The 144,179-nt window shown below is 44.1% G+C and overlaps 2 protein-coding genes across 6 annotated transcripts; one reads left to right on the forward strand and one right to left on the reverse strand.

The window, feature by feature from the left end:
* Positions 1–12,654: 12,654 nt before the first annotated feature.
* Positions 12,655–55,368, reverse strand: gnsb (glucosamine (N-acetyl)-6-sulfatase (Sanfilippo disease IIID), b). Its single transcript, XM_073057539.1, has 14 exons — positions 55,185–55,368; positions 43,074–43,133; positions 41,982–42,185; positions 34,439–34,504; positions 30,324–30,422; positions 28,326–28,493; positions 27,427–27,509; positions 25,427–25,545; positions 23,698–23,801; positions 22,832–22,930; positions 21,822–21,932; positions 20,981–21,088; positions 19,781–19,941; positions 12,655–13,939 (listed from the first exon to the last, which is right to left on the reverse strand). The coding sequence occupies exons 1-14, from the start codon at positions 55,296–55,298 to the stop codon at positions 13,927–13,929; spliced, it is 1,509 nt and encodes a 502-aa protein (XP_072913640.1). The 5' UTR covers positions 55,299–55,368; the 3' UTR covers positions 12,655–13,926.
* A 42,882-nt stretch (positions 55,369–98,250) lies between these two features.
* On the forward strand, positions 98,251–135,225 carry polm (polymerase (DNA directed), mu). 5 transcript variants are annotated; one of them, XM_073057546.1, is made up of 12 exons: positions 98,251–98,384; positions 98,898–99,127; positions 114,171–114,351; positions 119,969–120,064; positions 120,492–120,662; positions 120,885–120,956; positions 122,227–122,347; positions 124,663–124,795; positions 126,090–126,192; positions 127,310–127,639; positions 130,355–130,438; positions 134,677–135,225. In XM_073057546.1, the coding sequence occupies exons 2-12, from the start codon at positions 98,919–98,921 to the stop codon at positions 134,761–134,763; spliced, it is 1,587 nt and encodes a 528-aa protein (XP_072913647.1). In that variant the 5' UTR covers positions 98,251–98,384; positions 98,898–98,918; the 3' UTR covers positions 134,764–135,225. The 5 variants fall into 5 exon arrangements, with proteins under 5 accessions (XP_072913647.1, XP_072913646.1, XP_072913645.1 ...); XM_073057545.1 differs by having other exon boundaries at positions 98,258–98,487; XM_073057544.1 differs by having other exon boundaries at positions 98,258–98,451.
* Positions 135,226–144,179: the final 8,954 nt, after the last annotated feature.

A 144,179-nucleotide genomic window follows, 5' to 3' on the forward strand; every position in this document is an offset into this window, starting at 1 on the left:
TTTTAAAAAGTGCAAAAACAGAAATGCTGTATATTTTTTTAAAAAGTGAGGTAGTGTTCATGGGTTCAATGTCCATTTTGGAATCGGATGGCAGAGGGGAAGAAGCTGTTCCTGAATCGCTGAGTGTGTGCCTTCAGGCTTCTGTACCTCTCACCTGATGGTAACAGTGAGAAAAGGGCACGCCCTGGGTGCTGGAGGTCCTTAATAATGGACACTGCCTTTCTGAGACACTGCTGCCTGAAGATGTCCTGGGTACTTTGTAGGCTAGTACCCAAGATGGAGCTGACTAGATCTGCAACCTTCTTCAGCTTCTTTTGGTCCTGTGCAGTAGCCCCTTCCATACCAGACAGTGATGCAGCCTGTCAGAATGCTCTGCACAGTACATCTATAGAAGTTTTTGAGTGTACTTGTTGACATGCCAAATCTCTTCAAACTCCTAATAAAGTACAGCCACAGTCTTGCCTTTTTATAACTACATCAATATGTTGGGACCAGGTTAGATCCTCAGAGACCTTGACACCCAGGAACTTGAAACTGCTCACTCTCTCCACTTCTGATCTCTCTGTGAGGATTAGTATGTGCTCCATCGTCTTATCCTTCCTGAAGTCCACAATCAGCTCTTTTGCCTTACTGACGTTGAGTGCCAGGTTGTTGCTGCAGCACCACTCCACTAGTTGGCATACCTCACTCCTGTACGCCCTCTCATCACCACCTGAGATTCTATCAACAATGGTTGTATCGTAAGCAAATTTATAGATGGTATTTGAGCTATACCTAACCATGCAGTCATGTGTAGATATAGAGTAGAGCAGTGGGCTAAGCACACACCCCTGAGGTGCGCCAGTGTTAATGCGAGGAGGAGATGTTATCACCAATCCACACAGATTGTAGTCTTCCAGTGAGGAAGTCAAGAATCCAATTGCAGGAGGAGGAACAGAGCACAGGTTCTGCAACTTCTCAATCAGGATTGTGGAAATGATGATATTAGGTGCTGAGCTATAATCGATGAACAGCATCCTGACGTAGGTGTTGGTGTTGTCCAGGTGGTCTAAACCCGTGTGGAGAGCCATTGAGATTGCATCTGGCATTGACCTATTGTGGCGATAGGCAAATTGCAATGGGTCCAGGTTCTTGCTGAGGCAGGAGTTCAGTCTAGTCATGACCAACCTCTCAAAGCATTTCATCACTGTCGATGTGCGTGCTACCAGACAATGGTCAACATGTCTTGGATACTACGGAGGCTAGTACCCATGATGGATCTAACTAATTTTACATGTTTCTGCAACTTAGTGCCCAGTTGTCAATACTGCAATGTAGTTTCAGTTACATGATTATGCTAGTGGGCAAATAACCCCTAGGCTTCATTTAGTCACTCAGTTCACCTGTTGATACATGGTCTAATCCAATCACAGCAACTGGGAACTGTTTAAGTTAAAGGAATAAAAAGTAACAAAAATAGTGAGTCATAAATGCTGGAAATCTGAAATAAAAAAATAGAAAATGCTGGAAATTCTCAGTAGGCCAGGCAGCATTCATGGAGAGAGAAAGTGTTTGTGGGATTTTTCAATTTTCATTGTTGAAAAATTATCCTTCCAAACATTACGATTATGCTTGGCTTTATTCGTCACATGCACATTGGAACGCACAGCGAAGTGTGTCATTTGCGTTAACAGCCAACGTGGTTGAAGGATGTGCCAGGTGCAGGCCACAGGTGCCGTTGTGCTCCCGACACTAACGCAGCATACCCACACTTACTAGCCGGTACGTCTTTGGGGTGTGGGAGGAAACCCATGCAGTCACGGGGAGAACGTACAAACTCCTTACAGACAGCGGCGGGCATTGATTTCCGGTCGCTGGCACTGTGAAGTGTTACGTTAACTGTTCCACTACCATGCTGACACGCGGAAGCTGATCAAGGGTGAACTAGTAAGTGCTCGGAGTCAGCATGTTCCTCAAAGGGCAAGAGGCAAAGCTGGTAAGATTAGGGAACCTTGAGAGAACAAAAGAAACTGGAGGCTCGATCGGAGATAAAAAGGAAGCACGTGGCAGGTACAGGAGTGAGTCTGTGGAGGAGAGAACTTCAGGAAAAAATTACGACAGCAAAAAGAACACATGAAACGCCCTGGCAAACAGGATTAAGAAGAATCCCAAAAGTATATTAGAAGTAAGAAGGTGTTAGGGCCCATCAGGGAAATCTGAGAGTGGATCCAGGGGATGAGAGCAGGATCCTGAATTGGTATTCACCAGGGGAAAGATGTGGGGACTTAGGGGAAGGATATCCTGGAACACAGCACTGTCATAGAGAAGAAAGCGTAAAAGACATTGGTGCGCTTTAAGATGGATATTTCCCCAGGGCCAGAAGGGAACTATCCCAGGATACTCCAAGCAGATTTCTGTAACCTGAACAGCCTTAACATCTTAGGGATGGGATTTATGTTCACTTGGAGAGGCAGGGACTGACTAGGAAGAGTCAGCACAGAAGATCGTGTCTCCCAAATCTGATAATTTTTTTTTTGAGTTAACCAAGAAAATTAATTAAGGCAGAATGGTGGACAAGGTTTACATGCATTTTTAGCAAGGCTTTTGAAAACTGTGTTGAATTTTAGCTATCTTAAACAAATTCAACAACCATTCCATCGCATCTAACTGCAAAAAAAATCACATGGGACCTAGCAAGACACAAAATGTGGAAGGAACACAGCAAACGGACACGATAGGGTCTTTTAAGAGGCTTTTAGATAGGTACATGGAGCTTAGAAAAATAGAAGGCTGTAGGTAAGCCTAGTAATTTCTAAGGTAGGGACATATTCGGCTCAACTTTGTGGGCCAAAGGGCCTGTATTGTGCTATAGGTTTTCTATGCTTCTAAGTCATGTTCAATAGTTCGATTTTTCCATTTAATATCAGAAAATTACAACCTGAAATATACAACCTGAAATTCTTGTTCTTCACATCTACAGAAAGGAATGCAGCCAAAGCTAATGGCTGAGACCGTTCATCAAGGCTGGAAAGGAAGAGGAGAGAAGCCAGATCGAGAAGGTGCGAGGGGAGTGAGGAGTACAAGCAGGCAGGTGATAGTTGAGGAGGAAGGAGGGTGGGGGGAGGGCGATGAAGAATGGAGCTGGAGGGGATGGGGGACAATGGTAAAGGACTAAAGAAGGAGGAATCTAACAGGCGAGGACAGAATAAAAGGAAGGAGGTGGGAGACCAGGGAGAGGTGATGGGCAGGTCATACTGGTGGGAGAGAAGGGAGGAAGAATTTAACCAAAATGCGGAATGGATTAAATAAAGGGGGCAGGTGGTTGGAAGAACCAAAAGAAAATAATTACTGGAGGTTAGAAAAAAAATCAATGTTTATACCATCAGGTTGGGGATGACCCAAACAGAATGAGATGTTCCTCCTCCAACCTGAGTTTGGCATCATCCCACCTTCCCTTCATCTGGGCTCACCTCCAACCACCACCTGCCCCATGTTCTTCTTCTGGCTTTTTGACCCCTTCCTTTCCAGTCCCGATGGTACATCTCAGCTCAAAAATATCAACCGCTCATTCCCCTCCATAGATGCTGTCTGATCTGCCGAGCTGCTTTTGTGGGTGTCGCGCCAGATTTCCAGCATCTGCAGAATCTCGTGCCGGGGGCATGGACCACTCAAACACTACCTCCAAAGTTAACTTGGCATGGGCAGACTGTGCCAATGTTGCACACACCGTCTTAACAAACTGGTGAGACTTAAATTGTTTTTACGTAGGAGTGAGAGAAAGTGATTAGGTAAAAAGAGTCAACTATTTTGATTGGTTACGAGAAAGGAGGGGGATCGGGTGAAAGGAGGCTACATTTTGAGATGCATCAACAGCTGTGGCAGAGGTAAAAAGACTTGTATTTACAGAGCATATTCATGTTAGACATATTTTACAACCAACAATGTACTTTCAAAGTGAAGCACAGTAGCCAGCTTGCACACAGGAAGCACACAAATAATGGCCACATAACCTCAGCAGGAGATGACCGTTGACCAGGAAGCCAGGGGAAAAATACTCTTCAAAATAAAGCAAGACACTGTTTACATCCACCCAAGGGAACAAGCAGGTGTAACCTTACCAACTGAAGCAATTGGTAATTGAGCATAGGTGGGCCAGGGCAATGATGATGGTAAATTCTGGACTGATAATTTGCTTCTGACAATTGCTGGTGTCGAGCAAGGGTTCCTAACCTAGGGTCTACAGACCCCTTGCTTAATGGTATCGGTCCATGGCATAAAAAGGGTTGAGAGCCCCTGGTGTAGCGTATTATGTTAATATAGTGGTGTCTATTATAATGTTAATATAGTGGTTGACTTGTTCACAGTCAGTTATGCTGCAGAGGTCTGGAATCATACAGGCCAGGGTAGCTGAGGATGGCAGATTTTTTCCCTCTAAAAGGGCTTGCAAACCTCAGGAGGCATGGAGCGTAGCAGTTAGCGTAATGGGATTACAGCGTCAGTGACCGCTGGTTCATTTCCACCGCTGTCTGAAAGGACCTTGGACATTCTCCCTGTGACTGCATGGGTTTCCTCCCAAGGGGCCTTTTCTTTAAGGGAACCTCAGCCAAGGTACGAGGAAGACAACTTAGCTGCCCCTGTGTCAATTAGTATCATCACTAACCTTCCTCAGAAGACAAGTTGTCTTTCTATGCTAGTTACTTGTACTTAATTGTTCATGGCCCATAGTCCTCTAAATATTCTTATCCATGCACCTGCCTACATGGCTTATAACATCGTATTGTGACTACTTCCTCTTCCACCTGCTTTAAATGTTAACCCCAGTTTCTTTGGTCTCTCCACATAAACGTAACTCTTCATTCGCAAATGGTCTTCTACACTCTCTACAGCCTTCTATAGTATCAGGAAATAGACAAGGATCTAAGCCTATGCATTCAATAGTGGATAATTATTTATTAAATGGCAAGGATAGTGTTTGTCAGGTATAATAAACTTGTTGCATTTGGAGAGAATCCTTTCTTTGGAGTTGTTGTGGTTGGATGTGTTGTGGGTAGTGTAGATGGCTGTCAGCGGGACATTGATAGGATGCAAAACTGGGCTGAGAAGTGGCAGATGGAGTTCAACCCAGATAAGTGTGAGATGGTTCACTTTGGTAGGTCAAATATGATGGCAGAGTATAGTATTAATGGTAAGGCTCTTGGCAGTGTGGAGGATCAGAGGGATCTTGGGGTCCGAGTCCATAGGACGCTCAAAGCAGCTGCGCAGGTTGACTGTGGTTAAGAAGGCATACAGTGTATTGGCTTTCATCAATCGTGGGATTGAATTTACGAGCCGAGAGGTAATGTTGCAGCTATATAGGACCTTGGTCAGACCCCACTTGGAGTACTGTGCTCAGTTCTGGTCGCCTCACTACAAGAAGTATGTGGAAGCAATAGAAAGGGTGCAGAGGAGATTTACAAGGATGTTGCCTGGATTGGGGAGCATGCCTTATGAGAATAGGTTGAGTGAACTCGGCCTTTTCTCTTTGGAGCGAAGGAGGATGAGAGGTGACCTGATAGAGGTGTACAAGATAATGAGAGGCATTGATCGTGTGGATAGTCAGAGGCTTTTTTCCGGGGCTGAAATGGCTGCCACAAGAGGACACAGGTTTAAGGTGCTGGGGAGTAGGTACAGAGGAGATGTCGGGAAAAGTTTTTTTCACTCAGAGTGGTGAGTGGATGGAATGGGCTGCCAGCAATGGTGGTGGAGGCGGATACGATAGGGTCTTTTAAGAGGCTTTTAGATAGGTACATGGAGCTTAGTAAAATAGAGGGCTATAGGTAAGCCTATTCTAAGGTAGGGACATGTTCAGCACAACTTTGTGGCCTAAAGGGCCTGTATTGTTGCTGTAGGTTTTCTATGTTTAAACACTAATTCCAAATCTATTTTTTTTTTAAATAAAGCAGCTGCAAGATCAGATCAGTGATATGTACAGAGCTGCCTATGGGGTGTTGAAAGATGCATGTCACGCAAAGCTTCTCAGTTATCAGCAGAAAGAGGTCCTAACACACCCCTGGGATTGTTACCCTGTTGCTACATTGGAATACAGATCTGAAACAGCATTTGATTTACAAGGATTAACAACACAGTAAAGATTGCTGAAAGTGTCATTTATTTTTTTTGCAATTGTTTGTCTAACAGCCTTTGATCAACCATAACATTACTCTTTGCCCAACCCCGAGCAAATTCCACAATTTAGCAAGGTGACAGTATTTTACCAAGTGATGAAATGCCCTCAGAGGTTCAAAACAAAGGGAGAATGGAAAATAGGCTTCTTACCGAGGAGGAGGTTATGTTCCCCATTTTCAGTGGACAGAGGCTCAAGAACGAAAGCATTTTATAGCGTGATAATTTTATTCCACTTGGCCTGGGTTCAGAAGCAGAGCAAGAGTGACTTGCTTTGTTCAACATTACCAAACCATTTCACAAACTGGTCTTGAGCCCCAGGACTCCTAACCATTTGTACCAGTCACTCAGGAACCACATGGGCGACTGGTCCATGAAACCCAGGGCAAGTTGGTAGATTGGATAGCAATAGGAAGCAAGCAGGTGACAGTAGGGGACCAGTAGCTCTTGGTTATTGGAAGCCCAGGCAATGGTGCTGGAATCCTTGCATGTTGGGGTGCATTGGGGGGGGGGGGGTGTTGGGGAGGTACTGTACCATCAGCAAGTTTGTGCATAACAATTATTGCCGAAGTCTTGGAGGGTAGGTTCAGAGATCTCTGAAAAAGGCGGGAGAAAGGCGATGCATTTTCAGAGCACTATTGAGGCTAGCCGTTCAGCATGAATTGACAAGGTCCTAGGAAGTACAAACTAAGACACATGTAGGTAGGCACCTTCAAGGATCTAACTGTGGTTAGGAAGGTAGGTGGGACACAGCCCCTCATTAATCAGGGTACTGAATACAGGAGGCGGTTACACTCCAACTTGATCAAGTCTTGGTCAGACCTCAGCTGGAGTAGTGTACAGTTTTGGTCAGCACTGCAAGGATGGGGTTGTGCTAAAGAGGATGCAGAGGAGATGCACTGGGATGTGGAGGGAGCAGTTTTGTTATGGAGGACAGAATGATTCTTTGTCTAGAAGAGGTCAAGAGGGGAAATGATTGAGATGTGCAAAATTAAGAGGGTCAAGAGGGGTAGGCTGAAACTAGAGGACATGTGTATAGAGTCAGAGGTACAGCACAGAAACAGATCCTTCGGCCCATCTAGTCCATACTGAAAACCATTTAAACTACCTACTCCCAGCAACCTGCACTGGATCCACAGCCCTCCATATCCCCACTACCCATGTATCTATCCAAAATATTGAAACTGAGCTTGTATGGACAACTTGGGCTGGTAACTCATTCCACATCCTAACAGCCCTCTGAGTGAGGAAGTTTCCCTTCATTCAAACTTCGTCTTTCACCCTTAACCCATGACGTCTGGTCGTAGTCCCATCCAAACTCAGTGGAAAAAGCCTGCTTGCATTTACGCTATCTATACCCCTCAATTTTGCATACTTCTATCAAATCTCCTCTCAATCTTCTACATTCCAAGGAATAAAGTCCTAACCTCTTTTGGAAGAGGACAGCGAGGCTTTGAGAAGAAGTGCGGCGGTGGCCATTTTCAAATTGCTTCTCAGATCGGAGTTCTGAGAGGCAGGACTGCGCAGGCGCGTGAAGGAGGCCTGGGAAGGAGGGAAGATGTAAAAAGAATGCAGCCTTAAGCAGCGGGCAGCTTCATTTGCGGGCAGCGGAGTGAGCCGGGAGCAGAGTGTAGGGCTTGGGCTCAGAGGGCTTAGGCGGAAGAGGGCACAGTAGGCTTATCTTTTAGTTCTCCTTGTTATTTTCAGTTATTCGGGAAGTATGAGTGTGAGGGCAGCTTGTTGTTCTCGGTGTCAGATGTGGGAGATCCTGGAGTCTCCTAGCCTCCCGGACGTCCACATCTGCGCCAGGTGTGTCGAACTGCAGCTCCTGAGGGACCGAGTTAGGGAACTGGAGCTGCAGCTCGATGACCTTCGCCTGGTCAGGGAGAGTGAGGAGGTGATAGAGAGGAGTTACAGGCAGGTGGTCACTCCGGGGCCACGGGAGGCAGATAGGTGGGTCACGATCAGGAAGGGGAAGGGGCAGGTACTAGAGAGTACCCCAGTGGCTGTACCCCTTGACAATAAGTACTCATGTTTGAGTACTGTTGGGGGGTACAGCCTACCTGGAGGAAGTGACAGTGGCCGGGCCTCCGGCACAGAGGACGGCCCTGTAGCTCAGAAGGGTAGGGATAGAAGAAAGAGGACCATAGTAATAGGGGACTCGATAGTTAGGGGGTCAGACAGGCGGTTCTGTGGAGGTGATCGGGAGTCCCGGATGGTAGTTTGCCTCCCTGGTGCCAGGGTCCGGGACGTTTCTGATCGCGTCCAAGATATCCTTAAGTGGGAGGGTGAGGAGCCAGAGGTCGTGGTACATGTAGGTACCAATGACATAGGTAGGAAAGGGGAAGAGGTCCTGAAACGAGAGTATAGGGAGTTAGGAAGGCAGTTAAGAAGAAGGACCGCAAAGGTAGTAATCTCGGGATTACTGCCTGTGCCACGCGACAGTGAGAGTAGGAATGGAATTAGGTGGAGGATGAATGCATGGTTGAGGGATTGGAGCAGGGGGCAGGGATTCAAGTTTCTGGATCATTGGGACCTCTTCTGGGGCAGGCGTGACCTGTTCAAGAAGGACGGGTTACACTTGAATCCTGGGGGGACCAATATCCTAGCGGGGAGGTTTGCTAGGGCTACAGGGCAGACTTTAAACTAGTAAGATGGGGGGGCGGAAATCAATTTGAGGAAACTATGGGAGAGGAGGTTAGTTCACCAGTAGAGCAAGTAAGTAGACAGTGTGTGAGGGAGGAAAGGCAGGTGATGGAGAAGGGATGCGCTCAGCCCGAAGTTGTAGGGGAGAAGAAAGAAAAGGATAATAAATTTGAATGCATTGCTAGGGATGAAAAGAGAGGAGGAGGTGGAGAGTATCTTAAATGTATCTATTTTAATGCTAGGAGCATTGTAAGAAAGGTGGATGAGCTTAAAGTATGGATTGATATCTGGAATTATGATGTTGTAGCTATTAGTGAAACATGGTTGCAGGAAGGGTGTGATTGGCAACTAAATATTCCTGGATTTAGTTGCTTCAGGTGTGATAGAGTAGGAGGGGCCAGAGGAGGAGGTGTTGCATTGCTTGTCCGAGAAAATCTTATGGCGGTGCTTTGGAAGGATAGATTACAGAGCTCCTCTAGGGAGACTATTTGGGTGGAATTGAGGAATGGGAAAGGTGTAGTAACACTGATAGGAGTATTATAGGCCACCTAATGGGGAGCGTGAGTTGGAAAAACAAATGTGTAAGGAGATAGCAGATATTTGTAGTAAACACAAGGTGGTGATTGTGGGAGATTTTAATTTTCCACACATAGATTGGGAAGCTCATTCTGTAAAAGGGCTGGATGGTTTAGAATTTGTGAAATGTGTGCAGGATAGTTTTTTGCAACAATACATAGAAGTACCGACTAGAGATGGGGCAGTGTTGGATCTCCTGTTAGGGAATGCAATAGGTCAGCTGACAGATGTATGTGTTGGGGAGCACTTCGGGTCCAGTGATCACAATAGCATTAGCTTCAATATAATTATGGAGAAGGACAGGACTGGACCTAGAGTTGAGATTTTTGATTGGAGAAAGGCTAACTTTGAGGAGATGCGCAGGGATTTAGAGAGAGTGGATTGGGTCAAGTTGTTTTATGGGAAGGATGTAATAGAGAAATGGAGGTCATTTAAGGGTGAAATTATGAGGGTACAGAATCTTTATGTTCCTGTTCGGTTGAAAGGAAAGGTTAAAGGTTTGAAAGCGCCATGGTTTTCAAGGGATATTAGAAACTTGGTTCGGAAAAAGAGGGATGTCTACAATAGATATAGGCAGCATGGAGTAAAGGAATTGCTCGAGGAATATAAAGAATGTAAAAGGAAACTTAAGAAAGAGATTAGAAAAGCTAAAAGAAGTTTCGAGTTTGGTTTGGCAAATAAGGTGGAAGTAAATCCGAAAGGCTTCTACAGTTATATTAAAAGCAAGAGGATAGTGAGGGATAAAATTGGTCCCTTAGAGAATCAGGGTGGTCAGCTATGTGTGGAGCCGAGGGAGATGGGAGAGATTTTGAACGATTTCTTCTCTTCGGTATTCACTAAGGAGAAGGATATTGAATGGTGTAAGGTGTGGGAAACAAGTAAGGAAGTTATGGAACCTATGACAATTAAAGAGGTGGAAGTACTGGCGCTTTTAAGAAATTTAAAAGTGGATAAATCTCCGGGTCCTGACCGGATATTCCCCAGGACCTTGAGGGAAGTTTGTGTAGAGATAGCAGGAGCTCTGACGGAGATCTTTCAGATGTCATTAGAAACGGGGATTGTGCCGGAGGATTGGCGTATTGCTCATGTGGTTCCATTGTTTAAAAAGGGTTCTAGAAGTAAGCCTGGCAATTATAGACCTGTCAGTTTGACATCAGTGGTGGGTAAATTAATGGAAAGTATTCTTAGAGATAGTATTTATAATTATCTGGATAGACAGGATCTGATTAGGAGTAGCCAGCATGGATTTGTGCGTGGAAGGTCATGTTTGACAAACCTTATTGAATTTTTTGAAGTAGTTACGAGGAATGTTGACGAGGGTAAGGCAGTGGATGTAGTCTATATGGACTTCAGCAAGGCCTTTGACAAAGTTCCACATGGAAGGTTAGTTAAGAAGGTTCAGTCGTTAGGTATTAATGCTGGAGTAATAAAATGGATTCAACAGTGGCTAGATGGGAGATGCCAGAGAGTAGTGGTGGATAATTGTTTATCGGGATGGAGGCCGGTGACTAGCGGGGTGCCTCAGGGATCTGTTTTGGGCCCAATGTTGTTTGTAATATACATTAATGATCTGGATGATGGGGTGGTAAATTGGATTAATAAGTATGCTGATGATACTAAGGTAGGAGGTGTTGTGGATAATGAGGTGGGTTTTCAAAGCTTGCAGGGAGATTTATGCCAGTTAGAAGAATGGGCTGAACGTTGGCAGATGGAGTTTAATGCTGAGAAGTGTGAGGTTCTACATTTTGGCAGGAATAATCCAAATAGAACATACAGGGTAAATGGTAGGGCATTGAGGAATGCAGTGGAACAGAGAGATCTAGGAATAACAGTGCATAGTTCCCTGAAGGTGGAGTCTCATGTAGATGGGGTGGTGAAGAAGGCTTTTGGAACGCTGGCCTTTATAAATCAGAGCATTGAGTACAGAAGTTGGGATGTAATGTTAAAATTGTACAAGGCATTGGTAAGGCCAAATTTGGAATATTGTGTACAGTTCTGGTCACCGAATTATAGGAAAGATATCAATAAATTAGAGAGAGTGCAGAGACGATTTACTAGGATGTTACCTGGGTTTCAGCACTTAAGTTACAGAGAAAGGTTGAACAAGTTAGGTCTCTATTCATTGGAGCGTAGAAGGTTGAGGGGGGATTTGATCGAGGTATTTAAAATGTTGAGAGGGATAGATAGAGTTGACGTGAATAGGCTGTTTCCATTGAGAGTAGGGGAGATTCAAACGAGAGGACATGATTTGAGAGTTAGGGGGCAAAAGTTTAAGGGAAACACGAGGGGGTATTTCTTTACTCAGAGAGTGATAGCTGTGTGGAATGAGCTTCCTGTAGAAGTAGTAGAGGCCAGTTCAGTTGTGTCATTTAAGGTAAAATTGGATAGGTATATGGACAGGAAAGGAGTGGAGGGTTATGGGCTGAGTGCGGGTAGGTGGGACTAGGTGAGATTAAGAGTTCGGCACAGACTAGGAGGGCCGGAATGACCTGTTTCCGTGCTGTGATTGTTATATGGTTATAAATGGTTATTCAATCTTTCCATATAACTCAGGCAACATCCTTGTAAATTTTCTCTGCACTTTTTCCAACTTTGTTTACATCTTTCCTGTAGGTAGGTAACCAAAACAGCACACAATACCCCAGATTAGGCCTCAGCAACATCTTTTAGAACTTCCAACATAAAATCCCATCTCCTGTGCTCAATATGTTGGTCTATGAAGGCCAACCTGCCAAAAGCTTTCTTAATGACCCTATCTACCTAGGCTGCCACTTCCAATGAATCATGAACCTGTATTCCCAGATCCCTTTGTTCTACCACACTCCTCAGTGCCCTGTCGTCCCCTGGTTGGTCCTACCAAACTGCAACATGTTGCACTTGTCTACAATACAAGGTGAGGGGCAAAGGATTCAAAGGGGATCCCAGAGAATTTCTGCAGAAAGTAGCAAGTACCTGGACAGCACTGCCCAGGATAACATTAAAGAATGTTCTGAAACTTAATGATTGGACATAGCGGGCCATGTATGGATCAGGTGCTGAGAGTTGGGATAGAAGATTCCCACAGGTCTTGTTGTCAAGTTAGGCCAAGTGGTATTTTCTAGGCTATACACAATTGACTAGATTTCTGACTGAAGGCTGCAAAAGCCATTATCCTTGTGTCATGTCAGCATCGTCCCACCCACCACCATCACCACCCCTCTAGACTTTCTCCACCAAAAATGGAGGCAGGGCACCTTCCACTTCAGGATAAGTACCAGACCCATTTCACAAACTGGAAGCGACACGTTTCAGGCTTTTACAACTGCGTCAAATTTAATAAAACAGAAGCACAAATTAATTTTCAATACACACGGCTACGATTGAGGCACTGCCTCTTCACGGTCCACTGAAGGACTGGCTTTAGCCTTCAGCTTGCAGCACAGAGCGAAAGTCCTTCCACTGCATCTCCTCTTCAGCTCTGCATCTCAATTCTCTCAGGGAAATGAAGCAAAGCCAGCCATCCTCTTTAATAGAACCACACGGATCCGGTCCAAGCAGCCACTAAGCAATGATTGTTTTTTTTTTAATTGAAAAATTCATGTCTGCATTACACAACTTCTGACCACTCTTCTACACTATTATCGATACAAAATGGATACTGTCAGCGAAAAGCAGGAAATAAACTTCAATACACAAGGCTACAAGTCCAAAGAGATGTTTGAGGCAGAACAGCTTCTTTTTGCCCCCCAGACAGGTTTCAACATACAAAGTTATGAGTCAAGACTAAATAATTTAGAGGGTTTTTAAGTGATTTAACAGGCAGATGAAGCAAAGCTCTCAAGTCTTAGTGCTGATTTCCCACATAAATGACTTTACATCTGCAGTGAACATTTCATTATGGAAAACAAGAAACATAACTGGCTCAGTCAACTGTGGTTTCAATAGAGAAGACAAGTTTATATTTGTGATTCCGTCAATCACAACCCTTACATCCGACAGTCAATGCAACATCATTTTGTGAATTTCACTCTGGACATCAGTCCAATAAAGTTTCATGACTGACTGATCTGATTTAATGGCGTGCTATCCAAGCTTTGATTCAGTAGAATACACGTACAATGGAATTCACTGTAGGTGAACTGCCCTAACAACCCAGCAACACAACCAGGTAATGAGTGAAATGGGTGCAAATGCCCAATCTTGATAACCAAAACACTCCAAAAGCCAAGCCAGCACTTGCTCAGTACAATGTGATCCACAACACTCAAATACCCATCAACCGATGGGAACTCATGGTCACGTCACCTGCCGAAAAGCATTGGGCTTTCCCCTACAGGGCGGTTAGACAAGCTTCATGCAAGAGCAAAAGGACTCTTACTCGTTCAAAAATGGAGTACCATCGTAATTCAGGGGCTTCACCCAAGTTTATTGCACGCACTTTGGTTAATTTCTCCCTCTCAGATTATTTGTGACCCCACATGATTAGGTTTACGATTCAGTTTCTCCTTAATTCTTGGAGCCTGATACATTCAGTCTGTTCATCTCAAATCCATGAAATGGAGGGACTCTTCAATATTCCTTCAGTTAGGAATCAAATCTAGAATTTAAAAAAAAATACACAGTTGAGACAGATTTTTTTAAAATTACTTAATCTACATTTAATTAATGGAGATGCTGATATTAAGCAATTGAACAAACCATTACTAAAAAGTTATTTACAGACTTTGGTTAAATGGTTGCAATTTCTCAGTGCAGTGAGAGACACCCAATTTTCTTTCCTGGTGAGAAAGAATTTGGTAGATGCTGCCATGCCCCAGAACTGGAATGAGTCAAAGAACTCAGTTGTTCTCCCCATTCATTGTTATTATTGCAGGCATCTAACGGTCAGGGCGACTCACAGCACGATTTCTTTGACCCTGAAATGGCATTCAGTGCCAAGGCTCACATCAAGATACCACTGGCAGCAGTGAGGAAATCTTTCGTTAGGGTTAGAGTTAGGGTGAGATTATGCGGGCAGTGGGCGGATCAGCCCTCTTGTGCTTTTTGATCTCGTCACTTGAGAGTCAGCTTCACGCGACCCTGCCACTTTGATCTGGCCCACGCCTTCATTAACCAGGTCCAACACTTGCCTTTGTTGAATCTTGCCCCTCTTGACATAGGATATCCGGTTTGTGGGGCTGAAGCCAGGGTTAATCGGGAAGTGCCTAGGGTTTGTGGGGCTGAAGCCAGGGTTAATCGGGGTGTGCCTAGGGTTTGTGGGGCTGAAGCCAGGGTTAATCGGGGTGTGCCTAGGGTTTGTGGGGCTGAAGCCAGGGTTAATCGGGGTGTGCCTAGGGTTTGTGGGGCTGAAGCCAGGGTTAATCGGGGTGTGCCTAGGGTTTGTGGGGCTGAAGCCAGGGTTAATCGGGGTGTGCCTAGGGTTTGTGGGGCTGAAGCCAGGGTTAATCGGGAAGTGCCTAGGGTTTGTGGGGCTGAAGCCAGGGTTAATCGGGAAGTGCCTAGGGTTTGTGGGGCTGAAGCCAGGGTTAATCGGGAAGTGCCTAGGGTTTGTGGGGCTGAAGCCAGGGTTAATCGGGAAGTGCCTAGGGTTTGTGGGGCTGAAGCCAGGGTTAATCGGGAAGTGCCTAGGGTTTGTGGGGCTGAAGCCAGGGTTAATCGGGGTGTGCCTAGGGTTTGTGGGGCTGAAGCCAGGGTTAATCGGGGTGTGCCTAGGGTTTGTGGGGCTGAAGCCAGGGTTAATCGGGAAGTGCCTAGGGTTTGTGGGGCTGAAGCCAGGGTTAATCGGGAAGTGCCTAGGGTTTGTGGGGCTGAAGCCAGGGTTAATCAGGAAGTGCCTAGGGTTTGTGGGGCTGAAGCCAGGGTTAATCGGGAAGTGCCTAGGGTTTGTGGGGGTGTGTGCCCTTGCGTTAGGGTTAGGGTTAGGGTTGTAAATCCCTGGAAGACTATACTCCCATTCCCCTGCCCAGCCCCGGCAGATCAAGGAAGTGAGAGCTCTGGAAAACTGGCAGAGAAGAGGCCAGCACGGATCAGCCAGTGGCACATTCAATGACAGGCCAGATGGTCTACTCACAGAACACAGTACAGCACAGGAACAGGCTCAAGTTAACACCAAACAATGCTAAATTAAAGTATTTCTCATCTACCTGTATCCCTCCGTTATTTAGATACAGATGTACAGATGTTGAACCAGCTTCCATCATTCCCCCAGCACTTTCAGGAATCTTGACTTAAGACTCTTAAATCCCTCTGCATGTTAAATGCTATTAAGAAGTACACCGTTAATGCCATACTTTCCCCCTTTATTTCACCTCCCTGCAACGCCTCACACTTGCTCAGATTAAAACATCTGCCATTTCTCTGGCCACAGTTGCAATCGATCTATATTCTGCTGTGTCCTTTGTCAACTCTCCACACTGTCCACAATTCCACTCTGCAAACTTACACTCATCCAGATTTTCAAAGTTACTTCTACAGATCAGATGCCCCAGCACCCAATCCCTGCAGAACACAGACCTCCAGCCAAAATAACATCCTACTCTATCCATCAGGGGTTCCCAACCTGGGGTCCATGGACCTCTTGCATAATGGTATTGCTGCATTACAGAAGAAAGTTTGGGAGTCTCTGCTGTAGGGCACCATGGATCCTGTGCATCTTGTTCTTCTGTGAGGGACCTGGTAACTACTATACTGAAGTCCATGCGGACAACACACACAAAGTCCTGGAGGAACTCAGCAGGCCAGGCTGTACCTATGGGAAAGAGTAGAGTTGACATTTTGGGCCGAAACCCTTCAGCAGGACTGGAGAAATAAAGCAAAGGAGTGGATTTGAAAGGTGGGGGGGGGGGGGGGGGGGGAGGGTTGGAGGTATTATTGAAAGTTTGAAAAATCCATGTTCATGCTATCAGGTTGGAGGCTACCCAACAAGATGTTGTTCCTCCAACCCAAGTGTGGCCTTAATCCCAAAAGCAGAGGCCATAGATGGACATATCGGAATGGGAATGGGGAGTGGAATTATAATGGGTGGCCACTGGGAGATCCCACTTATTCTGGCAGACAAAGCACAGACACCTGGTGAAACAGTCTCCCAATCTACGTCGGGTCTCATCGAGGCCACACCAGGAGCACCAAACACAGTAGATGACCCCAATGTCGCCTCACCTGGAACAACTGCTTGGGGCCCTGAGTGGTAGTGAGGAAGGAAGAACACTTTGGTTGGAGGAACACCTTAAATTCCGTCTGGGCAGCCTCCAACCTGATGGCATGAACATCGATTTCTCAAACTTCCAGTAATACTTCCACCACCCACCCCCCTGCACCATTTCCCATCCCCTCATTCCTCTTCCATGCTATCTCCTTGCCCACCCATCACCTCCCTCGGGTGCTCCAAACCACCCCACCCCCCCCCTCCTTTCATGGCTTTCTATTTCACCAATCAACTTCCCAGCTCTTTGCTTCATCCCTCCCCCTCCAAGTTTCACCTATCACCTAGTATTTCTCTCCCAGCCTTTCAAATCTACTCATCTTTTTTCTCCAGCCCTGCCAAAGGGTCTCGTCAACTGTACTTCCCCACCCACCCCCCTCACAGATGCTGCCTGGCCTGCTGAGTTCCTCCAGCATTCTGCGTGTGTTGCTCAGATTTCCAGCATCTGCAGATTTTCTCTTGTCCATGTAGACAATATTCACTGCCCTACCCACACGTCACTTGAAAAAAACTAGTTCATCAGATATGTCCTGTCCCTCAAGAGATACTGACAGTCACTAACCAGGCTACGTTTTACCAACAGTGCATAAACCTATCCCCAAAGAACCTTTTAAAATAGTTTCCTTATCACTACCAAACTTACTATTTCCTGGATTATCCCAACTTCCCTTGCACAAAATATGCCACCACCATCTTATACAACTTCATCATGACAGTCCAACTCCTGCACTCAATATTTTGACTTATGAAGATCAATGTGCCAAAATCTTTCTTTACGACCCTATCTACCTGTGATGCCTTCTTGAACATTTGCTACTCCACTTTCCCAAGCTTCACCTGTGGTTAAAGAGGATGGAGATAAAGATCTTCCTTAAGGCCCTGGCTATTTCCCCATGCCCCTCATCAATCATTTCAGATCTTCAGCCCTTGGCGACTTGTTCATTTTGATACTTTGCAAAAGACTCAGCACTACTTTCTGATCTCTAGATGCCCTCGTACATTAGCACACCCTACACTGCCCTCACTGTCCTCCATGCCCGTCTCCTTGCCAGCTGTTGGGTTAGACTGCACAACTTATTCTCTGTGCAGTATAACAATTATATGGTTCAGCACAGACCAGATGGGCTGAAGGGCCTTCTTCTGTGCTGTGGTGTTCTATGACTCTATACAACTACTTGTATTCATGTAACTGTTTAGTATGTTTCCTAGTGGTCACAGTATGTATATGCGATTGTTCAGTGTGCCCCCTCCCTTTACAAGTTCTGTAAAGGTTCACTGGTATCATATTATTTGAATAGGGTCTATCTGATTGGTCAACTCTTATCTACATATTTGAATGGAATGTTTCTCATCTATGGTGTAAAAGGAGCTGAACATGTCAGGCCACCAACTTTACTTGTTACTTCCCTTCCCCTACCAGTCTCCTATTACCGTCCGTTTCCAACTCTCATTTGTTCTATTAGTATTTAATAAAAACAACTGAAGCAGAACAAGTTTGTGCCTCTTCCTGAACTTCTGAAAGAATCTGCATCAAAAACATCAGAATCCAACACATACTATTCAGAGTACTGAATCAGTACAGAGCCGGGGTAAGTTTGGTTTTTTTTTAAATATACAAAAAGACAGTGGTGAGTGTGTGGAATGGGCTGCCGGCAACAGTGGTGGAGTTGGATACGATAGGGTCTTTTAAGAGACTCCTGGATAGGTACATGGAGCTTAGAGAAAGAGAGAGCTATGGGTAACCCTAGTAATATCTAAAGTACGTACATGTTCGACACAGTGTTGTGGGCCGAAGGGCCTGTATTCTGCTGCAGTTTTTCTATTTCTACTTAGCACCTTGCCCACACCCTCTGATTCGAAGCATGAATTCCCTCCTTTATCCTCAATTAATCTTACCCGCCCCTAGTTATCATCTTACACCTGCATTTTAAAAAACAAAATGCCTTGGCGTTCTATTTAATGCTACTTGTCAAGGACATTCCACGACCCTTTTGCCATTGCAAATCCTCAAATTGAGTCTGTTCCTCTATCATTATACCCTTCAAGGGCCCCAATTAATATACTAAAACTTAACAGTAGGTACACTTCCATTTTCTCTTTGACTAAATTACCCATTAGAGAATTCCCAACTCTACCATTCTTGCCAGTCCCTAGCACTGATCAAACGGTCTTTAAACAGTTTCCACTGTCAGATCACAAGAGAAAACCTGTGTATCCTGAAAATCCAAGTAACATACACAAAATGATGCAGGCAACTCAGCAGGCCAGGCAGAAGCAATGGAAAAGAGTACAGTCGACATTTCAGGTGGAAACCGAAGTGTTTTGGGCCTAAACATCGACTGCACTCTTTTCCATTGCTTCTGTCTGGCCTGCTGAGTTCCTCCAGCATTTTGTGTTTTCCCACAGATCAGATGTTGTCTTGCCCAGAAACAACTACTGTCAGTTAACTCTCCCACACCCCACCCCCCCAAGCTCCTGTCAGCATAATTTGCCCTCAATACTTTACTGCAAATCCAGACTTGTCCGTGTTCACAACCATCTTCCAGCCCAAGGAGTTGTGATCATTGTTTCCAAAACACTCTCCCTCTCAAAGGCCAGCCAGCTGGCCAGGTTCATTTCCAAAACAAGGTTAGTGCGAACAAAACCCTCCTGAATGCACTGAAAAAATCCTGCCCATCTCACTCTCTTTGTACCAAGGAAGACCCAGTCAATATTATGAAAGTTAGTCACCCGTTACAATAAAAATAATGCTCTACATCTTTCCACGTATCCATCCCTCTGCACCCACCCCCCCCCCCCCCCCAGTAGCTATTGGGATGCCTATAATATAATCCCAGAGTGACTGGACTTCTGTTATCCTCAGTTTCCCCATACTGCCTCAAGTCTGGAGTGCGGCAGTGACATTCTCTTCCCAATTAGTGATGCTAGTACACCTTACTCTACCTTTTAAAACCCAGCAATATCGAGCTGCCAGTCCTGTCCCTATTGCAGTCATCTTTGTAAATGGCCACACCTTCATAGCTCCAGGTCCTGATCCATTCAAATTCATCTGTCTTATGAAATATATTCCTTATAATTCTATTTCAGCCCGCCAGTCCCACCAGTTTGATTGACCTGCTCTTATTTTCGTGCACTCTTGTATCTTGACAAGTTGTCAGTGTGGGATCAGCAAAAGTGTGGGATCAGAGCACGGGATTGTGGGATAGGAATGCATCGTGACCTTGTGTGCAAACTCACCGATCCTCCTCTCTCTGAACGGTCCGACAGTCATCGCCCGAACAAGACTCCAGTTTAATCAGTCTCTGGTTCATCTTAACAAGTAGTGAGGGATCCACAAGTTTTCGGATATTGGTTAATTGATATGCATCGGCAGTCAAGTTGTAGACTTCTACAAAGTTCTAAACGGTAGAGGGGAAAGAAACAAAATTAATGAAAGCTAACATGGTGAAACCTACAGGAAGTCCAGTACCCAATCACTCACTGATATTTACAGCATGTTTCAAATTAATGAGATAGTAATTACTATAAAGTATACTACTTCTGGAGGTGGAGCCAAGTCAAGATGGTGCTAATCGGCAACTCCTTTGCTTACATCTTTGGAAACAGCTCCATTTCTATCTTTGATGTATTTTTTTTTCCCCTTTTCAAGGTTCTTTTGAAGACCCTGACCTGGAGTTACACTCTGACATCGGTTCTTTGCGGGAACGGGACCCACTCTCCGGGCCTCACGACCGGCGGCTTTTCGATATCCCAAGGATGCGGCCTGGAAGACTAGCGCACCTGCAGGGTGCCGGATTTCCGTGGCTCTGGGGGCGTGCTGATTCTAGGCCGGTGCCCCTGACTGAAGCGTCGCGGGAGAACACGGAACATCAGGAGCAGCGGATTAGCTGCCGGGGGTTGTGTTTCTAGCGAACTGAGCTGTGCTGGGGCAGGCTCTCTGGGCACAGAGCTCAGAAAAAGTAACACAACAGACCGTTAACATCGTAAATCAGCAAGTTGTTAGTTATGTCTCCCCTCTCGCTGTGAAACAAGGACACCTTTTTCCCTTATTAGGGAGAGAGAGAGCCTGTGGTATGTCGAATTACCGGGTGAACGGGTAGTCTGTGGGGAACTGCAAGTCTGTCTTTACTGGTGCTTTGCTGCACACTCGAGTGCCCGGTGGAGGGTGCAGATGCTTTTTTTTCTGCTGGTGGGGGTAGGGGGGGGGGGAATCATTGCCTTGCTACTGCTTGTACATGGGTGGGGGGCTTTGGGGTTCTAACGTTTCAGCTGTCATTCATTCTTCAGGGCACCCCTCGGTTTTTGTGGATGTTTGCAAAGGAAAAGAATTTCAGTATCTATATTGTAAACATTTCTGACTTTCAAAGGTACATTTGAAGTTATGGAAAGTGGGAAGTACAGTGCTGGAAGTACAATGGCAGGAGGTACTTCACTCACCTCGTTGTCTGCAAACTCACAGTACTGCAGATTGCTTTGGGATAGTGTCCGGACACAGGCGTAGGTGTTGTTGAAGGCATCCTCACACACACAGTCTGGAAAGCATTCCTAGGAAGGGGAAAAAATGCATTTAAAAAAAAGTTTCCTGATTTTTTTTTAAATTACAAATTCATACATTGGAGCCATTTCTTGACCTGCAGGCTCCATCCCATTGTAGGAACTTAGAGCAAATTCCAGCCACGGGCAAGATTTAGTCATTCACCCTCTCCCTCAGAATCAGGTTTAATATCACTAGCGTACGTCAGTGACAAACTTGGTTTGTCAGGCACCAAATACCCTCCAGCACTTTATACAAGAGTCGGCCCCAGAGCGGACATGCCATTGGTACACAACCGCCACCCAGCACACCACAAGGGAGTCGCAGACACCCACAATCACCACCATTGCTTCAGAGATTTGCCCAATTTCCCCCCCCCCACACACAGTTTCCTTGGATAACAGCCCAAGATTTACATATTCGCAATCCTAAACCCAATGTTATTTTTAAGAATTTGCCCTCAAAGCACAACAGCATTTAATTAGTTTCGCCTGCAAATCTTAATCCCAGCGATGTCTTTATCGAGTGCCACTGAACGAGCTGGTCTCATGTTTCAATCACTTTTCTTCATCCGCCACTCACACGCAGCAATGTTTAAGTTTCAAAACAAATCAGCAACTTAGAAATAAAGTCTTTAGAATAAGAGAACCATTCTGCAAGAAGAGTGCATTGCTCATATTTATCGACTGTGTCTTCCTTACATTAAGCGATCCTACAAAATATGAGCCAACGACAAGTACTCACAGCCTCACCAGGCCCTACGTTGGGGCATGAAGGGTCACTCTTGTCGTGACCTTCCCCTGTGTACTCCACCAGGAAGTCAGTCCGCCACTTGCTTTTATTCTGCGAAGGGACCTGGGATAAATACCAATGCAAACAGAAAGGTGTTCACAAACAACTCCACTCTCTAGAGTGAACAAAATGGACTTGATCATTCAGAAGTTCAGAGAAACGTACAATATTCTGGATGGGCTCCTTATTTTAAAGTTTCTACCAGTTTGAATCTGAGGTGATGAGGATGTGGGAGGGTGGAGTGACCTTTAGAACTGCTGCTCTAAAGGGGTACAGGAACTACAGAGGGCTTTTGCCACAAGCCTTCAGGTAGACCAGCAACTGCATGGACTGCAAAAGGAATCTACCAAAAACTATTGCTGCCAACAGCATGCTTGGATTATCCATGAGGGGGCGTCTTCCACACCCACCCCCCCCCCCCCCCCCACGCTCAGTACATGGTCTGTGAGGATTCCTGAAAATTTTCCTGTATTAGGACTAAGCATCCCATTATCTGGTATAAAGATGGCTGCTCTTTCTGTGACTGTAACCAGGGTGACCAGTGCAAGAATCCTTCCGCTCCAAGGGCAGGAAGATAATGAGTTCATATTGTGCAAAAACAACCCACTACTTTTGAAATTAAGTTGGCAGAACTTGTTAGTATTTAGAATTGTGGAGGGGTGCGACACTACGCTCCTCTCTCCAACAGGTCCATGTCATTACCTTCCAGAAATGTTTTCAGTGTTACAGAAACCAGAACTAAACAAAAGATTTAATGTTATTAAATACTCGCACAATACCAGAGTGCAGTGACACATTTTATTAACACTTCAGTCAGGTGAGAACTATTTCATCTTAAAACAAGACGACTCCAATTCCTGTGTTACTCCAGAATTCCAGTATATGTCCCCTGACCTACTGAAATCATCCAACATCGTGTGCGCATTGCCGTAGAGACCCTTACAGCTGCACAACGCACTCACCATGAGTGGTAGGAAAGACCTCCCATCCATGCCCTTCTGTTCATCGTGCCCAGCGATGTTCAAGAACGTAGGGGCCAAGTCTATATTGAGTACAGGTTCCTGCATGGAGAGGGGAACAGATGCCATTCTGTTAACCATTGTACTACAGCACACAGCCAACATCACCTATGTAATCCCAGTGAACCACATGACTCCGTCTTGTACAAGTGTTCCTGGGCATTTGGTGTCTGATGTTATTCCTGGTGTGAACCTTAGTCTAAGAGTGACTGCATTTCAAAACTGAAGGTGACATCCATAACTCATTGCAACTTTAAAACAGTACTCATGTTAAAAGTTCTGCACCGGAACAGACCCTTCAGCCCACAGAGTCTGTACTGAACATAATGCCAAATCAATACTATCTCCCTTCATTAATAGCTGCTCATCTGAAAGCCTCCTAAACACTGCTACTGTACGCATTTCCAACACTACGCCGACAGCCTACTATTAAAACACAAAACCTGCCTGCACGCGTCTCCTTCAAGTTTTCTCCCTCCCACCCTAATTGCATGCCCTCTCATGTTTGGGATTTCTGCAGTGGGAAAACGACTGCCTGCCTCTCAAACCATGATAATATAGCTTCTCTTCATCGTACACACCATCTAATCTCTGCAGCTCCCGGGTAAACTTCTGCATCCTCTCCACAGCTTCCACTAACTCCCTGAAAACAGGCAAACAGAATCGCACACAAGACTCCGACCTGACCAGAGCAAATCAATGTTTCCTTACAGTACGCAAGCTCAGCGATGGCCGGTTCCGGTGTGGTTATGTGCCCGGACAGAACTGGCATACCGAATGAGTAAATGCTGGGAGAAGCGAGTACACACCTTAATGGTCTGCTTGGGTTTGATGCCTGGTCCACGAACCAGCAGTGGCACTCGGATGTCGAACTCGTAGAGCTGCCGCTTGTCGATGGGGAGGGAGAACTGCCCTGAAAGGAGAACCCAGCGTTAATACCGCACGCGCAAAATGCTGGAGGGACTCAGAAGGTCAGCCTTCCCTCCTAGGCAGGGAAGTAAACAGTCGATTTTTTAGACCAGCAACGCTCCCTCTCCTAGATGCAACTGCCTTCACAAACTGAGAACACAATTTTTAAAAAAAAACAACAGACTACGGGACCCTCGCCTCTCCCAGGTGCACGGGAAGCACCCGCGTTCAGAGGGAGGAGAGCGGCTTGGCAGGGTAGTGATCAGCACAGCACTTTACCTTCCAGCACCAGTGACCCAGGTTCAATTCTGACGTTACCTGGAAGGAGTTTGTAGGTTTTCCCTCTGATCAGGTGCTCCAGTTTCCTCCCTCAGTCCAAAGACGCACCAGGTTAATTGGTCCTTCTAAACTGTCCCATGATTAGACTAGGATTAAATCAGGGAGTTGCTGGGCGGTGTGGCTGGAAGGGCCTATTTCGCACTGCATCTCGATTAATAAAGAAATGTCTTCACAATATATCCCTGCCTAGTCACTCGCAATCCTACCCAGCTACAGGTTTGTAAACAGCTAGTCATAAACCTGCTGGAGCTTCTCAGCGACTTTCCAGTGCTCTCAGAAGCAGCAATACGAAGCCAACTCGTATTAGTCACCTGTGACTGAAGGAGAATATTGGCACTTTACTCCAGAAATGCTCAATTATATTCTCCAGCAGCACGTGCACCTTTAGTAGCACAGGGTAGAAGCTAAGTTAGGTTGTCAAGTCTGAAAAGACAATTGCAACAATATCTGCATATCATGGCTTCTGATGCCACGTCCTACCAAAGGAAATTCCCACCTTCACTGCAAGATCACTAGTATCAAATGTACAAAGCAAGCACAAATAAAACTTCAAAAAGATGTATTGGATTCTGAGATTTTAATCCAAAGTTCTTTCAGATGTCAGGGAAGAGGCATGGAACTTGTTGCTTAATGATAGTGTTTTATCAATGTTTAATAAAAAAAAAAGGAAAATTGAAAACAGACAGTAACAGGGGTAGAAACTAGTAGCAAAAGGCTTAAAGACAATGACCAAGATGGCATTGGCCTTCTAATCAGCTCTTTTATACCCATAGCAAATGTACCATTTAAACTCGTAGATATGAGTCAACCAATGAGAAAGCTCCATCTATGCATAGGGCACCAAGGGAATCTCCCCCCATCCCCCACACTTTTATTCTGGCATCTTCCCCCTTCCTTTTCAGTCCTGAAGATAGGTCTTGGCATGAAACATCAACTGCTTATTCATTTCCATTGATACTGCCTGACCTGCTGAGTTCCTCCAGCATTTCGTGTGTTGCCAAGAGAAGCTTCCAGATCTTTTTTAATTAATACTGGGGGAATATTTAAATTGATAAATATATACATATCTAATATATTATTTACATTTTATTACTTAAAATACAACCAGATAATTAATTGTTAAACTGCAAAGAAAGCAACAATTAAATAATCTAATCCAAAAACTAAAGAGTCAGATCCAACAAATGTAACAAAATCTTCAATACGCAGTGTACTAGCCACTGGCTTACATTAATGTAAAATTCATGAGCAGGATTAGTGATACTACAGACTCCATGGTACCAAACCAACCTGTGTGGTAGCCGTTGTCGGATGTATAGAATATGTAGGTGTTGTTCAACTCCTTCGTTTCCTCGAGCTTCTTGATCACCTGCTCGACCAGGTCATCCACAGAGAGCAGAGTCTGCCACCTGGTGGAAGGAGGAGGAAATTAAGCAGCTGCCAACTTCAATGCAAGGCTCGCCACACACGCCAAAGCAACCTCACATCCACCGCACTTGTGCAGTGGGTACGCTGCAGAAACTGCCCGCAGAAAGTTCATGGCCGAGACTGCATTCCATTTGACTTCGGACCGTTAATTTGTTTAATATAGTGACCTTCAATGAATTAATCTCAAGTTAGTATATGGAAACATACTTACTTAGTAAGTTTATTTTGAACTTCCTTGTAAAGAAAATAGAGCAGGCGGTAGAGTAGCGACCTGGGTTTAATTCTTACCACTGTCTAGGAGGAGTTTGTACGTTCTGCCTGTGACAGTGTGGGTGTTCTGATTTCGTCCCCAATTCCAAAGATATACAGGTTAGTAGATTGCCAGTGATGGCTTCTCTGCTGCCACAGTGAGGCCACACTCAGGTTGGAGGAAAAACACCTTCTATTCAGTCCGGGTAGTGTCCAGCCGAATGGCATGAACGTCGATTTCTCAAGCTGCCGTTAACTGCCCCACCCCCTCCTTTCACCATTCCCATTTCCCCCTCTCACCTCACCTGCTTCTGGTGCTGCTGTCCCTTCCCTTTCTTCCATGGGTCTGCTATCCTCTCCCATCAGATTCCCCCTTCTCCAGCCCGTTACCTCTTTCACCAATCAATTTCCCAGCTTTTACTTCAAACCCCCCCCATTTCACCTTTCACCTTGAACTTCTTCCTCCCTTCCCTAACCCTCCCCCCCACCCACCCACCTTCTTACTCTGACTTCTCTTTCCAGTGCTGATGAACGGTCTTGACCCGAAACATCCGAAGTTCACTCTATTCCATAGATGCTGCCTGGCCTGCTGAGTTCCCCCCAGCACTCTCTGTGCATTGCTCCAGGTTAGTAGGTCAATTGGTCACACGGTGAAATTGGGCATTGTGGAATCTCTGAACTTAAATAAAAATGGCATATAGCTTAAGTTTTATGTCTCTCTTGTGTATGCTGCTTGTACGATGCCATGCATGATGCCTCCGGAAGCAAGTTTTTCCATTACACCCAAGCATTGTGTACTGAGCATATGACAATAAAGTTGACTTTGAGCAAGCAACCTGTCTGCAAACACAAGACCATTTTGCGGGGATTGAACAGGTCAGAAAGAGTGTGGATAGAATAACTGATCACGTGCCATCACAGACTGAAGGAATCACTAATCCTTTGGGGATAGATTGCTGCAAGGGACATCCTGCGGATCGACTCCACTCATCTTTAACCCAACAGGAAACAGACCAGAAAGTAGTGATTGGGAGTAGTTGGGGTTCAGGGACAAAGAAAGATTGTGATGGAGTGTAAGTGGGAACCGTAGCTGTCACAGATAACGATGGATTTAAGAAGATTTAGTAGGCCACTGCACAATCAGCACTAACAACAAACCAACCAAAATCAAATGGTAATCAAAAATCCTTGACTGGAAGGTGGTAAAGTCATTAATAGTTGGGGCACTGTGCTTCCATTACAACAATCACCCGACCGGTTCAGACACTCAGTAATTGCTGAGCAACTAAAGTTTTTGGTGTGACAACTAAAAGACAAGTGAACCTGTCCCACTGCACTATGATTTAAAACTGCCTAATGGGCCAAGGACCCCATTTCTGTGGTGCAGCACTCTACGACTCTTAATTTTGGATTTGTCACCTGTAGTTCTAGACGTGCCTCACTTCATCTTAGAAAATAAAAACAATCCATTCCTTAGATATTACTGGAAACGATTTGCCTTCATTCTCTGCTCTGAAATTGAACCAAATTCAGGGCTGCAAACTCCATTGGGTACAGAACTCTACCACTTGCTCCACAATAGGCTAGTGTTTTGAAATGAGAGAACATAGTACCTTCTTCTGTAAACATCGTCCAAAAATTCAATGGAAGTGTTCTTCATGGGTGTTTTAGCCTGTCGGATCAGCCAGTGTTTGTTCTGTGGGAGTGAGCACAAACTTTTAAACTCCAGATTAGATTCGGTCGCAGTTCCATCTTGTCCAAATTCCCTGGCCAACATTAATGCTAATTTGGGTCACATTTTCATGAAACCCTGTTCATGAAACTAAAAGGGTTATCATAGTCTCCCTGATAATTAATGCAACTAATTAGTAAAACTCAAGGGAGATTGGTTTAAATATAATGTTAATTCTAAAATAACCAACAGGCACTTGAGCAAATGCATTAACTAGAGCATCTCTTGGCTTCTCCTGCCATCTATTGGCTGTTATTGATCATTACAATTTAAAACCAGCTCTCACTGTTCAACACAGCATAACAAAAAACAAGCAGATGTGAAAAGCACAGATCAAACAACTCAGAACAGGTGTAGCATGACAAGAAAGTGCTGCTGCAATATTTGTGCTGATCTACCCGCTCGGGCTGGCTGGTGGCGTAGTGGCATCAACACTGGACTTCCAGGCAGATGGTGCCGAGTTCAAACCCTGACAGGTCCCAACCGGGGACACCAGCAGCATCTGTGCGGAAGAAAGGCCTGGCAATCTACTTCTGTATCTTGTCACGAAAACCCTACAGATCCCCCATGGTCCATGAGATCACGAAGAGTCAGACTCAACTTAACAGCTGAACAACAAAACCCCCTCTAACTTCTGAAAGCAATATTCCTGATCTTTCAAGATCAGGATGTTTCAAGAACATTCCTGATCTGCACCCCGAAAAATAATCTTTGAGCTTCTTAAAATGCTCTTAATTGCCCCTGCAGAGCTCCCCGAATGGCTGTATTTGTTCCACTCACCTTTCCATGAACATTGAAACTTCCGTGGCGTGGCGCCTTGGTGCCAGTGAAGGATTTGCTGTACTTGGGAGCCGCATTCCAGGGGGAGTGACAGGCTGGGGTGGCCAGCACCATGAAGAATGGAGCATACCGCCTCCTGGACTCCAGAAACTCCACCGAGCGGTTCGCCTGTACAAAGGGCATCAGACAGAGGTTCACAAAGGGGACATGGTTTTAAGGTGCTTGAAGAAGGCGCAGAGGGTATGTCGGGGTAAGTTTTTCCACACAGAGGGACGGGTGTGTGGAATGCACTGCCAGCAACGGTGGTAGAGGCTGATCTAATAGGGTCTTTTAACAGACTCTCAGATAGACACATGGAGCTTAGAAAAACAGAGGGTCATCAATACGGTAATTCCGGGCAGTTTCTAGAGTAGGTTACATGGTAGGCACAACATTGTGGGCTCAAGGGCCTGTAATGTGCTGTAGATTTCTATGTTCTAAATTGGACAAACTTCCTTTCTACTGCTCACCAAAAACAGAAAGCCAATAATATTTCAAGTTAAAGTAAATTGTTAAAGATAGTAAAGAAACAATGAATGTGGAGAGGACACAAAAGTTTTTTTTAAATTTTCGATCTGCAATCTCTCATTGGAACACATTATCATATTCCTTTCCTGTGACTCAACTCCAATAGTGACCACAAAAATATAACCACGTATTTCAAATGTTTCAGCTGAAGCATTCCCATCCTCCAGCCAGCACACAGTACAACGCTGGTCAAGGATCAGTATTCCCGAGGTCAGGACTGAACAACCAATTGGTGAAGACTAAATGCAGCCACAATGTTCTGAAACTCTCTGAGACAGACTGGTTCCAGTGGGGAAGGCATACAGTCCAGAAAACTTTAGCAGCTCCTAGAGAGCTTTCAAACAGTAGCAAACCGAGCCTGAATAGATAACTCCTTCCTAACCATGGAAAAGATCACTGCGACAGCAAAGCAACATTTGCCAAGTTACTAATTTTATAAGTTGTTTATTTTAATAAAAGGGACAAAATGCATCAGCATACAAATGTAAACTCCTTTCCTTCTCTTTCTCTCCTACGACGCCCCTCCCCCAAACCTAATTCATTCGAGCAAACAAGATACATTTTGATTTGAGGTTCCTCCGTAACGGATGCACCAAATCCGAGTTCACTCAGCTGTACACCAATCTCAGCGTTTCTTTCCAACGTCAGGAGTTACCGTGGTCAAAGCCACCAGCTGAAGATTGGCACAGACATATCACCACGGGCTGAAAAGAATTATATCATTCAAACATGTGGTTTAGCAAAGTCGACTAGTTTTTACCCGAATGTGCCACTATCCAAATTAAGAAAATATTCACAAGTTATTCCTCGAGGCTCAAATCAACAGCCTGTGAATTGTTGATATACCCCCGGGTCCCTGAAGCTGTGTCGTGTTCGATTGTAGTTTAGCAATAAAATCATAGAGAAGTACAGCACAGAAGCTGGCCCTTTGGCCCATCTAGTCCATGCTGAACCATTTAAACTGCCCACTCCCATTGACCTGCGACCGGGACCATAGCCCTCCAAACCCCTCCCATCCACGTACCTACCCAAACAGTGAAATGGAGTTCGGATGCACTGCCTGTGCTGGCAGTTCACTCCACACTCATGACCCTTTGGGTCAAGAAGTTTTCCCTCATGTTCCCCTTAAACTTCTCACCCTTAACCACGACTTCTGATTGTAGTTCCACCCAATCCCAGTGGGGAAAAAACCTGCTTGCATTTACCCCGTCTATACCCCTCATCATTTTGTATACCTCTGACAAATCTCATCTCAATCTCTACGTTCCAAGGAATAGCACCCCAACCTAATCAATCTTTCCACCCAATTCAGACTCTCCAGACCTGGCGACATCCTTGTAAGTTTTCTCTGTACTCCTTCAAACTTAAGATCTTTTACATTACAGAAAAATAAAAAGTCTCTGATAGCTCCACGATTCACATGTGCCTTACTATGAGGTCAGTCAGATAGTCCTTTTGGTAGCTGCTACTGTGCTTTTCCGCAACACCGTTCACAGATAACGTGTAGTTGTAGTACTTGGAGTTTCCCACCTGCAAAGTAAAATAGAACTGTGATCAACTCATTCAATTAACTGATCCTCCACAAATGTGGATGCCGATCTGAAAACAGCTACAGATGTACCGTGGAGAGCGTCTTGGCAGGCCGTATCAGACAGATACACACACACACTTTATTGATCCCGAGGGAAATTGGGTTTCGTTACGGCCGCACCAACCAAGAATAGTGAAGAAATATAGGAATATAAAACCATAAATAATTAAATAATAAGTTAATCATGCCAAGTGGAAATTAGTCCAGGACCAGCCTATTGGCTCAGGGTGTCTGACACTCCGAGGGAGGAGTTGTAAAGTTTGATGGCCACAGGCAGGATGTAGGACTTCCTCAGTGTTACATCTCGGTGGAATGAGTCTGGCTGAATGTACTCCTGTGCCTAACCAGTACATTATGGAGTGGATGGGAGACATTGTCCAAGATGGCATGCAACTTGGACAGCATCCTCTTTTCAGACACCACCGTCAGTGAGTCCAGTTCCACCCCCACAACATCACTGGCCTTACGAATGAGTTTGTTGATTCTGTTGGTGTCTGCTACCCTCAGCCTGCTGCCCCAGCACACAACAGCAAACATGATAGCACTGGCCACCACAGACTCATAGAACATCCTCAGCATCGTCCGGCAGATGTTAAAGGACCTCAGTCTCCTCAGGAAATAGAGAAGGCTCTGACCCTTCTTGTAGTGTTCTTTGACCAGTCCAGTTTATTGTCCATTCGTATCCCCAGGTATTTGTAATCCTCCGCTATGTCCACACTGACCCCTTGGATGGAAACAGGGGTCACCGGTGCCTTAGCCCTCCCCAGGTCCACCACCAGCTCCTGGTGCTGCACAGGACTGACAGTTACAACATTAGTCAGCTCCATCTTGGGTACTAGTCTCCACTGTATCCAAAACATCTTCAAGGAACAATGTCTCATAAAGGCAGCCTCCATCACCAAGGACCCCCATCACCCAGGACATGCCCCCTTCTCACTGTTACCATCAGGTAGGAGGTACAGAAGCCTGAAGGCACACACTCAGCAATTCAGGAACATCTTCTTCCCCTCTGCCATCCGATTCCCAAATGGACATTGAACCCGTTAACACTACCTCACTTTTATTATTCCTATTTCTGCACCATTTTAATCTATTCAATATACTTACTGCAATTGATTTGCTTTTCTCTGCCTATATCATCTTGCATCGCATTGTACTGCTGCTAAGTTAACACATTTTGTGACACATGCCAGTGATAATAAACCCAATTCTAAAAAGCTCCAAGGATTTATCAACCATCTCAAAGTCTAAGAAACAGGAAGTTGTCAATTTAATACCCCGCGATGTAAAACCACAGCGCTGGAGGAGCGCAGCCAGTCAAACAGCACCCGTGGAAAGTCAACATTTCGTCTCAAGAACCATTCCTCAGAAGAACTTCCGAGATGGAGGCAGTTATTGAAATGGAGCTGGTGGGACAGAGAGCTACAAGATAAGTGACCTCATGGAGACAGATCACCTGATAAAGAACCGACTGGCACAACAGCGTGGCGGTTAGCCTGATGTTTAACAGCACCAGCTACAAGATCGGGATCAATCAATTCCTGCCGCTGTCTGTGCACGGTCCCCGCGATCGCATGAACTCTGGTCTCCTCTCACATTCCAGGTGCATATGGGTTAGGATTTATAAGTTGTGGGCATGCTACGTTGGCACTGCAAGCACGATGACAATTGCACATTTGACACGACTGACGCATTTCACTGTGTTGTCTTGATGTACTTGCGACAAGTAAAGCTTAATCTTTAATCTCAATTATAGAAGCGAGTGAGAAAGTTCCCATGAAAGTGGGAAGTAGCGAGACCCGGAGTTGAAAAACTCAGGTGTTCCTCACGGGGAACTACAAAGTGCCCAGACAGAAGGTGTTGTTCTTTGCTGGGCAACAGAGGAGTCAGCAGGCAGAGGTTAGAGTGGGAGTGGGAGCAGGATTGAGACTGGCAGCATCAGGAAGCTTGGGTCGTCCCTGTAGATGGAGTACAGGTCACCCAGTCTGCGTTTGGCTTCTCGAGGTGCAGAGGAGACCACGTTGTGAGTGAGCACCGAATCCAGCACAGCAGGATGGAGGGGCAAATTAAATCACTGCTTCACCTGGAATGGTGGTTTGCATCCCTGGGGGGTGGGGAAGGAGAGGAATGAACGAATACAACCTCTGGCCATATGGGAAGGGGGAGACTGCAGTCCCTTGAAGTGCAGAAAGGGGAGGAGAACGGGAGACATTACTGCTGATGGGATCATGTTGGAACAGGTGGAAATTCCGAAGGATAACATTGAGTAAGGTTGTGGGGCAGAAGGAGAGTAGGGGGAGCACCAACTTTGTTCTGACTGGGGAGGGGGAGGGTGAGAGAAGTGCGGGACAGGAAATACAGGGCTCATCCAACATGGCAGAGTACAGCCACGTTTCAAGGAGGAGAATGTTTCACGAAGGAGGACATTTCACAGGCACCAGAGCAGGAACTTCGTCAGTGGAACAAATGACAAAGAAACTGGGACGAACGGAGTCCTCACAGCAGGCAGAGAGAGGGTTGCTGTGAACTCGAAGCCAGCCACGACCATCGTATCTCCCGAGATGGAGACAGAGGTCTGGAAAGGGAAGTTTCTAAGATGGACCACATAAACGTGAAGTCAGGCTGGAAACTGGGTGGGAGGCACAGGAACATTGTAGCAACTCAGTCCATCAGAGAAGGACTTGCGGTAGTGGTCTGAACAAGCCTGGAATATGGATTGTTCCATGTAGCCAAAGACATGGTGTAGGCTCAGCTCTGAGCGAGTTCACACAACTACACACCTTCAACCTGGCCTTTTGTCTTAGAGCCCACTCCTCCCCCAGATTCCCGACCCTCCACTCCTCTCCCAGCTCTGCAGAAGGGTCTCTGACAAAACAATAACTGGCATTTCTTTCCACAGAAACACCTTCACTGAAGGAGCTTTCTGCGCCCTCCCCCCATACTTGTGTCATATTCCAGCACGGGAATTATTCATTCTCCCACTCAGGCCCATTTTTGCCACAGCCCATCAGAGAGCACGAGCACACACGCACTCACTCAGATTGTGGGCATAGCCAAGACCAGGCCGAGTTATGACAAGTTGCTGGGGTCACATGATCGCCACAGACCAATGAGCAAGGTCAAAGGCATCTTATAACCCCGCCAGTCAGGATTTGTAATAAATGATCACGCCAAACACTTCTGGCCATATGTATAATCTGAATCTTTGACCTCTCCCAACACAACCCAGAAACTTGATTTAATTAAAAAGTACTCAAAAGTGAAAATGGATATTCTAACAAGTTATTGTTAGATAATCTAAGCCAATACATATTTTAGTCAACATCTGTTATCAAACAATTAACGTGAAGAATTTGCACTCTAACGGACAGGCATTTGTTGGGATAATAATGAAAATCTCATTCTTTCATGGACTTCAAAAGGTTTAAGTGCAATTCATAAGAGCTGGGAGTCGGAGTTTAAACTTCAAAGTATATTAAAGTTCTATACGTCACCATACACTACCCCGAGATTTATTTTCTTGTGGGCATTCACAGTAAATGCAAAGAAAATACAGTACGAAAAACTACACAAAAATTAAGATGCATGACCAACTGCCAATACAATTGTGCAAATACAACAAGAAAAGCAAAAATAATAAATCAGAAATTCCATTGAGAACACAAGTTGTAGTGTCCTTGGAAGTGAGTCCAGAGATTGTGGAATCAGTTCAATATTAGGATGAGTGACTTTGGTTCAAGACCCTGATGGCAGAGGGGCAATAACTGTTCCCGAGCCTGCGGGAATGGGACCCAAATACCCAGCATGGAGAGAAGGATTAGATATTTCACTGTAAAAGGAGGAAGTCAGTTTTGGAGGGACAGAATGCAGTTGCTGGCTTGCTGAGGAGCAGAAGCCCCCTCCCCTCCCTTCCCCTCCACTTGTAGTCAAACCACAAATTGAAGTCGTCACCTACCAGTCCATACCAATGATCCCAGCCCATGGGGACGTGAGCTGTTCCACCAACTGCAGGGTGCCCATACTGTCAGAAAATAAAGCAAACAGTGTTATAATGGAAGGATCCACCAAAGCCTACAAGATGAGCAACTACATTCAGGAGGAAGTGCACACCAGGTCACTCACTGGACATGTTACAAGCAGAGCAAACCTTTGCTGTTCAAGAGCCACTGTATACCAAGGAATTGGTTTATACAAGGGACTAGGATGCCATCTTGTCCAGCTGCCACCCCCACCCCAAACTGAGAAGACAGCAAGAGTCATCCACACTTGGCTGAGTTTAGTCACACACCAGGAAGGATGCCAGAATTCCTTCCAAGGACTTCACTGACAGTTTCATGCCAAACCTGTTCATATATTTGTAGTCATCTTTACAAATTTTCCTCAATTCCAGATTATTAGCCCAATTTAAACTCCTCAGCTGCCATGGTGGGATTTGAACTTGATTTCTGCAAACCCAGACCTCCATCTTACTGCTTTAATTATTTAAACCACTATACCACCACAGCAAAACAGGTTGGCGATATTTTTCAAACCCATATACAAGGTCAGTAATGCCAAAACACTATGGTCCCACAACGTAAAATTAATGTGTCAAATACTATTATAATGAAATAATTGAGGTAATTAATTCTTTTAAGCTTGGTTACAAATTTCTGGGGGGAAAATTAGAAGCCTTTAAAAAAAAAATCAATAGTTCAAAAAAAACTTTAAAAACTAAAATACATACCAATATAATAAAAATATGCCGATGCTGGAAATCCAAAGGAACACACACACGCGCGCACGAAATGTCGGAGGAACTCACCATCTATGGAAAAGATGGAACAGTTGATGTTTCAGGCTAAGACCCTTCATGAGTCCCAATGAAGGGTCTTGACCAGAAATGACAACTGTTTACTCTTTTCCATTGATGCTCTCTTCCAGCATTTTGTGCCTGTTGCAATAAATACTGGTTTTCTATTCAACTACCTCAATTCCACCATAGCTTCCAGAACCCAGGGATCCAGTTGAAAACTCATGTCCAATACAAGTGTAAAGACAAACTTTCTGGGGAGCTTCCAGGGGTGAGCAACGAGCAACAATGCTCAGCGGCGGATGACGACAGGTTGTGTACTAGGCAGTGCCTTCCTTGGGTTGGACAAATGACAGATGGCTGAAAACAAGACTCCATTGGGCTGTAATGCAACTTCAGACACCAACCGAGCAACATTATATCCTGAACTATAACATCCTCAACACTTTCCGTGCACAATCACTTCAGACAGAAGAGTGGTCAAGTTTAGAGATGAAGAAAATAAGAGCCAGTAGTTGGAGGCATCAAATGGATTTCACACTGTCCAATGCACCCAAGTTAACCACTGCCCTTCTTGGCTGTGCCGAACCATTTTTCTGCCTAATCCCACTGACCTGCACCTGGACCATATCCCTCCATACCCCTCTCATCCATGTACCTGTCCAAGTTTTTCTTAAATGTTAAAAGTGAGCCCGCATTTACCACTTCATCTGGCAGCTCATTCCACACTTCCACTACTCTCTGTGTGAAGAAGCTCCCCCTAATGTTACCTTTAAACTTTTCCCCCTTCACCCTTAACCCATGGTCCTCTGGTTTTTTTTCTCCCCTGGCCTCAGTGGAAAAAGCCTGCTTGCATTCACTCTATCTATACCCATAATTTTATATACCTCCATCAAATCTCCCCTCATACTTCTAGTTCTAACCTATTCAACCTCTCTCTGTAACTCAGTTTCTCAAGTCCCGGCAACATCCTTGTAAACCTTCTCTGCACTCTTTCAACGTTATTAATATCCTTCCTCTAATTAGGTGACCAAAACTGCACACAATACTCCAAATTCGGCCTCACCAATGCCTTATACAACCTCACCATTACATTCCAACTCTTATACTCAATACGAACCTTTCCAGCTCTTAGCTTCATCCCACCCCCTCCAGTCTTCTCCTATCATTTCGCATTTCCCCCTCCCCCCACTACTTTCAAATCTCTTACTATCTTTCCTTTCAGTTAGTCCTGACGAAGGGTCTCGGCCCGAAACGTCGACAGCGCTTCTCCCTATAGATGCTGCCTAGCCTGCTGTGTTCTACCAGCATTTTGTGTGTGTTCTTGTACTCAATACTTTGATTTATAAAGGCCAATGTACCAAAAGCTCTCTTTACGACCCTATCTACCTGTGACGCCACTTTTAGGGAATTATGTATCTGTATTCCCAGATCCCTCTGTTCTACTGCACTCCTTGGTGCCCTACCATTTACCTTGTATGTTCTACCTTGGTTTGACCTTCCGAAGTGCAATACCTGACACTTGTCTGCATTAAATTCCATCTGCCATTTTTCAGCCTATTATTCCAGCTGGTCCAAATCCCCCTGCAAGCTTTGAAAACCTTCCTTGCTGTCCACTACACCTCCAATCTTTGTATCATCAGCAAATTTGCTGATCCAATTTACCACATTATCATCCAGATCATTGATACAGATGACAAATAACAATGGACCCAGCACTGACCCCTGTGGCACACCACTGGTCACAGGCCTCCACTCAGTGAAGCAATCCTCCACAACCACTCTCTGGCTTCTCCCATTAAGCCAATGTCTAATCCAATTTACCACCTCACCACGTATACCTAGTGACTGAATCTTCCTAACTAATCTCCCATGCGGGACCTTGTCGAAGGCCTTACTGAAGTCCATGTAGACAACATCCACTGCCTTCCCTTCATCCACTTTCCTGGTAACCTCCACGAAAAACTAATAGATTGGTTAAACATGATCTACCACACACAAAGCCGTGTTGACTCTCCCTAATAAGTCCCTGTCTATCCAAATACTTGTAGATCCTATCTCTTAGTACTCCTTCCAATAATTTACCTACTACTGACGTCAAACTTACCGGCCTATAATTTCCCGGATTACTTTTAGAGCCTTTTTTAAACAACGGAACAACATGAGCTATCCTCCAAACCTCCGGCAACTCGATAACGACATTTTAAATGTATTTGCCAGGGCCCCTGCAATTTCAACACTAGTCTCCTTCAACAGCATCTTTTTGTCTGGACCAGTTAGCTCATGCACACAGTTCAAGACTCTTGTGGGAAATATATAAACACCAAGGTCCCATTATTTGCTGACTTACTATCTAAAGATCCACCTACTTGAGGTTAGTCTCAGTTACTGGACTGTCAGAACTTGAAGTGCCACGCTAGCATAGCGGTTAGCACGACGCCATTACAGCTCAGGGCGTTGGAGTTCAGCGTTCAATTCTGACGTCACTTGTAAGGAGTTTGTACACCCTCCCCGTGGGTTTTCCCCAGCTGCTCGTTTCCTCCCACTGCCCAAAGACATACCAATTACTGGGTTAATTAGTCACTGTAAATTGTCCCGTGATTAGGCTAGGGATCAATCGGGTAGCTGGGCTTGAAGGGCCAGAAAGGCCTATTCTGCACTATACCCCAATAAATAAATAGCTGGAATCAGGGTCAGGAACATCAGAATCAGGCTTATTATCACCGTTAAATTTGTTAACTTAGCAGCAGCAATCCAAAGTCATACATAATATAGAAGGGGAATAAATAAACAACAGTATATGTATATTGAATAGATTAAAAGTTGTGCAGAAACAGAAACATATATTTAAAAAGTGAGGTAGTGTTCACGGGTTAAACGTCCATTTAGGAATTGGATGGCAGAGGGGAAGAAGCTGTTCCTGAATCACTGAGTGTGTGCCTTCAGGCTTCTGTATCTCCTACCTGATGGTAACAGTGAGAAAAGGGCATGCCCTGGGTGCTGGAGGTCCTTAATAATGGACGCTGCCTTTCTGAGAAACCGCTCCTTGAAGATGTCCTGGGTACTTTGTAGGCTAGTACCCAAAATGGAGCTGACTAGATTTACAACCCTCTGCAGCTTCTTTCGGTCCTGTGCAATAGCCCCCATACCAGACAGTGATGCAGCCTGTCAGAATGCTCTCCACGGTACAACTATAGAAGTTTGAGTGTATTTGTTGACAAACCAATCTCTTCTAACTCCTAATGAAGTATACTCGCTGTCTTGCCTTCTTTACAGCTACATCGATATGTTGGGACCAGGTTAGATCCTCAGAGATCTTGACACCCAGGAACTTGAAACTGCTCACTCTCTCCACTTCTGATCCCCTATGAGGATTGTACTGAACATGTGCTGAATGTGTAACTAAGCCACAGGTAGGGTTCAGCTTATTTTAGCAACTTGCCTAAGAGTGGTTGTCCATTGTATATGGAGTCATTCCAATAGCCTTAATCACATGTCTTTTTATGTCACCCACAGAAACTCCGTGCCTCTATCTGTCACATACTGAAAGGAATGATGCAATTACCTGGCTGATTATTTGAATGGCTCTTATTTTCGCTCAGTGACATTTAAAAGTTTACAGCCAGCGGAAAAAAAAACACATACACACAAAATAGGTATACATACATCTTGAAGAATGGGATGAGAGTTTACAAAAGAAAACAACTCCAGGCAAGAATCACAGCAGCAGATTCAGTACTGTCAGATGGTAAGTGTGAGGTGCTACATTTTGGTAGAAATAATCCTAATAGGACATACATGGTAAATGGTAGGGCATTGAAGAATGCAGTAGAACAGAGTGATCCAGGAATAATGGTGCATAGTTCCCTGAAGGTGGAATCTCATGTGGATAGGGTGGTGAAGAAAACTTTTTGTATGCTGGCCTTTATAAATCAGAGCATTGAGTATAGGAGTTGAGATGTAATGTTAAAATTGTACAAGGCATTGGTGAGGCTGAATTTGGAGTATTGTGTACAGTTCTGGTCACCGAATTATAGGAAAGATGTCAACAAAATAGACAGTACAGAGAATATTTACTAGAATGTTACCTGGGTTTCAGCACCTAAGTTACAGGGAAAGATTGAACAAGTCTTCATTCTTTGGAGCGTAGAAGGTTGAGGGGGGACTTGATAGAGGTATTTAAAATTATGAGGGGGATAGAGTTGACGTGGATAGGCTTTTTCCATTGAGAGTAGGGGAGATTCAAACAAGAGGACATGAGTTGAGAGTTAGGGGGTAAAAGTTTAAGGGTAACACGAGGGGGAACTTCTTTACTCAGAGAGTGGTAGCTTTGTGGAATGAGCTTCCAGTAGAAGTGGTAGAGGCAGGTTCAGTATCGTCATTTAAAGTAAAATTGGATAGGTATATGGACAGGAAAGGAATGGAGGGTTATGGGCTGAGTGCGGGCCAGTGGGACTAGTTGAGAGTAAGCATTCGGCACGGACTAGAAGGGCCGAGATGGCCTGTTTCCATGCTGTAATTGTTATATGGTTATATGGTAATGGGTGGGTGGGAGGTGGTGGTGCTATATTACAGACCACCCCGAGTGAGGCTCAAGCATGACCTGTGTCAATAAGGAGATCAATGTGTCTTTGTGACCAACTGGACAAAGCACACACAATGAAGTGAGGGTATTTGAACACCTCTTGCCCGCGGGTAAACGAGATGCAGCAACTCCTTCCCTGTTTCTGTATGCGTGTGAGTCAATGCTGTGGTGAACTACATATACCTGTCTGGACAGGCCCCTCTGCTGACTGCCCTCTGCCTATCGTTCACCTCCCGTCTCCGGGAGTTATTGATGGTGCATTAAATGCAGGCAACGTGTTCAATTTCCCCATCACCTCATGACAAACATTTGTCCTGTCGAAGATGCTCCGTGAGCCAAGGGCTTCGGTGGCAAGCTCATTCCTGCTGAAATTTTAACTGTATTGCTGAGCACAAATGCGGATAACAACTTAATGCCTTCCAGCTTTAAAATTCACGGGAACGAACCAGATTTCCTTCCAACAGACCATTTCTCCAATGCATCAAGACTATATCAAGCCCCATTTTGTTTGCCTATTTACCAATTTCCATCCTTAAATGAAGGTTGAGTAGGCATCCATAGTGAGGTGTAGGGTCTCAACTTCCAGGACCTTAAATCTATTCACCTACGCTCTGGCCACTAGAAGAAGCAGGATCTCCCAGTGGCCACCCATTTTAATTCCACTTTCCATTCCCATATTCCAATCCACGGCCTCCTCTACTGTCGCAATGAGGCCACACTCAGGTTGGAGGAACAACACCTTATACTCCCTCTGGGTAGCCTCCAACCCGAGGCCTTTAGTTACTAACAGGCCTCAGCTCTCCAATATCTTCCACACTTGTTTCAATTTTAATATCTTGTGGTTCAGGATTGTTTTACATTTGATAACATTCCTATAGAAATCTCTGTATTTTAGCTATATTAATGGAAGCATTTGTTACTGTACAAGCAGGCAATCTTTAAATGCCTACCAAGACATGACCATGTGTCTGCTCCAAACATCACTGGCACTAGCCTACTCTCCATCAAGGACATATACACAGAAAGGAGCCAGAAAGGGTCAGTAACGTTATGAAGGATTCCGCCCAGCCTGCTCATGGACTGTAAAGCTGGCCAACACCTCTACCCATAATCCACCCCTCCACACCCACAACCACCATCACTTTATCATTTCCTGTCAGTCACCTATGTACAGACACTCCTGTGCCTAGCATCACTTTACAGATGTACAATCAACCAAAGAAAGACCATCCTACATGTTTATATCTATTGTGCTTTTTTTAATTATTGTGTTCTTTATCTTAATAGATTTTTTGTGCTGCTTCGGACCCAGAATAATGACAATCTTTCATGTTTATGCTTGTGTACTGGAAATGTTAAACCATCTTGAATCTTGCGTCAGTGACTAGAAGGCTGGATTAAAGGAAGTTACTCAGAGTAAGCAATTTCATTCTCACCCAACACCCACGCGCATGCTGCTTCAACAGCAGCCATTGGACGCAGACATTCCCCCAACCCCCCCTCCCCCCCAAGTGTAGGGGAACAGAGACTATTCACTGCTATTACTCCCACTGACAGTAATACACGTGGACAGTTGTGCTTTAACTAGCAAGCACCCCATCCCACCTGGGAGAGCAGCTGGGTCACAGCCAAGCCCAATCTAGAATACAAAACTTTTTCTTTTTAATATACAATAAATGCAAAGTTCAATTAAGAACTTTTAAAAAGCGTAGCTGCCGTAATTCAGCAAATATACACTGCCAGCCTACATATAGTAAGATCCAAGATTTAAAAAAAAAACACACATTGAACATCAGCCACAAGATCAAGAATAACTTCCCTTCTTTTCCATAAAGCAGAAAAAAAGTGCTATTTTTTAGTATATACCCACACTGGTGGCACTAGACTGGTTTTTAATACCCTATTGAATGACAAAGCAGCACTCTTAGTACTGCAAATGAGAACAGGCAAGATTTTTTGTGTACAAGTGGCTAAAGTGGAACATCAGCCCATAATTTTACAAAGCAGTGCTGAGATGGTGGAGAAATCCTTTCTCCCAAATCGGTTTGAAATTTAACAACGCAACCTCCCGACTTGGGCATTCATGTTGTTGACAGGCCCATGACTGACAGACCATCGTACCTGATTGAGGTATTTGCCTGCATAGAAGGTCTGGTATCCCTTTTGCTTCAGGTAGACAGGGAAAGCACGTGGCTCCATGACTTTCTGCCATTTCACGCTGCTGCAGTTTCCACTCAGCGAGTTGTTCCGCACCAGGTGATTGTGGGGATACTTCCCAGTTAGAATCGCACTGCGACTTGGGCAACAAAGCGGGGTGACAGTAAACTGAAACAGAACAAATGGGGCTCGGTGTGAGTAAGAGTCAAAAGCAGAGACACCACTGGCACATATCCTATTCACGACCAGTCTCATACCAATGATCAGCGTGGAACTGTTGTATTGTGAAAGCAACACCTTGATGGAGACAAGGTGTACTGCGCTCCAACAATAACTGATAACTGCAAAGACTTAGTGACTCAAAGCTCATATTTTAAGTTTGTTGATTTCTAACGGAGTTTGAGGTGAAAATTTTCAATGTAAAGGAGACAACAGGACAGGATGAGCAAAGCTTTGAAACTTTGAGATCAGACTGTGAGGAAGCACATATATAGGACTCATTTGAACTTTTGGAGGAACAGACCAGCCAAAAGCCCATCCTTCAACTCCTCCTCCACCTGTGACCTTCCCCACGTGGCAGAACCTCCTCAGGGTATCTGCCATTTTTGTTGCCCCCCCCCCCCCCACTCTCATGCAATGACCCCTCCAGAAGCTGCAGTAGGAACAGATGGATGGACACCTAGATACCAAACTTCACCACCTCCTCTGCAACTGGTTTTGTCTCCTCCTCAGCTCAGATGAAAGAAGCCAAAACGTTAAACTGTTTCCTTCTTCGCAAATGACGTCGGAAACTGTCAGTGTGCAAGGGAGCGAACAGTATTTAAGCAATAAACTTGTTCCAGCAAGCTGCAAATAGTACAGTGGGAAAGCGTATAGTTTCCACTGCGATCCCCATCAACTGCTGCACGGTTTACAGTTGCTGACCAGTAACACTTCAGCATGCAACACTCAGCACTATTCTAGATCCAAGCAGAAGTCAAGTTCCTGTGATTCACAGTATCAGTGCATGGTGTTAACCAAGTTGTGACATGCACTGTAAAAGCTAGTTATACTTACTGCATTAGTGAAGGTAGCTCCTGCATCACCAATTAAAGCTCGAGTCTTCTTCATGGGAGTCTGAAACAGTGACACACAATACAGTAAGTGACATTGTACAAGTACAAACTTTATAATGTTCTAAACTGGGACCCCCTCGAGACAAAAATTGAGAATTGTTGCAGTGGAGGCCGCAGTTACGTCCCTTGTAGATGTGGTACTTTAATGTCAATGCACATCACAATAGGATGCTGTCTGAAAAAGTAACTGCATGAATCAGGACTCGATGCAAAAAAGGTCAGCACCGCAGAGCAGAGATAATATTTGTCCCCGGTTAATGGAATCCAATCTTAAAGATGCTGGAAATCTTCAGTAACACAAAATGCTGGAGGATCTCAGCAGCTCAAGCAGCATCTGTGGACAAAAGTGAATATTCGAGATGTTTTGAGAAAGGTGAAAATTGTGTGCAGTTTTAGTCACCAAATTACAGGAAGGATATTAATACGGTTGAAAGAGTGCAGAGAAGGTTTACAAGGATGTTGCCAGGACTTGAGAAACTGAGTTACAGAGAAAGGTTGAATAGGTTTGTTCCCTGGAGTGTAGAAGATTGAGGGGAGATTTGATAAAGGTATATAAAATTATGATGGGTATAGATAGAGAGAATGCAAGCAGGCTTTTTCCACTGAGGCTAGGGGAGAAAAAAAACCCAGAGGACCATGGGTTAAGGGTGAAGGGGGGAAAAGTTTAAAGGGAACATTACGGGGGGCTTCTTCATGCAGAGAGTGGTGGGAGTGTGGAATGAGCTGCCAGGTGAAGTGGTAAATGCGGGCTCACGTTTAGCATTTCAGAAAAACTTGGACAGGTACCTGGATGAGAGGGATATGGTCAAGGTGCAGGTCAGTGGGACTAGGCAGAAAAATGGTTCGGCACAGCCAAGAAGGGCCAAAAGGCCTGTTTCTGTGCTGTAATGTTCTATGGTTCTATGGTCTCTGCTCAAGACGTTTTGACTGTTCACATCCTTCTATACAATGTGCCTGACCTGTTAAGTTCTGCGAGGACTGTGTGTGTTACAGACAGCATTTAGCTTGCGTTTAACATTCATCCATCCTCAAGACCTTCTGAAGTGTTCTTTCTCCCCCACCCTGCCCCAGTAGTAGGCAAGGGAAAAGCAGACAAATGGGACAGTTACAATGGCCTTGTGTCACTGCATTTTGTAAAATTAAGATAAATTTTGTTCATAATAAAAGGTGCAAAACCTTTTACATTCATGGCCATTACATTCAGTAGTGTTAACTTTTTTTTTAAAAACTATTGTCACTCATGTGGCTGCCTAGGATGAGAATATTTGAGGGGCTTCCCCACCCCACTCGGCCCTTCCATTTGCAGTAGCAGAAGGAGCCCAGACCGTTGTTCTTCTCCACAGAACCTTTGCAACGGTTGACCTAAGCTTCAGCACATCTCCCAGCATCTACTCCTGCAGCTTGGAAGGTGCCAGCCAGCAGCGTTTCCTTATGGACATCTTGCCATGCTGGAAGACCAGCAAATTTCAGACAAACCAAAGGGAGTCTGTCACCAAGTTGATGACCTTTATGCCCACCTTGGTGTATAAAGGAGCCCTCTGCCTCCATACTCTCTTAACAAATCACCCATCTGTCCTTCTCTCACATGGGGTGGGGGGGGGGGGTGATACTTCCACAGGAAGGATCTGGTTGGGAAAGGCCCCTCTCACTACTGGTTAAGCAAGGCCTTGCTGCTTGTTTGTGAGTTTTGGTGAGGAGGCATTCCCCCAGAAGATTTGGATATTGTCCATCCACACTTCTGTATCCACCTGCTCCCAGACAATCCTTAGCCTGGTCCACATCACTTAGCAGCATTCCTGCTGAAAACAAGCAGCACCTGAACGCAACATTGAGAGGTCAACCCATTTGTCCCAGAGTTCTTGATGCAAACATCAGGGTTTTCCCAGAAGGATCATCAGGAGAGGAAAAGTGATATACATCCTGGTACATTCAAGGCCTACTGAAGAGGATGAGGGAATGGATGGGTGGATAGTTAATGTAGCACCTCTAACACATACGTGTTCTCCAGAAGTGGTAGAAATGGACATGTCCTTATCTTGGCGCAGCCAGCAAGGGTGGCTCGGTAACCACACCCAACACCACTCTCTCAAAATACAGCCAAAAGCAGTTCATTTTATTTGACACCAAATAAATATAGATATTTTAACACCCACATTACCCATCACGATTTCATTGTTATTTTAGTTGGGCCTCAGTTGGAAAATCTTGACAAATTCAGGGCAATCCACTTTAGAAAAGACATCAAGGTCCAGGAGGACTTGTGGAAACGCTACATGTGGAGAGACTGGATGACTTACTCAAAAGTCACTGAAGATAGGGAAGTACAATTGTTCAAAGTTTTGAACTTTTTTCATGTTACTAAACTAGAAAGAGTGCAGGAATTAATTACCAAGGTGTAACCTGGACTTGGGACCGGAGATACAAGACAAGGTTGTGTAGAGTAAAACTTTATTCCCTGGAACATAAGAGATTGAGAAGTGATCTGATGGGAGGTATACAAGATCACAAGGGGCATAGACAGGACGAAAGCACAAAGTCTTGACTCCAAGGAGAGGATGCCAAAAACAAGAGGGCATTGCCTTAAAATCAGAAGTGAGAGATTATAAAAAAAGGGGGGGGGGGGGGGGGGCAGCTTCTTCATGCAAAGGGTGGTGTATATTTGGAATGAGCTGCCAGAAATGGTGGCCGAGGCAAGCACATTAGCAACATTTAAAAGCCATCTGGATAGGTACTTGTGTAGGAGATGTTTAGAGGCTACGGGCCAAATGCAGGCAGATGGAACTAGCTCGCTGGGCATCATAATCAGCATGGATGAACTGGGCTCACTTCTATGCTGGGTAGATCTACAACTTTGTGAATAATGAGAAGTTTCTCCCACTGGCAAGTCACCAATGTAATCCCACAGTAAACTGCTATGCGCACAAAGGCACTGGAAGAGCTCTGCAGATCGGGCACAGGAGGGAAATGGACAGTCAATATTTGTAATTTTCCAGACCCAAAATATGACTCCACTATTTAAGAAGGGAGGGAGGTAAATGATGGCCAGAAAGCCTGATGTCAGTGGTTGAGAAGGTATTGGAACCTATTATCAAGGATGAGGTTCTGGGGTACTTGGGGCACATGATAAAATAGTCCAAAGTAGACATGGCTTCCTTCAGGGGAAATTTTACCTGAAATCTGTTGGAATTCTTTGAGAAAATAACAGGCAAGATAGACAAAGGAGAGGTTTACTTGGATTTTCAGAAGGCCTTTGACAAGGTGCTGCACATGAGGCTGCTAAACAAGGAGCCCATGATACTACAGGAAAGATACTAGCATAGATGGAAGATTGGTTGGTTGGCATGAGGTAAAGAGTAGGAATAAAGGGGCCCCTTTTCTTGGTGGCAGCCTGTGACTAGTGATATTCTGCAGGGCAAACACGAGGAAATCTGCAGATGCTGGAAATTCAAACAACACACAACACAGCAGGCCAGGCAGCATCTATAGGGAGAAGCGCTGTCGACGTTTCAGGCCGAGACCCTCTGTCAGGACTCAAACTGACGAAGGGTCTCGGCCCAAAACGTCGACAGTGCTTCTCCTTATAGATGCTGCCTGGCCTGCTGTGTTCCACCAACATTTTGTGTGTGTTGTTTGATATTCTGCAGGGGCCAGTTTTGGGAGCAGTTTCTTTCACATTATACATGTTTATGTCTTGGATGACAGAATTTGTGGGCGATACTAAGATAGTTGGAGGGGCGGGTAGTGTTGAGGAAGCACGGAGTCTGCAGATGGACTTAGAATAGGCAAAGTGGCAGATGGAGTATGGTCATGCACTTTGGTAGAAGGAATAAAGGCACAGACTATTTTCTAAGCAGGGAACAAATTCAGAAACCAGAGGTACAAAAGGACTTTGGGAGTGTCCATGAAATGTTAACATATAAAGAGCATTTGAAGGCTCTGGGCCTGACCCCAAAAATGAAAGAGTTAATATTTAAGGAATGTTTGATGGCTCTGGTCCTGTACTCACTGGAGTTAAGAAAAACAAAGGAGGATTTCATTGAAACCTATTGAAGATTGAACGGCCATCACAGAGTGGATGTGGAGAGGATGTTTCCAAAGTGGGAAACTGTACCACTGAACAGGATATGAAAGTTACCAACTCAGCCAGCTCATCACGGACACTAGCCTCCCCAGCAGAAAGTGTTCAAATGGCAATGCCCAGGAAAGAAAATACAGCTCCCATAAACAAGTAACCCCATCACCCAGAATATACCCTTTTCTCATTGCTTCTGTCAGGGAGGAGGCACAAAAGCTTGAAGAACTCAATGTTTTACGAACAACTTCTTCCCCTCTGCTATCACATTTTGGAACAGACAATAAACCCACTTTTTTGGGCTCTCTTTTTGCACTAACCATTTACTTTAAATATGTCTCATGTAAGTAGTTATTTTACAATATATTGCACTGCACTGCTGCTCTAAAACAACCAACTTCACGACATATGCCAGTGACATTACACCCGATTCGGAGACAAGCACCAGAGGGGCACAGCCTCAGAACAGAATGGCGGTCCTTTGGAACTGAAATGAGGAGGAATTTCTTTAGCCAGAGGGCAATGAATCTGTGGAATTTGTTGCCACAGACTGCTACAGAGGGCAAGTCTTTGGGTATACTTAAAGTGACGGTTGATAGATTCTTGATTACTAAGGACATTAATGGTTAGGAAGAGAATGGAGTTGAGAGAGATAATAAATCAGCCATGATGGAGTGGTGGAACAGACTATGGGCTGAATGGCCCAATTCTGATCCTATGCCTTTTGGGTCAGGCCCCATTCGAACACAGAAAGTTTTAATCTCTTGGTTAACAGAAACACGATATTGATACACAAAGCATGTTCTCCCCTGGTTTACAATCTAATAAGAATAAAGTCTTATAATCTTGCTGCTTGTGGTCAAACATCTGAGCGAGTGACCAAAAAGGTTGATTTTTGGAGTTGTGTTATCAAGGACAATTCCCTATCTGCCTTACGGAGAGGTTTATCAGTGTGTAGAACAAGCATTGCCTTTGAACTGATATTCCAGAGGTGAACAATTTTCTACCCATTTCTTAAACCCCCTCTCCCTCGAACTACAAGGCAATGTCAATAAAACACCGAGGCCCAGCAAAAACAATCAAAGCACCAACAAGAAAATTTAAGAATGCAATTAGAGTAAACATGGGCTGTAGTGTAGATTATAAAGTTACCAAACACAGGATAAGAATTCAGAACTAGAGATTTTTCTCTTACAAAGGCATCATTTTGGGTCTTAAAGATGGTTTTAAAAAAAAGATTTCTGTAATTTGCTTATAAGCCCCAGTTTAACTCATTTGACATCATATTCATTACACAAGATGTGATTGGTTCAGGACCAGCCCCAGCCTGGAGCAGAATTAATCTTCTTTAGAACGAGTTTCCTTGACCACTGTGATAGGATGTGGCCGTCTGCTCACTTGTACTTCAGAATCATCAAGCACAGAAAAGGGATTGTGCAGAGATTGTGTTGAAAGAGGAAAGAGAAATAGATTTGATATAATGAAACTGAACCTGCACTAAAACAAAAGCACTCCGTTTGAGTAGCAACATCAAGGTGCACTGCCTGAGTTGGTTATGTAGAAAAAGATTGATTTTGCACATTTTTGGAAAAATGTGCCTCAAATTCACTCCGCGTCCCCACTGCAGCAGAGACAGATGTACCACTTGTCACAGCAGCCCTGCCTTCCCAGCAGGGATATTAGCAATTTAATCAGATCAGTTCCAAATTACATACAAGATGTCTCACCAATTTCACAGACGACAACAAAAAAAACGGGAAATGGAGAGGGTACTAAAAACCAATCAACTCAAGAAAAACAGCAAGATGGGGAGTCTCACACTGCAACCCAAAAAGCCACATAAAAAGGAAAAATTCTCTCTCCAGCAGAGGTGGGGATGAAAAGTAATGAGAAATAGTCTTTGTCAGGAAAGGCTTGGCATTCAGATTTCAATAGAGCTGCTCAAACACATCTATGATGCTCTGCAACACAAGGTGAAGATCACCGGCTGATTTGCACAAAGTCTACCAGATATTACAAGAAGTTATCAATAGACATGGTGCTGGCATGGCAAATGGAGTATGCACCAAAATCTAGTTGCAATATTTGGACAGCACCTCAAATAGCACCAAAGGAATTTTTTTTTTTAATTTTAGTCTTAGCATTTAATATATACTCTGACAATCCAGGATTCAGTCATTCGTTACTGCATGGGAGCTCCAGTCTGCTGAGACTCCGATGTTGTTCAAACTCATGACACCATCTGAGGGAGAAGTTGGGCTGGACCACATGACAACACATCACAAGGCCAGTGTTTCACCTGCTCCAGCAGCAGATGATTTCCGTAAAGATATTTCTGAACAGAATTTCCAAAAGAAAACCTTAAGCTACGAATGGGAAATGAAAATGTAAGACAGAGTGTGCCTGGCCTCGAGAGTTCATGGACACTCACAAGACCATTTTCAGATCTACAAGCAAATTGTTTCCGGTCAGCATCACATGATTTGATAACTATTGCATGGTTCACTGTTTTACTGCCTCATATTATTGTGAGGGTGCAAGGGTTTCTGGGACTCAGTTCAGTAAACTCGCTATTAAGATCCCAATGCTTTAAATAATTTGGAATGTACAAAATTTGCACTGGGAAGCATTTCCTTAGTGTAAAGCACTTACTTGCTTTAGGTCAGAGTTTAAGGGGCAAAGAGCAGAGAAGGTACAACCTGTTGTAAAGCCAAATTCGGAATTAGGTTTAATATCATCAGCATATGTCATGAAATTTATTAATTTAACGGCAGCAGTACAAAGCAATACATGATAATATAGGGAAAATGTATATTAAATAGTTACATTAAAAATAGCGCAAAAACAGTGAGGTAGTGGTTTCGGCCTGAAACATTGATTGTACTTTGTTACCTGGCCTGTGGAGCCTCTCCAGCATTTTCTGTGTGTCATGGGTTCAATGTCCATTTAGGAATCAGATGTTCATGCATTTTTTTTTAAAATCTGTAAAACTGCTTCACTTACATTGAGTGATAACGTCCAGACACCATATAAAGCTGTTCACACCATTGAACTTTACTGACACATTACAGATGTTACACACACCTAAACTCTGCATCAGGTGCACTCGGAGGGAAAAGACCCTAGGATGGGGCTGTGGTTAACCACAGGGAGACAAGTGAAAAAGAAAGCACCAGAGAGTTGAAACAACTTGACCGGTTAGTTCACAAGACACGAGCAAGAACACCCGCAGGCCAAAGCGCACCTCAAGCCCGCTCCTCCAATCAAAGTGCTCATGGCCTACCTCCTACTTCGAAGTTCAAAATACAAAGTAAATTTATTATCAAAGTACACAGATGTCACCAAATACTACCGTGAGATTCACTTACAGGCATACTCTGTAGATAAAGGAACAAAAGAATCTACATGAAGATACACGCAAACAAAAACAACCAACATTCAAGAAGACAAACCGCACAAATACAAACACATAATAATAACAATGAAACTCTTGTGAAATCAGTTTGAGGTGTGCCCAATGGCTGAAGGGTAATAACTGTTCCTGGACCTAGTGGTGTGGTGTCATTTCCCTGCACTATCCCCAAATCCCCTTAACATCCATAAATATATCAGTTTTAAAAATCTGTTTCCACAGGCCTCTCAAGTAAACAATTCCAAGGGTTCACTCCTATGTGAAGATAACTTGCCCAAGCGGATGTAGAAGGGATGTTTCCTACAGTGGGGGAGTCAAGGCCAGTAGGCACAGCCTCAGAACAGAGGGGTGTCCTTTTAGAACAGAGACGAGGAGGAATTTCTTGAGCCAGAGGATGGTGAATCTGTGGAATTCGTTGCTACAGGAGGCTGTGGAGGCCAAGTCATTAAGTGTATTTAAGGCAGAGGTTGATAGAACCTTGATTAGTCAGGGCATGAAGGGATACGGGGGGGAAGAAGGCTAAAGATTGGGACTGAGAGGGAAAATGGATCAGCCATGATGAAATGACAGAGCCGACTCGATAGGCCAGAAGGCCCAACCTGCTCCTATACCTAATATTTCAAGAGGCATGTTCCCAGCTTAGACACTTCACCCTGAGAAAACATGCCTCCCACATCTGAGATTCTGCAGATGCTGGAAATCCACAGCAACACACAAAATGCCGGTGGAACTCAGTAGGTCAAGCAGCATCTGTGGAGAGGAATAGACAGTCCATATTTCGGGCCTAGACCTTTCACCAGGAATGACGAATGAAGGGTCTCGGCCTGAAAATTCATCTGCTTACATTCATCTCCATTGATACTACCTGACTTGCTGAGTTCCTCCAGCATTTTGTGTGCACTAAAGCAAGGTACTGTTTGCCTTTCTACTTACCTACATCATGAGCACATTAGCCATGACTCATACAAGGTCTGCCAGGTTCATTAGAACACCGGTGTTCCCCAAACTCACCACAAGAATCAATTTATCTTTCTACTGAAGTGAATAGCCTCTTGTACCACCTTGTCCTCCATTTGCCACGTTGCTCCCATTCACTCAGTTGGCCCCTCTCCCCTTGAAGGCCCTTTGCATCCTCATCACCACTCCCACTCAATGTTACCAGGGACCTCCTCAGCCAAGCTGTCAGTAAAGACCGACTAGCCGAGTCCTAGCGCTAACTCTGCGATAGCAATCTGCCTGCATGAGAAGGTCTCCTTCATTCGATCTATTAACAAACTCACAATACACACCAGTGAATTGCCCCAACACCCAATTCCTTTTGATCGAAACTTGTCACTAGCCTTTGCAAATCCTTACCAAAAGCAAATCAATGGTCCAAACTGCACCCATTCCCTCTCAACTGCCCAACAAATCCTATAGACAAGGCAACCATGATTCACAAATCCCCGTTGACTCACATTGCTGTTCTTCTCACATCTTGACACCCTCTTTCATTACCTTCCAGTGTTACCCCCAAATACCCATTTCAGCCAAGAAATCAGTTCTTCCCTCGTTACTTTCTTATTACCCCCCATTGTCTAAATATATCCATTGCATTTGCAACTCTGCAGTCTGTCCAAACATTCCAGAATCTATAACATTTTGGACAAACACTTATTTCCTCAATCCGTTAGGCCTCTCCATTTCTGGACATTTTCCGTCTTCTTTCATATAGGTTTTTTAATATTTCTTAGTAAATTTTTGTATCTCACATTTACAGATCTTATCCTTTTCACACACCTGTGGAAGCACTGGAAGTTTCTAGCCATTTTACTCCACCTTGCTTTATTAATTTCTTGGTCAACCCTCCGGTGCTACTCGATGCACTGAGCCACCCAACAGATTGGTTGTTCTCCAGATTCCAGCATCTACAATCTCCGGTGCATCACTGGGTCTAATGCGTTTTCCCGCAACTGCCCAAAACCTATTTACATTTAACACTATTTTTTCACCCATGATCTACGGCTGGTCTTTTTCTACTGTGTCAAGAAAGAATGCATATTTGATACATGTTGGGTGGAGTATGATCCACTGTCATATTCCTTAATGCCATTTCTCCAACCTACCATCATTATTAGCCTAAACAGTTTTCCTTATTTATATCAGAATCCCTGACTTGCACTACATTCAGAGGCCTATAGACAAATACCAGTGTTTTCTCTGCCTAACAACTGTTACAATTCTTTGAGGAAATAACAGGCAGGATAGACAAAGGAGAGTCAGTGAATGTCAGTGGATTTCCAGAGGGCCTTTGACAAAGTGCTGTGCATCAGGCCGCTTAACAAGAGGCTGTGGTATTTCAGGAAGGGCACGGATAGAAGATTGGCTGACTAGCCAGAGGCAGAGTGGCAAATAAAGGGAACCTTTTCTGGTTGGCTTCCAGTGACTAGTTTCAACAGGTACATTTAATGTCAGAGAAATATATACAATATACATTCTGGAATTCTTTTTCTTCGAAAACAGAGGAGTGCCCCAAAGAATGAAAGACATAAGTAGTTGGTGTTGGCTCCGGTTCTTTTCATGTTATACATCTGGGGCTAAGAGGGTGAACAGCTTCAAGTTCCTCAGCATAAACATCACCGAGGATTTCATGTGGTTTGTACATACCAGCTGTGTGGTGAAAAATGCACAACGATGCCTCTTTCACCTCAGACAGTTGAAGCTTGGTATGGGCCCCCAAATCCCAAAACTTTTCTACAGAGGAGCAATTAGGAGCATCCTGACTGGCTGCATCACTGCCTGGTATGGGAACTGTACTTCCCTCAATCGCAGGATCCTGCAGAGAGTGGTGCGGACAGCCCAGCGCATCTGTAGACGTGAACTTCCCACTATTCAAGATATTTACAAAGACAGGTGTGTAAACAGGGCCCGAAGGATCACTGGGGGTCCGAGTCACCCCAACCACAATCTATTCCAGCTGCTACCACCTGGGAAACAGTACCGCAGCATAAAAGCCAGGACCAACAGGCTCCAGGACAGCTTCTTCCACCAGACCATCAATTCTTGCTGATAACAATTGTATTTCTATGCTATATTGACTGTCCTGTTGTACATACTGTTATAAATTACTATGAATTGCACATTTAGACAGATGCAACAAAGATTTTTAATCCTCATGTGTATGAAGGATGTAAGAAATAAAGTCAATTCGATCAGTGATTTGAATTGATGGCTCTGTTACCACATTTCCAGATGGTACAAAGATAGATGGAAGGGCAGATAGTGCTGAGGAAGCAGGAAGTCGACATGAGATGAAAATGGGCAAAAAAGTGGCAGATGGAATATGGTGTAGGGAAGTATACGGCCATGCACTTTGGTAGAAGGAATAAAGGTGTAGACTACTTTCAAAGCAGGGCAAAAATTCACGAATCAGCTGCAAAGGGACCTGGGAGTCCTGCTGCAGGATTCTCTAAACGCTAACTTGCAGGTTGAGTCAGAGGCGAGGAAGGCAAATGCAATGCTAGCATTCATTTCAAGAGGACTAGAATATAAAAGCAAGGATGTAATGCTGAGGCACTTCACTCAGTATTGCAGGCAGCTTGGGGCCCTTGTGCTGCTCTCAGAGAGGGTCCAGGAGGTTCATGAGAATCATCCCAGGAATGGAAGGGCAACTTTTGATTGCTCTGGGCCTAGACTGGCTGCAGTTTAGAAGAACAAGGGGGATCTCATCGAAATCTATCAAGTATTGAAAGGTCTACACGGTGGATGTGGAGGGGAGGTTTCCTGTAGTTTGGGAGACTAGGAGCTGTGCACACTGCCTTAGAAAACAAGGACAACCCTCGGGCTGCAGATCTGAGGAATCCATTGCTACAGATTGCTGTGGAGGTCAAGTCATTTGGTATATTTAAAGCGGAGTTTGGTAGCTTTTGACTAGTAAGGGTGTTAAAGGTCACAGAAATAAGGCATGAGAATGGGGCTGTCAGCCATGATGGAATGGCAGTGCAGATTCAATGGCATAATTCTATGTCTTCTGGCCTATGCACTCCTTGGCTCTCTCCACATTGATTCTACATCTCAGCCTGCTGAGCCAACTATTGTACCAATGCCATCCACCTCTGTCCGTCCCTTCTAAACTGTAAGCTTGCTCTTACTTTAATATTTTACTTCTCCGCTCACCTCCCCCCCCCCCCCCAGCTCCCCCAAAGAGAATTTCCCAGTCTGCATATTAATTAGATAGTGGGAAGGTTTGAAAGCTGGTGAAAGTTACTACAGGGATACAAACAAGTTCAACGACAAAATACTGGGGATTCATGGCGAGGCTGCCTGTGTCAAGGTAATTGATGTGTCAGGGATGCAACCCAAAGAATATAAATACTAACCGTAAAGTTGACCAACTTTTTCACATTGTCTGTTAAGGAAACCCGGACAAGAAAGAGGGAGAGAGACAAGTATAAAGTTCACGCTGCAAGCTCTAAGAATTACGAAACCTGCTCAGATGCAGACTGGAAGCGAGTAGTGGGAGGGCATCAAGTTAATTGAAGCAACTGTAGTTTTACAATTACCGTCAAAACAAAGTTACCGCCACCTACCATTCCTCCCAGTTCCACATCCTGATCATCCGTTAGTATCAGCACGATATTATTCCTGGTGCAGAGCCCGAACCGACAGGACCCGACCAGGAACAAAAACGTTACCAACTTCATGACACGGGGCCAACAACTCCACGAATGAGCTAACGATCCGACTTCCGGGCCCGAAACTTTGCAGGCTCACGGTTTTAATACAGCGGCGGGGCGCACCTGTAATTGACATAACACCAAGCCAATCACTTGCACTGATAATGCATCCGTCTGCTGACGTGTGTGTTCAAGCACCAATCACTTTGCAGGAGCTACAGCCAGGGTGCGGCCCCGGCCCTTTGCAACTTATTAGCATAAAAGGGGGTGGTGCGTGCAACGATCTAGTAGCGTTTTGATCAATAGCATTGGTCATTGGATTTAATAACACTGAAATACTCCTCCCCTTTGATTGTCGTAATTTATATTATTTTGTTAAAGAAACTTTTAAACTATATACAGTTAGTATGAAAGCCAAGGCTAACTTCAGATGAGTTAGATCGTACGTTATTGTAGAAACAATCTGCCGGAGGAACTCAGCAATCTCCTCCAGCATTGGCATATTGCTTCAGATTCGAGTACCTGCGGTCTCCCGCGTCTTCTCGTCAGGTTAAAGATGTGTTGGGTGTCGATAGTCCAGCATCACTACTCCATTGTTGGTCAAAATAAAAGCACCAATGAGCTTGAACGTTGGACAAACACCTTGCTTAGTGCAGATACAATCTATTATTTATATGAGGCATTATAATAGCATAATTGTAAGGCATGATAATAACTTGAACTGAAACCGTAATTTAGCTGAAGTTGTCAACATCCAAATATGTGGATAGATATTTTAAGCAGAAGGTGCATTTGGTGATATAAGGAAGTGAGAAAAGGTTTTTAGATTGGCAAATTTAAGCTTGTGAGTTGATTTAATATGTCCAAGGTACAGTGAAAAATTTTGTTTTGCATTCCATTCATATGAAGCGCTTATTACAATAGAGCATTGAGGTAGGACAGAATGCAGAATATTTTGCACTGTCTATCCAGATTTACAGTAGTTTTTGTGTCTTGTACTGCACCATTGCCATTAAAACAACAACATTCACAACATACACCCACGTGGCCATTTTATTAGGGACCTCTAATAAAGCGGCCAATGAGTGTATGGTCACGGTCTTCTGCTGCTATAACCCATCCACTTCAAGGTTCGACGTGACTTGGATTTAGAGACGCTCTTCTGCACACCACAGGTGCAACGCGTGTTTATTTGAGTCAATGTCGACTTCCTATCAGCTTTCACAACTCTCTTCTCTCTTCTGGCCTCTCTCATTAACAAGGCTTCTTCACCCACAGAACTGCCACTCTCTGGATTTTCTTTTTATTTCGTTGTTGTTTTGCTCACACCATTTTCTGCAAACTCTGGAGACCCTTGTGTGTGAAAATCCCGGAAGATCAGCGGTTTCCGAGGTACTCAAACCTCCCCATCTGGCAGCAAAAGTCACTGAGATCAAGATCCTTCCCCGTTCTGGTGTTTGGGCTGGACCTCTTGACCATGCCCGCGTGCTTTCGTGCATTGAGTTGCTGCCACATGATTGGCAGATTAGATACTTGCATTATTGAGCTGGTGTTCGGGTGTACTTCATAGAGCGGTCACTGGGTGTTTGTCAGTGATGATAAATTTCATTCTGATTACTGAGAACATGCAGTGCAGGGAGACGGTAAGGTGCAAGACCAAACGGTGAGGTCACAAAATCATCTTCTCGTAGTAGGGGACCGTTCAATTGTCTTATTACAGTGGGGTAGGAACTGACCTTTAGCCTAGTGGTCTCTGCTTTCAAGCTTTTTGTATCTTCTATGTGGCGGAAGGGGCGAGAAGAGAGAATGGCTGGGTGGGTGGAGTTACTTTATTGAGGCACTGAGAAGTGTAGACTGAGTCAATAGAGGAGAGGCTGGTTTCTGATGTGTTGAGTTGTGTCCGTAACTCTGCCAGTTGTTTGCGATCTCAGAGCAGCGGCCATACCAAACTGATACGCATCCAAGTAAGATGCTTTCTACAGAGTTTCATTTAAAACTGTTGAGGGTTAAAGGGGGATGTGCCCAATTTCTTTAGTTTCATGAGGAAGTAGAGCTCTTGGTGAGTTTTCTTGGCTGAGGATGTCTATGTGGTTGGACAAGCTATTGGTGGTGTCACTTGTCAGCTTTTAACGGTCTTGACCTCAGTACCAACAATGTGGGGAGGAGTATGTGCACCATCCCCTCCCCCCTTTCTGAAGTCAATGACCGGTCAATGCTCTCTTGTTCCGGTGGCATGAGGGAAAGGTCGTTGTTATAACAGCATGTCACAAGACTCTCTAGCTCCTTCCTGTGCTTCCACTCTGTGTCATTTAACATTCCTTGCTGTTATCATCTCAGAGGGTCAGAATGTAAACTGCCATCACAAACAAGGAATGGCATTGCCTCTGCTTTCTTAGGGGTTCACACAGATTCAGCATGTTTTCTGAAACACTGACAAGCTTCTATAGATGCAGAGTGGAAAGGATCCTGACTGCTTACTCAGTAGCCTGGTATGGAAACACCAATGTGCAAGAGCAGAAAGTGCTGGATGCAGCCCAGTCCATCACAGGTAAAGTCCTCCCCACTACTGAGCACATCTACAAGGAGCACTGCCACAAGACAGCAGCATCCAGCTCATGCTCTCTTCTCACTGCTGCCGTCGGGCAAGAGGTACAGGACGATCCCACACCACCAGGTTCAGGAATAGTCATTACCCATGAATCGGTATGCTCCTGACTAACCTCGACTCTGAACTGATCCCACAACTTTTTGACTCACTTTCCAGGACTTTCATGTTCTCAGTATTAGTTATTGATTTATTATTCATGTTTTAATATCTGACAGTCTTTTAAACATTGGTTCCTTGTCAGCCCTAAATAATAATGCATGCATACATGTATACATATATACATAAACAATACTGACAACATGAGTTGTAGAATCCTTGAAAGTGAGTCCAAAGGTTGTGTTCAGTGATCAGTTCAGTGTTGTGGCGAGTGAAGTTGTCCACATTGGTTCAGGAGGTTGTAGGGCAAAAACTGATCCTGAACCTGGTTGTATAGGACTTAAGGCTCCTGTATCTCCTTACTGATGTCAGCAGTGAGAAGTCAGCGTAGGGTAGATGGTGGTGCTCCTTGATGATGGATGCTGCTTCCCTACGAAAATGCTCAGTGGGGAGGTGGGGGGATCTTTGCCTGTGACGGACTGGGCTGTATATACCACAGTGTGTAGGCTTTTCCATTCTCGGGCTCTGCAGCTCCTACATCGGGCAATCAGTCAGGATACTTCCTACTGTGCATCTACGAGGGGTAATTGATAAGTTCGTGGCCTAAGGTAGAAGGAGATGAGTTATTAACTTCAAACTTCCTGAATAATCATGCAAAGAGTTGAACTGCCTGTGCATGTAATGAGAGCTGTATAACTCACTTCCTTTAGCCTTCGGCCACAATCTTATCAATCACCCCTGCTGTGGACACTCTCTGGAGGTCCAAGATCCATATTCTCCACGACCGCTGGACTAAGTGTGTAAATGTAGGAGGGGACAGCACACACAAAATGCTGCAGGACCTGACAAAGGGTCTCAACCCAAAACATCGACTGTGCTTCTTCCTGTAGATGCTGCCTGGCCTGCTGCGTTCCACCAGCATTTTGTGTGTGTTGCTTGCATTTCCAGCATCTGCAGATTTCCTCGTGTTTGCATTTTTAAATGTAGGTGGGGACTATGTTGAAAAATAAATGTGCTAGGTTTTCTAAAATTGACGCCTTCTACCTTAGGCCACAAACTTATCAATCACCCCTCATATAAAAGTTTATCCTTGTTTTAGATTACATAGATAGATACTTTATTGATCCCAAAGGAAATTACAGTGTCACAGTAGCACAGATAAACAAATATTAGAAGAGAAGTAAGTAAGAATAAAAAATAGGTTACCTTAAAATAAGATGTTCAAGATTTACAAGTTCACACTGTGTGGTGAACTACATATACCTGTCTGGACACCCCCCCCCCCCCCCCCCGCTGACTGCTCCTGTGGCTCCTCCCACAGACCCCTGCTGACTGCTCCTGTGGCTCCTCCCACAGACCCCCTGCTGACTGCTCCTGTGGCTCCTCCCACAGACCCCTGTATAAAGGCAATTGGAGGCACTGCTCCTCCCTCAGTCTCCAGGATGCTGTGTGATGGCCTCTTGCTGCTGACAGTGCTCTCTTCCAGCTAATAAAAGCCTATCTCGCCTCACATCTCCGAGAGTTATTGATGGTGCATCACACTAATAAGATGTAGTACAAGAATTATCAGTAATGGGTGCATATTCATACCTTCCAGATAAGTGATGGTAGTATTGCACAAGGTGTCCACAATAGCAGGGTGTGGTAAACAGAGCTAAACAGAACATAAGCAGAGGTTAATAACAGCCTGACAGGAGGGGGTCATCTCTTCCCCGCTATTGTGACTCATTGTAGAGCCTAATGGCCGAGGGTAACAGTGACCTCATATCGCGCTCTTTGAAGCAGCGCAGTTGTCTTAGCCTATTACTGAAAGCGCTGAACCTGTGCAAAATTCTATGGAAGTCGAGGGGCTGCCATACTTTCTTTGTAATGGCATTTACGTGCAGGAGCTAGGACTGTCATATGTTGAAAGATTGGAGTGACTGGGCTTGTATACACTGGAATTTAGAAGGATGAGAGGGAATCTGATTGAAACATATAAGATTATTAAGGGATGGGACACGCTGGAAGCAGGAAGCATGTTCCCGCTGATGGGTGAGTCCTGAACTAGAGGCCACAGTTTAAGAATAAGGGGTAGGCCATTTAGAACTGAGATGCGGAAAAACTTTTTCACCCAGAGAGTGGTGGATATGTGGAATGCTCTGCCCCAGAAGGCAGTGGAGACCAAATCTCTGGATGCATTCAAGAGAGAGTTAGATAGAGCTCTTATAGATAGCGGGGTCAAGGGATATGGGGAGAGGGCAGGAACAGGGTACTGATTGTGTATGATCAGCCATGATCACAGTGAATGGCGGTGCTGGCTAGAAGGGCCGAAGGGCCTACTCCTGCACCTACTGTCTATTGTCACTTCTGATCCCCCATTGAGGACTGGTCCATTGACCTCTGACCTTTTCCTCCTTTAGTCAATAATAAGTTTATTGGTTTTGCTGTCATTAGCAAATTTAAATATGGCATCAGAGCTGTACTTAACCTCACAGTCATAGGTATAAAGTGAGTAGAGCAGGGGACTAAGCACACACACCTGTACTAATGGAGATTGTGGAGAAGATGTCATTGCCAATCCAAACTGACTGGGGTCTGCAAGTGAGGGAATCAAGGATCCAGTTACACAAGGAGGTATCGAAGCCAAGGTCTTTGTGCTTATTGATTAGTTTCGAGGGGATGACAGTGTTGAATGCCGAGCTGTAGTCAATGAAGGATATTCTAAAGTATGCATTTTCTCTGAACAGATGTTTCCAGAGCAGAGTGGAGTGCCAATGAAATTGCATCTGCTGTTGGCCTATTGAGAAAGTAAGCAAGCTGGAGCGGATCCAAGTCACTGCTCAGGCAGAAGTTGATGTGCTTCATGACCAGCCTCTCAAAGCACTTCATCACAGTGGACGCAAGAGCCACTGGACAAGAGTAATTGAGGCAGGTGACCACGTTCTTCTCGAGCACCAGTACGATTGAAGTCTGCTTGAAGCGGGTGGGTACTCCACACTGCCGAATCAAGAGGTTAAGGATGTTGGTAAATACTCCAGCTAGCTGATGTGCATAGGTCTTCAGTGTTCAGCCAGGTGCACCATCTGAGCCAGATGCTTTCTGTGGGTTCACCCTGCTGAAGGCTACTCTCGTGTCAGCCTCAAAGGCTGAAATCACAGGGTCATTGGGGCCGTGAGAGTTTGTGCAAGTGCTTCCATGTTTTGTCAGTCAAAGTGAGCGTAAAAAGCATTGAGCTCATCTGGGAGTGAAACTCCATTGTCACATAGTTGTTTGGTTTTGCTTTGTAGGGAGTGATGGTATTCAAGCCCTGCCTCAGCTGTCGCGCATCATTCTGTATTTCAAGTTTGGTCCAGAAATGCCACTTCACGTGTGAGGTGACTTTCTGGAGGTCGTACCTGGATCTCGTGAACTTTCCCGAGTTGCCAGACTTGAATGCCTACAGCAGATTGCGGATTCCTTGGTTCATCCAGGGCTTCCGGTTGGGGAAGATTCTGAATGATTTTGTGAGTCCTCACTCATCCACGAGTGTCTTTATAAAGTCCGTGACAACTGTGGCATATTAATTTCGATTCTCTGATGAGTCCACTTACTCTAAGCAATCCTGTAACCACTCCGATGCAACCCATGACCACCTCTTTGTTGACGCTGGACAACAGCTGGTATTGGCCAGTGAGGAATAGTCACATTTACAATATGGAGGCATTTTCTCTGCAGGTCCCTCCCCACCTATGCCACTCCTACCCACCACTGCTACTTCCTCACTCCATCTGCATCATGAGTCCTGCTGGATTTTGATGCTGCAGGTGCCAAGGAGGCTGGCAAAAAGGGTTTCAGCCTGAAATGTTGACAATTCCTTTCCCTGCACAGATGCAGCTCAGCCTGCTGAGTTCCTCCAGTGGATTGTTTATTCCTCCAAGTTCCAACACCTGCTGTTACGATACACGCCCAAGCGCGCCAGCTTCCAGAATTTCGATGCTCCAGCTCTTTGGAGTATGAACAGCTGGCGCGGCCTCCTTAAGGAATCAGGACCATCCTGCTAAATGCCTGCTATGTTTTCGCACCAGCTTTTCAGTAATTAAAGATTACCTGAATAGAGGTTCAGTGCTCAAACAGAAGCTTAACTTGGGTTATTGTCTAGCATCTTGTTCAATGCTCAGTTCTCGTTTCAGTCTCATTACCGTGTCTCGATCCTGACCTCGGATACCCCAGCACTTGGGTCCTAACCGTTTTCGTCAAGCTCTCTCGTCACATCTGCAGTCTCTTGTGTCTATCTATAGCTACAATTTGGTCTTCCACATGAAGCAAGGCCACTTTGGCTCACATCTCCAAGGACAGTGCCTGAACAAAAATCAACAGTAGCAAAGGAACAGACAAAAAGTGCTGGAGGAACTCAGCAGACCAGGCAGCATCTATGGAAAAAAGCACAGTTGACGTATCGGGCCGAGACCCTTTGGCAGAAGAGCAGAGAAGAATTGGGTGAGGAAAGTTAGAAAATGGAATCCTTCTTGTTAGGTTTTGTATAATGACATCCCTTGGCCCCAAATTCAAAGTGTTCAAGGTTTTATTTTAGTTTCAAAGCATTACATTAATCAACATTGTGTTCTGATTTCTCAAATTTATCACATTATCTGAAATGCAGCTTCAGTGGATAGTGTAATGCCAACATGCCAACATGCAAAGCCACCATATCACTGGCAGATACCCTTGCCAATCTCAGCTGCATTCCTGCGAGAGGAGTTGAAGGCCTCCAGTTCACTTTCCACCAGAGGAGACCGGAAGCTATAGAGAAAGCATCCATGGGGTTGCCCAACAATATAATGAAGAAACTGAAGAGCACCAAGAATAATTGACTGGTAGAAATGATAATGAAATCCTTTTCAAAAGAAGTTATAAGAAAATCTAGAAGTTACTGCAACTGGTGATTGCTGCAGATTCCATAAGGAAATACCACGGGCTGTGTGATCAGCCTGACTGAAATCTTTAAGAATTAACAGAATTGGTAGAATATATCTGGATTTCCAATAAATTTTGTTGATTCCATGATTGAATGTGCTCTTGAAAAACACTTGGACATGGATAAGAAAGGGACAGAGAGGTGTCAACCAACTGCAAGCAGATGGAGCTAGCTCAGATGGACACTTAGAAATCTGGGATCTGCTTATTTTGTTGTCCTGAGCACTCTGGGGAAGTCAATAAAAAAAACACAACTTCACAGTGTCTAATATTAAATATACATTATGTAAATGAATATTCACCTGCACTGGCTCAGGCCAAAATTAAATTTATTGTCATCTGCACAGGTGGTGTAATGAAAACCTTACTTGCAGCACCACGCACACACATCATCATCATTATGTGCTGTGTGGTATGATGTAGGCAATCATGGCCTCCATGGCTATGATTGTTCTAGGCAAATTTTTCTACAGAAGAGGTTTGCCCCTGCCTTCTTCTGGGTAGTGTCTTTATAAGATGGGTGACTCCAGCCATTATCAATACTCTTCATAGATTGTCTGCCTGGTGTCAGTGGTCGCAAAACCAGGACTTGTGGTATGCACCAGATGCTCATGACCATCCATCGACTGCTCCCATGACCCTCACTGGGGGCAGGGGGGCTACACCTTGCCCAAGGGTGACCTGCAGGCTAGTGGAGAGAAGAAGCACCTTACACCTCCTTTGGTAGAGACATATTTCCACCCTGCCATACACACATAACATCTGATATACAAGATTCACAGAAGAAACATAAATTAACTATAAACTATACACATTTTCTGCAAGAAAGAACACAATTAGAAATTTTAAAAAGTGCATTATGGCATAAGGTGATCCGAGTGTTGCTGTACTGAGGTAGTGATTAGGACTGTGTAGGTAGGTAGATTCAAGAACCAAATGGCTGAAGGGAAGCAGTTGTTTCTGAACCTGGTGGTGTGGGACTTTAGGCTTCTGCACCTCCTGCCCAAAGGTAACTGAGAAGATGGCATGGACAGGGTGGTGGGGGTATTTGCTGATGAAGGTTGCTTTCTTGAGGCATCACCTCCTGCAGATAACACGAATGGTGGGGAGGGATGTATTAGACTGAGTTTGCTCCCTCTACAGCTTTCTAGTTCCCTTGTTTCCGATTTGCCATGGCAGACTCTGATGCAAGCAGTCAGGATACTCTCAACAGTATATCTGTCAAAGCTTGTTAGAGTGTTCATTATCACGCAGAACCGCCTTAACCTTCTGAGGAAGTTAAGACACCAGCTTGCCTTCCTTTTGCTGGGCTCAGGACAGGTCATCCCATGGGTTCTAAGGTCAAAGTAAATTTATTATCTGAGTACATAATGTCACCATATACAACCCTGAAGTCCATTTTCTTGCGGGCATACTCAGTAAATCCTCAATAGAATAAAAACCAAATTAGAACCAATTAAAGACCACACCATCTTGGGCATTCAACCAGTGTGTAATGGATATAAACAGTGCAAATGCATAAATAAATAAATAAATAAATAAATAAACAGATAGATAGATAGATAAATAAATAAATACATAGATAGATAGATAGGTTTTGAGAACATAAGATGAAGAGTCCTTGAAAGTGAGTCTGTAGGTTGTGGGAACAGTTCAATGATGGGGCAAGAGAAGTGGAGTAAAGTTATCCCCCCACTGGTTCAAGAGCCTGATGGTTGAGGGGTAATAACTGTTCCTGAACCTGATGGTGTGAGTCCTGAGGCTCCTGTACTTTCTTCCTGATGGCAGTATCGAGAAGAGAGCATCTCCTGGTCCTTGATGATGAATACCGGTTTCTAAGACAATGTTTTGTGTAAATGTGTTCAATGGTCGGGAGGGCTTTACCTGTGACGAACTGGGCTGTATCCACTATTTTTTGTAGGGTTTTCCGTTATCTGTTGTGTATTAGTAATATGGATATGAGAGTATGAGGTGTGATTAAGTTAATGTACAGATCGTGTAAACATTGGTGGTGTTGTTGAAGGTGAGACTCAGACCACAGGATGATGTTGATCATTTGGTAAGGAGGGCAGAATATTGGCAGATGGTATTTAATCCTGGTCAGTACAAATTGATGCACGAAGGGGAATGATGCACATACATAATAAATAGTTGGAGTATTCGGGAACAGAGAGACCCTGGGGTACAAGTCCCATAATCCCCAGAGTTGGTAGCACAGTTAAATAAGGTAGTGAGAAAGGAAAATGGGAATATGTCTTCAATAACAGGGAGGTTATGGCATTACTTTATAAACATTGGTTAGGACTGTGGAGTACTTTTATCCCTTTCTCCAATTGACTTCCCAGCTCTTTACTTCACAAAGGGTCTCAGCCCGAGACATTGACTGCTCATTTCAACGGATGCTGCCCTACCTGCTGAGTTGATCCAGCTTGTTTGTACATGTTGATTTGACCACAGCATCTGCAGTGTACCTTGTGTTTTTCTTTACTTCACCCCCCTCCCTCCACTAGTTTCACCTACCACCTTGTATGTCTTCCTCCCCTCCCTGCACCTTCTTACTCTGACCTCTAATCTCTTTTTTTCCAGTCCTGATGAAGGGTCTTGGCCAGCATTGACTGTTTACTCCTTTCCACAGCCTGCTGAGTTCCTCCAGAATTTTGTGTGTGTTACTTTGATTTCCAGCAATTGCAGACTTTCTTCTTATTAATGTCATATTCCAGTTGCCACACTACAGAAAGGTATTGGAGATGGTGCTGTTACAATTCACCAGAATGCTGCCTGGGACAGGTTGTCTCAATGAAGAGGAGGGAATGGTTTGCTTTCCTTGGAGTGAGAAGACTAAGTGGGGATGGAAGGACAGGTTGTCTCAATGAAGAGGAGGGAATGGTTTGCTTTCCTTGGAGTGAGAAGACTAAGTGGGGATGGAAGGATACACAATTAGGGTAGATGGTTAGAAACTTTTTCCCATAACAGAAATTTCTAAAACTAGAGGGCATACTTAGATTATATTAGCTTTACTTGTCATGTGTATGTTGAAACAATGAAATATACAGTGAAATTCATTATTTGTGTCAATGACCACAGTCCTCAAACAAGGCCATGCTTCACCACCAACATGCCCACAACTTACTTGTCACAAGGGGGACATGGAGACTGGACCCAAATGCAGGACACAGGCACTGAAGTACTAAGGGCAGGACAGGAACAACTAAAGGATAGAACAAGATGGGGAGACTATGGCATGCAACAGTGATCCTGGAGTTCAGAGAGTTCATGGCAAAGGCCAGATCTATGGGACAAGGAACGCTGGGAGGATAGCCCCCTGGGCAGGCCACATTACTTCTGGGCAGGGCCCAGCCGCCCAGGCAGGAACACAGGGGCCTGGGCAGGTCACAGAGCACCTGGGCAGGATGCAGGGCACAACTCATCAGAAGAGAGGGGTAGGAAAGGGTCAGAGTCCCCCCACCAGGCAACAGCAGTCCAGCCTGCTTACCCAACAGAGGCAAGGGATCAGAAGGGAGCTCAGTCCAGGGTAACTACGAGAACAGACTTACAGAACTAGATGATTAACAGTGGGTACTCCAAGCCAGAGTCAAAACAGGATAGCCAGGCAAATGGCACAAATAAGGCAGTACAGGACAAAACCTGTTCAAAACAACCCCCCAACTAGATTCAGTCCCAGAGCCTCTTATATACACCTGCCAGCCAATAGGTCTCAGGTGCACCTCCTTAAGCCAAGATGATCCTATTTGGGCTTAAGGGTGAAAGGAGGGAAGGCTTCAAGACCTGGAGTCCGTGGACCAGATCAAGACCCAGAATGCGGGTTCCGGACCGGACCATAACATTACTAACCCCAGCTCGTGCATCTTTGGAACGTGGGAGAAAGTTCGAGCATCAGGAGGACCCACATGGTCAAATTCTTTACAGACAGTGGCAGAAGTTGAACCCCAGTCAATTTCTGGCACTGTAAAGAATTACAGTAACTCCTATGATACTGTGCTGCCCTGTTATATGTTTAGAGTATATGGGAATGCTTTAGAAAGAATCTATGGAAGTATCTTTTCATTCAGCGGTTGGTTGCAATCCAGGTTCAAGGCGACGTACTGAGTGCTTGTTGATGGGGTTGGTATGGTTAGCGACTTGGTGGTCTGCATGAACATGGTGGGCCATTTGACTGAGCAATTGTATCTGTGCAATAGAAAGAAACATTGGAAGTAACACAATGGAACGAGTAAATATAAGGTCCAGAGGTTCTTGGGTGTTGATAGTTCTACTTCTGTTATTTGTCTAAGGTCCTGAGGCAAGCTACAGAACTGGAGCCATCAACAAAGCATCAACACAAGATATTCTGCAGATGTTGGAAATCCAGAGTAACCCTTACAAAATGCTGGAGGAACTTAGCAGGTTAGGCAGCAACTATGGAAAAAAATTAGGAGTTGACGTTTCGGGCCCCGATCCTTCTTCAGGACAGGAAAGGAAGGGGGAAGAAGCCAGAGCAAGGAGGTAGGTGGAGGGGAAGGAGGACAAGCTGGAACGTAATGGGTGAAGCCAGGTGTGTGTGGGGAGTAGGTGGGAGGATGAAGTGAGAAGCTGGGAGGTGATAGGCGGAAAAGGTAAAGGGTTGAGGAAGAGGGAAACTAATAGGAGAGGACAGTGGACCGTGGGAGAAAGGGAAGGAGGAGGAGCACCAGAGGGGGTGATAGGCAGGTGAAGAGAAGAGAAGGGTTAAGAGGGGAGCCAGAACGGGAAATGGAAGAGAGGGAAAAGGGATGAGAAATTACCAGAAGTTGGAGAGATCATGCTTATGTCATCAGGTTGGAAGGTACCTAAATGGAATGTGAAGTGTTGCTCCTCCAATCACAGAGTGATGTGTAAGGATGCTTCTCAGTTTGGAGGCCCATGACAAGTGCCTCAGGGGTTGGTGCTGGCTCTGTTGTTGTTTATCATTCTGTAGCAAAAGCTTGGATAAGAATGGGCAAGGCATGGTTAGTAAGTTTGCAGATGACACTAAAATAGGTGGACAATGAAGAAGGTTATCAAAAATTGCAAGGGAATCTTGAGTAAATGGACTGAAGAATGGCAAACAACACACACAAAATGCTGGTGGAACGCAGCAGGCCAGGCAGCATCTATAGGGAGAAGTACAGTCGACATTTCACCCTTCGTCAGGACTGAGGTTGGAATTGGAACAAGGTGTGGTGAAGTCGAGACGGTTGATGTCCTGTTGGCAGTTAACAATAAAGAGATCCAGAGCAGGCAGAAGACCAGAGCAGAGTGTCAATGAAGAGGAGGAGGGTTGAAGACGGGAGAAGGGGTCATCGGTGGGGGTGGGAGAGTCCTTGCCGAAGAAGTAGGCTCAAAGACGGAGCCGGCTGAAGAAGAGTTCAGCGTCATGGCGTACACAGAACTCACTGAGGTGTGGGCTCAGGGGGACAAAGGTAAGGCCCTTACTGAGGACAGAGCGCTCTGCCTCAGAGAGTTGAAGGTCAGAGGAGATGGTAATCCGGCACGGATGAGAGCTGGGATCAGAGGGGGTAGGGAGGCTGGTAGTGTTAGTGGAGAGGGGAGGTTTGGGGTGAGAGGAATATGGAGCCTCTGAGGGCCCAGCAGCTGACTATGGGTCCTGACAAAGGGTCTCGGCCCAGAACTTCGACTGTACTTCTTCCTATAGATGCTGCCTGGCCTACTGCGTTCCACCAGCATTTTGTGTGTGCTGCTTGAATTTCCAGCATCTGCAGGTTTCCTCATGTTTGTGTGAAGAATAGCAAGTGGAGTTTAATTTAAATGCCATCTATAAATTTGCTGATGATACAACCATTTTTTGGCAGAATTTCAGATAGTGATGAAAGGGCATAGAGGAGCAAGAAATACAGTACCAGTTAGTTGAATGCTATCACAGTAACAAACTTGCACTCATCGTCACTAAGACCAAAGAGCTGATTGTGTACTTCAGAAAGGATAAGATGAGGGAACACAAACCAATCCTCATGGAGGGATCAGAAGTGGAAAGAGGGCTCAGTTTCAAGTTCCTGGATGCCAAGATCTCTGAGGACTTAACCTGGACGCAACATATTGATACAGCTATAGAGAAGGCAAGAAGGTGGCTATACTTCATTCGGAGTTTGAGGAAAACTGGATTGTAAACTAAATCATTCAAAAACTTCTACAAATGTACCATGGAGAGCATTCTGACTAGCTGCATCACTGTCTGTTATAGTGTGGAGGGAGAGTGGTGGATACTACTGCACAAGATCGAAGTAAGTTGTAGAAACATGCAAAATTAGTCAGCTCCTTCACAGAACTGTTACCGTCGGGAAGGAGGTACAGAAGCCTGAAGGCACACACTCAGCGATTCAGGAACAGCTTCTTCCCCTCTACATAGACATTAAACCCATGAACACCGCATCACTATTTTAATGTCTTTTTTTGCACTACTTATTTTGAACTTAACTTCTTACTTATTTACTTACTGTAATCCAGTTTTTTTCTCTATATTTATTTATCATGTATTTTTTTTGTAGTGCTGCCATAAAGTTAAAGAATTTCACGACATATGCCGGAGTTATTAAACCTGATTCTGATCTACAGACTCACTTTCAGAGACTCAACAACTCATTTTCTTACCATTTCTTTATTGTTTGTTCATTCAGCTGTCTATCTGCCTACTTATTTGCTTATTGGCTTATTTATGTTGTTTGCACAAATTGGCTTATTTTGGTTGTTTATCAGTCTTTGTTTATGTTTTTCATGAATTCTGCTGTATTTTTTCCACTTTCCTGTAAATGCTTCCCAGAAAATAAATCTCAGGGTAGTATTTGGTGTCATATACTGTAAGTAGTTTTATAATAAATTTACTTTGACCTCGACTTTATAAGTTAGGAGGTCACGGTGCAGATAAATGGAACATTAGTGAGGCAGCCCTTGGAATATCGTGTCCAGTTTTGATCTCCCTGCTATAGGAAAGATCTTACTAAACTTGAAAGAGTGAGGAAAAGGTTTCCAAAGGTGTTGCCAGGGCTTAAGGGGCTGAGTTATGGAGAGATTGTATGGGCTGACCATAGGAGAATGAGAGATGATCTTATAGAAATCATAAGGGGCACAGGGAGGGTCTCAGTCTTTTCCCCAAGGTTGGAGAATCAGGAACCAAAGGCAAAGGCTTAAGGTGAAAGGGAAAAGATTTAATAGGAACTTGAAGGGTGATGGGTGATATGTACTGCCTGTGGAATGTGCTACCAGTGGGTGTGGTTGAGCAGGTCCAATGACAATTGGACTAGTACATGGATTGGGAAGCTTTAGAAGGTTATTAGGCAAATGGGACTGTGCCTGATCCGTTTTGCACATTTTTGTGCCGGAGGAGGATTTGGGGGGTTGATGTGCTTGTTCCGTTTTTCTTCATTTTTTTTGTACGGGGAGGGGGGATTTTGGGGGTAGATGATCGTGCTTCCTAGTAAATGAACCTTTGAGCCTTGAAGACACTCATCAGGACTGAAACGTCAACTGTTTATTCCCATCCGCAGATACTGCCTAACCTGCTGAGCTCCTCCAGCACACTGTGTGTCTTGCACTTTATTATGTGCCTGCTTAGCACTTCCTTTGTTACTGTAACACTTCATTCTGTGTGTTATACTACCTCAGTACATGGATCTGTATGGAAAACAAAGATTTTCACTGTATATATGACAACTATATCCAGTTTCTACCTTGTTTGTGTCTTAAATCTCTTCCCCTTTGAAACAATTGCATTGTTTTCTTTTTGACTTACATTCTTTCTTCTGATAGGAGGGATTTGGGGGTCGATGTGCCTGTTCTTTTCTTTCTTGATTTCATGGCTGCCTGGAGAAGAAGAATTTAAAGTTGTATACTTTGATAATAAATGAGTCTTTGATATTTCCTCATTCCTGCCGTACATTTGAAGTCACAAGGCCATCTCCTCTGAACTTGTTTTTCAGGGTGGCTCTAATTCTCACTGTTGCCTCATTACTGTTTCTGGTGTCTCTGGTTATTGTCACAGTGTCACAGCTGAGATCAGTGGTGCTATCAAGGGATCTGTGAGGCTTTTGAACTGCTGTCATGTTGCAACATAGTTCTTTCTTGACTCATCCAGCCCAGTCTGCATGTGATCCAGGCCATTCATTATTCAGTAAGACTCAGGACCCTTGTGCACACTCACATGGCATCATGTGTCCCAGATGACTTTCAGAGCCTACACGGAGCCCTTCACTTCCACCTTGTCTGTGGGTTCTTCTAAAAGCACAGTCTGAGGCAATAGTGAACTCATTGTCCCATATCACAGTTACAGTCAAGTTAAGCTTATTGTCATTTAACTATATAATGTGTATACCATCAATGGTTTCTGCAGACCAGGGCATAAAACAGAGCAGTCAACGTTTCAGGCCGAGACCCTTCGTCAGGACTCAGCCCGAGAAGGGTCTCGGCCCAAAACATTGACTGTTCGTTTCCACGGATGCTGCCCGACCTGCTGAGTTCCTCCAGCTTGTTTGTACGTGTTGCTTTGACCACAGCATCTGCAGTGTACTTTGTGTTTACAATAGTACACATAACACACATGTAACACACAATAACATGGGAAAGTTAGGATAAAAGCTAGAGTTGAATTAGGCATAAATAAACTAAGTGCATAAATTAAATATTGTAAGGTACAGAACAGATTAACTGGTGATACTTTGAATACAATGAGGCTGGGAGTTCAGAAGCCTAATGGCCTGAAGGAAGAAACTGTTTCCCATTCTTACCGTTCTTGTTTTCATGCATCAAAGTTTCCCGGCTGATTGTAGAAAGTCAGAGAGGATACTGGATGGATGGTGGAGAGGGGGGATCCTTGCTAATACTAAGGGCCCTGCATACGCAGCGCTCCTGATAAATGTCCCTGATGGATGGTAGGGAGACCCCAGTGATGTTCTCAGCTGTTCTCACAGTCCTTTATAGGGACTTCGAGTCTCATGTTCAGCTGTTCCTACACCAGATGGAAATCCAATTTGATAAGAATCGAGGCGGATGCTGTACGAGTCTGGCGGACTGACCCCCTACTTTGCCAGGCAACAACTCTCAGACACCTCCTCTTACATACCCCTGGAACAGGACCCCACTTACCACCCACACCTTATTAACTCTGGCGATCTCCCATCCACTGCCATCAACTTCATAGTTCCCTTACCCTGCACCTCCCATTTCTACCTCCTACCCAAGATCTATGAACCTGCCTGTCCAGGTAGACTCATTACTTCAGCTTGTTCCTGCCCAGTTAACTTACATCTGCATACCTCGACTCTGTTTTACCCCCCGCAGATCAGTTCCTCCCTACCTACACCCGCCACACTTCACACACTCTGAATCTTTTCAATGATTTCGAGTTCCCTGGCCCCCATCCTCTATGTCTGGTCCCTATACACCTCTATTCCCCCACCAGGAAGGCCTCAAAGTTCTCTGTTTCTTTCTAGATAACATACCCAATTTAGAAACATAGAACCACAGAAAACCTACAGCACAATACAGGCCCTTTGGCCCACAATGCTGTGCCGAACATGTACTTACTTTAGAAATTACGTAGGGCTACCCATAGCTCTCTATCTTTCTAAGCTCCATGTACCTATCCAAGAGTCTCTTAAAAGACCCTATTGTATTCGCCTCCACCACTGATGCTGGCACCCATTCCACGCACTCACCACTCTCTGTGTAAAAAACTTACCCCTGACACCTCCTCTGTACCTTCTTCCAAGCACCTTAAAACTGTGCCCTCTAGAATTAGCCATTTCTGCCCTGGGAAAAAGCCTCTGACTATTCACATGATAAATATCTCTCATCATCTTATACACCTCCATCAGGTCACCTCTCATCCTCCATCGCTCCAAGGAAAAAAGGTCGAGTTCACTCAACCTTTTCTCATGAGGCATGCTCCCCAATCCAGGCAACATCATCATAAATCTCCTCTGCATCCTTTCTATAGTTTCCATAGTGAGGTGACCAGAAATGAGCACAGTCCTCCAAGTGGGTTCTGACCAGGGTCCTATACAGCTGTAACATTATCTCTCGGCTCTTGAACTCAATCCCACAGTTGATGAAGGCCAATGCACCATATGCCTTCTTAACCACACAGTCAACCTGTGCAGCAGCTTTGAGTGTCCTATGGACTCGGGCCCCAAGATCCCTCTGATCCTCCACACTGCCAAGAGTCTTACCATTAATATTACTTTATTACTTTACTTTACTGTCGCCAAACAATTGATACTAGAACATACAATCATCACAGTGATATTTGATTCTGCGCTTTGCGCTCCCTGGAGTACAAATCAATAGTAAAATATAATAAACATTTAAATTATAAATCATAAATTAAAAAATTGAAAAGGGAAAGTAAGGTAGTGCAAGTCAGGTCCGGATATTTGGAAGGTATGGCCCAGATCCGGATCAGGATCTGTTCAGCAGTCTTATCACAGTTGGAAAGAAGCTGTTCCCAAATCTGGCCGTACGAAGCTTCAAGCTCCTGAACCTTCTCCCGGAGGGAAGAGAGGTAAAAAGTGTGTTGGCTGGGTGGGTCGTGTCCTTGATTATCCTGGCAGCACTGCTCCGACAGCGTGCAGCGTAAAGTGAGTGCAAGGATGGAAGATTGGTTTGTGTGATGTGCTGGCTATGTTCACAATCTTCTGCAGCTTCTTCTGGTCTTGGACAGGACAACTTCCATACCAGGTTGTGATGCACCCTAGAAGAATGCTTTCTACGGTGCATCTATAAAAATTAGTGAGGGTTTTAGGGCACAGGCCAAATTTCTTCAGCTTTCTCAGGAAGTAAAGGAGCTGGTGGGCCTTCTTGGCAGTGGACTCTGCTTGGTTAGACCAAGTCAGGTCATTTGCGATATTAACCCTGAGGAACTTAAAGCTTTTGACCTGTTCCACCTGCGCACCACCGATGTAGATGGGATCGTGTGGTCCGCTACTCCTTTTGAAGTCAACAACCAATTCTTTCGTCTTTGCTGACATTGAGGGATAGGTTATTGTCTTCGCACCATGCCACCAGGTTCTTAATATCCTCTCTGTACTCAAACTCATCATCACCCGAGATACGGCCTACAACTGTGGTGTCATCGGCAAACTTATATATTGAGTTTGATGGAAACTTGGCTACACAATCATGGGTGTACAGTGAGTACAGCAGGGGGCTGAGTACGCAGCCTTGTGGGGCACCGGTGCTCAGAGTGATTGTAGAGGAGAGCTTGTCCCCTATTTTTACAGCCTGGGTCCTGTCTGCGAGGAAGTTGAAGATCCAGCTGCAGATCTGAGTGCTAAGACCCAGGTTCCGGAGCTTAGGAATCAGTTTATTTGGAATGATGGTATTAAAGGCAGAGCTGTAGTCAATGAAAAGGAGCCTTACATATGCGTCTTTATTCTCCAGGTGTTCCTATACTATAGGAGAAATACTATATTCCGCCATCATATTTGACCTACCAAATATGTACACCAAATGTGTGCTTTTTTGCAATTATTTTGTAAATAACACTGTTCTTTGCATTTCTGGTTAGATGCTAACTGCATTTCATTGGCTTTGTATCTGTACTCGACACAATGACAATAAAATTAAATCTAATCTGAAATAAACCACCTCACACTTGTCTGAGTTGAACTCCATCTGCCACTTCTCAGCCCAGTTTTCCATCCTATCAATGTCCCGCTGTAACCTCTGACAGCCCGCCACAGTATCCACAACACCCCCAACCTTTGCGTCATCAGCAAATTTACTAATATTGGAGTATAAAAGTTGCATTGTTTGCTGTGTAACCAGAACTATGTAGTCAGCTTTGAGCTTGCTATTTGCTATGCATGTATCCAATTTAGTAGGAGAATGAAATCTTAAGAAAGTAGAAGATAATGGTGTGTTAATGAGAGGTAGCTAAAAGATGTAGATTAGAACATGATTAAGTCAATGGGTAGAAACAATAGTGGCAGATGTACTTGTGATACGCAACTGTAGACCAATTGGATATGCTAATGCAGCTAAACCAGGAGATTGCTATAAAAAATGCTATGTACAAGGATCGGTGGGCAATCAGCGACCAGCTCACAGACTGTCTCAGCTTTGATTTGCAAATTAAAGTTTAACCCTTCTTGAAGAATCTTCTGCATCTCCTGGTCGTTTGTGGGGATGAGAAACCACGACAAAATTGGCGACCGCGGCAGGACCGGAAAGAGACCCGCGGAAAGGAAACGGCAGATTGGGAACGCTTCCCAGTCCTCTAGGGACCCCCACAGGGCTAACAGAATTAAGGGTGCACCCAAACAAAAGGTAAGCGCTTTTTGCGACAATTTGGACTAAGAATTCTGTTGGCTTTGGGGAGGTCTTGGAGTCTCAGAAGTGTGGAACCACTGCCGAAGTGTCTCTCTGGTCCAAAGAATCTGGCAGAATTGGGGGTTAACAGGAGGCTCGGAGGATTGATCAAGAACACTGCAGGGAGGGTAAGTACAAATAAGCTAATAAGAAGTTAAGTGAAGAAAAATTCCACGTGGTGTTGGTAAGTCCCTGTGGATACCGCTTCGTATGAAACGAAGGTCTGAATGGGCAGGGAAAGGGAAAATAGAGAAAATCCTCGTGGATACCACCTTAAGGGATAAGGGTCTGAATAGACGAGGTGCATAGAGAAAGTTCTGTGGATACCGCTCTGAGTAGAGGTCTGTATGGGCAGAACAGAATAGGAGACAAGGACAGTCCAATATATAGTTTAAAACGCTGGTAGATAGACGATAGACTAGGCATAGAATTAGAGTAAATAATATTATCCAGTAAACGAACTGTGAATCTCTGAAATACCTTAAAAAGAGAGAACAACATGACAGGTAAAGGAACAGCAGTAGAGATTCTGAGCAAAAAAATCCCGGTAAATATGAGATCACAAAAACTTCAGAAAAATGGGAAAAGAGAACCAAAAACCTGGTCACAAAATGGCCAAGAGAAGGAACGTTTGATGTAAGCTGGTGCGAAGAAATGGAGGCACTAATTAAAAATTACAAACCAAAAGATAAATCTAAGAAAAGAGGGCAAAAAAGAGAACGAGAAATGGAAGTGCTAAAACTCTTCAGAACGGAGGGAGAACGGAGGGAGAAAGGCTGAGGAGGACAGGTAGAATATTGATTACAAGCGAGGAAGACACTAAGGTGCTGGAGAAACAGCCTGTTAGAGAGAGAGGAAGGTACGGTGAGAAGCTGGCTTCAGCTTCGTACCCGGATGCGAAAGAAACAGAAAAGCCCCCTCCCTATAATGAGGAAGGAACCCCTAAGCAGTGCCCCCTGCTGACAGGAACAGTAAACATGCAGGGAGAAGTACAGGTTTGGGATAATGAGGAGAAAAAAAGACAATACGAGAAGGAAAAAGCAGCGATATGGAAAGAGATACAGGCAGAAAGGATAAAGATGGAACAGGCAAAGAGAGAAATGAAAGAAGAAATTGAACGGATGAAATACTTGAGAGAGGAAAAGGAGTATGAGGAGTATCGGTTATACCATAGAAATAAACAGACTAAATTCAAACAGCCCAGACAGGACTGGAAGTCCCAAGGAGGGGGACAGAGGAGCTATGGGCAGAGGGGACCAGTGAGAAAACAGGGGGAAAGAGAGGTAGAGAGACTGTGCTGGGGATGTACTCAGCCAGGTCACATGAGAAGAGATTGTCCGTTTACACCATGGTCTGTCACACACCAGCAGGAACTGATAAGAAGGGAACTAAAGTTTAGCCAAGGACCAGCCCCCACAAGCCCAAGCGGACCTGTGAACCCCTATGTGAGGTATTAGGGGTGCCCCGAGAACTCGAGTGGGAAGGGACATTACCCAATGATAACAAGGGAGGCAGATGAGGAACCCATTGTTCAGGTTATGTTAGAAGGGCAACTGACACCAATGATGATAGATACTGGAGCTACGTACACTTGTGTACAGCCACAGTATGCCCTTCACCTTCCCATGTCAGGAAAGTTTATTAAGACGGTAGGGTTCTCGGGGAAAACACAGTTGACACAGTGCACGGCTCCAGTGCAGTTGAGAATGGGAAATAAAGGAATTGTTTTGCCGGTGCTAGTATTTAAAGGAACTCCGATTAATTTGTTAGGCAGAGATGCCTTATTGAAACTGGAATTAAAATTAGAATGCACCAGAAATGGGCTGAGCGTGGAAAGAGCAGGGGCTCAATTGATAGTGCGAGAAGACAAGAAGGCTAATGTCTTTTGGATAAGAGACATCGCAGATCAGATTCAGGAAACCTGGGAAAAATGGAAAAAGGGCGTGCAGGCTATATTACCCAGGGCTGTAATGCCCAAATCTGAGCTACATTGTACAGTGATTTTTGACGAGACTCAGAACAGGGAGTTAGAGGAGGAGATGGCACCTGGAGGCATGTACCCAACAGCACCTGGAAGGGAAGGCTGTGATAATTGGAAAGCAAGGGGCAGCTTTACAAGTTAAGTGGAACACCTTTTTAGAAAAATGGTACAGGGTACCGGAGGCTGCGCCCCACGTAACGTTGTTGGTAAACAAGGGATATCAGTCTAAAGACTTAGGACCCTTAGTTAAGAGTGCTGAAATCGTAACAGTGTGGAGGAAAATCACGCCAGAGGTGTGGATATCAGAAGACAACAATTGCATTAAAATAATGGTAAGTGTAGATATGGTAGGGACAGTGAGAGAGGTCGAAATAACTCCCCAACCACACATGCCATTGCTGGGAAAGGAAAGAGGCCAGCGGAAAAATAGAAGGTTAGATGAGCTGCCGTCTATTCTGTGGTCACAGCATGACACGGACGTAGGGAAAATAAAAACAGCTAGTCCGGTGGAAATAAGGCTGAAAAGGGGAGCAATTCCACCCAGGAGACCACAATACCCTCTAAGACCAGAATCAGAAGAGGGAATAGCATCGACAGTGCAGGGGTTGCTTGAAATAGGAGTGCTTAAAAGAACAAACAGTCTATGCAATACCCCATTGCTGCCGGTCTTAAAAAGCAGATAAATCTTAGTGGAGATTGGTGCATGATTTGCGAGTGGTAAATGATGTGGTAGAGGACTGGCCAGCGGTAGTCCCCAACCCACACACGCTTTTGACTAATGTTCCACCAGAAGCAAGTTACTTTTCAGTGATTGATTTGTGTTCGGCTTTCTTCAGCATTCCTCTAGCCAACCAGTGTCAGTATCTGTTTGCATTTACTTACAGAGGTGCTCAGTATACCTATACCAGAATGCTGCAAGGGTTTAAACATTCACCACATGTTTTTAATCAGGTGTTGAAGGCAGACCTAGAGGGCATACCATTGGAAAGTACATTGTTACAGTATGTGGATGACCTGTTGATTTGCTCTCACAGTAAGGAACAGTGTGAGCAGGACACTATAACTCTGTTAGAGAAGCTGGCGCACGGAGGACATAAAGTATCCAAAAAGAAACTGCAATTTTGCACGCAGCAAGTGGAATACTTAGGCAGAATAATATCCAAGGGAGTGAAGGCGATTGCACCAGATCAGATTGAGGCAATAACTAAGGCCCCAAAACCCCAGACTGTAGGGCAGATGATGACTGTAAGATTCAAAATTAAGATGTGCGTTTCTGACAGGTCCGGGTTAAAGTCTAGGGACAAGTATGATTTAATTATGTTTAGGGACAACTGTGATTTAATTATGTTTGGGTTAAAGTCTGTAAACAAGTGTGATCTAATTATGAATGCAGAAGCCTTGATAAAATTAACTGTTTGTGGAATCATTGAAGTCCTGAGATATGGACTATTGTTTTACAGAAACGTGTAAAAAAACAACTCCAAATATGGAATGGGATAAGACTATGTACCTCCCGAGTCAGGGAGGAGGGGTGGTAAGGAAGAAGGATAAAACCTGCTGCCCTGTAAGGTTCAGGGTTCCCTTCTCTGAAGGGGCCCAGCTCTGCAGAACTGTTAATAAACTTTGTTTCCTTGAATTTGTCTTGAAGCCATTATTCGGGAGCGTGGCTCGTTTCTGACAACTTGGGGCGCTCGTCCGGGATCCACACTCCGGCCGTGAGGGGGGCAAGGAAGGACATCAGAGAAGGTGCACCCTGCCGAGTTCGGCAGTCCCTGATTCCTTGCTCGTCGCCCTGCGCGGGTTGAGCGAGTGATATCCGGCGGACTCAAGGAAACAAAGAGGGGTTGTCGAGTTGTCGAGGCAGTTGAGACAGTGAGCGATCGAGTAATTTCTGTGCACAGGACCCAGGTAAGAGATCCTGCAGTGACGTGGTACACGAGAATTGTGGAACTACGGGGTTACCCTGCAGGTGGATCCTGCAGAGACGTAGTGCACGAGAATTGTGGAACCACGGGGTAGCCTGCGTGTGGATTCCTGGGCGATCGCGGTAATACAGGTTCCGGAATTGGACAGGAGTGACCGAGCTAGGTGGGTCACATTCAAATTAAATTCCTGCAGAGACGTAGTGCACGAGAATTGTGGAATTACGGGGTGCCTGCGGGTGGATTGGAACCGGGCAAGTCCTCGAGATGGGGAATAAGGGGTCTAAGAGAGACAAGGGTAAAGGAAATCCAGGCGCCAATGATGAAAAATACCCCGGGGTACCCCCTGATAGTCCGTTGGGACGGATTTTAGAAAATTGGGATTATGGGAGGCGAAAAGGGAAATCAAAGAAAAAATGATACAGTACTGTGAATTCTGGTCCCGCCAGCCGATCCAAGGGTCGGCTGTGTGGTGGCCTAAGTTCGGGTCTAGCGAGGATTGGGTACAACAAGCCCTTAATCTGTACGTGAATTCAAAACCTAACATTAAACCCGAAGAAAGTGATTATGCCCTATGCTGGTTACCAACGACAAATAGTTACAAGTTGAAAACGATAAAGGAAGGGGGACAGAAAAAGAATACATGGGAGGTGCTCAACCACCTGCCGCCCCCATAGGTGCCCCCTACCGCTCCGCAAATCGATGACCTTGAGGCAAGGGAAAGTGAAAATGAATCGGTAGCTGCAGCTGGAGAAAATGCAGACCAGGGTGAAGAGGGAACGGAGCGTGCAAAACCGCAGGGTGTAGAAGCTAGGAGGGTGCAAACCAGGTCACAAACAGCTAAAAATCACAAAGAGGAAGTCGAACAGACCACCAGACTATATCCTCTGAGAGAAGTGCCTATGGGAGGAGCAATTGGAGGGACAGGGTATGTTAATGTTCCCCTGTCTAGTGCTGAGGTACGGAATTTTAAAAAGGAAATGAAAGGCCTATTAGAAGACCCCATGGGCCTGGCCGAACAGTTGGATCAATTCTTAGGACCCAACATTTATACCTGGGATGAAATGTACTCAATTATGGGAACCTTGTTTTCCACCCAAGAAAGACAAATGATAAGACAGGCAGCCATGGTGATATGGGAAAGAGAAGGAGAACAAGGACAAGCAGAGCCGCAACAGAAATTCCCCCTTGTAGACCCAGGATGGAATAAGCAAACAGAAGGGGGCCGGAAAAATATGAGGGATATGCGAGAATTCCTGATAAAGGGGATAAGGCAGGCGGTCCCCAAAGGACACAATTTCACCAAAGCCTTTGGGAACCACCAGAACCCCGATGAGACCCCGACCGATTTCCTGGATAGGATTCCGAAAAATATGCAACAATATGCTGGGGTAGACCCAGAGAAAGAGGTGGGACAACAGTTAATACGAGTGGAGTTTGTGTCTAAAGCCTGGCCAGACATTAGGAAAAAGTTGGAGAAAATAGAAGATTGGAATAGCAAGCCCTTGAGTGAATTACTACGTGAGGCTCAGAAGGTCTTTGTCAGGAGGGACGAAGAGAAACAAAAGAAAGCAGCCAAGATAATGGTCCAGACGGTCCAACAGGTGACCGCAGACAAAAGAGAAAGAAGAGACCCATGGCCGGGACGAAGTGACAGCCAAGATCGAAGTAGGGGACCCAGGAGGGCCCCTAGATGTTTTCACTGCAACGAGGAGGGACACTTCAGGCGCGAGTGCCCCAAATACCGACGGGAAGTGCGCTCGTATGCCATGATGGAAGATGAAGACTAGGGGGGTCGGGGGTTCCTACCCTTGGGGAAAAGAAACTATCGACAGGAACCCCTGGTAAACTTGAAATTAGGTCCCCAAGGGTGTGACACAACCTTTATGGTAGATTCGGGTGCCGAAAGATCTAGCGTAATCCAGATACCTCCCGACGCCCGGACAGGAACAAAAGTAATGGGGGTATCCGGTATCGGAGGAAAGACAATACAAGTGCCCATTGTGGACAATGTGGAAGTCGGATATGAAGATAGGGCAACAAGGCAAGACCTTCTCCTGCTACCCTTGGCGGGGTTTAACCTATTAGGAAGGGATCTGCAAGTTCAATTGGGTATTGGAACCGTGCCAAGCAATGGAGAAATAATAGTAAAATTATTCGCATTAAAAGAAGAGGACGATCAGAAAATAGAGCCCGAGGTATGGTATAGAGAGGGAAACAGGGGAGGATTGAACATCAGCCCTTTACAGATCACCTTGCTACCGGATGGTCGCCCAGTGAGGAGGAAGCAGTATCCCATCGCGATGGAGGGAAGAAAAGGGCTGCAGCCGGTGATTGAAGGACTGATCGCTGACGGACTACTGGAGAAATGTATGTCACCGTATAATACCCCAATACTCCCGGTGCGCAAGCCAGATGGGACTTATCGGATGGTACAAGACCTGCGGGGTCTAAATGCAGTTGTCCAGACCCGATACCCGGTAGTGCCCAACCCTTACACACTGATGAGTAAGATCTCCCCTGACCATGAATGGTTCAGTGTAATAGATCTAAAAGATGCCTTCTGGAGTTGCCCGCTAGAAGAGAGCAGTCGTGACATGTTTGCGTTCGAATGGGAAAATCCTACGACGGGGCGGAAAAGACAACTCCGGTGGATGGTCCTGCCACAGGGGTTCACCGAATCACCTAACCTATTTGGGCAGGTCTTGGAGCAAGTACTAGCGGAATTCCAATGTGCTCCAGAGAGCCAACTGCTACAGTATGTGGACGATCTATTACTATCTGGGCCAACACAGGAAGGGGTGCAGGAAGACACCATCAGACTACTGAACTTCCTGGGGAAGCAGGGGCTACGGGTCTCAAAGAAAAAGTTACAATTTGTAGAAAAGGAAGTAAGGTATCTGGGACACCGAGTCAGTAAAGGACAGTGATGCATTACCCCAGAAAGGATAGCTGGAATAACGGGAATGTCACTACCACGTACCAAGAAGGAGATACGCACCAGTTAATTTGCGATGCACTTGATATCGAATGGAAGTACCATACCCCGTGGCATCCCCAGAGTTCGGGACAAGTAGAAAGAATGAACAGCACCCTAAAGGCACAACTGACCAAGTTGATGTTAGAAACCAAACTACCATGGACTAAGTGTCTCCCTATTGCCCTTTTAAGAATACGAACAGCGCCCCGCAAGGACATAGGAATATCCCCATATGAGATGTTGTTCGGACTCCCGTATTGGAATAAGGTGGAAGGGTACCCCACGCTACAAGGGGGTGATATCTTTGTAAGGAACTATTTACTGGCACTATCTCGTTCCTTTGCAGAACTACGGAAAAAGGGTCTCTTGGCCCAGACTCCGCCGCTCGACTTTGCTTTACATCAGATCGTGCCCGGAGATTGGGTTCTGGTAAGGACCTGGAAGCCGGAGAAGTTACAGCCACAGTGGGAAGGCCCTTTCCAGGTCCTGCTAACAACAGAGGCGGCTGTACGGACAAAAGAAAAAGGGTGGACACACGCATCCAGGGTAAAAGGACAGGTGAAGCCCGAAAGCCACACTGAGTGGACCTGTGTTCCCGGTGAAGAACCGATGGTGGTGAGGCTGAAAAGGCAGCAAAAATGAACTCTATGTGGACTGTAACATTATTGACTGTAATATATTTGATTCTATATGTCGGGGAAATTGAAGGGAAATGTGACAAGTGCAGAACCGTGGTACGAGTGGGGCAGAGGGTGTTCCCAGGATCATTTGTGTCCCACTCGCATGTGAATGATCGATGCTATGATCTAAGCAAGAGAGAAACATGTTGGGAGAATAGTAAACCTTATTACCAAGTCTATAATAAAGGATACATGGGACGGGGGGGACCATGAGAAGTCTCAGCTGTCCCAGGAAAGACCGGTGGTTGTGTATAAACAAGGGAGGGCAGTGGGACATCCCATCTACACTGGTTAAGGAACATGCAGATAAGGTAAAGGAGATTATAATACAGGATGAGAAGAAAAAGGAGGCGGAAGAGCGCGAGCAAAGGAAGGCGGCAGTGGTCTCCATGGACCCGTCTATATATCAGGAGATAGAGAGAGATATAGTCCTCCCTGATGTTAAAGAGAACCTCTTTATAGACTTAGCGACTCGGATTGCCACGAGCCTAAATGTGAGTGGTTGTTGGGTCTGTGGAGGACCGCACATGAGTGAACAGTGGCCGTGGAGGGGTGAGAGCTTGAGTGTGTGGGAATTGCTTGCGCACAATTGGACAAATGTCCCAGACCGGAAGAAGCAAAGGTGGAAATTGACCAATTACCCGGAGGGACAAGTATGTGTTGAAAGGAAAGGGAAAGTAAAGGTGGGAGAAAGTCCCTGTCGAAGCATTAAATTAGCAAAGAGGGAAGGTAATGTTACCTGGTGGCCAGAGGAGCCAGCATGGTACATAACCAGAGAACCGAATGGCAGTTGCGAGGCCGTAGGAAACGGCTCTAAAATTCTGGAAGTGCAGCGGAACGAATCCGTACGAAGGGGTCCCCAGGGTCAGGGAAGTATGGAAGGAAGCAAAGAAAGGAGGATTTGCCCCAGAGGGGTTATTCTGGATCTGCGGTAATCAGGCGTATACCAAACTACCGTGGGACTGGGCGGGTGTTTGCTTCCTGGGTCTCATAAGACCGGAGTTCTTCCTCCTGCCTCAGGAGGGTGACCGGAAGCTGGGAATTAAGCTGTTTGATTCATTAAGGAGAGAAACACGGGAGATAAAGGTGGGCGAGTGGGGTGATGAGTGGCCACCGGCTCGCATCATTGAATACTATGGGCCAGCGACCTGGGCCCAGGATGGGTCGTGGGGGTATCGCACTCCTGTCTACATGTTAAACCGAATTATTAGACTGTAGGCGGTGGTGGAAGTGATAACCAATCAAACGGCACTGGCATTGGAGCTGTTGGCAAAACAGCAGAGCCAGATGCGAACAGCAATATACCAGAACAGGCTGGCTGTGGATTACCTATTGGCCTCTGAAGGCGGGGTATGTGGGAATTTCAATCTTACAAACTGTTGCCTTAAGATAGACGACAGTGGAAAGGCCGTGTTAAAAATATCCGACAAAATTCGGAAGCTGGCCCACGTGCCAGTACAAACCTGGAGATCCCTGGGGAACATGAGTTGGCTAGACGGGCTACTGGGAGGGAGCTGGTGGCGTACCGCTCTCCTCGTAGCAGGCGGGGGTCTAATGATTCTCTTGATCCTGCCGTGCTTGATTCCTTGTATACAGGCACTGGTCAGGCGTAACGTATCCCAGCTCCAGGCCGTAGCGATACCCCAACATGGGACGAATGAGCTAAAGATTATGCTATTAAAGAAGAAAGTTGACCCTCAAGGGGGGGCGGAGGAAGGGTGGTGGGCCCCCTGGGAGTGAGAGAAATGCTAGCTGAAACGCACATCTTAAAAAGAAAAAGGGTGGTATTTATTGTAAGATTCAAAATTAAGATGTGCGTTTCTGACAGGTCCGGGTTAAAGTCTAGGGACAAGTATGATTTAATTATGTTTAGGGACAACTGTGATTTAATTATGTTTGGGTTAAAGTCTGTAAACAAGTGTGATCTAATTATGAATGCAGAAGCCTTGATAAAATTAACTGTTTGTGGAATCATTGAAGTCCTGAGATATGGACTATTGTTTTACAGAAACGTGTAAAAAAACAACTCCAAATATGGAATGGGATAAGACTATGTACCTCCCGAGTCAGGGTGGTAAGGAAGAAGGATAAAACCTGCTGCCCTGTAAGGTTCAGGGTTCCCTTCTCTGAAGGGGCCCAGCTCTGCAGAACTGTTAATAAACTTTGTTTCCTTGAATTTGTCTTGAAGCCATTATTCGGGAGCGTGGCTCGTTTCTGACAATGACGTTTTTGGGAATGGCAGGGTACAGCTCAGATTGGACAGGAGAATATGCTGAGATTGTGGCACCTTTGAGAAAGATAATGAAAGAAGCAGGACATACAAATTTGAAGAACGGCTTACAGTGGAATGAAGAGGCGGAGATAGCTTTCAATACTATTAAGCAGGAATTGCAGTCAGCACTAGCATTAGCTTTGCCTGACCACGAGAAGGTTTTTCATTTGTATGCATCCAACCGACAGGAGGGTTATGTCACAGTGGTTCTAACACAAGAGACAGGCACAGGAAAAGCAAAGCAGCCGATAGCATACTACAGTACGAGACTAGATGAGGTGGCTCAGGGGTATCCACCCTGTTATCAGGGATTGGCGGCGCTGTACTATGCATATGAAAAGGCATCATCTGTAACCCTGGGCTATCCTGTGACTCTGTACACACACCACAAAGTAGCAGAATTGCTGGAAAGAGGGTAATTTGTGCTGACGCCAGCCAGGATAGCAGCGTATCAGATGCTATTGACATTTCCAGACATAACTATACAGAGATGCACTACCAGTAATATAGCTGATTTTGTCCCTTTGGGCTATGGAGGAGAACCCCATGATTGTGTAGGGAAGACGATGGCATTTGCCAAATTGAGAGCAGATTTACGGTCAGAACCACTAGAGGATGTAGATAAAAAGGTTCTGTTCGTAGATGGCTCTTGTTATAGGGATTATGATGGAAATCATGCAGGGTTCTCAGTAGTGCAGCAGGATCAGTCGAGCTATAAGATTATTAGGATGGAGTCCTGTCCCCAACCGTATTCCGCCCAACTAGCGGAAATCAAAGCCCTGACAGCTGCGTGTGAAATGATGGAAGGTGAGAAAGTAGACATCTATACTGATTCGGCATATGCTCATGGAGTATGCCATTTGTTCAGGGCAGTGTGGAAACAGAGAGGTTTTAAAAAAAACAGTGGAGATCCCATACAACATTGTCAGCAAATTCTAGACTTACTAAAAGCCATAATGAAACCTAAAGCATTGGCTATAGTAAAATGCCAGGCACATAAAAAGGGAAATGATGTAATAACAAAGGGAAATCAAGCTGCGGACGAGGCAGCCAGAAAAGCGTCTGGATGTACATCAGCTGTCATTGCCCCCCAGGTAAGCCTAGCTCCAGAACCTGTGGTAGAGGACCTAATTGAAATACAAGGTAAGGCAACTTTGGCAGAACAGACAATGTGGAGACGAAGGGGGGCCAAGCAGAACCCGGAAGGCTTGTGGAGCATGGAAGACAGTTATTGGTAGCGCCCACCCCTCTACTGACGATTCTGATTTCAGAAGCGCATGGGATTGACCATTGTGCAAGGGGGGAAGTGATAAAGAAAATAAAGAAGAATGGTTTTTGGTCACCTTATTTACAGGCTTCAGTGGACTTGGTCTTGTCACAGTGCGAGGTATGCGCACAGAATGCAGGGTTCGGACATCAGTTATTTGACTGGTTAGAAAGTAGACTCGGAGGATGGGGAGCATGGCTGATTAAAATGGCAATAACTGTCAGTATTGTACAGTTGAGCTGTGCTGTTTTCTTCCTTGTCTCAAGTCTCTTGTAGTGCGTGCTGGAACCAAACAATTTCTGATGCTCGTGGCAATTACTGAAGCAAGCTTAGTGGAGAAAGAAACACCGAAAATGTATCGTTACAGCCTACAACACCTGCAGGATGAACAAGAGCAAAACGACAGTGTGGGAGTAGATTGTAAGGGCTTCTGAGTTTTTTTCCCCCATCTCAGGTACAAAGGGACAGGTTTTTGACTCAGCGGCCCAGGGTAACAGGGAGAGAATACTTTGAGGTCTTGGCACAGAAAATTATAGTTTAACCCGAGATTTGGGAATAAGTGCTTGAGTTTATTGGGGCTTTTGTGCACGGACTCTTACGTCTTCTTTCTCTGTATGGGTCTCAAAGGGGGGATATATTGGAGTATAAAAGTTGCATTGTTTGCTGTGTAACCAGAACTATGTAGTCAGCTTTGAGCTTGCTATTTGCTATGCACGTATCCAATTTAGTAGGAGAATGAAATCTTAAGAATGTAGAAGATAATGGTGTGTTAATGAGAGGTAGCTAAGAGATGTAGATTAGAACATGATTACCGGTAAGTCAATGGGTAGAAACAATAGTGGCAGATGTACTTGTGATATGCAACTGTAGACCAATTGGATATGCTAATGCAACTAAACCAGGAGATTGCTATAAAAAATGCTATGTACAAGGATCAGTGGGCAATCAGCGACTAGCTCAATGACTGTCTCAGCTTTGATTTGCAAATTAAAGTTTAACCCTTCTTGAAGAATCTTCTGCGTCTCCTGGTCGTTTGTGGGGACGAGAAACCACAACACTAACTCATCCCTCCACTTCCTCATCCAGGTCATTTATAAAAGATCCCTGGGGCATACCACTGGTCACCAACCTCCATGCAGAATATGACCTGTCTACAACCACTCCTTGCCTGCTGTGGTCAAGCCAATTCTGAATCCACAAAGCAATTTGGATCCCATGCCTCCTTACTTTCTCAATAAGCCTTGCATGGGGTACCTTATCAAATGCCTTGCTGAAATCCATATACATTACATACATATACTATACTATACATATAGTATACTATACATATACTGCTCTTCCTTCATCAATGTGTTTAGTCACATCCTCAAAAAAATTCAATCAGGCTTGTAAGGCATGACCTACCTTTGACAAAGCCATGCTGACTATTCCTAATCATATTATGCCTTTCCAAATGTTCATAAATCCTGCCTCTCAGGATCTTCTTCATCAACTTACCAACCACGGAAGTAAGAATCACTGGTCTATAATTTCCTGGGCCAACTTTTCAGTCTGCTGTAAGTCATCCCTACAATTGCCAAGGTCCTTTTCCATAGTGAATACTGAAGCAAACTATTCATTAATACGGTACCTCCGCTACCTCCTCCTGTTCCATACACACTTTTCCATTGTCACACTTGATTAGTCCTATTCTCTCATGTCTTATCTTGTTCTTCACATACTTATAGAATGCCTTGGGGTTTTCCTTAATCCTGCTCACCAAGGCTTTCTCTTGGCCCCTTCTGGCTCTCCTAATTTCATTCTTAAGCTCCTTACTGCTAGTCTTATAATTTTCTAGATCTCTATCATACCTAGTGTTTTGAACCTTTCATAAGCTTTACTTGACTAGATTTTCTACACCTTTCATACACCATGGTTCCTGTACCCTACCATCCTTTCCCTGTCTCATTGGAACATACCTATGCAGAACCCCACGCCAATATCCCCTGAACATCTGCCACATTTCTGCCGTACATTTCCCTGAGAACATCTGTTCACAATTTATGCTTCCAAGTTCCTGCCTGATAGCTTCATATTTCCCCTTACTCCAATTAAACGCTTTCCTAACTTGTCTGTTCCTATCCCTCTCCAATGCTATGGTAAAGGAGATAGAAACGTGATCACTATCTCCAAAATGCTCTCCCACTGAGAGACCTGACACCTGACCAGGTTCATTTCCCAATACCAGATCAAGTACAGCCTCTCCTCTTCAGAATCAGACTTTAATCGCCAAGTACCTATGCACATACAAGGAATTTACTTCCGGCAGATGTTGTCTCTCTGCTCATAACAATAATAATGATAAATATAAATGAAAATATAGATTATACATACAGGTAGTGCAATCCAAGTAATAGTTAGCCGACAGTTAACCGGCAGTTAACTGTTCAGCAAAGTGACCGCAGTAGGGAAAAAACTTCTCCAGTGCCTATTAGTCTTAGTCTGGAGGGATCTGAAGCGCCTACCAGACGGAAGCAGATCAAACAGTCCATGCGCAGGATGGGAGGAGTCCTTTATGATGTTCCCCGCCCTCTTCTTCAACCTGGAAGAGTACAGGTCCACAATAGAGGGCAGGGAGGCTCCAATGATGTGCTCGGCAGTCCTCACTGTGCGCTGTAGTCTGGTTCTATCCTGCTTGGTGGCGGCTCTTGTGGGCTTATCTACATACTACATACTGTATTGTGTCAGAAAACCTTCCCGAACACACTTAACAAACTCCAACCCATCTAAATCCCTTGCTCTAGGGAGATGCCAATCAATATTGGGGAAATTAAAATTTCCCATCACGATAATCCTATTATTATTGCACTGTTCCAGAATCTGTCTCCCTATCTGCTCCTCGTTGTTTCTGTTACTATTAGGTGGTCTATAAAAAAAAAATCCAGTAGAGTTATTGACCCCTTCCCTGTTTCTAACTTCCACCCACAGAGACTCTGTAGACAATCCCTCCATGACTTCCTCCTTTTTTGAAGCCATGACACTATCTCTGATCAGCAGTGCCACACCCCCACCTCTTTTGCCTCCCTCCCTGTCTTGACCCCTTTCTGAAGCATCTAAAGCCTGGCACTCTAAGTAGCCATTCCTGCCCCTGAGCCATCCAAGTCTCTGTAATGGCCACAACATCATAGCTCCAAGTACTGATCCACGCTCTAAGCTCATCCACTTTGTTCATGATACTCCTTGCATTAAAATACACATCTCAAACCATCAGTCTGAGCGCATCCCTTCTCTATCACCTGCCTATCCTCCCCCTCACACTGCCTACAAGTTTTATTTCTCTATTTGTAAGCCAACCACCCCTTCCTCCTTCTCTTCAGTACAGTTCCCACCCTCCAAGAATTCTAGTTTAAATTCTCTCCAATAGCCTTAGCAAACCTCCCTGCCAGGATATTGGTTCCCCTGGGATTCAAGTGCAACGCATCCTTATTGTACAGGTCACGCCTGCCCCAAAAGAGGTCCAAATGATCCAGAAATCTGAATCCCCGCTCCCTGCTCCAATCCCTCAGCCATGCATTTATCCTCCACCTCACTCTATTCCTACTCACTGTTACGTGGCACAGGAAGTAATACCGAGATTACTACCCTTGTGGTCCTGCTTCTCAGCTTCTTTCCTAACTCCCTGTAGTCTGTTTTCAAGACCTCCTGCCTATCTCGTTGGTACCAATATGTACCACGACATCTGGCTGTTCTCCTTCCCACTTCAGGATATCGTGGACGCAATCAGAAACATCCCGGACCCTGGCACCTGGGAGGCAAACTACCATCCGCGTTTCTTTCTTGCATCCACAGAATCACCTATCTGACCCCCTTACTATAGAGTCCCTATCACTGCTGCCTTCCTCTTCCATTCCCTACCCTTCTGAGCCACAGGGCCAGACTCTGTGCCGGAGGCACGGCCACTGTTGTTCCCCTCCACCACTACTCTCCTCCATCTGGCGGCACTGGTCCTCAATCTCAATAATTTCTCTTTCCGCTCCTCCCACTTCCTCCAAACCAAGGTGTAGCCATGGGTACTCGCATGGGTCTCAGCTATGCCTGCCTTTTTGCCAGCTACGTCGAACAGTCTATGTTCCAAGCCTACACCAGTATCTCTCCCCAACTTTTCTTATGCTACATTGATGACTGAATTGGCGCTGCTTCCTGCACACACACGGAACTCATCGACTCTATCCACTTTGCCTCTAACTTCCACCCTGCCCTCAAATTTACCTGGTCCATTTCCAACACCTCCCTCCCTTTCTCGATCTCTTTGTCTCTATTTCTGGAGACAGTTTATCAACTGATATCTTTTATAAACCCACCGATTCTCACAGCTACCTGGACTAAATCTCTTCCCACCCTGTCACTTGTAAAAATGCCATTCTCTTCTCTCATTTCCTCTGTCTTCATCACATCTGCTTTTCATTCCAGAACTAATGAGATGTCCTCCTTCTTTAAAGAAAGAGACTCCCTTCCTCCACCATCAACGCTGCCCTCACCCGCATCTCTTCCATTTTGTGCACGTCAGCCCTCACACTATCCTCCCACTGTCACACCAGGGATAGGGTTCCTCTTGTCCTCACCTACCACACCACTAACCTCTGCATCCAGCACATAATTCTCCGTACATTCCAGCATCTCCATAGGATCCCACCACCAAGCACTTCCCTTTCCCCCACTTTACGTTTTCTACAGGGATCGCTCCCTTGTCCATTCATCCCTTCCCACTGATCTCCGTCCTGGTACTTCTCCTTGCAAGTGGAACCAGTGCCACACCTGCCCCTACACTTCCTCCCTCACCTCTATTCAAGTTCTTCCAGATGAGGCGACACTTCTCCTGTTTCCAGTGTTCTCAATGTGGCTTCTGTATATCAGTGAAACGCGATGTGGATTGGGAGACCGCTTTGCTGAACAACTATGCTCCGTCACCAGAAAAATAGGATCTCTGGTGGCCACCTATTTTAATTCTATTCTGGCACGTCAGTCCATGGCCTCCTCTACTGCAGTGATGTGGCCACACTCAGGATGGAAGAGCAAAACCTCTCTGGGTAGCTTCCAACCCGATGGCATGAACATCAATTTCTGAAACTTCCAGTGATTGCCCCCTCCATCCCATCCTTCACCATTCCCATTCCCATTTCCCTCTCTCACCTTATCTCCTTTCCTGCCCATCACCTCCCTCTGGTGCTCCTTCCCTTTCTCTTCCTGTCATGGTCTTCTTTCCTCTCCTATCAGATTCCCCCTTCTCCAATCAACTGCCCAGCTCTTTATTTCATCCTGCCCCCTCTCCCAGTTTCATCTAGCACCTACTACCTTCTACGTCTTCTTCCAATCCCCCCCACCTTCTTGCTCTAACTTACCATCTTTTTCCCCCAGTCCTGATGGAAGGGTCTCGGCCCAAACACTGACTGTAGATGCTGCCTGGCCTGCTGAGTTCCTTTAGCATTTTGTGTGTGTAGCTTGGAGATGCAATTTGTCAGGAGGCTCTCAATGGTGCTCCTATAGTTAAAATGGGGAGAGGGGAAGCCTTGCTTGCCTCAATCTCCTTAGGAAGTGGAGGTGCTGTTGTACCTTCTTGTCCAGGGAGGTGATAGTAAGGGACCAGATGAGGTCATCCATGATGTGAACACCCAGGAATTTAGTGCACTAAAGTCTCTCTATGGTTCTTCTGTACCTTCTTGAAGCTCACAATGGTTTCTTTGGTCTTCTCCACGTTCAGGATCAGGTTGTTTTTCTCACACCAATCCACCAGCCACTCCCATTCCTCTCTGTACCAGGACTCATCATTGTTGTTGATGAGGCCAACCACTGTCCTATCATCTGCAAACTTGATGACACCGTCTGAGCTGAATCCTGTGACACAGTCATGTGTCAGCAGTGTGAACAGCAGCGGGCTGAGCACACAGCCCTGCAGTGTGCCAGTGCTTAGCGTAATGAGTCTAGAGACATTGCTGCCACATGGACTGACTGTGGCCTTCTGTTAAGAAGTCCAGGATCTGATTCCACAGACAAGTTACAGACTTTTCTTCTAAAATCTTTACTGTCAAATTTGCATATTTTCTCATTATTCTGACAATGTTACATCACAATTCAGATCACGCTCTGGACTTGTTCTGTTGTAACAGTGTCCTTCAGTCTGAGACATTTCAACCATGTGTAATTCTCTGGCCAGCTTGTTACTTAGCTTCACGGGTAATTTTTCTGCCTGGCAGAGACACTGCAAAACCAAGTGGCTTTCAGTCTCTCAACCTCCATGAACATTTAGTTGACAGAGCAACCTGTGCTCCTAAACTGCCCTTCAAATTTCCCTGACCAATGGAAGATTTGGGAGGTACAGTCTGAGTGGTTCTGCGACCACTGGTTCAGTTGCATGATCTTTCAAGCAGCTTTCAGCCAATCCAGGGTGGCAACACTCCTGCAGGCCTGAATCAGAACCAGAATCAGGCTGACTATCACTGACATATGCTGTGAAATGTGTTGCTTTGTGGAAGCAGTACAGTGCAAGACTTAAAAATTACTATAATTTACAGAAATATAGATAAATAGGTAGTGTAAAAGAGTAATCTTGAAGTAGTGTTCATGGGGTCAGGGACCATTCAGAAATCTGATGGCAGAGGGGAAGAAGCTGTTACCGAAACGTTAAGTGTGGGTCTTCAGGATCATGTATCTCCTCTGTGATGGTACTAATGAGAAGAGGGCAAGTCACAGGTGGTGAATGTTACGTTTTGTGACTCCAATACATAAAGCCAATCGAAAGAAAAACAAGGAGACCAAGAGATGTGCATAAACTTCATTCTTACTTCTAGCAAGGCACACACTAATGACGTGGTGGTGTGATGACGTATGCTATTCATGTGCTTTTACATATGACCTACAATGCACATGTGAACAACAAAGAATGCTGACTCAAACAATATATTTCCAATATTACTAAAATATTAAATGCACAACAGTGAAGGTCTTTAATTATGGGTGTTGCCTTTTGAAGACTTGGGAAAGATTGTGCCTGTGATAGAGCTGGTTGAGTCTTCAACCCTCTGAGGCCTCTTTCAATCCTGCATATTGCAACCTCCATACCAGGCTGTGTTGCAGCTAGAATGCTCTGCACCGTGCATCTGTCGAAATTTGTAAGAGTCTTTGCTGGCATACAAAATCTCCTCTAACTTCTCAAACTGCTTCTTTGTTATTGTGTCAACATGTTGGGTCCAGGCTAGGCTTTCTGAGATTTAATACCTCAGGGGAAAGTGGTTGAGTCCACTTGTTCGGCACTCCACCTATCTCTCTGAAGATTCACTTCCACAACCAGCAGCAGAGCACTGCCTGCAGTGTGCACCATTTGGGAAATGCTCTGCAGTCACTTATGCAAGCAACATAGGAACACAATGCTCTCCAAGTTGCACGCTACCCTCACTCACTGATGTATGACCATTTGTCTTTGTTGCAGGTTCCCAATACTGAAATTCCCTTGCCAACAGCACTGTGTGAATACCTCCATCAGGAAGACTATAGCAGTTCCAGAATGAGGCAACCCAGCGTTTCCAAGGTCAGCGGGACAGGTAGTGTCAAGGAAGCAGGGAGTCTACAGAAGGATTTTGATAAATTAGGAGAATGGGCAAGGAAGAGGCAGATGGAATACAGTGTATGGTCATGCATTTTTGTAGAAGGACTAAAGGCATACACTATTTTCTAAAGAAGGAGCAATTCAGGAATTAGAGGTGCAAAAGGACTTGGGAGTCCTAGTAAATGTTTCCCTAAAGATTGACTTGCAGGTTGAATCGGTGTGAGGAAGGCAAAGGAAACAATAACATTCAGTTTGAGAGGACTAGAATATAAAAGCAACAATGTAACTCTGAGGCTTTCTAAGTCATCAGTCAGACCATATTTGGAGTATTGTGAGCAGATTTGGACCCCTGATCTAAGGAAGGATGTGCTGGCTTTGGAGAGGGTCCAGAGGATGTCATGAGAATGATTCCAGGATTAATGCATGAAGAGTGTTTGATAGTTCTAGGTCTATACTCTGGAGTTTAGAAGATTGAGAGAAGATCTCATTGAAACCTATTGAATACTGAAAGGTCTAGACAGAATGGACATGCAGATTATGTTTTCAATAGTGGGAGAGTCTAGGACCAGAGAACACAGTCTCATAATACAAGGGCATCCTTTTAGCACACAGATAAGGAGGAATTTCTCTAGCGAGAGGGTGGCGAATCAGTGGAATTCATTGGCACAGACAGCTATGAAGTTTAAGATATTGGGTATATTTAAAATAATAGGCGTTTGATTCGTAAGGGCATCAAAGGTTACAGGAGGAGGCAGGAAAAAGAGGTTGAGAGCGGTAATAAATCAACCTCAATGGAATGGCGGAGCAGATTGGTGGGATGAATGCCCCAATCCTGCTCTTATGTCCTATGGTCTATGGGAATAAATAGAAATAAATGCTGGCCCTTTCAAAAATGCCAGTATCCTAGAAAATTAATAAATAAAATATACACTGCTTGAGTAACTACTGGATCTTCACATCAGCCAAGACACGCAGTCCTTCACCTGATTCAGTTGGTGCCTGGTTTTGATATTCACTGTGGCCCTTCAACTTGATAGGTCACTGGATCCATCTGTCTCCAGCGGCAACCCGACAATCCAGCTCCTCAAAAACTCCCCTCCTGAGAAACACCGGTTGTCTTAATGCAAGATGATTGAGATAGTTTTGGTTTACATTCCCCTCATAACTCATCAATTGATAGGGAGATTACCAATCATTTGGCAATAATGCATTCTACAAGTATGCATTATTATTATTTTTAATGCACCTGACTCCAGTTCTTCACCCTTGGTTTCCCAAATGGACTGTTCCACAAAGATACCCCTTTGCATCAGAGCTACTGTCTTACAAGGAGTTATCTTGCAAACCCATACAACATTTCCTGTGGAGTAGTGGTTGAACGTGGCCATCCTTAACATGCATTCCAAAACTAGCTGGCCTCCAAACCAGCCAAAGCAAGGCCCCTCGCCTTTCCACTTGTGTGATCTACTGTTTTTTCCACTAGAGGCTCTTGTGGTATTTGTGGCTGCACAGAAGATCAAAAGACTATAGCCAACTCTGTAATCTTCATCACTGCCCATACCTCACAAACACGTACCGAGCAAAACCATTTCACATTCTTCAGTGCCTTTTCCATACCAGGGACAATTCTGCACTGTCTCACAAGTTGAATCAAGAACGCAGGAGAGATTTTCTTAAATTCTCAGACAGTGAATTATATTCAACAGAAAAATTAGTCCTTTCAGCCAGTCTTTTTTACCTCACAACGTCCTAATGAGATCCATCCCAGGTAATGGAAGAGGCAAGAGAGGAGATTGCTGGGGCCTTTACAAAGATCTTTGCATCCTCCCTAGCAACAGACAAGAACTGGAGACAGTATTGTTCCTTTGCTGATGAAGGGCAATTGGGATTATTTTAGAAGTTATATGTAGGTGAAACTCGCGTCACTAGCAGGGAAGCTATTAGAGAGGATTCTAAGTTCTGGGAATTCCTCGCATTTGAAAAAATCGTGAGCTTATTAGAAATAGTCAGCTTGGCTTTATGTGGGACCAATCATGGTTTACAAATGTGATTGAGTGTTTTGAGAAGCTGTTGAAGATGATTGATGGGGATAAGGCAGTGAATATTGTCTATATTGACTTTTGTAACACATTTGACAATGTTCCCCATGATGGGATGATCAAGAACAGTGATTCCAAACATGGGATCTACAGACCCCCTTGCTTAGTAGCATTCAAAAAGGTTGGGAACTCCTGATCTAGAAGATTAAGATGCTTGGGTTCCATCACAATTTGGTAGAGAGGATTCAAAATTAGTTTGGCCATAGAAGGCAGAGGTTTCTGATGACGGATGTTATTCACCTATCGCCTGTCATTTCTCTCTCCTCTCCCCCCACCTTTCAAATCTGTTCCTCAGCTTTTTTTCTCCAGTCCTGCCGTAGGGTTTTGGCCCGAAACAATCGACTGTACTTTTTTCCATAGGTGCTGCCTGGCCTGTTGAGTTCCTCCAGCATTTTGTGTATGTTATTCTATCTGGAGATCTGTGACCAGTGGGTTTCACAGAGAGCTGTGCCAGGATCTCTGTTGTTTGAGATAAATATAAATGCTCGATTGACGTGCAGATGGGTTGATTAGTAAGTTTGCAGCTGACACAAAAAAGAGTTGCAGAGAGTGAAGAAGGTGTTCAAAATATAGAGCAGAAAATAGATGTGGGATGAGAAATGACAGAAGCAGCTTAATCCAAGGATTTGATCATGTTGTGCTTTTGGAGGTCTAATGGAGAAAATTATACCGTTAATCGCATGAGGTCCAAGTGCATAACTCCCAGAAAGGAGTAACACAAGTAGGAAAGATGGTTAAAAGAAAAAACATACAACTTGCTTTCATCAGTCAGAGAACAGAGGATATGAATAAAGAAGTCAAGCTGCAGCTGTATAGAACTGGTTAGGGCTCACTTGGGAGTATCGGACACCTCATTATAAGGATGTGGAGGCTTTGGGGAGAGTGCAGAAGACATTTAACAGGGTGCTGCATGGAATGGAGGTAATTTGATAGAAGAACAAGCTTGTGTTGTTTTCTCTGGAGTATCAGAGGCTGAGGGGCGACCTGACTAGAGGTTTACAAAAATAATGAAGGGCAAACAGTTAAAATCTGTTTCCAGGCACAGAAATGTCAAATACTTGAGGACCTAGAGAGAGTTTAATGGAGATGTGCGTGTAAGTTCTTTTACACAGACAGATGTCTGCAACACATTGCAGGTGGGAGATGTCAGAAGCTCAAGTCAAGTTGAATTGATTGTCATGTGGACATGTGCGGTGGGGTGAAGTACAATGCCAATCTTGTTTGCAGAGCATAATAAATATGTAGGTACAAACAACAGACTGAACATTAACCACACATAAAATTATACCATTCAGTGGAAAATGAAGACTGTGCAAAATTGCAATGAAAATCTAAGATACAATTGAAGTTGATGGTATGTTGACATGATAGAGACGGTTAGGGGGCATTTATTTGATTATGGATCATACGTAGGCAGACAGGTTCAGGTTAACTTGGCATCATGTGCTCAAGGGCCTTTTATTGTGCTTTCTGCTGTTTGATGTTCTGTTGGAATCTCTCTAGGTCCCGCTGGCAGGAATTTGTGAAAATGTTCCATTAAAGCCATTATTTAAGTCTTTATAGGATCCTTTTAGAAGAATGGCCTGTGGCAGTAATAAATTCACTGGCTTTTTTACCCCTTCCTCTGTTCCCATTCCTTTCTCAGTCCTCTGGGACCTTGGTGGTATCATTTGTTGAAAGGAACGGTTCCCAGCGCACAGAAAACACTGCCCCTTCTCAAACTTGCTCACTTGCACCAGAATCCACCAGCGAGTCCGAGTGAAGCCCCCCCCCCCCCATTCTCTTACCCCTCACACTCGCTCACTCATTTCTTGCTACCTCGACAGTAATATCTCACACTCAACGCTGATATGGCATCCACCGGTTCAGTAGAACAAGCTAGCAGGACAGCGCAAAGGAAACAGCCTTTAATGCTGGTTCATTTTCGGCGGTGCCCCATACCACAAAGCAGCAGAAGTCCCTACCACGTACTGTGCATGGTCCTTCGAGGCAAATGAACCCTACACTCTTCTGCTGATTTAAATACTTGTTGACTTTATGTAAGTACAAATTCATGACGGTGCAAAGTCTGTTCAAGTGGTAATTGGAGCCGTGCCAGTTAACACAGTCTTTCAGTTACAGCACTGCAGAAGTCAGAGCCGGGACATCACCGCGCACTCCCGCAACGTGCACGCGCGCGTGCGCGCGAGGGGGAAGAGCCTCGACTTCCGTTTGGACGGAGGCGCGTGCGTGTCCGCGCGGTCCCGGATTCTCGGCCGCGGGGCGTGCGCGCGCGGCCTGTGCCGGTCGGGTCGCCGGTCTTGCGTTAAAACCCCGCCGCCGAGGACGAGCTGCTGCTCGGTATGGGGGCTCAACCGGGTGAGGGTGATGTTTGAATCCACCTGGACGGCCTCGGCTTCCTTATATAGCTGAACTGTTTGACTCCGTACGTTAAACCACCGCTGGATTCGATCTTATAGTTGTTAAGTTTCACCCTTACTCGTTGATAGATCTGTCTCGCTGTTAATTATCTTCACTTGCATCTTAAGTTTCACTTGGAATATTGATTTAGTGTTGACAGGCATGCTTTTGAAGGAATTGGTATGTTGAATTTCAAGTTGTATTCCCCCGCCTTCCATGTTTCTTAATTGCATAATAATTCATGTTGTTCTGAGTCCTGGTGAAGGATTTCTGCCTGAAATGAAGGTTATTAATTTCCCTCCATAAGATGCTGCCTGACTTGCTGATTTCATCCAGCTTTTTGTGTGTGTTGCTCAGATTTATGGCATCTTCAGTCTTTCTTGTGTCTGGTGCTGTACCTTCTGAAGTTTGTTACCTAAAATTGACCCAAGCCCTTCTCTCAGCAGTAATACCCTATCTTTGCCTTCTTAGGTTAGTGAGCTCCTGTGCACCATGGCCTTGTTGCCTCGAAAGAGGAGGTGCAAAGATATACCAACTTCTGTTGCAACTCAAGACCATTTGGTTGGAAGCAACCCAAAAGACAGGGTCAGGTTCAGTGAAGTTGGTATATTTTTGGTGGAGAGGAGAATGGGAGCAAGCAGGAGAAGATTCCTCACAGAACTCGCTCGGAAAAAGGGGTTTCGAGTGGAAGAGCAGATGAGGTGAGTGAGCTAGAGTCGTGTGTGATGCCAGAGTATGACAAATTCAACTCCTTTTTGAATGCGTCCCAACAGCAAATTTAACACAACATAGCGGTTTTAGTGAGACACCAGGTGTTTTGTGAACTGGTTATCTAGAAAGAACAAGAACTGGGTGGTTTTTTTTTTCAGGAGACAAAAAAGTATATGCTTTAGCATTCTGAAGTTGTTGTAACCAAAACAAAATATTCCTGTTGCTGGAAATCTGAAATAAGAACTGTGTTACGAAAACCCCGTAACCAGGTAACTTACCAGCAAAGATGGATGGATCAGCTGAGTCGGATGCTACTATTTTCAACCGTTTTATTCAACAAGGGCACAAACGTATGGTTAATACAAAACATTCAGATCATCAAAACTCAATCTAAAACACCGGTGTAATAATAATCATTCAAAACACAAGCTCGATCGTCGTCTAGGGGTAATGTAGATTTTATATCGTTCACTGGATATCTAAAAGTCTTTTAGATCACGGCAGTTTCACTTAGTTTCCGGCGGAAGTGTCGCGTTGGTGCACTTTTAGTTAGAAAGACAGAGAACATGAAGCATTTACCCGACAGGTTTTCCAACCTGTAGGAGGTAGTCGGAAGTCTCGTTGGGGGAATGGACTCTCATCTGTGGCTTCCCCTGTAGCTAGGCCGTCTTCCGTGGTGAAGTCGCCAATCCCAGGCAAGGGAAGGACGCACACGAACCCCACCACCGGCTGTAGCTATTAAAACGCTGTCGCAGGATTTCTAGCGTTTCTCCTTCGTGTGTTTCCTTGGTGCATCTGAGGGTCCTCCCCTCAGACCCGCCTTTATACTTCTTCACGGGATCGCAGGTGTCAATCAAGTTGCAGGTAATGCGATCTCTCTCTCAACCAGCCCACTTTGCCCGAGGGCTTTTCAGGTGGTCTCCATGAGACAATAGTCAAAGTCACTTTTATTCTGCTTCTTGGGAGAACGTGGTCTTTCGCACGTCTCTCTCTCTTGGGTCAGTTGACCCCCCTTAACTAGAGTTCTTGCGATTTTCACAAAGGAGGGGGCCAACGGCATAACACCTCCCCCCATAATGGGTTTTTAACCAGCGGTTAAAAACAGGTTGACACAGGAATTTATTTATTTATTATTATTTTTTTTTGAATCTACATACTACACAAGCTTTTCTCTTCACAGAGTACTACTGTTATACATTCAAGTCAGTATCTAAACAGGTAACAAGTACAGTGCCCCTTTTCTTTAATACCTTAACCTCATGTGCCCTACTAACGCCTGGTAGCATCAAACTTCAGCTCAATAACCACCTTATTTATTTGCTTTCTTCAGCAACATAACTAAGGAGGTGTGATCTTAGCTTACATACATCTACAAAGGTTCATGCAAAAGACAAATTTTTATGCTACTTTCAAACTTAACAGTCAAGCTTCCATGGGTGTTGTCTTTATTATTCACATACTTTGTCAAAATCCCTTAAAACCGGCTTCTGCTATTTTAAAAATCGCGTCCCCATTAACCCTCGCCTTTTTTCCGGTTAATTCCCTCGTGGCGATCTTGGGCACCCTGGCGAAATAGGCTTTCGCCCGCTCCTTTCATAGGAGTTATTTTATCAGCGTGTTCCAAACTTAGACCACCCAATTCCTTAATTTTAGGCAATTTGTCGTTTTTCTCTTCAGGACCCGTCATGCTATTAGTTTCCAATTTAAGATCCGCAAGCGATCTCGCTTTGTTCAGACAGCATTTCAAATTCTGCCTTTTCACACCACACTCTGGAATAACAATAGCGTGTGGGGCCCCTTTACCTTCCAACTCAACCTGTAATTGATTCACAGGCTTTGTGGTACCAAGCCATTGTCTCTGTAGCCTGGTTGCTGCTTTTGATATCAGTCCAGCCTTTAAATTTTCTTCATTCAATTTGGGAACTACACATCCCCCTTTCCCTTGAGTTCCGTGACTAGGTTCAGCACCATGTGTATCCCCATCTTGGACACACTCAAACGGGACATTGGCCTCTTCCAGGTTTTCAACACCCGTACCTTTTTCAAATTCTAACGTCCCCCCCTCCTTCCAGTAACTCTCCAGGCAGCCCCCTGTTGGGGAAGGCGCAACCCTGCGAGCTGAAACAACCTCCTCGGCCATGTCAGCTGACTTCTCCACAGCAAGGATACCCTTCTCCTCTAAGACTGCCCTCATTTCACTCTCGGGACCATCGAGAACATCTTTAGAACTCTCAACTTCTCCAAACAATTCTGCCAAACCAGACAGATCAACCACGTCCAACTCTGGACGTTTTAACAGCTTTATCCGTTTCTCATCTTTATTTCCTACCTCTAGGACTTTTCTCTTCACTAAGGGGGGAGCTATCTCCTCGCCCTTACCCCCTTTTACTTTACTACCTTCCGTTTTACCACCCTCTGAACCCTCGTGGTGTAGGGTCGGTAAAAACGTCTGGGCCAATTTCAAACTGCGCGCTGTCCCAGCCGCCGCTCTCGACAGGCTGCGAGTGACCGCGCATGCGCGATAGCTCGGGGACTCCATGGGCGGGGCCTCAACTATCAGGGCGGTTCCCATCTTCCCACCCGCGAGGTCATTACCCAACAGGAGGTCCACGCCCTCCCCCGGTAACTCCGGCAGGACTCCTAGCTCCACAGGTCCCGACACCAACTCGCAATCGAGAAAGACCCTATGCAAAGGCACGACCGCGGTCTGGTTCCCGATTCCTCTCAGGGCAACCTCCCCCGTCCGAGGGCCGAAATTTAACACATTACGGCTAATTAACGATAGTTCCGCCCCCGTGTCTCTCCAAATTCGTACGGGGATGGGGGGGTCCCCTTCCCTCAAAGACACGGTTCCTTCGGAACTAAATGTCTTCCGCCCCTCCGGTACTCCATCTACCTGGCGCCCTCTTGTCAATTTCCTGATTACCACTGCACGCCCGATAGGGGTCGCTGCTCTCTCCCTCTCTGGTTCCTTTCTCGGAGCAAAGCAGTTTGATGCGATATGACCCACCTTTCCACAATTAAAACAGTTTAAACCAGGAGATCTCCAGGTTTCCTGTCTGTTATCCTCACTTTTTGTGCTAGCTCCCGGCGGAGTTTCTCCCTTAGCCGGCGGACTTTCCCTACCATTCCGACGGTCTCTCGGGTAACTTTTTGGCGAGGAAAACTTTGTCTTGTGGGTTAGGGCATATTCATCTGCGAGCCTAGCCATCTCTGAGATGGACTGATTCGTCCTCTCATTTAAATACATTCGGATCTCTTCCGGAACGCAACCTTTAAATTCCTCAATCAAAACTAACTCCCTGAGATGCCCATAGTTTTCGGCCACCTTTTCAGCTGTGCACCAACGGTCCAAGAGCACACCCTTCTCATGGGCTAGCTCGGTATACGTTTGATTCCACCCTCTTTTTAAATTTCGGAACCTTTGTCTATACGCCTCAGGTACTAACTCGTAACCTCGGAGAATGGCCTCCTTTACTTGATCATAATTCCCGTCCCTTTCTGTGGGCAGCGCGGTATATACCCGCTGTGCTTTTCCTCGTAACAACGCCACCCATTGCTCTCTGGGCCACTGCTGATTCCCTGCCACCTTTTCAAAAAGCAAGAAATAACTATCAACATCCGTCTCCTCGAACGGGGGGACCAACCTCAACGCCCGACTAATATCAAACCCCTCCTCTCTCTCGTCCCCTCGAGTTCTTCGCTCTTGCTTTCGCCTGTCCAGCTCCAATTCATGGCCCCTTTGTTTCTCTTTCTCTTCTGCTTCTAGCTGCTTTAGTTTGAACACATGCTCTCTTTCCACAGCCCTTTCCTTTGCGGCTCTCTCGGCTTCTTTTTCCCTCTCAGCTCTCTCGGCTTCTTTTTCCCTCTCAGCTCTCTCGGCTTCTTTTTCCCTCTCAGCTCTCTCGGCTCTCTCTCTCTCTCTCTCTCTGCAGCCTTCTCAGCTGCTTCTACTTCTAGCTGCTTTATTTTAAACTCATGTTCCAGCCTTGCTTTCTCCAACTCTGCCTGATTTGTCCCACTCACTAATCTCCTTTCGGGAATATTTTCCAAATCCTCAGCTGCAAACACCTTCTTCCCAACGTAATGCTGTTGTATGACCCTTCGCACTTCCTGCTTTTTCATTGTTGGCTTCACCGCTGTGAGGTCTAATGCCTGCGCCAAATTTACCAAGTCTGATTTTGTAGCTTTCCCTAGCGCCTCTACCGTCGGGTTTCTCCTAAATTCCGACACATCCATCTTTGCTGGTTTCCCGTCTGGCTACCTGCGTAACCAGATTTAAGTTTGGACTTACAGCCCGATTCACTGACCCTCCCGTTTGGTTTCAAATCCGGGACGAGAACCCCACTTGTTACGAAAACCCCGTAACCAGGTAACTTACCAGCAAAGATAGATGGATCAGCTGAGTCGGATGCTACTATTTTCAACCGTTTTATTCAACAAGGGCACAAACGTATGGTTAATACAAAACATTCAGATCATCAAAACTCAATCTAAAACACCGGTGTAATAATAATCATTCAAAACACAAGCTCGATCGTCGTCTAGGGGTAATGTAGATTTTATATCGTTCACTGGATATCTAAAAGTCTTTTAGATCACGGCAGTTTCACTTAGTTTCCGGCGGAAGTGTCGCGTTGGTGCACTTTTAGTTAGAAAGACAGAGAACATGAAGCATTTACCCGACAGGTTTTCCAACCTGTAGGAGGTAGTCGGAAGTCTCGTTGGGGGAATGGACTCTCATCTGTGGCTTCCCCTGTAGCTAGGCCGTCTTCCGTGGTGAAGTCGCCAATCCCAGGCAAGGGAAGGACGCACACGAACCCCACCACCGGCTGTAGCTATTAAAACGCTGTCGCAGGATTTCTAGCGTTTCTCCTTCGTGTGTTTCCTTGGTGCATCTGAGGGTCCTCCCCTCAGACCCGCCTTTATACTTCTTCACGGGATCGCAGGTGTCAATCAAGTTGCAGGTAATGCGATCTCTCTCTCAACCAGCCCACTTTGCCCGAGGGCTTTTCAGGTGGTCTCCATGAGACAATAGTCAAAGTCACTTTTATTCTGCTTCTTGGGAGAACGTGGTCTTTCGCATGTCTCTCTCTCTTGGGTCAGTTGACCCCCCTTAACTAGAGTTCTTGCGATTTTCACAAAGGAGGGGGCCAACGGCATAACAACTGAAAATTCTGGAAATGGTTGAAATGTTCCAATGCTGCCTACCCTTGCTATTTCCAGTATTTCCTTTAGTCATTTGAAGTATTTTTAAAAAAAATTCTAGACTCTTAAGGTATTGAGTTATAAGACTTTTATTAGAGTCATAGAGTGATACAGCATGGAAACAGGCCTTTTGGCCCAACTTGCCCATGCTTACTATAGTGTCCTCCCTGCTAGTTAGTCCCATTGTCCACATTCAGCCCCTAACCTCCCAGGTCCCTCCTGTCCATGTATGTATGCAAATGCCTCTTAGATAGTGCTGTTATATTTGCTTCAACCACTTTGTCTGGCAGCTCATTTCAGGTATTCACTACCCTCTGTGTAAAATTATCTCTCAGGTCTCTTTTAAATATCTAAATCTAATATTATCTGTACCCTCTACTTTTGGACCCCCCCCCCCCCGCTCTTGGGGGTGGGCAGAGACTATGATCATACACCCGATCAGTACCTCATGGTTTTATAAACTCCTTTAAGATCACCCTTATTCTCCTGTGCTTCAGATGATAAAGAAACAATGTGGCTGACCTCTCCCTATAACTTAGACCCTCTTGTCCAGACATCATCTTTGTAAATCTCTTCTGCATCCTCCAGCTTGACAGTGTCTTTCCTACAACAGATGACTAGAACTGTGCATAATACTCCAAGTGCTGTTTCACCAATATCTTATACAGACGGAACATAATGTCCCTGTTCAATGCCCTAACTAACGAAGATTGGCCTCCTTCACCACCCTGTCTATTTGTGTGGCCACATTCAGTGAGCTGTACGCTTATATTCCCAGGTCTCTCTGTTCCACAACAATCTATTCACTGCTCACTTTGATGTGTTTTGGACAGTCAAATCACTGTTAGGTTTTGTAACTTCAAAACTTTAAACTAATTTAAAGGAAGACGCAGGAGTCCAAAATGTGAGTCTTACTTCGTGTTTACTTTAAGAGGGGTGTGTCAGTACACATGGTAGTGTGATGACGTATACAATTCACCTATTTTTACATATAACCCATAATGAGCTATTTAAATGATGAATGCTTGATCAAACAATATATACAAAATTATGCAAATATTATTGAAATATTGATACACAACACTACACACTGCTTAGCTACAAACTCCAACTCAATAGAGAATGCATCTCAACTATACACACAGTAGAATATATAATACAACTACTACATACAGACATCCACAGCATAGTAAATTTTAATTTGTCCCATTTGGACCTAAAGATTTAATCGCTGTGGAGGCTTTCTTATTATTGTTTGATAATCTTTCCTGACAAGGGGGATCACTCTGCTTGGCAGGTGAGACTTATGGCTGTGAAACAATTGCAGCTTCTGAGACCTTCTCTGTGGTGGTTTAGGAGTTAACTCTGGGACTGCAGGAAGTGGTTCTAATGGCTGTGGCTACCTTTCTTCTCTAGCAATTGACTCTGCTCCCCAGATTGATATGTTGTGTCTAGAAATCACTACTGTATCCTGGAAGTCCTGCTTCTCAGCTTTCTGCCTTCCTCTCTAAATTCTCTATTCAGGACCTCATTGCTTTTCCTTCCTATGTCATTAGTACCAATATGTACCAAGACCTCTGGCTGCTCTCCCTCCCTCTCTAAAATGCTGTAGATGCAATCCAAGATGTCCCTAACCCTGACACCTGGAAGGCAACAAACCAATCGGGTGTCTCATTCACATCCACAGAATCTCCTGTCTGTTCCTCTAACTATCGAGTCCCCTATAACTACTGCTATCAGGAACCTGTTACAGTATTTGACAAATCCTAAAAAAGACCACAGCTGTGACGTGTCCTTTGCCCTGGGGAATCCATCAATGCTTGAATTTTCTCGGCACACTTGTGTAATCCTTGTGCGTCAATCGTGTGACCACAGTAAGTTGGTTTAAACAATCGCATTTGTCACATTGTGCTCTGAGACCGTAATCTTCTAATCTTTTAGCACTGTCTTGAGGTTTTGGAGATGTTTCTTGACATGCTGACTGATAACAGTGATATCATCCTGGTTACACTGAGTCCCTGGGCAGCCTTGCAGCACCTGGTCCGTTGCTTTCTGCCAGAGTACAGGTGCAGATGTAATTACAAAAATGAGCCTATTATAACGATAAAGCCCTTTGTGAATGTTTATGGTGCGAAACACCTTGGACTCTTCTTCCATCTCCATCTGTAAGTAAGCCTCAGTTAAGTCCATTTTGCTGAAGTGTTTCCCTCCAGAAAGGTTTGCAAAGATATCCTCTATCTTGGGCAGAGGGTATTGAGCTACTTTCAGTACTGAGTTGATGGTGACCATAAAATCACCACAGATCCTGACAGATCCATTCTTCTTGGCTACTGGGATCACTGGCATTGCCCGTGGGCTCCACTCAACTTTAGAAAGAATTCCATCAACTTTCATGCGATCTAGCTCACTGGCTACTTTATCATGGATGGTATAAGGAACCAGTCAGGCTTTGTAATTCTTGGGTGCAGCATTTTCATTTAACATTATTTTACCCTTGATTTGTTTGTGTTTTCTAAGGCCGGCCTTTAACACTACTGTGGCATCATCCAGTATCTTTCTTAATTCGCTTTCATATGGCTTCAGTGCAGGGGATGCGGCATGCAAATAGTGGATGGATCTCCAGTCAAGTTGCAGTTGTCTCAGTCAACCACAGCCCCAAGATGCTGGTCCTCTTGTTTTTACCACAACAAGCTCAATGTGGCTTCTTGCTTCTTGTATTTCCCTGTTTCGGATGCCTTTCTCATAGGAGTTGTATTTTCTCCAATATAACTTCTTAGTTAGATATCTGTAGGCTTCAGCTTAGTATCTTTGAAATGCCATTCAAACTCATTATGTGGAATGACTGAAACAGCAGAACCAGTGTCTACTTCAATTTAAGTTGTTGTTCACTTCTGGCGTAAGCCATATTATTTGTCTGTTGTTTGTTTTCACACTGTATATCTTAAGGCTACACCGTCCTATGTCATTTACATCTTATCAGATTTTTTTAAATCAACAACATGCAGATTAGTGACCTTGTTGAAACTGCAACTTGACATTTTAGCTTTTTCTCTTCCCTGAGCAGTTAATTTATTTTGTCTGCTATTTGTATACATCCTACCTTGTGTTACGTACCCCGTAACTGGGTGTCTGACCAGCAGAGAGAGAAGAATCCATTGGAGTCTGGTGGTACTATATTTAAAGGTGTTTATTAACAAAAATAAGCAAAACCATATCAATAATGCAAATATACATATAACACAAGGTAGCAGTAATAAACCTAAAAGTGTAGGAATAATAATAAGCAATAATAAACAAGCTCTATCGATGTCTAGAGGTAAATGAATTGTCATAGAAAATAAAGTTCAGTTCATGAGTGCTGAGGTAGTTATGCTTGTTGAGTTGTAATCGTTGGAGAGAGAGAGAGTGAGCGAGTGAGATGTAACAGCTGCAGTCAGGCAAACCTTGAATGATTTTTTTCTTATTCCGTCGTACCGTCGTGGTCATCCAGCTATGACCTCTCTGTCCTTCTGCTGGACCATTCTTCTGTGGTGGACTCGTCACTCTGGCATGAGTGGACACACACACAAGTCCCCACCGGCCCTGCTGTAACACAGTGAGCTTTACTGACTGATCTCCTGATTCGGTCTTCGAATCCCCCACCTTTCCTTGTGGGTTCCAACACTCAATCAGTGTCCACTGGCGTGTCTGAAGGGTGTCTCTCCAGACCTGTCTTTTTATCCCTACTAACGGGGTCTCTGCTATCCATCAATTCTGAATGACCGTGTCCATCAAATCAGGCCACTCCTGCAGTCCACTGAGGAATGTTAATGAGCAAACTATTGTCCTTGCAGCGAAACAGTAAATAATTCAAAAGGAGTCACAATACAGTTAATCAGCAATCTCCCCCTCTCTCTTATCTGTCGCAGATGTTCTTGCCTGTTTTTCGTCTCTCTTTCTCATGGTCAGCATAACAACAGTAATAGTTCGTGGTTCTCGGGGGGGGGGTGGTTAACTCTGTACCCCATTGTCCATCAGGTCTGTTCATCACTCATAACACTTGTTGTTTTTTTTTGCAAGTTTCACCTTTAAACCTATACTTATTTGGTGTTTAGGAGCCCCTGTCAGAATGTTGACACAATTTGCTCAGCCAGGCCAATTTCTGTTTAGATGTTGCAGTTTTGTTCACACTCAGTTTCATTCTTGACTGTAACTCAATTACATCTCTCTCTGTGGTTTACATTGAAACAGGGATTTCAACTGCTCCTTTAAATGTAAATTGTGTTTCAGTTAAGAGCAGTTTTCAAATGTTTTCTTGTAAGATTTCACAAACTGAAAGATCTCTCAGTGCATCATTAAGACCATTACCGAACTGACAATGCTCAGACAACTACAATTCAGCCACATACACTGAAATGGACTCCCATTATTTTTGATTCCACTTCTGAAACCTAAAGAGTTCTGCAATCAACAATGGCTTTGGTTCTAAATGTTCCTGCATTACTTAACAATATCATCAAAGCTCATTTCTGCTGATTTGGTTGGAGCAGTTAAACTTTAAAGCAATTTGTATGCCTTTAAACCTAATGCACTTAGCAAAATTGGTAGACGTTTCTCATTGGTTATTTTATTTGCTTCAAAATATTGTTCAATCTGTTCAGTATTCATGAGCCAGTTATCCCTTGTGGAATCAAATGCATCAATTTTTCTGATGTAGCCAGCCATTTCAGCTTTTTTTTTCTTAATAATTACTATCAAGCGGTGTTTGCTCTTTATGAACTTGTGAATTCTTCCATTTACTGTTTTTTGTTAACTTGACCCTCTCTCCAAGTGTTGGGTTGCATTTTTTACTCTTTTTTTTTTTTGCTGCTTTTTAAAAATTTGAATGTTTCGCTGCACTTCAACAGGTTGATAGCCGTCTTGAGTTAGTTTTAAAAATACCTTGTTGCCAATGTTGTATTTGTAACTTCAAGACATTACACTAATTCGAAGTAAGGCATAGGAGTTCAAAATGTAAGTCCTACTTCATGCTTACTTTAAGTGAGGCATGCCAATACATGTGGTGGTGTGATGACATTAGGAATTCATGTATTTTACATATAACCTGTAATGAGTTATTTAAATGGACAAGAATGTTTTGTCAAACTAATGTATATACACATACACACAAAGTTACTCAAATATTACTTGAATAAGAAATGCACAAAATGCTCCTGACACTTAACTAAGTTGAAATCCATGTGCCATTCTCAGTCCATTTCTCTAACTGATTAAGATCTCTTTGCAATTCATTGTAACTTTTCACTATCAACAAGGCAACCTAATTTAGTATCAGCAAACTTGCTAATCATGCCATGTAAGACTGTAAGAGATAGGAACAGAATTAGGCCATTCAACCCATCAGGTCTGTTCTGCCACTCCATCATGGCTGATTTGTCATCTCTCTCAACCCTTTGGCAGCCTTACTAATCAAGAATCTATCAACCTCTGTTTTAAATGTACCTAGTGACTTGGCCTCCAGCAATGAATTCCACAGATTCACCACCCTCTGGCTAAAGAAATTCCTCCTTATCCATGTTCTAAAGGATGTTCTTGTATTCTGAGCTTGTGCCCTCTGTACATTCATATCCAAAACATTCATATAAATAATGAATAACAGAGGTCCCCACACTGATTTCTGTGGTACTCACTAGTCACAAGCCTCCTTCTGGAGAATCAACTATCACATTCCACTTCCTAGCATCGAACAAATTTTGAATTTACCTTGCTAGCTCTCCCTGAATCCCATATGGCCTAGCCTTCTAGATTAGCCTGCTGTGCAGGACTTTGTCAAAGGTCTTTACCACAGCGCATATGGTCTACATCCACTGCTGTACCTCCATCTCTCCCCTCAGTTTCCTCTTCAAAAAAACCTCCAAAAGATTCATCAGACATGACCTCTCACATTTAAAACCATGCTTGGCTATTCCTGTTCAGGCCTTGACCATCCAATCTTGTCCCTCAGAATTCCCTCCAGAGACGTCCCTACATCTGAAATCAGGCTCAGCAGCCTGTAGTTTCCTAGCCTGTCCTTATTACTTTTCTTGAACAATGTTAGCTAACCTCTGGTCTCTGGAACTTCTCCTGGCTAACAACAAAGCAAATATCTCTACAAGGCAACTCTGATTTCTTCCATGGCCTCCTATATAGTCTGGGGAGCACTTGATCAAGTGTATTTGCCCACATTAATACATTACAAGACTGCAGTGACCTCCTTCATAATGTGCATATCATCCAAGATCTCATTACTTATTACCTTCATTTCTTTGACATCTCTGATTTTCTCTCTGAGGAGAATTGGACATTAGAAATCTTAGCCATCGTCTGTGGCTTCCCACAGGAGGTCCTTGTGTTCCATAAGAGGATCTAGTCTCTTCCAAGACACCCTTTTACTGTTAAATTGACTGAAAAGCCTCTTGGGATTATCTTTAACCCTGTCTGCAGAAGTCATATTATTCCCTCTTTTTGTCTTCCTGATTTCCCTCTTAAGCCTGCTCTTGAACTTTTTGTATTAATTGAGGGATTTATTCATTGTCACTTCCTTCATTTTTTTTCCTTACCAGAGCCTCAATATTTCTCATCATCCAAGATTCCCTGAATTTGGTATGCCTACCCTTTTCCCTAACAGGAACGTGCTGCCCCTGAACTCTAGATGTGGCCTTTTTAGATGCCTTCAAATTGCCAACTACTCCTTTGTCACCAATTTGACTCCCAGCTAGACCCTGACTAAAGTTGGCCTGCTGCAGGTCAGGACTTTAACCTGTGGCCTGTTCCATCTTTTTCCATAATTATTTTAGAGCTAATAAAATTGTGGCCACTGGACACAAAGTGCTCTCCAAATACCACTTCATTTACTTGGGACAAGTGTAAGTGGCCTTGAGAATGTAGTGGTGAGCTCTGCTTCCGAACTACTGCAATTCTGCTGATGGGTTTGGCTATGGCATTCTTGTTTTTAGAGACAACAATGATATGTTTCCAAGGCAGTACAGAGTATTATTTGGAGAGCAGAGCGAGGCAAAACAGAAGCATATTTGCAGAATAACAGTTTGAGGGTTTTCTGCTGGTTTACACTAGATAGCAGCCCAGTTGATCTGAGATATAAATATGAATATGGAATTGGAAATAGTTTCAGGAGCAAGATAATGGCAGACCAAGGTTGAATTTTGAAAGCAATACACAGAGGAAATGGAGAACCAGTCAAATTTGTCAAGGGTCTAGCATAGTAGAGTGTGAGTTAGCAGAGGGCAGATCTTGGGGAGTTTAGACTGTACCAAAGGAAGATGCTGTGTTAATCTCAATCTGAACTTTCTTTTGTCAAAAGTTGCGAACAAGGCAGTTTACAACTGTGTAACTTACCCAGGCTTTGAAAACAATTTGGATTATTCTCTGAAATGCCTCAGGAAATAAGAAAGTAGTTCAGAAATTGGTAGCCCGATGCATGCTGCGCTAGATTGCACACTTTGACATGACATGATGCAAAGGACGTAAAATCTTAGGATTTTTATTGAGCACACATGAACCTGAAAAATGATTCTTCATTATATTCACAGTTAGAATGGCTTTGTTTGTTTTTACCTCAGTGGAGGAATTTTCAATTGATTAGATCAAGAGCTGGAGAGTTGTAGTATTGTAATTATAGGCTTCAGGATTTCAATATTGGTGTACGTAATAGAAATGAGGAGGAATTTCAATATAATGCGTAATACAGAAAGACCTGAAGAGTTACTTTTTCCTTTTATTTTTTTAAAGTTGTTTTAAATTTATTAATATGCTGAATAGCTGCAGCTTGAATACTGGGCAGCCCACTCAATCAGAACAGGTGACGTTCACAAGCGTTGAGTTTCTTGTTCGTGACTAGTGGACATTTTACAACTATGTTTTAAGCATTTCTCATTTCTGTCTGACATCCAGCAATCTTGCTGGAGACGTGTACAGCCAGACATTGCCTGAGGATAGGACTGGTCTCAGATGCTGCTTACCATCTCTCATCTGGTTAGCCTACCAGAAATATCACAGTGGTGTGTCAATGTATGTGGCAGGGAGTCAAAATTAAATATGCATTTTAACTGGAAAATAAAGAAGTGTTTTTTTTGTATTCTATCTTGTGCAATATGTTGCAATTACCACAGGCCTGCTGCAGTAAGAGAATTGAAATAGAACAAACATTTAGAAAATCATAAAACTATAATCTTTGCTTCGGAAGCATAGCGGTTAATGCAACACTATTAGTTCAGAGTATTCCAGGATTTGGAGCTCAATTCTAGTGTCACCTGTAACATGCTCCCCCATGGAATATGTGGGTTTTCCCTGGGTGCTTCAATTTGCTCCCACAATCCAAAGACATACAGGGTAGGTTAATTGGTCATTGTAAATTGTCTCATCATTATGTTAGGGTTAATCGGATTTGTTGGGGGTTGCTGGGATTTGCAGCTCAAAGGGCCGGAAGGGCCTACTCTGCGCTGTGTAAATAAATAAATTCTCCACAACTTCTTTTCATATGCTTCTGCTATTGGTCTTCAGTTGTAATAGTTAAATCATTGGAATTAAATTAAAGCATAGTTTGCAGTGGGGATTAAATCCAGAGTTGCAAGCCAAAGTTTGAAGTCATTGGGAGTAAATGGCCAATGGCCACTACATGTTTAAAGATGTCCCAGAATACTTTCCCCAGTAGCTTTTCCATTTCTATCATCCTGATAATGGTGGAAATAGTCAATGTTTTGCTGGGAAAACTTTTGGCAATAAAGTAAAGTCCTCTTTTACCATTGCTACTTTAATACCACCATTAAATACTGAAATTCCAGTTAACCTGGTTTAGGAAGTAGAAATTACCCAGTACTCTGGGTGCTAGTAGAACTCCAGAACTCTGCTTTGAAAAGTAAATGTTGGGATTAAGTGCTTTGATTGTGATTTTACCCTGACCCCTTTGACTGCTACTTCTCTCAGAGATTAGAATTAAAATTCTGATCCTTCTATCTAAATCACTTCAAGCTGTATCTCTTCCAACTTCTAATTTCTGGCTGACATCCTCCAGTTCTCCATCTGCTTGGTTTTGACTTGTCTTGACTAGGAAGCACATTCTGAAATACCCTCCCTTGCAGTGGAATTTGCCTCTTCACCACCTTAAACTCCGTTTATTCTCTAGCTCTGGGGTAGTTTTTTTTTATCCTCCATTCTTTGTTGGAGCATCCATTTTTACTTTAATCATCTTTCTGTACTATATTTATGGCAAATTATTATTTCATGATTTGTTCTGTTTTAACTGAGCCTTCTGTTTGTTACTGTGAACGTTGTTACACTTTAGAATAAAGTCTAGTTTGATACTTCAGTCTTAAAATTTTGAAAGATAACTATCATTGATAAGTATTAGCATTATTGATTTCCATATGTAAGTTTACAGAAATACAAACTGTACCAGATAACCCTTTACATGCCCATTCCCTTCTCTAAAGCCAATACTTATCAATTTAGCTGCTTTTGTGTTCTTGATTACTTCACTCTTTGTAAGTCTGGCTGCAAAGCAATGGATATTCAAACCAACAAGAAGTAGAAAAAGAAAAATAATGTGCTGATGTATTTATTGAAATATGGAGTTTGATATGGGCGGGGGGGAAGTCAGAGAATAAAGTATGGAAATAATTTAAAACACTCCTAATTTAAATAACGCAGCTGCAGTTTTCCAGATTGTTCTGAGGGAACATGCTTAATATTTCAGATGTGTGCTCTTATAGGAAGTCAATTTGTGACAAGTTCTGAATTATACATAGGATGGTTTTGAATTTTATGAAATTTAATGTTTGTTTCTTTCAGTGAGTCGGTTACTCATGTTGTGTCAGAGAATAACACTGGCAATGAAGTGTTGGAATTGCTGGAGAAACAGAATGGAATTCGCAGAACTGGATTCAATGCAGCCTTGGTAGAGATTACATGGTTTACTGAGAGTATGGGGGCGGGTAGACCGCAGGAAGTGGAAAGTCGCCATCAACTGCAGGTATTAATGGAAAACTTTTAAGAGAACACTTGATAAATGCAGGCAGTTTTGTAGTTGATAAAGAATGTATGTAAGAATTGCACCACTTATTGTGGTATTTTGTTAAATATAACTGAGAGGTTTGATCCCTGATTCTTTATATGTTAGCTGCCATCACTTAGTTCATCCCTAACAGCTGGACAACCTGGGGCTCTGTGGTGCTGATTCTCTGAGGGAACAAATATGGTTAGAAGACCATCAACTGAATGAAAGGCCCGGAAGTCTGTCTACTAGTCTTCCTACTACAAGAGCTGTACACTGTGGAATGGCAAACTCCAGCATTCAGGAATGGGTGCAGCTGGACACATTCAAGTGAGGCACAACCGACACATAGGATCTATGGGGAAAGGTTTCCAGCCTTCTGCTCATCATTTTATAATGTGATGCTGAAATGTTCCGCACACCTGACAAAATCGAACCTGACCCCCTGGTCCTGATTCCTTATCTATGATTCCTGCAGCAAAGCGTTCATGATAAATAATAGGAAGGAGACTGGCTTTGATTGTTTTCTCCCTTGGTGTTACAGGTCATTGCCACTCCTCGTGGATCCATAACTGGTGCTTTTAGCAAAGGAAAGGACAGAACTAAATATCTTAGAGTTATCTTCCTCGATTTATTCAGAATAAGTGAAGTTGTCGAAGCTCATATAATGACTGATAAGCATCTGAGGCATTCTCAGGAAATGTTTACCTCACTATGTCTCCATCAATGGATCATGTTAGGGATATCAGGATCTAATTTTACCTTTCTGTTTTTATTTATACCCTGGAAGTGGACATTGCTGGTTAAAACAATGCTTGTTTGTTTAGTGATGCAGCTTGGAGTAGGCCATTCAGCCCCTTGAGCCACTCCACTCCAGCAATCCTACAACCCCGATTAACCCTAACCTAATCATGAGACAATTTACAATGACCCGTTAACTTGCCCGCTACGTCTTTGGACTGTGGGAGGAAACTGGAGCATGCGGGGAGAACATATGCGTCCAATGGGAGGACGTGCTGAGACTCCTTACAGAATGGTGCTGGAATTGAACTCCAAACACTGGAGCTGTAATAGTGTCGCGCTAACCGCTATGCTGCAATGGCGCCCAATATAACAATATTTAACAACAATGTTAAAAACAATGTTGAATTCCTCTTTGTAATGTGTTCAAGATGCTGATCTACTTCATCAAATACCTGCAGTGCTGTGGCAAAGGTATTTGTCATACTGTTTTTGTTTTACACAGAGTGTTCAGGATTTTGACACAGCCTTTGGGAAGAGGACAGCTCGGTAACATCTTCATATCTGGACATACTTGAAGATCTACAGTTCCTTCTGTGCCAGTCTGTATGACAGGAAGGTCATGGACAGGGCAGCCTCCTAGGACTTCCTATCCTCTATTTGGAGTTTTTAGATGGGAAAATCTTGACTAGGCGGTGTACCTGGAAGAGCTGATAGACTCCTTCCATTCCCTTGTGACAAATAAAACTCCCAAAAGTGACAACTTACTGACCAAGGTATATTTGGCTCTGTGGAACTGACGGACCCCAGACTTGCTAGAAATGAACCATGCAATGGATCTATCTGGCAGCGTCAGAATCCATGAGAAAGGGCATTATCACACTCATCTACGAAGGCTTCCGAGTTTGAATCCAAGTCGGGCCACCTCCAAGCACGCTTTTCATCCGTGCCACGTTGAGCATCAAGCTAGCCACTTGGCCTCGTTTTTAAAAAAAAAACATCAACAAGAGTCAAGTCAGGAACGTTCATATTGTGACCCAGTTAATCGTAAAGGAGACCATTCCTGACACCACACGCCAGACAAGAATGACTGACTGTCTGGTGCGACACACTTAATTAAAAAAAAAAAATCTATAAACAGAAGGAGGAGAAGACAAACATCTAGAATTGGAGACCCTGTTGAATGTGCCTTACAATACCCTTTCCAAGGTCATTGGTAATCGGATCATTTGTTCTGAAACAGGTGATCTATACAGACAAAGCCTGTTTGCGTATTGGCTGGAAATTTTCTGACATCCTTGTACAGTATTGCTAAACGATGCAATAGCCAATATGTAGGACAGGGGAGTAGACATTTGTTGGACATAGCTTCCCATCAAACCTGGAAACCAGCAGGCTTGCCCACTCCTCTGTCTTGTTTGTTATATTGAGACTTTTGCAGGAGGAGGAGTAGGGGCACTCAGATTAAACCTTCCAAAATGTGGATGACATCACAGTCTTCTGTCCAGACTTGTGGTTGTTCTGCAACTTGATCAGTATCTACAACCAGTTTTAACTGGCTTCTTGCCAGAGTCAATGTAGCAAGAATGAGGACCTGTTCTGTGGTGACTGGCCCACCTCTGTTTACTTCATCACCTAGTGTGACTATCTGAAGGTGCTTGAAATTTGGTTTGGAGTACTGGACGTGTAGCAAGAATTAGCTGGATTGCCAAGGTAAAACAAAACTTGTCCCCCTCAATGGATGAGGTCCTGGTAGTCAGCTGCACAGTGCTGCTGAGGATGGGCGCGTTTGTGGCCCATCCTCATCACCTCTGCTGTGACAGTCACCTGGGACATCTTCTGTTTCGTGTGGAGATCCAGGTTAGTGTGTCCATGATGCACAAGTCTTGAGAAAAAGTGGATAAAAACATCCAGAATAGCCCCTATCCTGATGTGTGGCTGCTTCAGGCTGTGCATGGTGACATTTGATGTCTGGGTATTTTTGTTTCTGTTTGTCCCTGGTGTTATGAAGCGTGGACCTGGCCTCGTTGCTGTACTCTGTGGAGTAGTGGTTACTGCATTGCTTTACAGCACCAGCGACTGGGGTTCAATTCCCGCCAATGTCTTTGAGGAGCTTATACATTCTCCCTGTGACTGTGTCTAGATGCTCCGGTTTCCTCTCAAGTTCCAAAGATGGAACTTTGGTTAATCTACGTTGGTTAATAGATTAATTGGTCAAATCAGTGTAATTGAATGGCGCAGGCTTGCTGGACCAGCAGGGCCTGTTTAGGATGGCATCTCTCTTTTAACAAAAAAACATATTTTATTCAGATATATCTGGCTGCACATTTTGTCCTTCATAGAAATGTTTCTGCAGAAAAATACTTTTGACTACAAGTCCATCAGACTTGGTCAGCGGGGTATGTATTACAGGCACAGTAGGAGAAAGACACAATAGATCCTGTTTTCCAAGCAGACTGCCAATTTGTTTGACAGAACTTGCCAACAAGACCCCTGCTGGTTGGCAGTGAGAGCTACCTCTTCCCTCCCCCAAGTAATGAAAGTAAGCATGGCATATGCCTTCAGTATCACCCTATCAACTGTGCATGTACTCTTAAGAGTGGCTGCACAACAGGATCCGGGTTCATCAGCATTGTGTGTGTACTCTCCCATTACGCTGGATCTCCCAAGGTGCAGCACCTCACACTTGCCTGGATTAAACTCTATCTTCTGCTCTCTGCCCATCTCTACAACTGATTTATATTCTGTTAAATCTATTAGCAATCTTCTATGCAATCCACAACATCATCTATTTTTGTGTCACCTACAAATTTATTTACCCACCCTATCACATTTTCATCCAAATCATTTGTATGTTAAACAAGAGATCACAGTACAGACCCCTGTGAAATACGATGAGACACGGACCTCCATCCAACGTAAGACCCATCCATCACTACACTCCGTGTTCTATGGGTAAACCAATTTTGGATCCAATCAGCCAATTCACCATGGTCCCATGCATCCTTATTTTTTGGATGAGCCTACCATGTGGGACCTCGTTGAATGCCTTTCTAAAATACACGTATACAACATCCTCAGCTCAATCTTTGTTACCCTCTCAAATCTCATTCAGGTTAGTCAGACATGAACAATTCTGCACAAAGCCATGATGACTGCCCTAGTTAGACCATGTTTCTTCCAAAGGCTTAGGAGTCCTATCCTAAGTATCTTTTCCATGAATTTCCTTACCACTGATATGAGACTTGCCAGTCTATATTTTCCAGGATTATCCCTATTTCCCTTCTTGAACAAAGAAGAAACATTAGCTACTCACCAGTTCTCTGGCACCACAACTGTGACTGCTGAAGATACAGTGATCTTGGCTAAGGCCTCAACAATCTCATTTCTCACTTCTCACAGTAACCTGGGATATTTGCTGTCAGGCTCTGGGGACTTTTCCACTTTAATGTTCTTCAAGAGACCTGCCACTAACTTTCCTAATGTTGAATACCCTAGCATCTTAACATATTCCATTCTGATCTCACTATCCTCTACATAATTTTTCTCTGTAAATACCAATGCAAAGTAGTCATTTAAAACCTCGCCCACATCCTCTGCTCCAAGCACGAGTTCCTTCCTTTACCCTTTCATGATGGTGCTTGCGAGGCATGGTGACATTTTGTGGACAGCAAACAAAACTACTAACTATTCTATTAATTATACTTTCTCTGGACTACGGTTGCTGCAATCAACAGCTTGTAATTTTCCTTTGGAGTTGTGCTTTTGAACCGTCTGTGCAATCTGGAGTTTTGTGGCATCCAGAACGCAGGTACAACTATGAAGCCGTTGCTTGAGCGGACATGAGGCCACATTGAAACTTCAGGCTGAATCAAAGCGGCGAGGCAAGGAACAAACTGCTTATTTGATTTAAGCACAAGAGTCTGATTAAAAAGATGAGGGCATCGAGTCCAAAGGTCTAACTGGTGTTCAGCTCACTACTCTGAGAGGCTTTACTGGCTCCATCCAGCTGCAGTGCTGGCTATGGACTCAATTTCAGGGTCTCTGCAGTTCATGCTCTGTGTTATTTGTTTACTTATTGTTTGCATGATTTGTTCTTTTTTTGGCACGTTGAGTGTTTGATGGTTTTTGTTGTGTGGGTTTTTTTTAATGGATTCTATTGTGTTTCTTTGTTTTCTGGTTTCCTGCAAGAAGATGAATCTCAAGATCCTATATGGTATACCAACTTTGATAAATTTACTTTGAACAGTCCTACTTTCTCCCCAGTTATCTTCTTGCTCTTGATGTGTGTGTAGAATTGGTAATTCTCTGTAATCCTAGTTGTCAAGGACTTTTCATGACACCTAGCTCTCCCAAGTCCCTTCTTGAGTTCACGTCCTGGCTCCTTTTTAGTGCTCAAGCACACGATTCAGCAAAGCCTGGAGAACACCAAGCTTCACCATTTTCAATTTTGAACTGAAATGTCATTATATAACAAAACCAAAATCAATGCCTAAGAATAGAATGGAACTTTACTGTCATTGCTCAAGACAACAAGATTGCAGAACTGGAAAACTGTAAGCCACTGTGAAAGATTGGACATTAATATCATCGCTAATCATTCCAACCCTTTCCACCCAGAGCCATCTACTTGGACAGTGGTCCCAGAGTTCAGTATCTTCTGTTTTTTAATTTAAGATGGATAGCCTGCTTAGTCATCAACCATTGCCTGGTTTATAATGCACCTAATTTGCTTAAGAAAAGTCCAGACTATCATTTGCAAGGTTGTCATAGTTTTGCTTTTGATTAGTTTTTAGTTTTTTTTTCTTCTGTAGAAGAGTTAGTTGATTGTTTGCTAATTGTATTTAATCTTTAGGTGACAAAAGAATCGGTTGCAGTCACTGAAGTGTCTATTTCATCATATGCTTGTCAAAGAAGGACGACACTAAAGAATAAAAACAGACTGTTTACGGTAATGAACAATTTTCTCACCACAAATCTCAAAAATTAAACACTTGGGTTGTAACGAAAAATAGGGAATTATTTGTGAGCTGATCATTTCTCAAATAGAGGTGTGACTCATGCTCCGTATTTGACACTTTAAGAAAATGTATGTATAAGATGCATGGACCTGTTCAGAACATAGTGACAGCCTGACCGTGACAGCTCAGTTCTTTACTCTAATAACACTTGTAATCTGTGTTCATGTGATGATTGATGGTGGAAAAGAGAGAATTCTTGATTCAAACTGTATGTAATGAAAAACAAGAGATATGAGTGTATTTAATTAAAGCTCCATTAAACCAGTCCACTCTGTTAGAAATGGCTATATTGGAAAGCATGTACCAGAACAGACTTGTTTAAATAGATTTAAAGGCAAATTTTGTCTTTATTCTTAGGAAGCATTGAAGGTATTGGCTGAAAGTGCAGAATTAAATGAGAGTGAAGCACGGAACTTGGCATTCTCAAGAGCATCTTCAATTCTAAAGTCTTTGCCGTACACTGTAACCAAAATGGAGGATCTCCAAGGTATTCCCAATCTTGGGGTCCATTCCAGGAATGTGATTCAGGTAATGGCATGACGCTATTCCTGTGGTCGGACTTGTTCCTTGGATATCCAGTAGAATAACTGCTATTTATGTTGTGCTGTATTTATATCACTGCTATTTAATAATGTTGTTTCACAAAAACATGATAATACTTTCCAGGGGGTAAAAACCAGGATTAGAAAATGTCAGGATTGATATTTATTGTAAGAAATGAAAAACAAGTTTCGCTATTCTTTGCTGCAGGAAATCCTTGAAGATGGAACTTGTAGTGAAGTTGAGAATTTACTCCGGAATGAGAGATATCAAACTCTAAAGGTAGGCCTTAGAGTAATAAATGCTTGTCATAAATATGTGGACAGTTTGAATAATGGGTCTCAATAATGTGTGAACAACACTTTGGAAAAAAATTAGTAAATTAATGACAACATGGTGCCACAGTCATTCCTAGGATATTTGTTTGTATGTTTAGATAGAAGGAAAAAGATTTGAATTTAAAATAATTAACATCAAGGTAAGACTCGGCATTCTCAAAGGTTCCAGCCAAGACAGTAATTCAGCTTCTTACTTAGATTACATTAATAAATTTTTAAATGATATCTGGTTTTACTATGTTACAATTATAAATTAATAATTGTGCTGTACAGGGAAACTTTAAACTAAATTTGATATATGTAAATTCATGCATGATATATATAAATTCATGAGATATATATATATATAAATCCATGCAGACACTTCCCATTGTCACTGCAACACTGACTGTGGAACAGTACATCACATGAACAGGCACTTAAAGTCTGCCTGCAGTGTTGTGCCAAACTAATCTGATTACTTACCACATTAGTAATCAAATACCCTACTAAATGAATCTCTTCTGCCTACCCAATGTCCACATCCTTCCATTCCCTGCACATTCATTTGCCTGTCAACGAGCCTCTTGAAAGCTTCTAAAGTACTTGGCTCCATCACCACCCCTGGCAGGCACCCACCACTGTGCATAAAGCCAAAACTTGCCCACACATCTTTTTTGAATGTGCGACTTCTCTCCTTAAATGTATCCTCTCTGATATTAGACTTTTCAACCCTGGTTTTAAAAAACAAATGATACCAGTTGTCTCCCAGATCTCCCCTCTGCCTCAGCCATTTCAGAGAAAACAACCCAGATCTGTCCTACACTATATCCAAGTGATACGCTTGTGAATTAGTGAAGGATTGTTGCAATGTTGGAGGAGGTGTCTAATGAGATGTTAATCCAATGCCCAGCTACTCTAAGTAATGGATGGAATTGATCAATTGGCTATATTTTAAAGAAGAGTTGTGAAGATAGTCACAATGTCTTGGTCAATATTTATTGTTCAATCAAGATGTTCAATAAATTAACATAATCCACGTTGTGGATGTTTGCTGTGCAGAAATTGTCTGCCAGATTTCATGAGTTATTACTGTGACAAATGTACTTATTTGGCTGTAAAACACTCTAGGTCGAGGCAAGTAGTAAGGTAAATTAATTATTTGATTGCAAATAACAATCTATTGGACAGGAGCTGGTTGCCATGATGTGTAAGACTTGTTTCTGGTCCTCTAGCAATTCACCAGTATTTTTGGCGTTGGTGTGAAGACAGCTGATAAGTGGTACAGAGAAGGTCTACGAACACTAGATGAACTGAGAGCATCAGATGTAAAATTTACAAGGGAACAGGAAGCAGGCAAGAAAACATATGGATAAAATACTTTAGATCATGTACATAAGAGCAGAATTTGGTCATTTGGCATATCAACAGCTCTGCCTTTCAATCATGGCTGATATTTTTTTCTTGTTCAACCCCATTCTCCTCCCTTTTCCCTGTAATCTATGACACACTTACTAATCCAGAACCTCCCAACTTCAACTTTAAATGTGCCAATGACTTGGCCTCCACAACCCTCTGGCAATGAATTCCACACATTCATCACACTCTGGCTAAAGAAATTCCTCCTCGTCTCTGTTCCAAAGGGGCATCCTTTTATTTTGAGGTTGTACTCTCTGGTCCTGGAAACATCCTTCCCATGTTTGCTCCCTCTGGCTCTTTCAAAATTTGGTAGATGCCCCTCATTCTTCTAAACTCCAGCAAGTACAGGTCCAGAACCATCACTTTTCATGCATTAACCCTTTCATTCCAGAGATCACTTTTGTAAACTTCTGAATTCTCTGCAACACCAGTACATCGTTTCTTAGATATGGTGCTCAAAACTATTTAACAATACTTCAAGTGAGATTTTACCAATACCTTCTAAAGCCTCATCCTGGCTTTTATATTCTGCTCCTCTAGAAATGAATGCTGACATCGTATTTGCCTTCCTTACTACTGTCTTAACCTGCAAAGTAACCTTTCAGGTATTCTGCACTTGGTCTCCCAAGTCCCTGTTTACATGTTTTTAAATGTTTCTGCATAAATTTTCTAATGATATTTTATTGTTGTTGAAAGAGTATTGAAAGAAGTGGGAGCCAATTGATATTTTTTTATAAGTAAATCTTTGTGGTTGTGGTTTTTACTTCATTGTAAGGGCTATTTGATCAAAATGATATTCGCAGAGTAAGTTTTTGATGGTACTGACATATCTCACAGTTGTTGAGTCATTGAAATTCCTAGAGAGGTATAGTTGATAAGTGTTGGTGCGTGGCCAAGTGGTTAAGGTGTTGGTCTAGTGATCTGAAGGTTGCTAAGCCTCAGCTAAGGCAGCGTGTTGTGTCCTTGTACAAGGCATTTAACCACACGTTGCTCTGCAACAACACCATGCCAAGCTGTATCAGCCCTTGCCCTTCCCTTGGACAACATCGGTGGTATGGAGAGGGGAGACTTGTAGCATGGGCAACTGCCGATCTCCCATACAATCCTGCCCAGGCCTGCACCCTGGAAACTTTCTAAGGCACAAATCCATGGTCTCTCGAGACTAATGGATGCCTATAGTTGATAACATATATGGAAAAGAAATCGAGAAGAAGGTTGAGATAGGGCTTTGGATATCATCATTACAGCACAGCTGAATTTGCTCTGAGATAAGAAGGATGTGATTAGACTGGAAAGAGCACTTAAAAAGTTTAACAAGGATATTACCAGGACTCGAAGGACTGAGTTGCAGAAAGAGGTGAGACAGACTGGGCCTTTACTTCTTAGTATGCAGGAGACTGTGGGGAGTTTCACAGGTTTATAAAACTATTCCAGAGTCTTATACCAACAGGGCAGAGGCCGTCCTTAAACTTGGTTGTACCTATTCCCGAATTTCTGTATCTGCTGTCCAATGGAAGGATGGAGAAGAAAGGATATCCTGGCTGGGGTCATTGATTATGTCCGCTGCTCTTCTGAGGCAGCGGAAAGTGTAGACAGAGTCAGTGGAGGGGAGGCTGGTTTGCGCGAAGGTCTGGACTACATTTCACAACATTCTGCACTCTTGGGCAGAGAAATGGCCATATGTCCAGATAGGATGCATTCTCTGGTGCGCCTCTAAAAACTGGTGCAGGTCATTGAGGGCATGCTGAATTTTCTTGTCCTTATAAGGAAGAAGAGGTGCTGTTGTGCTTTCTTGACCTTAACATCTACATAGCTGAACCAGGACCAGGCGATGGTGATATTTGCACTGTGTCCCAAGTTTTAGGACCTAACTGGAGTCAGTGATAAAAAGCCAGAGCTGAAAGAAGACAGACATCTCAGAACATTGTAAGGCTGCATTAGATTAAAACTGAGGTATTTGGGCAGATTATGTGTAATGTGCAAGTATAAATGTGGGGGGGGGGGGGGGGAACTGAGCAACTTGTGTTGTTGTCCTTTAACCTGAAGTGTTGTTCTGCTAAAATAATGTACATCATGCATTGGTGCTGAAACTTGTGCTAAACGTAACATTAGCAGAAACTGGACAGACAGCCTTGGAGCAAAGCATCCTTCAAGCAATGAGATAAAAGAGGAGCTGTTTAAACTAGATAGTGTTTCAAAACATTCCAAATAGCTGCCTTGTTTTAAAATGGAAAATCTCTTTTCTTTTATAGGCCTCTTATATCACAGTGATCTTAATGCATCAGTTACAAGGACAGAGGCAGATCTTATCAAAGAAATCGTGGAAAGGGCTGTGCACAAATTTCTACCTGCTGCAGTTGTAACGTTAACTGGTGGTTTTCGAAGGTTAGAACACTGTGGCTTCCATTTTCATAGTGCATTTCCATTGACTTGCCCTCACAGTAAAGAGCAGTAAGAATGTGGAAAATCAACTGCCCTTGTTTGGTTAACATTAGTTTATTTAACACAAAATATTGTTACCTGTTATCTCTGTTAGGAGCAAGATGTTGGAAACAGCACAAATCCTTGGATTGCGTCAGTGCTGGGTGCCAAATGCTGGGTTGATACCTTATTATCTTTCAGACTGGGACTTTTAGTAGGAAGAGATGTATGTAGTACAGCAGTTTACTTTGTAAAGAAATAGATGTGTTTGTTTACATTGCACAAGTTGCATGCAGAATACAATGAAAGTGAAGGTCATAAAATAGTATTTAAAGATAAATTCACAATAAAAGTCTCAACTTAAAATGAGAAGCAGTTCTAAACATGAATACTAAACTTTCAGTTAGATCCAGGTGACAGACCGGGAAAAATGTTTTTAAAAAAAAGAATCAGAAATGCTTTGAGCTACTGCTTTAGATTTTGTTAACTGTTCATTTTGTGGCCAGCCCTCATTTTAGCCACTGTGTTATCCAGTTTATCTGTGTGTTATAGGTACATTCAGTACAGCTTTTTGATAGTTTTCTCCCATCATTACTTTTCATTTTTACCATTTGCTAGAGTGCTATTATTTGCAACCTTGGCACTCTTGTAAATAACCACTAATTTAAGTACTTTAATTTACAGTAAAGAGGATTTCAGCCAAAGAATGCATCACAACGTCAATGCCTGCAGATGTACTTTGCAGAAGACAAATAATATCTAAATTCAGAAACACTACTAAATGTTGAGTCCTCCTTGCTCTAGTCTATGTGCTTGTTTCTTACTGATCCCCAAAAATAAATACGTACATGTCTTTGTTTAGTGCTTTATAAAATTTTGACAATTTTTGACAATTGCATGCGGCTGCAACATCCTTGGCCCCAGGAATGTAGAAAGGTTGAATAAGTGTAGCAAATGTATCGGATCTAACACGTTTCAGATTAATCTGTGTTGGTACAATTGGGGAAACTGGAGTAAATACAGCTGTGAGGAAAGTGAAATCTGAATTATCACAAGGAGTGTTCATCGTTGGCAGAATTTCAATTAGCAACCTTTGGGCTGGGCTCACTGCATTGATCCCATTCCAAAGAAATATTTGAAATAACCCCTTTTTTTAAAAACTGATATTTTAAAAATTCCTTCGTAGAAGGAAATGGTATATTGTTCTTGAAATGCCTTTCACTTTTTTAAGTGGTTTGTGTTCAATTGCATTCATCAGGGAGAAGGAGATGGGCCATGATGTTGACCTTCTCATAACCCACCCAGAAGAAGGCAAAGAAGAGGGTCTTCTTCGCCAAGTGGTTAAGTGGATGACCACCCAGGTATGACTGTTATATTTTACTAATATTGGTAATGTTCACAAAAAACAAAAATCACAGGATAAGATGTTAATATCCCTTGTGCCAGTGGGTTGTGAGCACTTGCTCAAGATTGCCTCGATGTCGGGGGTGGCACGGGGTTGACAAGCAAGGGATTTCAAGTGGGCATCCTCCTTCCTCGATGTTTCGAGACATAACTTTGACTTGAGCCATATCAAGCCATTGTGATGTGCATTAGCCAGATTTATTAGAGTGAGATTCAAAATTCTGTGACAAGCAATAGTCCCAAAGCTCAAAGAAAGCATGCTGAAAATAAGATGAAAATCTGAAGGCTGAGGGAGGTCAAAACTAAAAGAAGGAGGCAGTAATAAAACTCTGTCACAGATTATTAATCCTCTAATTCTCCTTGAAGTCCCTAACTTGCTTTAGTTGGGGGGTTTAATTTGTGGGGTTTAATTTGTGGGAAGTTAGACTTCAGTTTAGTCCTTGAGTACTTCTCATTTTTGTTTTTTCCCTTGATGCTATCTGCCTTGGTATGACTAGATAATATCACTGAACCTTCATCATTTAGAGTAATAACTAGGTGGGAATGTAATTTTATTCCTATCCACCTCTTAATTTTTGATCAGCTTTATTTTTCTTTATTCTGCATGTTTAGAAGTTATTCATCAAATCGTAGCCAAAATAAAACTGATTATATTTTTCTGCTGGGTTTTCCAGCTGATAGATCAGCATACTATTTTCATGGTAGCAAGGAACAGATTTGTAAATTGAAGACATGTATCCAAAAAGTTGTGGGTGTTTTAGTGAATATTTGTAAAGGGTAGGTTTGTAAATCAGAAAATACCTGTATATCTTGTCACCATATTGTTGACACCTAGATTTTTAATATTTCTTGTGTGCTTGTCTATAACTTGTATTAAGATTTGTTTTGGAAGATTTGTGGGAATACTTTGTAAGGCAAAGTTTATTGTGAAAGTGTTCTTTAAGCATTACTGACACTTTAGGAAGTGTTTTTGTTTTGTGACAGCGATGTTTTTAATGAACGTTATCAATAATCCAAATGTTTTCCATGGTAAAGATTTAACAAAACCTTGTTTCTGTTTTGCAATTATTTCAGGGTCTTATATTGTATGGTGACATCACAGGCAGCAGTCACAAAGGGAGAAGCAAGGAGCCTGAGATTTTTGATCACTTTGAAAAATGTCTTTCTATCTTTGGGCTGAAGAAAGAGTTCATAAATGATTTAGAATCTAAGAATCTGAGGAACTGTGACTCTTTGTCTGGAGACAAGACTCAGGGAATTGGTCTTGCTGACCATAAAGATGCTGCTCAACAGGTGACAGTGGCTGCAGCATGCAATAAAGACTGGAAGGCTGTGAGAGTGGACTTAGTTGTTGTTCCCTACAGTCAGTATGCCTATGCCTTGTTGGGATGGACAGGTTCACGGGTAAGTATAACAAAACACAACAGTTTAATTTGGGCAATATAAACAAAATTATTTTAGATTGATCAGCACCTTTAAAAAAACATTTTGAAACAATCACAACTGTCAGAATTGACAGATTTTTAAATTAAAACCTTAACTTCCTCAGAATATTGATGAAGGCTGTTCAGGCACTGGTAGAAAGAGGAAAAGGGCTAACATTTCAGGATGAAGACCCTTCATCAATATTGTGACAAATATTAGTGTTTGAAAAGAAATTTAAAGGTTTTAACTTAAAAGTCTGTCAATTCACTTTTCTAATTTTTTGTCAGATTTATTTTAAAAAATTTCTTCTACTGTAAGATTTCTAGTCTGTTCAGTTGAAGATGCTTAGTGACCGAATGTGTAATAGTGTTTGTACAGTGACATTGGACCTACCTAAGTGTCACCTGCTCACCTCAGTATTGTTTGTAGTGCTTCTGGTTCTCAAGGTTGAGAGCTCCCCCTCTCAGCTGTAAGGTGCTGTTAGAGCTGTTTCTCTTGCACAATGGAACTTCCAATGCATAAACCCCATGCACTTGGTCATTTTCATCGAGCCGGCTCTTATGTGCCTTTTCCCAGGTACTCAGTACGATGGACTTCAAGGCAGCACATATGTTATGGATGTTCTGGGTCTCCTGTCAGCAGAGAGATCACAGATCGCCTGTGAGGTGCTGGCTGAGAAGAGCTGCCTGTGCAGGATCCTCTGAGCTTGACTCTGGTTTTCTGTCGATGCTGATAGAAGTCAGCAGATTAGACAGTGATCAGCATAGCATCCATCTCTACCTGCCACAGTATGGGCGGTGGTGTAATCTGACCAATACTGGTACGAGGACGGGTACTAGTGCTTGAACCTGGTACATTGCCATATGGTTACGTGATTGACTCTGCTAAACCAAAGTGTTGGTTATGACGAGCAATGTCAGACGAGGCTAGAGAGGAAGCACGTTCCAACTGGAAAGAATCATTGACATACTGTATGTCGTGAAATTTGTTGTTTTAGTGCAAGGCTTGAGAAACTACTATAAAGTTACAGTAATAAGTAAATCATGCAGAAATGGAATAGCAAAGTAGAGCCCATAGATAGATGGGCCACTCAGACATCTGATGGCATAGGGGAAGAAGCTGTTCCTAAAACACTGAGTGCGGGTCTCAGGCTCCTGTACCACTTCCCTGATAGTAGTAAAGACAGGGGGGCATGTCCATGGTGGTAAGGGTCTTCTGTGTTGGAAGCTAACTTCTTAAGGCACCACCTTTTGAAGGTGGAAGAATGAGTACGGTGCCCCAACGTATAAGCCATGAGAAATCTTGGCCAACCTGGTGACCTGGTATGGAGAGCTAAATTGACAAAATATCTTCCCTTTTGATTATGATCAAAGAGTTCCCATGTTAGTGCATTTTTTCCTTATCACCTCATACAGAAATGTTCTTCTAGCTGGATTATAGTTCCAGTGATATTGACTTAACTCCTTTGTCCTGCTTCAACCACTGTAACTGTTAGTTTTTGATCTTCCTGTCCGTATTAAAAGTGTCTATTGACTCCATTTTGGTTTGCCAACGAACTGGAGACAGGAACTAATGGGTGACACTTCCGGTGGGATTTCCAGTATACAGTCTGCACAGCTGTTTTGTTTAAAAGGAGGTGTGATGAACCTCGCAGCTCCTGATCAAAACTGCAGCAACTTCTCCCTATAAAACAGGGCCATTTCCTTCGCAACATCTGAGGGAAGTTTGTCCTTCATTTGTAAATTAATCGCAATGTTATCCTTAGCTGTGATTCATCGGTGGGGGTGGGGAGGGAGGTGTGAGGAATTAATTGATCATCCCCATTCTGGTGAGAAAAGTGTATCATTGTAGACTACAATCAAAGATTGGTGGACTCTAAATAATATTACTATTATTGCTTAATGTTTATGATCACCTTCACAAGACTAGCTATGTATGAATTGGAAATCAGAGTTAGAAACGGTATGTTCTCCTCCAGTAGTGAGGGGTTTAATTTTGACTGAACTAAGATTGAACTTCTGTTGATCAAAACAGTTCAGACAACAGATCAATGACCTCAAAGTTTCAAAGAAAATACTTTATTTGGATCTATGTTTAACTTTAAAGCTGGTTTGTCTTGACATGTTTGACTTTTAAAAAAAAAAAAGGGGGAAAATGTTGAAACACTCAGCAAGTCAGGCAGCATCTGTGGGTGGTGACAGTAACAGGTCAAAAATCCTCTATCAGAATTTAAGTTCTTCCAGCATTTCCAGTATGTTCAGATTCCCAGCATCTGCAGCTTCTGAATTTTCTCCCTGTAATAATACATGGAACTGTTAGAACTTGTGGCTCAGCAATGCTGCAGCACTTAACTCTCCCGGAGCAGGGACCAATTTCAGCTGGAGTAATAGGAAATTGCCTTTCACATCGGTACCCTGGAGTGAGGGACAACACCATACCCAGGAGTTTCCAATTGAACATTAAATGCACCTCTCCTGTAAGGGAGTTAGTGAGCAGGCTTTATTTTGGAGCTGGAAATTTTTTGGGTAAAACCAGTACTCTACACAAACAGAAGTTGAAGGAAGATGGGTAACTAGTTAGACTGTTAATGCATACTCTGGAAATGCAGTGAAACCGATTTCACTCTTTTCACTGAACTGCTCGGAGAAATCGCCCCATTTTGGATGCAAGTGGCTTGTTCTTTCTGTCTTGCAGCTCTTTGAACGAGACCTACGCAGATACGCCAAGCATTTGAAGAACATGAGTCTGAGCAGCCATTCTTTGTTTGACATTGAGCAGGTAGGAAGTAATCAAAATTCCACCTGGCAGTCTGGAGTACTGACTGTGACTGTGCAGCAGCTCAGACAGGGTAAACTGTGTGGTCTGATTCTTAGCACCATAGAGCACCGCAGCACAGTACAGGCCCTTCAGCCCTCCATGTTGTGCCAACCCATATAATCCCCACACTACCCCATAACCATTTTTCTTTCATCCATGTGCCTGTCCAAGAGGCTCTTAAATACCCCTAATGTTTTAGCCTCCACCACCATCCCTGGCAAGTCATTCAAGGCACTCACAACCCACTTTTTTTTTAAAAAAGCAACAACTTGCCCCATATGTCTCCCCTAAACTTCCCTCCCTTAATTTTGTACATATGCCCTCTGGTGTGTGCTATCAGTGCACCATTGAGATTGTGCTGATTTCCTCTCTGTACGGGGCACCACTTCCCCACTTCTAATGTTAACATTATTCTTGGGCTGCACAGGTGGTGCTGGAGTGTGTGTGTGGTCACCACATTCTCTTTATGGCCCCATGGGTTTTTCCTGGATATTTAGATTTCCTAATACATGATAAGGTTTTGTTCAAAGGTTACTTGTTGCTGTGGATTACTGCTAGTGAATGTAAATGGTAAAAGAATCAAAGGGAGAGAGCGTTACAGGCAGTCCCCGAGTTACAAACGTCGGACTTACAAACTGAGGAAGGAGAACGCCGTGCCGGTTGATGTCGAGCTCGCAACTCGACCTCGTAAAAAAAAAAACACTGCCACCTTCGGTTTAAATTCCCACACGGAATATTGTGGCGGATCAAATACCCAAGATACCAGCACAGCCCCCACTTGTCCCATTTAGCCTGTTTCAGTGCGCTAGACTTTCGAACCCGGGGAATTCAGAGCAGCGGTCCTTAGGACCCAGGGGACCTCAGGAGCCGGCGCAGCTCGGGACCCGCCGCCCGCAGTGTTTCTGTTTCATTGACGGAAAGCGATCATGATTGAAAAGAAAGTGGAAATAATAAAGCGTTTGGAAAGCGCTGAAACACCATCGGCCATTGGAAAAGCGTTAGGCCACAGTCGGCCAACGATCGGAACAATTTTAAAGGATAAATTGAGGATAATGGAGCATGTGAAAGGCCCTGCCCTGATGAAAGCTACAATTACCAAGCAACGCAGTGGTTTAATTATTGAAATACATACATTCCTTAAGTGTTTTATATGCATAGAAAGGTAAAATATATACTATATACTAAGATAAACGTTTGACTAACTGACGCTAAATAATACCAGATGTACTTGTTCCGACTTGTGTACAAATCTGACTTAAAGACGGACTCAGGAACGGAACTCGTACGTAACCCGGGGACTGCCTGTATAGGAAAATGAGTGGTATTGATGGACAGTTCTTCTAGGAGTCAGCAGGATTCAATGAGCTGAATGGTGGCTACTGTGTCAAGTTAAAACAATAGCACAGCATTTCCACATGATTAATTAAACCACACAATTCTCCAAATGAAACAAGACTTCAGGTTCCTTCACATGAGCATTGTACAATGCAGTAGTATATCAGCACATTTTAAAATTAATTTTTTGGGGTTGGGTATTGCTGGAAAGGACAGTATTTAGAATCATACCATTAGTCGAGTTCAGCCATGCGCACTGTGTTGCGTAGCAAACTAGTCCCATGTGCCCTCAGCTGACCGATAACTTTGTTCTTCTCCCCTTTCTGTGTACCAGTCCAGTGGATTTTAAGTGTTGCTAAGGTGCCCGCTGGCAGCTCATTTCAAAAACACCCCACCGTCACCTCCAACAACTCATTCCAAGTACACACCACCAACACCTCATTCCAAACACACACCACCGTCACCTCCAATGACTCATTCCAAATACACACCACCGACACCTCATTCCAAACACACACCACCGTCACCTCCAACAACTCATTCCAAATACACACCTCCGACGACTCATTCCAAATACACACCTCCGACGACTCATTCCAAATACACACCTCCGACGACTCATTCCAAATACACACCTCCGACGACTCATTCCAAATACACACCTCCGACGACTCATTCCAAATACACACCTCCGACGACTCATTCCAAATACACACCTCCGACGACTCATTCCAAATACACACCTCCGACGACTCATTCCAAATACACACCTCCGACGACTCATTCCAAATACACACCTCCGACGACTCATTCCAAATACACACCTCCGACGACTCATTCCAAATACACACCTCCGACACCTCCAATGACTCATTCCAAATACACACCACCGACACCTCATTCCAAACACACACCACTATTCCCTTTGTTCTTTTTAAATCGCTTGCTGCTGGTGTTGTTTATAACACTGTTCCTGGAAAAAAAGACTTCCTGCTTTAATCCTGTCTATGCTCCTCATGATCTTATATACTTCTATCAGGTCACCAATCTCCAATGTTCCAGGGAATAAAGTCCTTGTCTGCACAATCTCTCCTTGTAACTCACTTGTATACCATGAGACACAGGCCTCCAGTCCGAGAAGCAGCTCTTTAAACATCACCTTTGCTAGCTCCCACTGAGCCAATTATGAATACAGGCCAATAACTCCCAAAACCCATGCAATCTTCTCTTTCAGACTAACCTGCCATGAGGGAACATGTCAAAGGCCTTATTGCTGTCAACATAGACAGCGTCCACTACCCTACTCTGATCTACCCTCTTTGTTTTCCCCCTGAACGAACTCCATTGGATTTATTGGGCATGCACAAAGCAGTGCTGATTGTCCCGAATCCAATCCTGTCTCTCCAAATGCTGCTAGATCCTGACCCTCAGAATTCCCTCCAGTAATTTATCCACCACTGATGTCAGACCCACTGGCCTGTAATTTCCTGGCTTGTTTTTGCTACCCTTTTTAAACAAGAGTTTGTTGTCTGTTTCTAACTGCATTTCAGAAGGTGGTGATAAGCTCCTTCTGGTGAAAATGCCTTCTCAGTTCTTGGGCCGGGAGTTTCCAGCATTTAGCTCAGGTGAAAGCGAAGGAGCAGAAATTTGTGTCTAACTGGCAACGTTGTCCAACTTGGACTGGAGGTTGCAGACGATGGTGTTACCCTATGTCTGTTGTCCTCATCCATCTTGGTGATGGAGTTAGGGGACCCTTGCCTGAGTGAGTGACTGCAGTGTGTTCTGTTAAAGATACACGATTGAGCCACTGTGTGAGGGTTCAAATAGTTCAAAATAGATTTATTATCAAAGTGCATATATGTCACCATATTCATTCACTACCTGGGGTTGAGAAGGATGGATGAGTTGCCATTTAGAAGTGATTAATTACCCTGGATTACTTGTCATCTTGAATATCATTCAAGCTGCACTCAACCAGGCAGGTGAAGAGTATGACATCACAATATTGACCTTGGTCTTGCAGATAGTGCAGAGGATTTAAGGAGGCAATGAGGAGCTGGTGGTGGACCTGAGGAGGGCTAAGGCACCGGTGACCCCTGTTTCCATCCAAGGGGTCAGTGTGGACATGGTGGAGGATTACAAATACCTGGGGATATGAATTGACAATAAACTGAACACTGAAGCTGTCTACAAGGGTCAGAGCTGTCTCTACTTCCTGAGGAGACTGAGGTCCTTTAACATCTGCCGGATGATGCTGAGGATGTTCTATGAGTCTGTGGTGGCCAGTGCTATCATGTTTGCTGTTGTGTGCTGGGGCAGCAGGCTGAGGGTAGCAGACACCAACAGAATCAACAAACTCATTCGTAAGGCCAGTGATGTTGTGGGGGTAGAACTGGACTCTCTGACGGCGGTGTCTGAAAAAAGGATGCTGTCCAAGTCGCATGCCATCTTGGACAATGTCTCCCATCCACTCCATAATGTACTGGTTAGGAGTACATTCAGCAAGAGACTCATTCCACCGAGATACAACACTGAGCGCCATAGGAAGTCATTCCTACCTGTGGCCATCAAACTTTACAACTCCTCCCTCAGAGGATCAGACACCCTGAGCCAATAGGCTGGTACTGGACTTATTTCCATTTGCCATAATTTACTTATTTTTATTTAATTATTTATGGTTTTATATTGCTATATTTCTACACTATTCTTGGTTGGTGTGACTGTAACGAAACCCAATTTCCCTCGGGATCAATAAAGTATGTCTGTCTGTCTGTCATGTTTTTAGAATAAGCTATCATACAAGTGAAGGAATGTATTTCCTATTAATTATCAATAATGCTTGTTAATTTTCTTCCATGTTTCAGAATGCATTTTTGCCAGCTGCAACAGAAGAAGAAATCTTTGCACATCTCGGATTGGAGTACATACCACCTCATGAGAGGAATGCTTGATCAGCTGAGCTCAGGCGATAGGAATACACAAATACTGTGGAGAATGGTTCCGGAAGAAAATACTTGTAGCACTTTTGTCAATTTACACTGGGTAAAAGGTGGGCACTCACCCAGGACTACTGCTGTACAGTAAGCTGTTGAATTTGTAATTCACAATGGTACAGATTGTTCAGCAGCCTGGATGTGGTTTCTGTCTAATGCATATCTGGGTGTGTATCAGTGGGTGAGTGGGATCACTGTCACTCCAGAGTCTCTGGATTCAAGTTCAACTCAAGAAAAAGACACAATGTCGGACATTGAGGGATCACTGCACTGTAAGAGTAGTGCAGTATCATGTATCCTCTAAGATGCACGTGAAATACCCATGCTACTATCATCATAAAAGCATGAACAATCTTCCCAGGATCATGGTCATCTGAACTTTAATAACTAAATGGAATAAAATAAAAGCAATTCTGGTCATTTTAGTTGTTGATTTTTGTGGAATTCTCTGCACTGCATTTTCCACGTTGAAACGGTAACCACACTTCAAGCATGCTTCGTTTGCTGTAGAGTGGTTTGGCACAGATAGAGATTATGAAGGTAGTATGAAACAAGAAGCTGACAGAAAAATCCTGTTTTCCAGAATCTCTAAATATTTTTTCCTTTCAAACTACCCAAGCTGGTTGATTCTTAAAATATTTAGATAGCGGTTTTAAAGTGATGATGAAGAACTACAGATCTTGGAGCAAGAAGACAAACTGCTGGAGCATTTGTTGAAGCAAAGAGATGGTTGCTGGTCGACTCTCTGCCTCTGACGATGCTGCATAACCCATTCAGTTCCCCCAGCAGTTTTGTTTTGCTGTTGCGTTTTGTGAACTAAATTGTTCTACCATTCTTGTCCACTAGAGGGCCGCTGTAGACTAAGCATAGAGCACACGAGCTGCTGGATGGAGTTGTCCTTAATCAGTACAATAATTTCTATTGGTCCTCATTACACAAAGTAGAATAAGCAGAAATTCTGGAAATATGGTAAAAGTAAAATAAAAGTGGGTAGTAAAATTGATACAGTAAGACAAGACTGCAGTTATGGAACACAGATTCTGCAGATGCTGGAAATTATGAGCAACACACACAAAATGCTGAAGGAATTCAGCAAGCCAAGCAGCATTGATGGAGGTTAATAAACAGTGAAGATTTCAAGCCAAAATCCTTCATCAAGACTGAAAAGGAAGGGGACGGAGTTCAGAATAAGGTGAGGGTGGGGAAAGGAGTAGTCAGTAGGTGATGAACAAGACTGGGTGGGTGAAGAGGAGTTGAAGTAAGAAGCTGGGAGGTGATTAGCGGAAGAGGTAAGGGACTGAAGAAGGAGGAAACTACTAGGAGAAGACAGTGAACCATAGAAGAAAAGGAAGGAGGAGGGGAACCAGAAAGAGGTGATGGGCAGCTGAGAAGGTAACCAGGATGAGGAATAGAAAAATAGAGTAGAGGTGAGGGGGAGAAATTACTGCAAGTTAGAGAAATCAATGTCCATGCCATTGTTTATTTTTCCAGATGTATAAAGAGTAAAAGAGGCAAGAGTGGATATTGGACTACTGAAAAAAATGATGCTGGGGTGGTAGTAATAGGGGACAAATAGTGGATGAACTTAATTTGGACAGAATATGAGGTGTGGTTCCTCATATTCCAACCCAAGTTTGGCTGCAGAGGAGGTTCTTGGACAGGCATAGGCCTGCCCAAGCTTATTTATATAGAGGCATCCATCAGAGAGGGTGCAACACTGGACCTCTTACTGGGGAATGAGGTAGGACAAGTGGTGGAAGTGTTGAGAACCTTGGGTCCAGTGACCATATCCTATTAGTTTTTAAATAGTTATGGAATAGGATATGACCAGTTCACAGTTTCAGGACCTGAACTGCAGCAGAATGAATTTTGAAGATATTGGTGGTCGATTGGCTGAGATCATTTGCAGGGAAAGGAGTGTCGGCAAAGTGCGCTGCCAAGAGTTCACAACCTGCATGTTCCCATCAGGGTGAAACAGAAGGCTGGCATGTTTCAGGACACCTGGTTGCTGAGAGAGATTGAGGCTCTGGTTAAGAAAAGGAGAGTCATACACTGCACATAAGCAATTGGCAACCTGTGAATCTCTTGTTGACTCAAGAAGTGTCGCAACACACTTAAGAGAGAAGTTGAGAGAGCTAAAAGAGAATGTGAGAAGGATTTGGCAGGCAAGGTGAGGTAAAATCCCAAGAGATTCTAGGGAAACATTAAGACTAAAAGAGTGGCTATGCTGAAAATAGGTGGCTTTAAGTTTCAGCATCGCCCAATGGAAATGGTGAGAATTTTAATTAATTAGGGGAATGAGTGGTGTCGTCTTGGAACCTATATGGGGTAGCAGGGAGGTACTGGAGGCCTGCAGGTGGATGAATCCCCAGGGTCTTGTCCATACTGCACCAACTGCTGCCACTGGGCTATAAACGTGCAGGAGCAGTGTGTGGTTCAGTGCCTTGCTCAGAACACACACACTGCCTCGGCTGAGGCTCGAACTAATGACCTTCAGATCACTAGCCCAAAGCCTTAACCACTTGGCCACGGGCCAACACAGACTAGGGTCTGACCTAGTGCATCCCTTGTGGGAAGCTAGAGAAGAAATAATGAAGGACCTTGCAGAGATTCTTGTGAGAAGAACAACCTGAGTTTGAATGTGGAGAAGACCAAGGAAATCATCGTGAACTTCAGGAAGATGCAGATGAACCATCCCCCTCTGTAGACAGAGTTAAGTTCACCAAGTTCCTGGGAGTTCACATCACAGAATATCACCTGCCTGAGCAAGAAAGCACAGCAGCACCTCCACTTCCTCAGAAGACTGAGGCAAGTGAGGCTCTCCCTTCCCCATTTTAAATGCATTCTTCAGGAGCACTCTGAGAGTGTCCATCTCCATCTGGTATGGGAGCAGTCAAGCATCGGATGGAAATTCCTACAAAGGACTGTGATAATGGCTAAGAGGATCATAGGGGTCTATTCCACCATCTAAATCATTGATATGGAGCATAAAAAGAAGCAGTCCCAACACTGACCCCTGTGGAGCCCCACTAGTCACTGGCAGCCAAACAGACGAGGATTCTTTTATTCCCACTCACTGCCTCCTACCAATCAGCTAATGCTCTAGCTACATTAGTAAAATTCCTGTAATACCATGGGCTCTTGGTAAGCGGCCTCATGTATGGCAGCTTGTTAAAGGCCTTCTAAAAGTCCAAATATACAACATCCACTGCACCCCCTTTATCTATCCTGCTTGAATGACCACAAAGAATTCCAACAGATTCGTCAGGCAGGATTTTCCCTGAAGGAAACCATGCTGACCATCTTGTCCTGTGTCACCAAGTACTCCATCACCTCATCCTTAACAATTGTCTCTAACATTTTCCCAACCACTGAGGTCAGGCTAACTGGTCTATAATTTCCTTTCTGCTGCCTTCCTCCTTTCTTAAAGAGTGGAGTGACATTTGTAATTTTCCAGTCCACTGGCACCATGTCAGAGTTCAATTTTTGAAAGATCATTTCTGATGCCACCACGATCTCTGACACTGCCTCTTTTAGAACCCTAGAGTGCAGTTCCTCTAGTCCAGGTGACTGGTGTACCTTTAGGTCTTTCAGCTTTTTGAGCACCTTCTCCCTTGTAATAGGAACTGCATCCATTTCTCTTCCTTCACACCCTTCAACACCTGGCATGCTGCTAGTGTCTTCCACAGTGAAGACTGATGCAAAATACTCATTTAGTTCATCAGCATCTCCTTGTCCCCCGTTATTATTTCTCCTGCCTCATCTTCTTGTGGTCCTATATCCAATCCCATCCATTTTTTATTTGAAAATACTTGAAAAAACTTTTACTATCCTCTTTGATATTCTTTGCTAGCTTGCTTTTATATTTCATCTTTTCCCTTCTAATGATTTTTTTTTTAGTTGCTATCTGTTGGTTTTTAAAAACTTGCCAATCCTCTATCTTCCCACTAATGTTTGCTTTGTTGTATGCCCTTTCTTTTGCTTTTACTATAGCTTTGACTTCCCTTGTCAGCCATTTGTCTCTAATTTCCTTTAGTCAAGTCAAGTCACTTTTATTGTCATTTCGACCATAACTGCTGGTACAGTGCACAGTAAAAATGAGACAACATTTTTTTCAGGACCATGGTGTTACATGACACAGTACAAAAACTAGACGGAACTACATTAAAAAAACACAGAAAAAAACTACACTAGATTACAGACCTAGCCAGGACTACATAAAGTGCACAAAACAGTGCAGGCATTACAATAAATAATAAACAAGACAATAGGGCAGTAAGGTGTCAGTCCAGGCTCTGGGTATTGAGGAGTCTGATACCTTTACTCCACTGAAACGTTGATACATCTGACTTGAGCTTCTCCCTCTCAAACTGCAGGATGAATTGTATCATACTATGATCACTGCTTTCCGAGAGCTTCATGATTTCAACCCACACTGACCGCAACTGCCTTTACATCACTGCTCTGTTGCCTTCCCTGATTATTAGCACCACCTTTCCCCTTTCACCTATTCAGAGGGTATAGTGTATGATGCACCATCAATAACTCACTCTGAGACGTAAGAAGTGAGGTATTGGCTTTTATTGACTGGAAGAATGAACAACACTACATCCTGGAGAATGAGGCCGGGCATCAGGCCTCAATCGCCTTTATACAGGGGTCTGTGGGAGGAGCCACAGGAGCAGTCCAGACAGGTATATGTAGTTCACCACAGTGTACCACCTGAAATGTTGAGCTCTTGCCCCTGGTTACCCTACAACCATGTCTCTCTCACAGCTACAGCAGGTTGGTGAGGCTGTACTGCACACTGCTTTACTCACCCTGTAATAGGAAAGATATTGTCAAGAGGAAGAGGGTGCAGACTAGACTGAATTATAGGGTGAGGTTAATCACATTGGATCCTTGGCATGTAGGAGAATGAGGGGGTGACCTCGTAGAAGTTTATAAAATCATGAGGGCTATGGCTAAGGCAGATAGTTTTTGGAGTCCAAAGTTAGAGGCCACAGGTACAAGATAAAAGTGGAGAGGTTTGATAAGAGAGCTGAGAGGTAACTTCCTTTGAGGTTAGTGAGTCCTCTGCCAGAGGAAGTGGTTGAGGAGGTTACTCTTGAAACAGATAAGCGGCCTTTGGTTTAGTACAAGGAGGAGAGGGGCTCGGGCCAAACGCGGTAACTGGGTCTAGTAGGGAGAAAGTGTGTCTGACATGGACCAGTTAACCCAAGCAGCCTGTTTCCATGCTGTAAAACTCTGTAATTGAACTACATCATACTGATCAACTCCTTTGTCTTGTTGCAAATGCTTTAGCCTCCTGAGGAAGCAGAGTCGATGATGAGTTTTCTTGGCCTGGATACCAACATGGTTGGTCCAGGACAGAATATTAATGAGGTTCAAATAAAGACCATCGTGCTTTGATTTTTACAGCTCTGTTATGCAAATTTTCATTTCATCTCTTGTCCTCTCTTATTATACAGTGATGGTCAGTTTCCCTTCACTGTCCTATGCCACTGCTCTCTCAATTCCTGCTTTCTAATTAAATCTTTCATTCTTGGAGGCTTCTCCTCTCCCAGTTAGTTTATGACCTCGTTTAAAATTCCAGTTATGATTCACCAGGACACTGGTCCCAGCACGGACCACGTGAAGCATGCCGATGGAATAACTTGCCTTCCTTGGTATTGCTGACAGTCTCCCATGAATACTTCCAACCAGTCAATTTACCTTCCTCATCTTCTCTAACTATTGGCAATTTGATCATGGTTCAGGTAATAATCCGGAGTTACGGAGGAGATGTCAGGGGTAAGTTTTTTATGCAGAGAGTGGTGAGTACATGGAATGGGCTGCTGGCGACAGTGGTGGAGGCAGAAATAGATAGATAGATAGATAGATAGATACTTTATTCATCCCCATGGGGAAATTCAACTTTTTTCCAATGTCCCATACACTTGTTATAGCAAAACTAGTTACATACAATACTTAACTCAGTAAAAAATATGATATGCATCTAAATCACTATCTCAAAAAGCATTAATAATAGCTTTTAAAAAGTTCTTAAGTCCTGGCGGTTGAATTGTAAAGCCTAATGGCATTGGGGAGTATTAACCTCTTCATCCTGTCTGAGGAGCATTGCATCGATAGTAACCTGTCGCTGAAACTGCTTCTCTGTCTCTGGATGGTGCTATGTAGAGGATGTTCAGAGTTATCCATAATTGACCGTAGCCTTCTCAGCGCCCTTCGCTCAGCTAATGATAGGGTCTTTTAAGAGACTCCTGGATAGGTACATGGAGCTTAGAAAAATAGAGGGCTATGGGTGAGCTTAGGTAGTTCTAAGGTAAGGACATGTTCAGCACAGCTCTGTGGGCCGCAAGGCCTGTATTGTGCTGTAGGTTTTCTACGTTTCTATCACCCTTTTGGTTTTTCTAAGTTTTGTCCTAGCTCTTCCTCATCCTTCAGTAGAGTATATTTCCGTTCATAGTTCAAAACATTCCATTTGCCTACTGGGTGTGAACTTCGCCAATAGCCTGTCCTGGTCCAACCTCGGCCAAGAGAGCTCACCAACACCTGGACTTCCTCAGGAGGCCTAAAGAAATTCAGCATGTCCCCCATGACTTCCACCACAGTTTATTCATGCGGCCGAGAAAGCGTCCTATCTGGGTGCTTTCTGTCTCCCCCCCTCCCATCAGACAGAAGATACCAGTACAGCTCCTATCCCACTCTTATCAGACTCTAGGTGCAATAAGATGGACTCTTGATCTCACAGTCTACTCGTTATGATCTTGCACTTTATTATTAACTTACACTGTACTTTTCTTGGTAACCTTTTACACTTTATTCTGCACTCTTACAGCTTGATCTCTGTCCACTGTGTAATGATCTGATCTGTATGAAAGACAAGCTTTTCACTGTATCTCAGCACATGGGACAACACCAATACCAATACCAATACTAATTTCATGTATCAGAATATCCATATCTGGGCAATTTAAACATCGGCCCAGATAGTTTGGGGGCTTCTCTCTCCGCGACGCTGTCAGACTGCCCTCGGCTGCTGTGCTTCGAGTCTGCAAACTTTGCGGTGATTTGTCCCGCTAATATGATGAATTGAATACCAAGGCTTTGGGCCTACTCCAGGCTGCTATGGCAGACATCCACCTCTCCCAGAAGTCCCAGGAGACTCCTACATATTGATAGCGGTTTCCTGACGCCCGCTAATTATATACAATATCCCCGAAAGATAGAGAGAGAGCGTGTGCGCGAGAGAGAGAGACATGGCAAGAGTGTTCCAAAAAAAGAGAATATAAAACGTACTTCCCCCCAGACTACACTAAAGTGTACCCCTGTCTAATAGGGGTCAAAAATAATGACAGTGTTGCTCGCTGCACTGTTTACAACAGTGACTGTTCTATTGCCCATGGTGGGTTAAATGACTGCAAAAGACACATTGAGGTGAGTTTAACAGGTGCCATTTGTTCATTAGCATAGCTAACGTTATTTAAACTAGCTGGCTAGCTGCTAAGGAGCTACTGTATTACAGACGTCCCACCTCTGCCGGGAGTCTCCCGCAGGTTGATGGTGTTACCTCCCTGGAATGAGTTTTTGCAGGGTGGGATGTCTGCTATGGTGATTTGGGTCTAAGAACCCGATTTGGTTTGGAATACACTTTCCGATCGCCTCTATTGGTTATATGATGTGGTTGGGTTTTTTTCCTCTCTTTCTCTGTGAGCACGAGGGTGTGGGGGGGGTGGTCTTTTTTTTGATTGGGTTCTTTCGGGTTCCTTGCTTTGCGACTGCCTGTAAGCAGACTAATCTCAAGGTTGTATAATTTATTACATTCTTTGATAATAAATGCACCTTGAAACGGTGAATTTCCATGAGTGATACTTCACATCAGCCTCCTCCAGTTAGTAATGGTGGGACAGCCTTAAACTGAACCCTTTCCCCTCCAGAGCTTTGCTTCAGTGTGTCCTCGCTGCATTGGAACGCATCGATCTGCAGCTTCAGTGTGTCCTCGCTGCATTGGAACGCATCGATCTGCAGCTTCAGCGTGTCCTCGCTGCATTGGAACGCATCGATCTGCAGCTTCAGCGTGTCCTCGCTGCATTGGAACGCATCGATCTGCAGCTTCAGTGTGTCCTCGCTGCATTGGAACGCATCGATCTGCAGCTTCAGTGTGTCCTCGCTGCATTGGAACGCATCGATCTGCAGCTTCAGTGTGTCCTCGCTGCATTGGAACGCATCGATCTGCAGCTTCAGTGTGTCCTCGCTGCATTGGAACGCATCGATCTGCAGCTTCAGTGTGTCCTCGCTGCACTGGAACGCATCGATCTGCAGCTTCAGTGTGTCCTCGCTGCATTGGAACGCATCGATCTGCAGCTTCAGTGTGTCCTCGCTGCATTGGAACGCATCGATCTGCAGCTTCAGTGTGTCCTCGCTGCATTGGAATGCATCGATCTGCAGCTTCAGTGCCACTCAGGGGTTTGTGGGGTGGGAAGGGGGGGGGTACCAGCAGATTTTTGGCAGACCAAGATGCGATTCTTCACCAAGTTAATCTTCCAGTAGTGTCTGAGCGTCCCAGTGTGGGTTCCTGGAAGCATCTGACAAGGTGCGAAATGGTGGTTCAGGATGAACTTCGGCAAAGCACCCTTCTGCACCCTTTCTGTGAGAGACAGGTACCACTGATGGAATGCAGCAACAAGTCCAAATCCACCTCTTACAATGTCGGTGACGTGGTGTGTACCTATCTGGGATCTTTTGATTTATTATTGTCACATGTACTTAAATACAATGAAAAGCTCGTCTTGCACACTGTTCATACAGATCAGAGCATTACACAGTGCACTGAGCTAGAATGACAGGCTTCATCACTATCTAGTACAGAGGGGCCACTGCACAGGACCGAAAGAAGCTGCAGAGGGTTGTAAATCCAGTCGGCTCCATCTTGGATACTAGCCTACAAAGTACCCAGGACATCTTCAGGAAGCGGTGTCTCAGAGAGGCAGCAACTATTATTAAGGACCTCCAGCACCCAGGGCATGCCCTTTTCTCACTGTTACCATCAGGTAGGAGGTACAGAAGCCTGAAGGCACACACTCAGTGATTCAGGAACAGCTTCTTCCCTTCTGCCATTCAAATCCTAAATGGACTTTGAATCTTTGGACTTTTTTAATATACAGTATTTCTGTTTTGCACGTTTTAAAAAAAAAACCTATTCAATATACATAATTGATTTACTTGTTTATTTATTATCACTATTAATTTTATTTTATTTATTTTGTTTCTCTGCTAGATTATGAATTGCATTGAACTGCTGCTGCTAAGTTAACAAATTTCACGTCACAGGCTGGTGATAATAAACCTGATTCTGATGAGGTAAAACAGTA

Source organism: Hemitrygon akajei, chromosome 1 (assembly GCF_048418815.1).
Source record: "Hemitrygon akajei chromosome 1, sHemAka1.3, whole genome shotgun sequence".
NCBI classification, from domain to species: Eukaryota; Metazoa; Chordata; class Chondrichthyes; order Myliobatiformes; family Dasyatidae; genus Hemitrygon; species Hemitrygon akajei.

Coding starts and splice junctions, on each gene's coding strand:
- gnsb (XM_073057539.1), bottom strand. CDS start 55,298: ATGAAGTTGGTAACGTTTTTGTTCCTGGTCGGGTCCTGTCGGTTCGGG. Junction 43,134..55,184: donor ATGTGGAACTGGGAGGAATG/GTAGGTGGCGGT, acceptor TCACTGTTTCAG/ACTCCCATGAAGAAGACTCG. Junction 19,942..20,980: donor GTGAGTTTGCAGACAACGAG/GTGAGTGAAGTA, acceptor TCTACCGTTTAG/AACTTTGTAGAAGTCTACAA.
- polm (XM_073057542.1), top strand. Junction 124,796..126,089: donor TTAACTGGTGGTTTTCGAAG/GTTAGAACACTG, acceptor TGCATTCATCAG/GGAGAAGGAGATGGGCCATG. Junction 126,193..127,309: donor TTAAGTGGATGACCACCCAG/GTATGACTGTTA, acceptor CAATTATTTCAG/GGTCTTATATTGTATGGTGA.